The sequence below is a fragment of the Argiope bruennichi genome, chromosome 10 (genome assembly GCF_947563725.1).
Source record: "Argiope bruennichi chromosome 10, qqArgBrue1.1, whole genome shotgun sequence".
NCBI lineage: Eukaryota > Metazoa > Arthropoda > Arachnida > Araneae > Araneidae > Argiope > Argiope bruennichi.
This window is the reverse complement of record NC_079160.1, coordinates 54209728-54348348: the sequence shown is the minus strand read 5'-3', so window position 1 is coordinate 54348348 and position 138621 is coordinate 54209728. Positions and strand designations below refer to the sequence as shown.

Here is a 138621-nt window from a genome sequence, read left to right as displayed (position 1 = left end):
TTATCTTTTCAATGATACTTATGTTTTAACTTATAAATTAATTTTCTATTTTCAATTAATTTTTTAAAAAAATAATTTATTTTACAAAAAATAAAAATAAAATTTAACGTACAAGAGCACATTTTGAGTGAATGGGAAAAAATAAGCCTTTATCAACGTGTTGGCATCACATTGATAAAAGCTCAAATTAGAAAATAAATTAATTGTTACTGGAAGTTAAATCTAGAAAACATTAAGTTTTACAATATCTGTATTCTGAATTCAATGAATCATTATTTTTCAGTAAATTTAATTTAATTAATCAGTAAATTTAATTTAAGGCAATTGGGATTTAATATATCTACTCTAATTTCAGGCCCTATTTTTTCAACTTTTAATAATAGTCATAATCTGCTAACAAAATTGTCTAAATGACAAAATTGTCTTTCCCAATGAATTACTAATTTTAAATTTCTATACAGATCTTGTTCTGTGAATTGTATTTAATAAAATAATCTTGGGACCCTAATATTTTAAAGAAAAAAATTCCACTCTTTTGCAATTAAAACATATTGAGTTATGAAAATTTGACGGTCTCTATTCTATAAAAATACGCGATTTTAGACCGTCTAGAAGAAAATACGCCATTTAGAGCTTGTACTTTCCCCAGGATTGATTGTTTAAGGTCATGTAATTGTTAATTTCCTAAAATAATGGTATTCAAATCTTTATAAGATGGTCAGGCTTAATCGCAGAAGATTGAAAAGATACTTTTACTGAAAATGATTTACAGGATTGAAGGGTTGTAGACTTTATAATGGTTTTCAGAAGTACATTTATTGATTGAAACAAAATAAAATATTATCTACCACATTTAAATCCTTTTGGTATGTAAAACTGAATTTTATGATGAATCGTAGAAATTTTTATTGAATGTTCTTTGAAATATTATTTAAATTATAAAAAAAAATATTCTGTGGTACACATAAGATTACAATGCTAAGGGATTTGATTCTCTGTATTCATATTTTTTAAAAATATGTTTTGTTTCAGAAAAAAAAAGTTTTCGTATTTATTAAATTTTTATCTCATCTCTTTCAAATTCAAATTTAAATCATACGGCAGCTGACAGCAAATTAAGAGATAAACAATGAACAAAATATCGTATGGCGTCTCAAATAATATGACTTCTGTGACCATCGAAATGTGAAGCTAAAAAATATGTTGTTTTTGTGTTGTGACTTCGGGCACTTGATCGGCACACACGCTGACTGATCTATCAGCGATTTAAGCCGAGTGAGCGTCTCTGTTTTTTCAGTAGCGCCAACTAGGGCCAAGAGTACGACTTAGCTACTTCATGCGTCACATTCACTTGAAAGACCCCTTTTTACAGAAGGGGGGGGGGAGGCAAATTCACACACCTTACAGAAGAAGAACAACCATGCTCGAACTGGGACTCGAACCCGGGACGTCCAGATCACGGCTAAAAAATATTTTGCTGTGAAAGCTTTTAAGAGACCAAGGAACATAAAATGTTAATTGAAAATCTTAGAAAGCATCATTTCTGGCTAATATTTAATATTTTTCTGGCTAGTTGGTTGCTAAAGGCGCCTAATATTTAATATTTTGCTATTTTTGCTTGAGTAGATTGATAGGCTTTCATTTGAAAGTTTTCGCCCACAGTTGATAGATATCTACAAATTTGATCTGATGTCCCCAAATTTCATTGGTCTTGCTTGAGGAGTTTTTGAATTAATGTGTTTTGAATGTGATTTGAAAAGATGTCTTTCCTGAAAGAAAAAAAAAAAAAGAAAAAAGAAAAAAAACGCGATTTTACACACACATACACACAAAAACATCTTTTTTATAACTAACTATTAGAGCCTTTTTCTATCTGCTCTCATGCTGACAGTGTCATACAGCGCCATCTGGGATCCGATTTCATCCAGGTAAAACTGAGTGTAAGTTCAAAAATATAAATAACTAGCCGCCTTTGGCGACCAGCCGGTTCGCGAGTATTACCGCTCGCTACAATTTTCAATTAAATATTTTAGTAACTGGATTCTCAAACAAAACATTTTTAATCTTCAAATTTTGATAGTCATACCAAACTTATACTGTTGTTTAGATCGTTTCGTTCAATTTACTATATATATTTTGCTAATTTGTTGTCATTTCCGATAAAACTTCAACTTTAATTTAAAGTGGAAATGCTAAAATTGCAATTAGTATAAATATATTTTTTAATGAAACCAAGCTTTTTATTTTATTTATCATTTTTATTGTTATTTATTTATTATTATTATTATTGAATATGAGTATTGCAAACAGAGTCGCTCGGTATTTAAGTCTTATGTGAACGACGAAATATTTTTCATAATTTATGTAATATCTCAAACAATAATTCAACAAAAATTTCTCAGATTCAGCATAAAATTCAGTTTTTAGTTTTGCTTTCAAAAGTATTGAAATGAAATCAATAAAAATATTTTGTTCCGGCCTATAAATATATTTCAAAAATTATGAAGTCTAAATTTAATGCAGTAAGGTATTAGATTCTGAGAAATATTCTGGACACACCAAATTTTAAATAAATGAATGAATGTTTCTATTTTCCACGATCAACTAAGACTTATTTATGAAGTTTTGAATGTTAAAAATTTAGAAAAACTCAACATTTTCATAATCTTAGGCCAATTAATCTTGAGAAACCTGCGCGCTGATTGGCGTATTTTCTATGAAACGACCGATGAAAAATCTAAAATTATCCTTTTTTTATTGAATAGTGATATATAAATTTTCATAAATCAGTCCGTTTAATTGATTGATTTAGTTGATTGGAAATTAACTCTTTTTATTTAAAATATTAGTGTTTCAAGAATATTTTGTTATTCGTGATTTCCACAGCAGAAGCTTTATGTAAAATCAAAAATTCGTTATTTATTAGAGCATTTATTGAATCAAGTTACATAAAGTATGATTATTTTCCATTTAGACCATTTTAGCAGATCTGTGTCTTACTAAAGGTTTGCAAATTAGCTGTGTGGCCCTGATTTGAATGGATATCCTGTTCATATTAAACAAAACTTGCCTTAAAATAAAACTGATTTATTGGATTAATAATATAGAGAATGTAAAAGATCATAAACTAATTTTTCTTGAATTTATTTAAAAAAATAATAATTCATATTTGTTTTATTTCCCACAGACACGTGCCGAAAATTATATTTTTGAAGATTTTATTTCCAAAATTTATTTTTAGTTGGAGCTTTAATCAATGTGATGGCAACACGTTGAAAAAAGCTAATTTTTTCCCATGAATGCGAAACGTGCTCGTGCAGCTTAAATTTTATTTTTATTTTGTACGAAAAAAATTGTTGAAAAATATAGTTAAAATATTTATTTAAAAATTCATTAAAAATAGAAATTTAATTTTAAGGTTAAAACGTTTGTACCATTTAAAAGATAAATTTTTGATATTTAACTTCATGTAAAAATCTTTTTTTGTTTGGTAATATTTTCGGAAGTTATAGCAGAAAAACGCCAAAATTTCGCTTAATTTTTTAATAAATAAAATTCTAATTAAAAATTCGAAAAAATACCCCCCAGGTGCACATTCCCGGCCTCCAAGGTATACACGTGCCAAATTTGGTAGCTGTAGGTTGAATGGTCTGGCCTGTAGAGCGCCAACACACACACACACACACACACACACACACACACACACATTGAGCTTTATTATAAACTAGCCGCCTTTGGTGACCAGCCGGTTCGCCAATCTTAATGTTCGTTAAAATTTTCATAATTAAATATTTTATGCAATTCCTACTTTAATAGCTTCTTCATCAAAATATTTTAAAACTTCAAATTTTGATAGGCATATAATTCACTCATAATATTATAAACGCCTTCAGTCATAACGTAATATGTATCTCTCTCATTTTCTGTTGACTCCCATAGAATTCATACTTTAAATCAAAGTGGAAAGGATTAATCTGCAATTAATATAATAATATTTTTTACTGAAACAAAGTATTTTTTTTTTTTTTTTTTTGTAAAATGATTATTGAAAACAGTCACTGAGTGTTGAAACTTTATAGGCACTAAAGAATATCTTTCTTAATTTATGTAATAGTTCAAAAATTTGTCAACAAGATTTTCTCAGATTCATCATGACCAGATTGATCAATTAACAATGTTTAATTTTAAATGCATCAAACACTAAAAAAAAAAAAAAAAAAAAAAAAAAAAAAAACAACGAATCGTTTAAAATAATCGGTCGGAAACAGGTTAAAAAAAACTACTTAAAAGACGATGGTCTTAAAACTATAAGCATACACAAAAATATATAACTAACATAAATACACTTTAATTACAAAAGCATGCAACTAATCTAAAAATAATTTAAATCGTCCGTTGATATTGGTTGTCATGTCAACAATCAGAACACAATGCGCATGCGTGAATTTACAACGCTAGTTACGGTAACGCAAATGCGTGAGTTTTTCTAAGCCAGTTGGGTTAACGCTATGCAGATTAGAAATTTTTATTTCCTTTATTCTGTTTTATTTTAATTCAAAAGTATTTCAGAATTAATCTGAAAGATCGATTAATTAACAATGATTAATTTTAAATGCATCAAACATTACGAAAATAAACAGAATCCTTTGAAATAATCAGCCGAAAAATCTTAAGCCTAGCCTCATTACTGTTGGGGAAAAAAAACTGAACTCTTACTCATTTGGTGGTAGGGAAAATGAATAATTTTTTGTCGAGAAAGTTAGCTTTTAATTAATAATTAAAATTCTAATTAAAAATTCAAAAAAAAGGGACCCCAGGTGCACATTCCCGACCTCTAAGGTATACATGTACCAAATTTAGTAGCTGTAGGTCAAATGGTCTTTTCTGTGGAGCGCCAACACACACACACACACACACACACACACACACACACACACACACACACACACACACACACACACACACACACACACACACACACACACACACACACACACACACACACACATTGAACTTTATATATAAGTATAGATGTTTTTTTAAAGCAAGCGAAGAGGGAAAAAAACTATTCTAAAAAATTGGGTAAAGCAGGTGTTCTTATTAAATAAGTAATTTTTTAAAAAAATGAAACGAAAAAGGGGAAAAGTTATTCTATAAAATTGTGTAAAGCAGATGTTCTGTCGTAGAAACTTCTTTTCCCTTTCCAGCTGTGTTGCCATAGAAACCGGCGCACAGCTGTTTACACGTTTATGTTTATCTATTCAGATTTTATAACATCTAATCAGAGTAACGGTGAAAATCAGTGTGTTCGTGTTCGTCAATAAATGTTAATTTTTTTAATAACATGATTAACGAAAACAGAGTCACTGAGCATTTAAACCTTATGGGAACTAAAAAATATCTTTCTTAATTTATGTAATATCTCAAGAATTTGTCGACCAGCCGGTTCGCCAATCTTAATGTTCGTTAAAATTTTTATAGTTAAATACTTTATTCAATTCCTACTTTAATAGCTTCTTCATCAAAATATTTTAAAACTTCAAATTTTGATAGTCCTATAATTCACTTATAATATTATAAAGGCCTTCAGTCATAACGTAATATGTATCTCTCTAATTTTCTGTTAGCACCCGTAGAATTTATGCTTTAAATTAAAGTGGAAAGAATTAATCTGCAATTAATATAATAATATTTTTTACTGAAACAAAGAATTTTTTTATAATCTGATTAATGAAAATAGAGTCACTCAGCGTTTAAACTTTATGGGCACTAAAGAATATCTTTTTCAATTTACGTATTATCTCAAGAATTTGTCAAAAAAATTTTCTTAGATTCATCATGAGCAGATCGATTCATTAACAATGTTTACTTTTAAATGCATCAAACACTAAGAAAATGAAACGAATCGTTTAAAATAGACGGTTTAAAACAGGTTTTAAAAAAACTACTTAAAAAACGATGCACTTAAAACTATAAGCATATACAAAAAATATATAACTAACATAAATACATTTTAATTACAAAAGCATGCAACGAACCTAAAAAAAATTTAAATCCAGTCCGCATCCGTTATAATAATTCGTCAACACAATGCGGAATTCAGAACACAAAGCACATGCGTGAATTTTCAACGCCAGTTACGTAACGGAAATACGTGGGGTTTTTTTCTACGCCAGTTGGGGTAACGCAATGCGGATTAGAAATTTTTAATTTCCTTTATTCTGTTTTATTTTAATTCAAAAGTACTTCAGAATGAATCTGAAGGATCGATTAATTAACAATGTTTAATTTTAAATGCATCAAACATTAAGAAAATAAACAGAATCGTTTGAAATAATCCGCCGAAAAATACTAACCCTAGCCTCATTACTGTTGGGGGAAAAAATAACGAAAGCCTTGCTCATTTGGCGGTGGCGAAAATGGAAGATTTTTTTGGCGGAAAAGTTGGCGGTGGGTAAAATGGAAGATTTTTTTTGGCGGGAAAGTTAGTTTTTAATTAATAATTAAAATTCTAATTAAAATTTCGAAAAAAGGGACCCCAGGTGCACATTCCCGACCTCTAAGTTATACATGTACCAAATTTGATAGCTGTATGTCAAATGACCTGGCCTGTAGAGCGCCAACACACACACACACATTGAGCTTTATTATAAGTATAGATATAGATAAGAGATAAATTGTAAAATGAATGCTGTAATATAGCAGATTGTTTCGAATAATATATGAAACTAAGTGCATTTATGATTTTTTTTTATTTAAATGACCAATTCATATGTGGATAAGATTGAAAAATATTCATATGTAATCAGTACGTCATTCGTATCTAAATATTCTCTACAAAAAAAAAAAAAAAGTTGTGGATCGAAGCTTGGTTTTCTAAATATTTTTTATCAACATGTTTCATTAAAATATCATTTTCATGAATTTTTATAAAACCTGCCGGCGACCGGGCCTAGGGGCAACGCGTCTTTCCCGTGATCTGGCCGTTCCGGCTCGGGCATTGTTGTTGTATACCCTGTGTTCTATCTGTGAGGCGTGTGAAAGAGCACCTTTGTAAAAATTGGTTGTGAAAGCGAATGTGTGTGTCATCTTCATATGAGCTCGAAGTCAGACTTCTGCCCTCGGGTATTCAGGGGCCTTTGCCCTCAGAAGTTACTGCATACTCGGCTTAGATTACTAACAGTTCGTCAGCGGGCTTGTAAAGAACCATAAGTAACAACAACAACAACATTTTTATAAAACCTTACTTGTTTTGCAGAATTTTCCCTAAACCCTACTTGTAAAATTATGAAATAAGCTAAATTTTTGCAGGGATAAAATTTTTAGTTGTTTTGGGGTGGAAGAAGGACAAAAGTCGATCATATAGTAAGCAAAAATGTAATACATGGTAGGAGGAGGAGGTGCAGTTTTAGTAGTTCTGTCAAGGACATAGGGCCATCTTGATAATGATGGAAATGATTGAAACTGATGTTTTTTCAAGTTTTAAAAAAATTTGGTTTGAAAGACAGTTAATGTTTTGGAGAAAAACAAAGAAATCATCGAATCACCGTTGCTGTTTGTTCGGACTTAACTCTTTGTGATAAGGAAAAGTAAACAACGGTGGGCAACAAATTTCATAACCTTGTTTCAAGGACCTTAAATCACTCGAAACAGACTCGGATCTTATCCAAAAAATAAACCCTGAATGGCGTTGAAATTTGTGAGAAGTTGATAAATGGCGCTGATAAACAAACCTGATAAATGGTCAGACAAAATAATAATAATAATAAAGTAGGCTATTTTGTCGTCCATTCTAATTAATTTCGATGAAAATTGACTAATAATATAAATTTGTTAATTGATTGACTAATAATAATAATTCGTTTTCATACTGAGCAATATAATAGCTAATCACAATTTAATGATGAGTTTTAATTTAAATGTTACTGAAGGCGAAATGAGAATTAAAGGATCACAAATTTCGCATTTTATTAAGATTTCTTTTTATGCTAGACTTTAGTAAAAGTTAATGAGCTGAAGTATGCTAATATTTTCTTTTAGCATTATTTTTATTTTACATTTAGCATTGCTTTTCATGTAGATTGAAACGTTTTTGAAATAAATTTTATCATTTGTGATATCGATTAATTTTCTTTTGTATAGGTTTTCTCTTTTTATTGTTAATTTAATCATATTTATTTCACTTCTCGGTATTTATGTTTGGCAAAATTTCAGCTTTTCTTCATTTCAGTTTTTTTTTTTTTTTGGGGGGGGGGTGCTTCAAACCTGTTCCATGTCTGTTTTTCTGTTAGTGGACCACCATTTCTGTTCACTATTTCCTTCAAACCAATTTTAGTGATTATTTTTAACTTGAGAGATCGTGAGCAATTTGAATGGAGAACAGCTTATCATCAGGAAACAAATTGTCCTTGTTGGTCTGCAACAAGGATGCGCAAGTACATTTCACACCTTTAAGTTATCCCAATTCAAATCTTTTAAATAGAAAATTTACTAAACAAGAAATATGTATCTAATCTACAAATTACACTACGCGAATTTTTCATAGAATTCAGTGTATCAGAGCTTTATGTAGAAATATGATTTTAGACTGTTAATATATCACCTAGTAATAAAGAGGATATACATCTTAACATTTCTATAAATCTTTTAACATTTATAATTTATGCGACTAAAAAGTTCTTTCTAGTCTAAGAATTACATCTCAGACTTTTTTTTAACAATTTTAGTCTCATCTGTTTGTTGTTATCACCAGTAAATTGGAATTAATATTTTATTTTTGCAGACAATCATAGCCAACATCACCGAAGTAATAACACATTCCACTCGACATATTAACAGAATTTATTTCTATGATGTATTTTTGCTTATAAAGGCTAGAAAAATGCATATTTTATAAAAAGGCATGCAATATAACATAAGAGGGACATTTTGGCCTTGTTCTAAAGCCTCACTTTTAAGACCGTGTGTTATATTCTAGAATCCACAGAAGATCTGTCACGTATATGGGTCTAGTGTACTTTAAATCCTGTTAGTATATCGAGCGGAATGTGTTTTTACTTCGGTGATGTTGGCTAACGATTGCCTTCAAAAATAAAATATTAATTCCAATTTAGTGGCGTTAACAACCAACACTTGTGACTAAAATTGTTACAAAAAAAACTGAGAAGTTATTTTCAGATAAGAAAGAACTTTTTCATCTGATGTAGAGGGCCAAAAATCCTCATGTTACTGTGATATAGTAATTTGGAAAATGGAGACCGATTCAGATATCGCCTCCATCATAGAACCATAATTAATGAAAAGAATCTATCCCAGATAGTTTTCATGTTGCTTCAAAACAAGGAATTAATGAAAGCTAAACTACATCAACATAATTTGAACTATTATTTGTCTGTTGCAATGCTACAATTCGCAGTAAGGTGCATTTAAATTATCTACAGTTATTTTATTAAAATTATTTTAATACTTAATTATTTACATTTATTTACATTACTTGAAGTAAGGGAATATTCTAATAAATAAACTTTAATTAAGCTACTCAAATTTTGCGTAATTGATCTTATGCAATACCGGCGTCCGGACCTAGAGGTAGCGCGTCTTTCCCGGGATCAGGACGTCCCGGGTGCGAGTCCTGGTTCGGGCATGGTTGTTCCTTACCCTCAGCTCTATCTGTGAAGTGTGAGAAAGGAGTAACCCCTTTTTACCCCCTATAAAAAGGGGTTGTGCGAGCGAGTATGTGAGTGTCATCTTCATATGAGCTAGAAGTTAGATTTCTGCCCTTTGGTGTTCAGAGGCCTTTACCCTCAGAAGCTACAGCTCAAACTCGGCTTAAATCGCTGAGTTCGTCACCAGGCTTGTCTGTGGCAGGTACCATAAGTAACAAAAACAACAATTTATACAATAAAAAGACATTAATTATTTTTTAAATTCTTTCTCTACTTCCCTTATGTACACACACATATATATATGGAATCACTTAATTACTATTAGAAAATTATATATATATATATATATATATATATATATATATATATATATATATATATATATATACACTCTGCAGCCTTAGTCTAGACATAGTAAATCTTAAATATTTAATGGTATTTATGTTTTTTTAATGTGTATATATAAACAAAAACAAAATTTTGAAAATTAGTATGCAAAAATTATAACAGTAATAATTTTCTAAGAAATTCAAAGAGTCGATAAACACGATGAGACAGAGTGAAAATTGTTAGCTGGATGCCATGCGCCCTGAAAATTTCAATAGAGTTATGGAATTTAAACATTTTTTGTCAGTTGTTATCCAATGTGTTATACAGAATATTACATAGGTATAAAAATAAAGATTGTATTTTTTTTTCTTTTGAATTTCAGCTTCATTATTTTTAGAATACTTCAAATTGTTCTGAATATCTATTCCACTAAACCACTTTGTGATAAATCATTATCAGTTTCTTTATCTTATTATTCTTCTGCTGTTTTTTTTATATATATATTGCAACATCATTTCTCCGAAACCCCTTTTGGTATCTAATCCAATATTTACTGACTAACAAATGCGATAATTTTTAAGTAAATGTTTTGTTGGATAGCTTTTGTTATCAGGATGACTAGTAGTTTAAAGCTTCAGGTAAATCGCGAGCTTTTAAAAGCGCATGTAAGTTTGAACCCCACAATTTCATCAACAAGTCATTTTGGCTCAAATTGATGTCATTTTGTCTCCATCTTAAAATGCACACATTTTCAATTTACTTGTAAAGAAATATGCGTGTTTAGTGTGATGAGAAAATATAAACAAAATTTATATATATCAGTATGTTTTTTACGGCAGTTATCTGTACAGCGTATAATAAATACCATACGTGTACGATAGATAAGATACAGTGTACAGTAGGGTGGAACGAAAAAATTAACTTATGATTTTTAATTTGTAATAGCGCGGAAAAGTTGCCTTTTGGTGCAGATAAGATAAATTAAAAAGTTGAAAAATATTTTAATACGTTGTGAGGGGCCACAAGGACATTATAGTTTCATAAAATTGAAATTTTTGTTACATTTTAGAGTTTTTGTTTACGAAATAATCAATTTTTGATTTTTAATTGGTAATAGAGCCAAAAATTTGCCTTTTGGTATAGATGAGATAAATTAAAAATATGAAAAATATTGGAGTACATCTTGAAGTGACACGCAAGCACGTTAAAGTTTGATAAAAACACACTTTCTGGAATTTTTTTAAAGATTTTTGCGTGTCTTGATTATGAAATGAAAATTTTTATATAGGCGTTATAATATGAATAGAAATATAAAAAGAGTTTTATTGCATTGGTATGACATCCACGATACTGACTCATCGCAGGATTGGAGGTAATTGAAGGAAGGCGGAGATTTGTCTGCGTATGGCGACTAGCTCAGAGCTGGCGTCAGGTCAGCAACTTTACCGAGTTCAATTTAAATGGCGTCCCCGTTCCGTCTATTGTGTAACTGATTCGTTAGTTTGTGTACTTGTGTGCTTAGTGTGAGAAAAAATGGTTTAGAGTGAAGACAATACAAATGTCGGAATGTCCTATTTTTGAGAAATTTAGTGATTTACTTGCAGTTGAACTGCATGTTTACAAATCTGTTATGAAGTGCTACTGTTAAATTAGACATAACCTCAAAATTACTTTAGTGAAGGATCCTTCTATAAGTGAAATATGTAACACTCTGAGGGAGTCCCTGGAAATATTTTTAATAAGAGGTGGGGGGTTAGTTACGTCATTTTCAAGCTTGGAAATCATATCAATATAATCCTTTGCATCGAAGTTTATCTTTGGAACTTTAAACTTTCTGATTCCGCCTCTACATTCTGTTCTTGCTTTTAAAACCCGTTATAAACGAAGTGCTCGTTGAATTTTACGTTCATCACTTAGCATGGGCAAAGGGTATATTTTCTGGAGCAGCAAAGTACTTTGAATAATCGGGTCTGTAAAGTTCTTGAGATACCTTGAATATGAGATAAAGTTAAACAGATGCTTTAAGCCATAAGTATATGAAGGTTTTAACTTAATATTAAACCACCTAAGCACATGCATTTTCTTAATGTACTCAGCCAGAGTCTTAAGATATACTTGAAGGATCTGGTTGGTTTGTTTCTAACACTGTTTTTCTTCAGCGCTGTCATACCGTATGTCAAAAACCGTTTCTGACATACTAGTATTTTTTGTCCATTCTTGATTAAACTAACCTTTTTTTGCTTCTTTCTTCCTCAAAGCGCTTGTGGTAGCTAACTAGGTATCAATATTAGCTATATCCATTTATTATATTTAACTGGTAATATTATATTTATATGCAAGGCATCTGAAGCTGAGCCTAATAGTGTATTGGACCTGGTAAGTGACCTTCCCAGGCTTCTTTGTCACACGCAAGCAGTGAAAAGAGCTCTGATACTGGAAACCGAATCGGCTCAAAATGTCTATGGTTTAATCGCAAGAGAGTATGTCAAAAGTTAACAGGAAAAAACACAGTTGAATGTGGCAATAAAGTAGAAGCAAACATTTTGCAGTTGTAACATTTGTAATCATTAAGGATGCAAAAGTAAGCAACATAAAATTTGACATTGAAAATATTTTATTACTTTTATTGTATTTTGTAATTAATAATTTATTCTAATTATAAGGCTTATATAAGTTTTTAAAACTATCTTTTGTAACATTATACTTACGAAAAACTCGTAAAAAATATTTTTTTTTCAAAATTTATAATTTTTTTAAAACAAATTTTAAGCTTTTTGCGGCAACTCGAGATGTTATAATATTGCAACGAAATTTTTTTAAATTCTTTTTTGAACCTAAAAGGCAACTTTCCCCACTATTACCAAACCAAAATCTAAACAAATTTTTTAAAGACACAATTTAAAATTTGTCATTTTTTTCTTCTTTTTTTGCAAATTTTAAGAACTTTGCGGCACTTCAAAAACTTGTTGTATTGCAACGAAATTTTTAAAAAATTCTTTTTTAACCTGAAAGGCAACTTTTCCCTACTATTACGAAACTAAAATCTAAAAAGAAAACAAAACTTTTAAGGCCATTTTCATTCCTCTCTGGTGTACAATCTTTTGCTCGAAACGGATTTTTTGAAATACTCCATTTTACTATTACTATTTTTCCAATTATTAGATGATATTACCAGATATTTATGAAATATTCGATATTCTGAATATCGGATAATATTTTGAATATATCATAACGATATTGTTGGCCCGGTCCGTGCCAATAAATTGCATTTGCAATGGATTTTCAATTTCTTGTATACAAAATATATTGTATTGAAAGTAATATAATCGCCACAAAATTCAAATTCGAGATTTTCACGAATCTCCATATTTTAGACTCCCTGAAGTTCAAAAGACACATTTCTGACATTATGCCTGTCCGTCATTGACAAAGAAACCTCAAAAACGTTTCGAGCTAGACAGATAAAATTTGGTATATGGTCTTTACTTTACATTAGTAGATGTTTATCAAATTTCGAGCAAAATCCATTCAGAGGTTGTCTGCCAATATGACTGTCCAAATATAAGTTCACCATAACTACATAATAAAGAGGAGTATATTGATTCAATTTGGTACCATTTAACATCTAAAGAGTGCCTATCAAATTTGGAGCCAAATCCATTAATGGTTTGATTTTCTGTCGGTCTATATTTTCACAAGCATGTAAAAGCAATAAAGCACTGCTATTAAATTTGGTATGTGATTTTATTACTACAATTGTGGTTGTGTGAGAAATTTAGTTTTCAGTTGGCAGGAAAAAAAAGCGTCTGAAACGCAAACACAGTTTTCGAGTAAAATTAACCGCATATGAGGGATTAATCGCCAAAATAATCGCAATGGATCATACGATAGATTCAATAAAAATCATAAATTCCCGCCAAAGATCAATATTTAGCAAACATTGTTCGCCAATGCCATTCAAAGCAATCGTGGCGTTACTCAAAAAGGTTAACTCTGAGCGAAGCACGTAATAGAGTAGTAGAGAGTATGTAAAAAATTTTTTCGAAGGACCACTCCCACTGATTTAAAGTTAGCAATAATTTCTCAGCACCAAGCTATTATGAAATTTTGGTTTGATCCCATTTATTAAATCCACCATTTTTCAGATGTTAGCACTTATGTATTTGTGAATTTAATTTTAAGTTAAAATAAGAAACAATTTGCCGATGAGTAAGTACTGAAGAATCTGTATAAAGTATATGAAGAATTTTATTAATAAAGCTTGTAAATTAAAAAAAAAAATAAGAAAGAAATGCTATTATTTGATTCATACAAGCTTTTCTTCTTCGTTGATTAAAGCCTGTAAATTAAAATAATAAAATGTCATGACCAGTCGGGGTATCTACTAATTAAAATTTCTCATATTCACTGCATATTAGTCAACAAAGAATGGAGTTAAGTAATTTAGATTATTTTCTAAGTGGCCATTCATGAATACTTTTAGGCCAACTTAAGATTTGAATAACCTTATTTTGTGTACCATAGTCTATGCCAGAATTATAAACAAACGGTTTCTATTCCGAAAATCTCGCAGATGAATATAAAATTCATGAAAGCATTTAAACTGCCCGCATCTGTCAGATATTTTTAAGTAAATTCTATTTATTTACAAGATGATACAACAAATGACATATCGATGCAAAGGCGGTTTTTTTTTTTTTTTTTTTTTTTTTTGAAAGAGCTTGAATGGTTGAATAAAAGGATATGCATCAACATAGATCGTTACTCCCATGTAAAAGAAATTTAAGAATTCCTGGTCGATTCAACTATTTCACAAAGAAATATTCGCTTGAAGATAACACTAAAGCAAAATGAATTGTACACTGATTAGCATTTTAAAAGTTCTATCGATTCAATTTTATTTGTAAAATTCAGTTGAAGAAATAAAAATTCTGCTTTATTTTTATTGTTCTTTATAGAAGTCTTTAGCTGGATAAAATTACTGTTGTCGTAATAGTTACTTATGCTACTTTAATATGAAGTCTTGCATGAATAAGCCTGTAGTAGTTGCTACCTCACAAAACATTTTTTTTTTCTGTTTAAAAATAAATTTTCAAGAAAACATTTCTACTTTAAACATTATTATTCTAATAATATTTTTTATTCAATTGTTGTCACTCGCCGTCTACATAAAATTTTCGAAACAAAGAATATATATATATGCCATCAAAAACATAACTTGTAAAAAAAAAACCAAGTCTCGCAACTCAGTTCTTCTATCTCAAAAAGTTGTGAGATCCAAGTAATACCAAGTCGGTCAATTTATTCAATCCCTACTTAAGGGTCCTTCTGTCTTAAATTATTACGTAATTAGCTAACCTAACAACATCTTATAGTGACCATATCAATACTGAAAATCTTTTATGGTTTAAATGAATAGATTGACTTGGCCATCGCATGAAAACACAATGTAAATTAGATTACATTAAATTAGATTACATTAACATATTATATTAAATTAGATTGTTTAGTGCGATTGCCAAGTCAATCTATTTATTTAAACCATAAAAGATTTTCAATATTGATATGGTCACTATAAGATGTTGTTAAGTTAGCTAATTAGGTAATATCTTAAGACAGAAGGACCCTTAAGTAGGGACTGAATAAATTGACCGACTTGGTATATTACGTGGATCTCACAACTTTTTAAGATAGAAGAACTGACTTGCGAGACTTGGTTTTTTTACAAGTTATGTTTTTGATGTCATCTCATTTCTTTTTGTAGATAGTCCTTTTCTTATTTTTGTATGTAATCTTCCTCTTTTTCTTTTCCGGTACTACTTCTTGAGCTTCAGCTACAGTTTTTCTCAAAGCCCACTCCCTGTCTCTATGGGTTTTTCTCGTAAGCTTTGATGTTACAATTTTTGACAAGTCTGGACGGTAAATGCTTCTTAGTCTGTTGTATTCACAAATTGAGGATTCCTGCTCTTTAATACTTCCAAAGTCGACATTTATTAGATGTAAGCCGTCCAGACTTATAACTCTCTAAATTGCCACGTAAGCTTGACCGGATGGGAATATTGCAGAACCGATATCTATCGGTGCATTATTTAGACTTAGACCCCGACTTTTGTGTATAATTATAGCATAGGCTATACATATGGGAAACTGTTCGCGATGAACATAAGCTCTATTAATAATTTCAAATTATTTTTGACCGGACTAAGCTCTTAAACATGTTCTTTATTAAATGTAATGTATATTTTCTTAATTATTTTTGTATTTTCCGGATCAACCTTTAGTCTTTGCATTATACCGATAGAACCATTAACTAAACCAAGACTCACGTCAATATTTCGCCTTAACATGACTTTTGCTCCTATTTTTATAATCATGTTCTCTTCCAGGCCTACAGTCATAGAAGTATCGTCTTCATATTTTTTTATGCATTCACGAGCTCTTTTTGTTAGGTATCTGGGGCAATTTATGCTATCTACAGTTGTAAGTTTTATTTCGGAATGTGGAAGAGATTTTAGCATTGCAGTATTTAATTGTTGACACATGTTTTTTGTAGATAATAAGCAAACGGTATCATCAGGAAGTTTCGAGAGGTGTTCAATTATTTCAATTAATCTGCTTTCATTTGAATTGGATTTGAAAGTTATTAATCTAGTCGAGAGTAAGTCGCCGTCTTTTTGTGTAGTCACACCTAATCTTATTCTATTTAGCATTTCAACAAAGTCAGAATCATTGAGCTGTCGCATGTTAATTGTAAGTTCATCGTATATAAACAGTTCAATCCACAGGAACCTAACAACTTGTTAGTTTCAGCAGTTGATAGTTTTTCAAAAGGTGACTTTTCTCTTACTGGCGGAAGGTGTAAGAGATCTCCGAAAACTACAATGTGTTTTTCTCCAAACCACCCATTCTCATCGTCGCTTGTGTCGAGATTTCAGATAAGCGTAAATGAATATATGTTAAAGTAACATTGGATATCATCGACACTTCGTCTATGATAAACAACACTACTTCTTTCAAATCTGATCTCAGAACTTGGAGCACTTCATCAGAAAGTGGCTTGTACTTCGGTGTTTGCTTGGGTTCTACAGGCAGCTGCAATAGTCTATGTATAGTCAATCTATTCACATTGAATGCAGCTATTCCTGTTGGAGCACTAACTGCCACTTTTTTTGTTTAAATACGTCTTAACCCAAATTTTCAGAGTTTTTATTAAAAAGCTCTTTCCAGTGCCACCAGTTCTATTCACAAAACAGCTTAAAACGTCAGCGTTATTATCAGTTGTGTCCATTTATTTGTGATCATATCGAAGACTCTTTTTTGATAGAGATTAAGTTTTGCGATCATACTTTGAAGATCAGTTTGCTCTTCTTCTACCAGATTGATTCTCTGAAAGTCACCCATTGCGTTTGCAGCTACCACAGCTTCTAATTGAATTATTTCAAATGAGATATTGTTACAAATCTGTAATTTTGCTTCCCAGTGCGAATAGTGTCATCATAGGAAATACCGTTTTACAATAATCTGTATTGGATGCTGTCGGATGTCGAGCCAGTGATCCCAGAGCTTGGTGACAAACTTGGCGACGAATTTGACAACAAAATGGATAATGCTCGAAACTTTGAGAAATTTATCGATCCGTCCATTATTACACGCACATTTTAGTTTTTCCTTTATTTATACACTAAACTCTAATTGTATTTTAAATTTGAAGCTTCTATGTCTGCTAGAAATGCCTTAGAGTTTTGATGATCGGTCAGTCAGTCAATCAGTCAGTGGCAAAATTCACAAACTTTGACTAGTTATAATTCTTAAACTATTGGTTCAAATTTAATGAAATTTGAAATATACTGTGTTTATATAATGCCTGCTTGGTTACTGAAAATTCAGGCTTCTAGTTTTATCCACAACGAAGTTATAGGGGGTCGAAAACGGCCTGAATTGCTTCGAGAAAAGGATGGTACGGCTGTGCCGCTTTTTTTCCCCTCGACTTGGCGGGTTGGCGGGGGCACTGCCGTGCCTCCAGATATGATTTGTAGAGGTTTCAAGGCCATTCTGTTTTCCTAAATAAATGGGAGATAAAATTGATTTGTTAAGGCAGTTTTTAAAATAAAGTGAAGATGCAATTGAATAATAGAAATATTATTTTTCTATATTTTAGATTTTGCAACATAAATTTTTTATGTGTGTGTGCGTGATATTTTCTGAGACACTTTGGAATATTTTAAGTTATCAAATGCAAGTAACGAGACAAATGTTACACGATTTGTGATTATATTAGACTGTATCATTCAGATACTCTTTGATATTATGAAGATAATGCAGTATCTTTATAATATTGCAAAAATTATTCTCATTCTTCAGTGGATTTCATTGTACTAAAGACAGATTTAACCGATCTAGATGATTTATGCACTTTTCACTTTGCCAGATTGGTGGGGAGCTGGAATTAAATGTGAATTTTCTTTCCAAATTGGCAACATAAATGATCTTATCTCCTGATGTTTCGGTTTGGTTTTTATCTCGCGGATATTTATGATTATAACTTCAATAACACTATTGACGAAATGAACTACGCTCTTCAAATATTTTTATGCCTTTTCCCCCCCCATTGTTTAGGGAAGGAATAACATCCTGAAGTAGGTAAATTGTTACGCATATTAATGTTTTATTTGTATGGTAAAAAATGATGTATATTATTTCGCTTCATTTTATTTATTAAAATATTTGCAATGTAAAATGAGTGTGCTTAAAATGAGCGTGTTGAATGGACTTAAGATATTTGTAATTTGAAACATCATGCAAATGAATGCTATTTTTTTTTTCAGTGAAAATTTGTTTACTACATTACTAGAAATTTATTATTTTTTTAATTGTAATTTTTTTACCAGCTTTTAAATTCTCTTAATTTCCGTAATCATTTTCTCTATTTTATAAATTTGTTAACTGATTATGTTAAAATGATTACAAAATTAGTGATTTTAATTTTCTGCTATTTGTAACAATTTAAAAATGCGTTAACTGGAATGACAATAATGATGAAAGCTTTGCATTATTGAATCAAAATCACTTTTAAACGAAGCTAATTTTTTCATGACATTTTTTATTAACAGTTTATACTTAAGTATTATATTTTTTTTGGGGGTATTTTCAAGTTGATTTTCAACTTATTATTTAGTTATTTAGATTTTATTATTATTAGATGTTCAGTTATTTAAAAATTACATTCTAAACTTGGATGAATGATGTATATAAAATGTAGGTTATTTACTGTTTGTTTTAATGTATTTAAAATAAATTAGATTTAGTGTGCAATATCAATTGCTATCAAGATAGTAGTGCCTTAGATGTTTCAATAATTTGGCAAATATCAAACCGAAGACTGCCAGTTTAATGATACTGCAGATTTAATAGAAGTTCACTAAAAATAAATATTAATAGCATAACCTTTTATAAAATATCACACTAATTGATATTTATGCCACTAGTAAACTTCTAGCTTAACTGCATGCCATTAATGAATTTTAGGTATAACTGCATGTAATTGTTGAAAACTATCAACAGAGTAATATGAAATCTTTAGCAGTTAAATGTTTATTTGCAATAAACATGACATATTGGCGAGTTTTTTTTTTTTTTAAAGTTAATCACAGGCTTCTGGTTAATATATAAAGAAGCATTTATTGTATTAAATATTACAAAAATATTTATTAATCTGAGCAGCAGACTGTTATTTATTTTGTTCCTAAATTTTTGACATCTCCTTACGCAATGATTTGTTTTCTTTTTAATGTTCATCTTTCTATTACTGAAAGTCTGGATTTGTGCAGTGTTAGATTATTGAAAGAATCTACCATACTAGAATGTGGATCGTGTGAAGAATGCATTTCATAATTAAATAATTTATTTTTCAGATTTTTTCCAAGTTTTGAATATTGAATGACTATTAGGAATAAAAGAAATGGATACAACTATAATTAAGACTGTGGGGTGTCCACTTGACCATGATTTTTTGAAATCATGGGAACGCTTCAATTTAGGAAGTTCTCATGATTCTGATTACTCGGAGACAACTAATGAAGAAACTAAAATTAAGCAAGATGAGTGGATTGAAGAGTTCTCTTTTGACAATGTTTCAGATTCTAAGTATACGTTTTCTGAATGTTCAGATAAAATCACTGAAATAAATTCTTTGAATAAAAGTAATTCTGAAAGTATTTTTACAAAGGACAAGCCAAATGAGGGAGACATATCATTTAAAAATAAGGATTTAATGAACTTTGTAATAGAGATTGATGCTAAATCTACATTTTCTAAACATTCAAATAAAAATGATGAAGCTGCTTTTCAGAATAAAGATGATACTAAGAAACTTACTTTTGAGAATGACACAGAAGATATTGAAAAACTGTTTTCTTCTTTGTCACTCAAAAATAATGAATTATTAAATAACAATTATGAAAGTGATTCTGATACATCTACTGGGTATGAATCTAATTCTGATTCTGATGAGCAAGGTCAATCAGCTGTCTTAAGAGAACGGTATCCACAAAGGCATAATAGACCAGAAAACAACAAACAATTGAGAATAACTCCTTTTCCTCAGAATCATGCAAAATTTTGTAACCAGCATTTTAGATCAGAAAATTCACAAACATCTGTGAATATTAGTCCTATGTTTGATAACTTCAATGTTTTCCATAATGGTTGTAATTTGCTAAATAATATTAGCAATACAAATGGTGAAGAATATGATGCTTCTTCTTCCATTAGAACATTTCATTCATGTTTTCCCAGTTCGGAGTCTGTGACTGGTGAAGTTTTTGAAAATATTTTTTTAAGTAGAGTGGAAAAGCAAATAGTTAATAATGTTATTCCATGTAGAGCAACAAATAAAATAATTGATGATATTATTCCATATAAAAACACGACAAATCAAGTAATTAATGGTATTATTCCATGTGCAGTTATGGATGAGATATTTGATAGTGTTGTTCCATCTCCAAATGATATAGGTAATGATATATTCTCTGCAGAAATAAATGATATTCCAAATTATAATAATTTAGAAGAAACATTCTTTTCTGAATCAAATGACACAAGTTATAATGCATCTGATGGAGAAAGGAAAACTGTTTTAGATTCTCATTTTGAAAATTTGCCTTCAGAAGAAGTGGATCAGATGCTAAAAGAGTTTATATTAAAATTGAAGTCTGATCATTTTTCTAATCAAAGTTGTGAGAATTTATCTGAAAACTTTCAATTGCATGAACTGTCTAGTAATGAATTGGAAAACTTTTTCGATAATTCTTCGAAATCTAACCAAAATAATGTTTTCGCTTTTAAGGAAAGCAATTTTTCAAAGCACAATCAACAAAATTTTGATACAAAAATTGGACATACGGATTCTTTCTTATCAAAAGAAAACCTTAAAGAAACTTCAATGCATTCATATTTAGCTAAAAGAAACAATGTTTTGGGGAAATTAAGTAAATTCCATGACAGTAAATCTGGTAACTATTCTAACTTGATTTCTGAGAATATTTCATCAATCAATCGTGAAAGTTTATCACATAAAACATCTGATTTTGTGAAAGTATCAGAAGAAATTGAGCACAAGATTGTAAAGTATAAAGAAATGGATAGGATCATAAAAGGGCAAAAGCCTTTACCTTTACACTCTGATTCTGTTACTGAACTTAGTTGGGATATGTTTCCGTTTGTTGAAATTGATGATAACTCAATTTCAGAATGTGTAAATACATCACCTAATATTTCTCAGTACAAAATATCTTGTAAAAAGAATGACTCTAAACAGAAGCATACAAATGAAACACAGAAATCATTGTCTAAAGTTGAACAGCCCAAAATTTGCTGTATGATTAGGTAAGTTGATAAATATTATTAGTCATATGTTTCACATTTGTTCTAGTATTTTAATAAGAGTTTTTATCAGTATTTTTTTAAAGGTATGACTTTTTTTCTTTTCTTTGAATATAACCACAAATTCATTAATTTCATAGTAGTTCTTGATAAAAATTCAAAACAACTGAAATCATTATTCTATCTAAAAATTGTGCACATTATGAGTATAATATCAGGTAATCAATTTTGTAGAATATTTTTGTGTGTATTTTAATTGCCGGAAAATAAATGCCATCTGTAATATTTTGTTAAATGACTTTTTAATTATGGGGTAAATGAAATCTCGCCTTCCCTCTTGAAATGTGGATTTTGTTAAAACAGCAAGAAAATACATTTCTTATTTGAAGTAACAGGGAAGTTGAGATCTAGGTTTTATCTGATTACTTAAAATAGTTTTTTATAATTAATAATCCATATAATCTCCATACATAGATTCTGTATATGGTAATTACATGAGAGTAATATAATTAATGAGGTATGAATATTTCATGAGAGTAAAACTTTTGAAAGATACTTAGAGGAAAGAATGATTAATTTTACTGAACAGAATAAGTGAAACTTATAATTAGATACAATTACAAACTGATAAGCAAAATAAAACATTTTGTTGCTAATAGTGTTGGTAACAGCCACAAGAGGAATTTCAAACTTCATTTAATTTACCCCTGAGAACATATTTTTCAGTCATCATTTTAAAGGCTTTAGCTTCTTTTTAAATGTTATTTCTTGATACTTGCTATTGTTAAATAATATTTGCTTTTTATGTGTATTTTAACTGTTTAATGAAATATATAACAAGCTTGTTTGATGTTTAAACTTGCATCTTGATTTTTTTCCATACCTATTAATATTTTATTAATACTTTGTAAAAAAAAATCTTTTTTCAGAACAGTTGCTAGAGACAAGCTTTTTCAATCCCCATCATTTTGTATAAAAAAATGGCACCTTGAGATTGAGGAAATAAGACAGCAAATTAAAAGTGGCCTGTTAAGAAATGAAAAAAAGAAAATTATTCATTACTTAAACAAAAACAGAAGAACGAAGTATAGAGGAACGTGAGTATATCATCAATCATTTAGATGCGTGTGTATATTATCTATGCTAAATTTTGTCTTATTCTGGCATTGGACAATATTAGGGCCTTTCTTTTAATAAACTTAAATTTAATTTTATATTCCAATTCATTTTTGATTTAAACAACATGTTAACATTTTTTAATCTAAAGTTTTATTTTAATAGCTTTATGAAAATGTATATGGTTTATAATATATAATTATATGAGTATAAATGTATTTAATTGTAAAAAAAACAAAACAGAAAAGAATCTGGCCAATTGCATCTATAGATAGTAAAGTATTATCCTAATATTTTATAATTCATATGATGTGGTTTAAAAAAAATAATTATTTGGCATTAAAGTTAGGATACTTTTAAAATGTATTTGCCTGTGTCTTTATCGGAAATCTGACACTATATATTATACTTCTTTTCTATATAAAAGTAATAAGTTCACAATGTTTATCTTCATGATAAAAATTGGCTATTTGTTGTTTCTTAAAGAATAAATCGTTGTCCGTAGAACTATTAAACTTGGTGATTAATAATTTCCGAAAGAATTTTCTCATAAAAATGATTTTTGTAGCGTTTTAATGAGAGGAAAAATATTTCAATGATATATTTTTTGTCAAGAATATTTATCTGAAAATATTGTCATCTGCTTTCAAGGTTACAGTATTTTGTTTCCTCTCTCGTGAAGGAAGATAGTGGAAAGAAAGGAAGCTGAGGAAGAAAGGGAGGGGGGACAATACAAAAGTAACGGTTTTGAGATCGAAAAGAAATGCCCATGCAACGTTCGACCTCACGCAAAAAAAAAAAAAAAAAAAAAAAAAAATTAGCGAAAAGTGCGATAATGCATCACCGGCGAAAATTCCAGAGCAAACAGCGAGCGATAACAACACTTCCTAAATACATCAAGTACAGGCGGAAGAAGTTGATGAGTTTTTTAACAGCATGGAAAGGGGACTCCCCGTTTCATAATTGAGACTACAATTAAAGAATTGTTTGGGCAACAATTTAAAATAGCGATCTTTATAGCTGTTAAGGGGACTCCCCGTTTCGGAACTGAAACTAGAACTAAAATGAAAACCCGGGTAACATTTTAAAACAGTTAAATTATAATTGTTAGATCTAAAAGTCATGGGGATACCATGTAATCCAAAAATTTAAGATAATCAATCTTTTTTTAACGCTTATAAAATAAATTTATCGCACATACTGTTTTGAACTTAACTAATGCGAAATATTTAAAAATAATAAAAAGGGGAAAATTAAATAATTTATTATTTAAATCTATTTATTACTTATTTGAAATATCAGACAGGAAAACGATTTTTTTTTTTAAATTCCCAATTTTTGTTTTACCTTTAAAAAGAAAAATAATCGTTATTAACTTGGAAAATTCTAATTTTTGATTCTTTATCTTGTTTTGAAAGCTTGTTCTGAAATCAAATTAAATATTACTATTTTTACTGCTTTTTACGTATTCATTTAGCTACAATTTATAACGAAAGATTAATTGCATTTAAAATTTTACGTGCTATGCTAACTTCTATGGAATTCTTTCACCTTTTTTTTTTGTACGTAAAAATATGATCAACTGAATATATTCAATATGATGAATAAATCGATTGAAAGATAAGTTTTTAAAAGCAATAACAAATTTCTTATTAATGCTTTTTTTTTAAAAAAAAATCTCTTCCTGTTTTTTTAAATCTTTAAACAGATCTTAAATCTTAGCAGTTTCATTTTTTTTTTCTTTTCGAATTTGTATTTTATTAATTTTTTACAGGTTTTCGAACTTTTTTCTCTATACAACTTTCATATAAGAAATGTGGAATTTAGAGTGTTCCTAATTGGGATTTAGAAAACCGTTTTCTTTAGGAATAAACTTTGAATGAAAATTAAATATATAAAATTCAAGAATTTTTCTCCAGTATGAATTATTAAACAATTTATGAACTTTTTTGATTGCTTGCCATTATTTTTGTAATACTTTTTCTTATATTTGTTCAAGTGAAATGAATTACTGACAGATTTGACATAAAATGTGATTGATATCTACATTTGTGGCGATCACAAATCGTATATTATCTCTGTAACGTAATGCATCTTTGAGTTTTGTTCACAAATGAATATAAACTAATCCAGAAATAGTTTTTTCATAATCAGGAAGGCCTGAAGTGGAGAAGTTTATTAAAATTTTACATTCGTTTTTTTCTTCTTCTTTTTTTAGATTATTTTCAGTGACGTAGCGAGAGTAAATAGCGCACTGTGCATGACATTTTTTTCTTGCTTTTTTTTTTATTTTTTTAATTGAAAGAGTGACGTAAACGTCCTAATATTTCGTTTAAATTGCGCCTTGCGGCATGGGTCATCTATACCCTTTTGGCACTCTTTATGTAAAATATCACTTTCGTCGCGTCACTGATCAGTTATATTTTATATACTTTTTTTACGAGATAGTAAGAAACTACAAACATGTGCATTAGTGTGATGTACACAGTGGGTCATAAGAAATTGCATATTGTGCAATTTGAAGTATACTCCAGACAGCAAGACTTACTGGCGCCTGGTTAATGAAGTTAAATAGTAATAACTTTAACCGGCTACTCCGATCCACCACTAGGATCGTGGTTGCCTGGTGGTAAGGTCTAGGTTTCGGAGTCGCAGGGTTTCTGGTTCGAGACCTAATTCCACCAAAGAACTGTCGTGTAATCGGGTCTGGTGCATGTTAAATCCGTCGGAGCCAAATGTTCTCCCGCTGGTGTGGTGTGGAAGTTTGGAGAGGAAGATGTCAACTCAGATGTCGTCCTCGTCATCTGATCGTGGTTCAAAATTACGAGGTCCGTCCCAAAATAGCCCCAGTGTTGCATTAAAATGGAACGTTAATATAACCATACCAAACCGATCTATCATCAAAGCAGCACACAGATTAATTTGATGGATCGGACCGCCGCGACAGAAACATTGATGGGAACTATAATTGAGTTCTAAGGGCCTTCACCGGTCTCTGTACAACACTTGGTGGGAAGCACGTTCTGTGATCGATCAATAGGAGATAGCGACTCCATCATTTCTGTACCCACCCGGGTGGTGAGAATCAACCACCATTCCGGAAGCTTCTCATCCTCATCTCTGAGGTGCTCAGTGGGAGAAGCTAAATGGTAAATCTAAATGAAACAAATGATCATACTATAATGCGGATAGTTCGCATTATAATATGAAACTATTCGCATTGACAAAAAAGCTATACCTTAATTATATAAATTATATCTATCTTCCAACAAAAAATTACATCTTTGTAGCTCACGCAATTATTTCATGTGTTCACCTTTGATAGAGGCTTCGTGCTTTGAGAACTTGCGATTCCTCGGATTGTTTTCGATATACTTTATTGGCTGACGGCGAATTTTCTATTTTGATCGGCTGAGAGGAATTTGAAACTGCTTTGTGCTTTTTGACCCATTTTATTAAAATAAAATCTACCATTACTTCAAATATATTCAGTGTCTTACTACTATTTATGTTTGAATGGGAGAAGAAATATTTTTAAACGTATTTGAAAATAACAGGAATATTTTTAAAATAACAGCATCTTGAATTCGTTTTATTAAATTAGCAACACATTTTGCACCTACTGGTATAATATTTGTGGACTAACATCCTTTTAAACAGCAGTCAGATGACGTAGCTGTCCCCATCTAAAGCCTTCTGCGTCATGTCAATAGGCCCGTTTTATCAAATAAATAAAATAGACATCTGCCTAAGGGCCCCTTATCTTCGAAATTTTCAGACTGGTTTAATTTTCAAATTCAACTCAAATTAAATTTTGAAGCATTCATTATTAGTTATCTTTTGTGTTCTCTATTACATTTCTTTGTAATTCTAAAAGATAAGATACTTTATAATTTAAGAAATCGTTCGATCATATAATTAAATATTATCTTAAATGTATTACTATTTTTCTATTTAAAACTAATTTTAAATTTAACTTTTGTATTTATTTTATGCGTGATACATTTAAGCCAGCTCCCACGATTTCCGCAAGTTGGCAATCAGTCCATTTTCTATTGCGTCCCGCGTTTTTCGCAGTTTAGAGTGTTTATTTTTACGATTGTAGATTCTTATTTTATCATATTATTATCGTGTAACATATAGTCTCAGTTCACTTTGTTTGAAAAATATTTGAACTTATTTTCAACAACACATCGCAACACACAAATTACGCAGTCAGAGGATTAAAAGGGATCCCCAATTTAATGTTGAACTGTTTCTTTTTGTCTAAATTTGTCGCATAAAACTGCTCATTTATAGATTAAATTAAAATCAATAAGAAGATATCCCATTTGGTTGTTGAAAAAGGGAAGTCTTCGTGGCTCGCCTTGCCTATGGTGCGCATCTTCAAGAGAAATTAATATGCATCAGACCCGTATACACTACAAATCTTCTGTGAAAACAAATCTACAAATCTTCTTCAAACCCCATATCTTATGATTCCAGTACAAAGACCTCTCCACTAGGTCAAGGTCTCAATGGAAAAGTCCAGGCTGCGGAAGCGGAGGGTTTCAGGTTCGAGACTCGATTCCACCGAATAACCGTCGTGTAAGCCGGTCTGGTGCATGTTAAATCTGTCAGGGCCAAATGTTCTCCCGCTGGTGTGGTGTGGAAGTTAGGAGAAGTGGGACGGTGGCAGCTCAGGTGTCGTCCTCGTCATCTGACCACGATTCAAAATTACGAGGTCTGTCCCAAAATAGCCCTAGCATTGCTTTAAAACGAGACATTAATATAACTGAACTGAACTTGCTACTAGGCATCATGTTTCTAATCACAATTTATGGAAAAATAAGCTTTATAACTGTGTTTATTAATTTAATAAATTTTAATTATTTCATTTATTTAATAAACTTTAAAATACAGTACCTTAATAATTTAAATAAATTTAGCTAATTTTTTTAATATTATTTTTTTTTTTTATTTACAGAAACTTGCACCATGCTATCCGATCAGAAAATATAGAAAAAGTTTTCTGCATTGTGGAATACCACAAAATGTGCCATGAAACAATACCTGAAATAAATTTAAGAGATTCTGACAATAAGGTAAAACAACTTCAGTTTCAATTAAATATTAATATTTTTTAAATGTTAGTAATAACTGTTTACATTTTTTGGTGATTATTTTTAGCTATCTGAGTGGCATAGTAATCATAAATAATTATTTTTTATAAGTCATTGGAAGTACATGCTTGAAATAGTTTAACTATCAATTAAATATTAAAAACATTATTTTTACTCTTCCTATTCTTTGGGAATTTATTAATGAAAGATTTATATTAATTAGTAATAGAATAAATGGAATTTCACCATGTAAGAGAAATTTTTAGGCTAATAAGTTTTCAAGAAGAAAATTTAACCCTTTCTGGATCACTATCTGTTCATAAAAAATATTTTTAAAAATTTAGAAATATTTCCTATTTAAAGGTAGTTATTAGATCCAGATTAATTAATTATTAAGCTTAGATTAATTAGTAAAAATTAATTATTCAGTATTCATTTGAATATTTCAGAACATGAGATACATCAAATCTTCACCAGCTTTATTGAAAACAGTAAATATTACTCTGCTGTTACTAAATGATATGACAAGCCTATGAAAATTTAATAATGTAACAGTATTAAAATTTATAAAAATAAATTATCTTGTAATTCTGTATTTTTAATAGAATTATTTCATAAAAGGATTTTGACAAATGCAAATACTCGAATTTTAGCAGATATTAAAAGAATAATGTTTTTATCTTTAAATACTAAATATGAAATGCAGTATTTAAAAAGTTATTCTTTAAACAAAGAGAGAACATTATTAACAGATGTTGGATAAGTAATTAATTAAGATTACATTTGTATGTATATATTTTGGATAAGCGCTGATTTCACTTTACATTAAAATTACCTCAACTTAAAAAAAATGATTCACAAAGAAAAAAATAATTTAATGAAAAATGACAAATTCTTCCATGTGTTAGATCTGTGAAATAAAAATATTATGTAATAAAGTTATAGACACTCTCTTTAATTAATTTCATTTCTGTAAACCTTATATATCAATATTAATTAAATTATAAATAATAAGCTGACTTGAAGCTTTTTGTTTTTCAGACAGTTTTAGATTATTCAAAGCAGAAAGGACTGGATTTGTTGACTGATTATTTGAGAGAGAATAATGCAACAGAATCAATTAATGTTTAATTAGATTTATGTTTATATAATTGTCATTTTTTCTTATTCTTATTTTCTTTTGCAAAGCAAGATTTCCAAGCATCATTATCTTCTATGATATATATATAATTTTTGTCTATTACTACTAAGTAGTTATTTTAAATGACAACATTTTATATATAATGTTTGGGTTTTATTTGACTTGTAATGAACTTCATTTTACTTTAATATAATGTGCAATATGCAAGTCCATTTTAGAATTTAAAAAAATTAGTTCAAATATATTTTTATTCTTGTTACTTTGAGATATTAAAAAGGAAGAATGACATAAATCATTGTTTGCATGTTTATATGTATAAATGTTAAATATCAATTTTGTAAAATGTTGATTTAAATAAAATTTTAATTTCTTTATTACGGTGTCTTGATTGTGCATCTATATGTTGAAGAAGTAAACTGCTGTAAAAGTACCCAAGCAGATAATTAAGTAAATTAATTTATAGGCTTTAAAATATTTTTTGTTTTATTTCAATATCTGCTTTTATTTATAACAATTACTATTTTTTTTACTGGACTTAAGTGATATTAGGCCATCTAGAAAAAAACCAAAGAATCAGTCACCCAACCCCAATTACTGATACACTTTTGCCAAGTTTGTTTGAAAAGTTATGATTCCTAGATAAACAATCAGTTCTTTTTTCCTTACCACTCTGTATCTCAGAAAAATCTCAAAAATACTAGTTCATTGTTTATTCTCTATAGGAAAAAAAACCACTGAGTGTTCATCTAATATTCTACTTTTTATTTGGAATGAAAACTCATGACTGATAGATAAGTCATCAGTGATTGCCTATTCCCTTCCATTTTCATGAGAAATCTCAAAAATAGTATTTCTACACTCATTCACAAAGCAAAAAATTCTGACAGAATCTCCAACCACAACCATTGTGCAAATGCCACCACTTAATATTTTATATGAAATATCATGGCTCCTAGAAACTTCATCAATGACCACTTAATTATCCCCCCCCCCTCTTCAATTTCAAGTGATACCGTAAAATAAACTTTGACAGAGCCTAGAATCTTAGCAATTAGAGTAATTTTGCCCTTTTACAAATCTAACTAATCAATCATAATGTTCTGTATTTATTGTTTTAATATAATTTTAAATTTTTTTTTGTGATAAGATATAGTGTATCAGAATAAATTGACATGATTAAATCAATATTGCTTACATGGTAGTGCACAGCTGATCACCCAAAGCAACTAGTTAAATACATAACTTTTGTTAATCGCACTTAATATCTGTGCTTTGGTTATAACATCCAGCTGCTTCACAAAATTTGAATATAAGTCTTTTCATTATAGCTCAAAATCGTTTAATATGTGTGATTTAAAAATAATAAAAGAAAGCATTTTGGTATTTTTTATTAGAATCTCAGAACTGAACTGGAAGATTAAAAAAAATATATGTAACATGAAATGAAGAACTCTAACTCATTCCTAATCATAGGGAAAATCACAAATTAGCATTCTTGTCGGTATTATCATACATCTCTCCCCTTCTTTACAGATTGTAATTTTTTGACTTTGTGATTTGAGGATTGCAGGTTCGAGACCTGATACCACGATGTACATAGGACTGACATGATTTAAATTAGTCATTAATAGGAACAAATGCAAAGGGCAGAGCATCTTTAAAAGTCCTTAACAACTGCTTTTTCAAATGGTTTTTATATAAGGACCTAAAAAGTGTTTATTTTTCTTTCAGAATATTTTAAAGACAGCTTTAATAAGAAAATTGTATAAATTAAAAGAGTTAGATGGAGAAATTTTGTTTACTTTAGAAATTTTGTATGATTTCTATATTTAGTTTTATTTTTAACTTTTTTTCTTCTTTTTTAAAGGAATCAATATATCAATGAAGAAACCATGAATGTCTTTTTTTTTTTGTAATACTGTTAACTACAATGTAATAAAATTTTAGATATGAAATGAAGATTTTTTCTTAAGAAATGTCTATGAAAATATTTTTAAATACCTCCATTGTTTTTGAAAAATAGTCGGTAATTACTGGTGGTATTCTGTATTTATATTTATATAAAATTGGACTATCTTGTCTTAATTTAAACATAACACATAATTCTATAATAAGATACTACACAATATTTATCTTGTATTTCCTCTAATGAGGCTTATTTTTTAAGATAAAATTTGACTACTTAGTTTGAAACATTTTCACAGTAATGTGGAAGGATGAAAAATGGGATACTGGTATTGGTTTTATCCTTATGATTCAAAATTTTGTGATCCTTCCTGTAAACACCCTTTATATATTTGGGTAGTTTATCTAGGAAAATCTGCATCTAAATACAATTTTCTTGAATTGTTATCTTTGGCTTTAAAAAAAATCATTTTGTAATAATTTTTGTATTTGTGACGAAAATACTTTCTTCTACCTATTATTTCTAATTGCAAATCATTTATTCATATAAAGAACATTTTTTCAAATATGAAAATAATCTTATATTGGAATATATTTTTAAGGCATTTCTATGTTAGTATTCATCATTTATATATTTAAAAGTTTTCAGATTTTTTAACTAGACGTTTATAAAATTTAATAAGATATATAAAAAGGTATAGACATAGCAAATTCACAACTACTTAGCTTTTCAAGTATCTGAGCAGTTTTTTTTTTTTTTTTTTTTTTCAAATTATTTCAATGCAATTGACTCTTAGTTAACAATACATTTTGGAAAAACATTTATTTGGGAAGTATTTAATTACTTGACAAGTGTATTTTATATCAATTTTAAAAGCTTATTTCTAAAATCTGGAATCTATTAGATAAAAATTTTTTGCTTAAGAGCTCATAAAATTCTGCAATAAGATAAATTTAAAAAAAAATCATTTCAACTTATTAGATCAGCAATATAATTTTTTTTCAGTGATTAGTATTTTGAAATGTCAGTTGTAATGACAACACATTAAAAACTTACTTTTAATTCAATGCCATTATATATCATGCAGTGCACGTTTTTAAGAATGTAAAGGAAAACAAATACAGGAAAAATAGCTTCCTATTTTTATTGTTCCTTATCATATCCTTTCCAGACAAACAACTGGTTGTTTATGATTTACCATCTGGATTTTTTCCCCCTTCCTATCAACTTTATATATTTGATGCAATTTAATCAAATGTTATTTTTTGCTGTATTAAAACTCAATAATGCCTTATATAAGGTTGATATAATCAAAATTATTTTTGGTGTGTGTTCTTTAAGATTATCAATAGGTAACATAAATTGGAATTTATATAGTAGTTTACTTTAGATAATTTTTTGAAAATATAAATTTAGTAAGAAGTCAACATCTCAAGGCCGCAGAAAGATAAATATATTAAGCACATGTAATAAGTGTCTACTGCTTATTATTTTTGTATGGTTATATAAATCATAATGGAAATTTGATCATTTACACTATCTAATTAAAGTATAGAAATGAAATATTTTTCATAAAGATAGTTACACAATGTGCAAAAATTATTGGACTTTAAAAATGGTACAATACAATGAATGTATATATAATTGAAACAATTGTATTAATAATAATCTAAATGGAAAGATAATTTTGATACGAAATCTATTGTTTGATTGTGATACATATAAGAGATATGATTTTACAAAAGCATTGTCATATATCTAAGGAATTACGGGTATCTGTTTAGTTTTATGTCACCAGGGTTTTGTCTCCAAGCAACCAAAATATATCATCCGTATAAGATGATCTTAGCTTAATTTGAAAATCTCCCAGCAAATCTAGTGGTTATAAAATTAAGCAAATAATAAATCATAGAATGAATAGTAGAAGTGATAGCAAGTAATGGATTATAGATATAATTATTGACTGTCTAGAAAAAAAATTATGAAAAATAAAACTGCTATACACATTTCTATTTTTACATAAATTTGTAATGTTACTTCTAATTCTCCGATATAATATTTTTATTTTACTGTTGTTCAATACATTTTTTTTTTCATTTTATGAAACAGAATTCATGTTTTAGTTTAGATTCAAAAACAGAAACATAAATGCAGTATATAAAACTTTATTAATATTCTAAAATATTTTGTTAACAATATTATCCTTAACAGAATTTATACATACATTAAATAAAGCATATTAACTCAAAATGGCGTATAAATTGCTGAGTTGAAAGTAAGAGAATGTTGAAAACATAACACATTTAAAGAACAAATAAACAACAACAAAAAATTCAATCACTTTTGCTAAATATCAACAATGGCAATATAATGAAGTATGTTTATATTGTACTGTAGGCTTAAAAGGCATAAGAAGTCAAATGTATTTGCATAGATGCTATAATCTAACTATTTGTCCTTCCATAAGTGCTAAATAATGGATACTGAAGATAAAGCACTTAAGTTTGCATTACACTCAAACGTTACAACAAATCAGAATGATTTTAATAAGTTACAACATTTTTAGTGTGACAAATCATTTACACATACATTTCAGTATCATCACACTAGTAGGATTTCTGAAATAGTTTGTGCTAAAGAATAAATTTATATATTTTTCAGAAACTGTGGATTAAGTTAGCTTCTTAAGGCACATGGTTAAGTGCAAAAAGAGCAGGAATTTATGAAAGTAAAAACCTAAACTGCTAATGTTATTAGCAGAATAGTTTTAAAAGTAATAATAAATAGATCCTTATAATTCATATGTATTGAGAAATAATTTAGTAAAAAAGTAATACTATGGAAATGTAAAATAACTCTACATTTTGCTCATTCTAAATGCTTAACAAAGCTACTCTAGAAGAAAGCTGGATTTTAATAAAATGACACATAAAATGTCGCAACAATTACCGATGGCTGACCATTCAGACATTTTATTTCCCCCAGGATGCATTGTCTAATGACTACCTACAGAATGCTACAAAATTAATTTTCTGTTAGCCTAAGTGGGATGAAGCTCATTTAGAGCTTTATATTTAAGAGACATTCCATGTATCAGGAATGCTTTCATAAAAACAAGAATTCTAATTTGTAACAAACCTAAAGAGCTAATATACAACACATATTTGACTTTTAACAATTGAATTCTTATAATCAAACACCTTATTACACATACACATATGCATATGCATAAGACACCATTTAATGTAATCACAGTTTTTGCTAGTAATTGCTTAATTCCTTCAAAATCATTCTATTAGATATTCTTTATGTAAAATATATCACTTTCTCTTAATAACAATAATAATTATTATTATTATTATCACCAGCCTTTCTTACTTTCTGCAGATTTATTTGTTCGGAATGAAATAAAAAAATTAAACCCCAAACATTTTCTGCACACTTGCTTACTTTTTGACATTTAACAATTCACACTATACATGTTTCTCAATCAAATCATCAGCTAATTATATTTTTTTAAGGAAAGCATAAGAACACAGAATAGATTATTTAAAACCAATTAACTTATATGAATATTATAATGGAACAGTTTCCAAGTTCAGAATGTAATAATTAGTATAAATATGTTCTATTAAAATTCATTGATTAAAGTTTTTTTTAAAAAATTAGTAATACACAAGAAGCATTAGAATATTTTCATAATATTTATTAATCTTTTGATACAAAAGAAAAAAAAAGAAATTAATATTGCTTTTATTACTTTGGTTTATTATGCTATGGTATTCCAATAACTGATAAATATTCTAAGCTTATATATGAAAATTTCACTTCATGGAAATTTTACAGCTAAAAAAAATTCATATTTTCACCTACGATGAATGCCATTGGGATATAGTCATAGATATGATTGTATAGTATTTTTCACATTTTTTTGTTAACTTAAAGGCATAGATAATAGTTGGCAAATATACAATTACAAATTAAATACCTATCCAGAAAGACAAACAACAGAAATCCTAAATACTTTACTTTGTTGTACAATTGTTTCTTAAGAAAGAAGAACCTGAGCAGAGAACTTTGAAATTAACCTGCAAACGTAGGTCAACTTGTAGACAGAGTTACACTCGGAAGTTACTGATGTAAATCTAAATTCAAAATGGAGAGTAAAATTTAAATCTTTTGATTATAGATAGATATAGAGGTGTCTAACATCATCTTAAAGTAAAAATTTTAATCAAACAAATAAACAAGGAAAGTTTCCCCTCTTATTAAGCGATAGGAAAATAAAGCCCACAATCTCCTCTAATTACCAATGTGCTATCTGTCAGTAATATTTGATCTGTCCCTTCACACACGAAGTGACTGATAAAGGCAGAGGAGAAGAATTAATTATTTTGTGGTACATCTCTTTTAACAGCCTGCAAACATACGAACAAACAAAAGCCAGCTAATACAGTATATATAAAATAAGTTTATGTTAGAACTAAAAATGTAAACATTTTTTATTTAAATGAAATGTAATATTATAAATAAAAAGAACAGTTTCAAACATTGTATCTTCTGGAATCATAAATATTTTCATAAAAAAGAATATATTTAAAAAAATAATCTTTTTTTTGGTTCAAGCATAATTTTACTAAAATAAGAGTAGAAAATAATTAAATACATAAATTTTAAAGGAATGACTAAAGATTAAAACAAGGACATAATGCTTTAAAATAGAGAATTAATGAAACGATTTAATTCAGATTAGTTTTTATTCAAAAATTAAATTTGATGAAAAGAGGTGGAAAAATATCTATGAAAATCTATTTTTCCTCTCTAAACAAGCTAAAACCTAATATAAATACTGAATACTAGAGTAATATTTCATAGAAAAGTACATGAATACAAAAACACAACACATGAAAAACAATCTGGAATTTGTCAATCAGCTTGATTTTCTTATTTCACATTGATGAAAGGATATTGAGGACACAAAAATTATTATTTTTTAATTCTGAAATTCGTATGAAAACTGTTCAGTTGTGTTTTAATAAACCTAATGAATAGGATTATAATCAACAAGTGTAGGAATTTTAGTGTTTAAGTATGGTATAATAAAATTTAAACTTTTAGATAACAATACAAAGTTTCAAGCTTTTAAAGGAAATCAAGAAATAAAAAAATAAATTTGCTATCATAAAAAATTGGCAAAATAATATAAAATTAATTTAAATAAATACACATAAAATGATAGAATAATTAAATATACTCTTATGTTTCCAAGTATCAATTATATTTTTCTATTATAAAGTTACCCAGTGAAAAATGTTAAATGCTTTCAAAGTAATAACCTATATTCATATGAAACAACTGTGATGCTCTTCATAGTATAGAATAAAGAAACACTAACGCAGGATTTCATACAAAGGTATAATTAATTCTTTAGCTTACAAAATATTCCATGTGATTGTACTGTCATATTTATTGCATACTTTAAAAGCTCCATGTATATCTTTATCAGTACTTGATATTACACTCGATGATATTTCCTTAAAAATTCATACACAGAATAGCATTTAAAATCACTCATTCTATCCACTTACACAAATGACCAAAATTATTTTTAAATCAAATTTGCTTAATTTGTTCTTTCACATTTTATTCAATATGCTATGATTCTCAACACTTAAATGTTAAATAAAAGTTTATAACCATAAATCATATATAATTAGATTGAGCACAGTGACTAGTAACTCTCACCTTTTTTACATAAACTTTGAGTGGTCCCATAAATAATTATAATGATTTGATAACTAATTACAACTCTCTCTCTGCATTCATACCAAATCCTGATTTTCTTTTATAAATATTTACAATTTCATTAACAGAATAAATAAACAAAAACCAAGTGAACAAAGCTATAAACATACATACAATTCAATAAGTAGTTTCAGAATAAATAAGTAATTCACATAAGTAGAAATAACTGTTTCATATCACAAAAAAGGAAAAGTCATGAACTAACAGTTCAGAATAAAATATCACATAAGAAAAATGAAAATATATAACAAGAAACTTTACTAATATCTATTTATTTTCCTGTATAAAACTAAATCTATCCAAGAAATGGCAATATGACTAGCTAATGGCTATCTGTGTTTTTAAAAACGTTAAATGTATGAGCAATATATGTATTTACTATTTCTTTCTAAAAAATTGGAAGGAAAACTGTATTCCATTTTTCAAAGTATACCTTAATTATCACTTGACAAAAATCATTCACATGCAACTATTTTATGAGACTAGATCAATTTCTTGATAATACCATTTAGATTCAATTAATGAAGAGAGCTAATTGGGAATTTCTAAACCCAAAGTACAGAGAATTTATTAAAAAGGACACAAAAATAATTAGTAATATACAATTTCAAATCTCTAATTATGAGAATAATTAGCAAGGCATAAAATACAATAAATTCAACACAAATTATTTTTATGCAACATATTGTGCAATGGAGCTATAGGATTATAAAATAATTTACTATAATCTGAAAGAAATGGCCATGATTGTTCAGAAATACAATGAGATAAATAATGTGATGAGAGCATTAAATGCAATTAAGGGTGCTTTTACATTTGTGCTTTGAAAACTGAACATAAATTTATAAATGAGATAATTAATAAATAAACCTTTGAAATCAAAATTATGTTGAACTTACAAGTTACTGGTAATTAAAATAATTTCTTCCACATAAAGGTTTATTAATTTTTTTGAAAAAATAATTTACTTAGCTTCATTTTCAACCTAAAACTGACTTTAAGTAGATATTTTTATTTTTAAAAAGAAAAACAATATATTACACACAGAACCTTGAATAAAATAAATTTCTGAGCATCAGTTTAAAATATGTAAAATTTTAGGGGTTTGAAGGCATTCATTAACCAACTAACAAAATCGTTGATAAATATTAATGAATGCAATTAAAATAGTATAACATGGTTAGAATTTATTTCTAACCTAATATAACAATTCAACAATCACATGCACCCAAATTTTGACTTCTTAGGAGCCAATATTTATGTACAATGCACATCATATCTGGTATAACAAATCTACTGCCATGATTTAAGGAGAAAAATATACATGGCATTCTTTTCAACTACAACAATAAGGACATGTGTTTAAAATTTTTAACTATTATCTATAAGCACTCAAGTCAGCAAAAAATTTTTCTCCCATTGGTCATAAAAACGATTTCATGCAAACGCATAAAACTTAAGCCAGAAAAGTAGGATTTAAGAAAAAGATTTTTGCTTGTGCGAATCAAAAATATTTTAAATTTTATATGATTGTGCCATATAATAACTTTTTTCCAGCAAAGAAAAAGCAAGCTAATTATATACTTATTAAGAAAATGGAAAACATTTTTTCCCTTTTTTGAAATTCACGAATGAATAAATTCATTTAACGTTAAAAAAACTTCTTTTAATCATCTCAGCTTTAAGTTCTTCACTTCTCAGCTTTACTGACAGGTATGATATTTATAATATTCATTATGTTATGTCATTTACAGTTATATAAAACATATTATGAATAAACTATTTACACCTCACATAATATTACATCATAAGTTTATGAAACAGAATAATTACTAGTACAGTACAAAATAATATCTAAAACACAAATTTGTGCTTAGTGTATATGGAAGGATTTGATTTACATTGTGGGCCAGTGATAGTTGAATTTCTCATAAAATATTATGAAGTAGACTATAAGTAAATACTCTTGTGCAATTATTTAAATGCAGAGTTTAAAATTAACAAATTCACACTTTCCAGTAACATTAAATGTGTAAAAAAAAAAAAAAAACTTACTACATTTAATTAAACATAATTTTTATAATAAATGTAAAACCACTTTGTAGTTCCTTAAAATGTTTTTGAAATGCCACAAAGATTAGAATTCATGCAATAATTGGCAAACTTTTAAATGATTCATTAAATCAGTTTCATTACAATACATTTAAATGCTCACTAATTCTTTAAATCATCAGCATCAAAAAAAAAAAAAAAAATCATATATATGTTGATGAAATATTAATTTACATGAAGATGTTTGTATTTACTTTTTTTTGGAACAAAAATGTTTGTTCACGAAACAATGAATATTCTAAAATCTGTTATATTAATAAAGTAATGAATCATGATTAAAAAAAACAAAAAAACAAGATAATGAGTGATAAAATTTATAGATGAGAAGAAATAAGTATTCCTTTAGATACATGGTACAAGAACTTAGGCCACCTATTATATTGAAAAAATTTAAGGAATTACAAAGTTTTTTTTTTTTTTTTTTGCTACTAGTCTAGTATCTCCCCCTTTTTGGTAAATAGATTTAACCATTTCAGAAAGAATGCAGAGGAAATAATTAAAAATAAAAGTTAACTCTTGAAATTCCAGAAACAGCAGGCACACTTTCATATTTAATAGTTTAACTACAAATCTGTTGTTTGCATAGTTATAATACTAAATACTTTTCAATATTAGATACATGTATTGATAATATAAGCAGAAATAAATAGAAAAAGAACAAAAATTCTAGAGGAGACAAAAGTGTAAAAGTTTTAATTTGAAACCCTGCAATAAGGCATGCTTTATTTAGGACACTGGTTTTTAGCAACCCACAGGAAGTCCTTCTGCACTGCCCAATGCATATGAAGGCCTCCCAATACTACAAGAACATGCATAATATTATGACTGTTAAATGCATAGTCAAACTTTCCAGGCAACCATCTCTCTGGTATTTGTGATGCACTTATTACAGCACCAACCAGTGACCAGAAGTCTTGCATGAAAACATGATATAAGGCCTAGTGGAATAAAAAGAAAAGTTATTAATAGTTAATTTTAATTGTAAATCCAGTTCTAAACAAAGTAATCATAGATGCAATAAATACGCCATGAATTACAGTTTCCTTTTATATATATATATATATATAATTATATATATAATTATATATATATATATATATATATATATATATATATATATATAATTAAACAAGATTTTATTAAAAATTAATAAATAGTCAAGTTAGTCATAATTCTTAATTCAAGAATATGATATGGTCTTGTTATCAAGTTTGCAATCATTTAACATTTATTACATGGCTGCCATTTTGAGTAGTGATTAAAAAAAAAAAAAAAAAAATGCTGAAGGTGCATTAATTTTCAGCTTGTAGGATTGAATAAAAAATTTTGTGAAATGTCACATTTGGTAAGTTTTTACTAGAAATAATGTATATTGTAACATAGTACATTTCTATTAGATATTGATATGGTATGTAATTAACAAAGGACTAGTTAAATCTCTTAATATATCACTTAATTATTTTTTAGTTTTGACATTATAAGAAATTTTTACATCTGAAAAAGAATTATAATTAAAAAAAATTAATGTTTGATTAGTAAAGCCATGCTTTAAAAACTTACACTTACTTTTCACCATGCTTAAATAAAAGCAAAGTTTTGAGATAATTCTGCAGAAAAATAGTAATATTTAATTATAAAGCTTAGTAAAGTTTTCAGATTTCAAATAACCTATTTCAATCATATATGAAGGCATGAAAGGAAATTTATGTCATATTATCAACATTTCTTGTTAGTACAAACAAAATAATTCTAGAAAGCAAGTGTATGTTAGTACAAAGAATATTCTTGTAGTCAAAGTCACACAAACAGATAAAGGAAGAACCAAAGAAATAAGGTATGAAATTTAGCCATTCACCTACACACAGTGCAAAAGATTGATAGTTCCTGTACAGAAATTAGAAAATAATACTGAAGTCCAGAATGAAATGCTCCACAGACACAGCTACAAAACAACAGAATAAAATTTAGCTTTTGTACCTTCATTTTCTGTGCTGCAACACAACTATCTGATTTAAGCAATTCACTGTTCTCAGCTGTTTAAATGAAGAAATTGATATATTTCTTGTAAATCAAAGAATCAAGTCTAAAATGATAAAAACAAACTAAATAAAAAAATTTTAAAAAAAACAGCTAACCAATTTTAATAAATTATAAAAAAAACAAAAATATTTTTAGATAACATTTTGTGCTTGTATATCAAAGATATATTTCCAACAAGTCCTATTAAATATATTTATCTAATGTTAAAAAATTAATAACTGCAACCATAAACTATATACACATTTTGAATAACTCTTACAAAAACAATTAATATTATACCTCAAAGTTTAATAGCTTAAAATTAACACAAATGTTTAATAAAAAAATCTTTATCAGTTTTCAGAAGTATTATTCATTACTATCCCTGTAGTAAAGATATTAACATCAGATGGAAATTGAAAATATCTCTAGACATATTAACTGATATTTAAACAGCTTTCAATTATTATCATATAGTTGATCTCAAGCAATGAACATTATGTTTCAAATGTTCCCACAAATTCATAGGGGAAAGATCAGATCAGTAAACAGCGAGAAACCAACACTATCTCTTTCTTTGTATCATCTCATAAGAACGAGGAGGCGATTCTAGTAGATATACACCCTTCTGAAAAAATTTCAGCTTTATTGTAGTGTAATTGCAAATATGATAATTAACTGAAATATTTTAATTAATGAAAAAATTATTGTATAAATGTAAAAAACAATAATTTTAAAATACAGTGATTTAATTAATTTAAGTTAGAAATTTCAACATATGTTTTTAATTGTTACTTCATAGCTATTCGAAGTGCATATATATATTTTTGGCACATCATTGATAAAAAGAAAATGTAGTGCATTCATTATTTTAAACAAATGATTTTAAAAGAAAGAAAACGAGATTTGGTCATATAGAGCTAAATAACAAGGAAGGGCTGGGATAAAGGTATATAAGGGAATATTACAGGAAATGCATCAAGGAGGAACAGAATTCTTGACTCATGATTCTCACAAATCACAGGTTGCTAGAGGTATCAATGTTTTACCTTTGGACAGATAATATATTGCAGAAAACTCCATTTCCAATTTAGAGATACCAGATGAATATTAATGTGTTTTGGAGCATCTGAAATAACTTTTGCAACTTTCATTCTTTACCAAGTTTGAACAGTATTTTCCTATATAAACTTTACTGAAATATTTTTTAGTTTTTAGCATATTAAATTATCCTTCAATATGCAATAGTGGGAAAAATTTTTAGTTCTAGATGGTCAAATCTTTCAGTGAGATATCAATCTAGTATAAGGAGAACTTTTTTTTACAAATTAAACTTTTTATAATGCTACTAATATCTGATAAATTACAGAAAAATCAAGCATAATCAAAGAGTACAAATTTGTTTCAAATGACAAAAAAAAAAAAAAAAAAAAAAAAAAAAGAAGGATAAATGAAAAATTGTTATATCTTAACCTAAAAATAATAACTGAATTCTGCAATTTTACAGTAATCAAACAATTACCATTTTTCACAATTGGGCAAATTATCGAAATGCATAAAGTGTCACAATCTTTAGTTATGAAATATATTATTATAGAATAAGCCCAGTGACTATACGCATATTTTAATAAATAAACAATTCAGAAAACTGATACTTGGAGCCAAAAGCTTACTCTAGTGGTAATAGCTGTCAGATTTACAGGAATTTTAATGCTTGTTTCATTTTTGGAATATATATATATATATATATATATATATATATATATATATATATATAGCAAAAAAATTTATATGTGGATCATAATGTGATTATGATACAAATGCTAAACTATATATATATAAATTTATTCCTTGTTTTTCAATAGAGTTGGTTATAAACACAAAAAGTAATATTTAAGATCTATGACCAATCTCATATCTTAAAATAAAGATATAATATATTATATTTTTATTTTAATAAGTATTATAAAGTAATTTAATCTTCATATAAAAATATATATCACATTAAAAAATGATATTCATAGAATACAAACTGCATCAAAAATTTACAGGTTTATATATTCAGCAGAAAAACTATTTAGAATTCGTATTACCTCAGGGTGTCCACCTCCATATGGTGTATAACGTAAACACAGGATAAGGAGACGCATGATGAACATGGCAGCAAAACTGATTCTGCGCTGCCAAGGTCCCGTAGCATATACTGCAGCATGTAATGCTTTTATTGCAAATGAAATGTAAATAAGTAACAACAGATATCTTATTGGCCATGGTAGGCACATGGTACCAACAAATATTGAAGAAAAACCTCCTATAATAATAATAAAAAGGAAATAAATTTTCATAAATAAAAACTTTTATATAAAAGTTTTATAGCTAGTATTTTAATTAACATTAACAAAGTATCAGAAGAATTTAAAAACAAGTTATTTATGTGGAATTTATTTTATCACAAGAAATTAATAAAACATTTATCATATAAACTAAAAATATCATATTACAAATACAGTGAAGTTCCAGTACTTTAGTATTTGGAATTTTATTGTTAAAGATTAGAAGTAATAAAATTACAAAATAAATAACGATAATAATTTAAGAAATCATAATTCAAAATAAATTTTATGTTATGCTATTAGCAAAAATTTATATTTGAATAATTAAAAACTTCTCTCATTATTAGCTTTCCCATGAATATTAAATAATAATAACTGTTAACTTTCCAATAATGTGAGTATATAATAAAAGATGGTTTGCCTGTGATTAAAAGTTTTAAAAAGATTTTATTCATTATTTTTTAAATATTGTGCAATATAAACAGACAACAATGCTTATCTTCAAAGTTTCTTCTTTAATAATTTGATTCAATCTTAATTACAACAAAAATGAATGTGGTAGAACATATACCAAACCAAGATCAAAATAAATTACAACTGTATATACAAGCAGATATAATATTATGTGAATTTATATACAATAGTAATTATAGAGAAAGGTGATCTAAATAGAACAGATATGAGAGATCCTCAGAAATGTAATTAATATGTAATTTACATGCAATCAATATGATTAATTTTGTATATTCCTATAATATTTGAAAATATGTAATATTTGGATCAAATGTTATAATTATTATTCATTCTCAATTTTATCTTAGCATTTTTTCAAAATATAGGCAAGCTACAATTTACATTTTTACCATTTTAAGGAATTTAAGACCTCATGTAATCTTAATTAATAAACCTAATGTTATTCATTAAAATACTTTGTTTGGGATCTTTACATATTATATTGATAAGTTAAGTTTAAGCCCAAATGTAATTTTAAATAAACATAAAACAAGAATATCAATGAGTGAAATTTAGTTTAAAATCAATGAAATTGCACAACATTAAATATTAGTATTAGAATTCAAATTTTCATTTATTTATAGTACAGCATTCGCAGACAATTTCACATTACAACCCAAAATATTGCAAGCTAAAAAGGCAATAAAATCAAAAGCATTAAAAAAGGAAGAAAGAAATGACTTCTTACCACAACTTTGAGTAACCCAAACACCTGCAACATCCCATTGTAGTAAACGCTCATAAGTTTTTACTCCTGAATGATGATTCATAAACAAGTGATAAATAGAGCTTCCGAGCCAAGGACATACAGTTGCTGCTGCATGAAAATAAGGTAAAATTGGCAGTGGCATTTCATTCCATGGCAGCAGTTTAGGTAGGCTCCAAAGGGCATACAGAAGTGGTAACCCTAAACAAAAGGAAATGACAACCAAATGTAGTAAGAAAAAATCATTTAATGAAGCAGTTATGAATCACACAGAAAATAGTAAAGGAAGGGAAAAAAATGCAAAATATTTTTACGATGTAAAATTTCTATTGTTTTGTTTTAGTCAAAAACGAAACAGAGAAGAGCGACAGCAAATTGAATTAGTTAGGATTTGATAAATCCAGATAGTTTTTATTGATTTCTTAAAAAAAAAATCAACTTGATATATACATGCAATAGATTCACTATAAAAATGATAATATTATTTGAAAAAAATAATGTAATATTACTTACTTGAATAACTACTTACAAAAGATATTCTTGAATAAGACATGCACATAGTGTTAAATTTTAAGTAAAAAAAAACAACAAATAATCATGATTATATGTTACTGCCTATTACAGGCTCACAAAACATCAGCAGCTAGCCCTGCCTCTCTCCTCAGGTCAAATGGATAGCCTCTAAGCAAATCCATAAAAGTGATATTAATTAAAAAAAATTAATTCAAGTATGAACTAACTGCATTTATTAAAAGATTTTAACACAAATATGAAATGCCCTCAGTAGCATTGAGCCATTTTACGAAATGTACCATTATTTTTAATATTAAATATCTTTTAATTTAATTTTTGCATCATCAAAATATATTAGAGTCAATATTTTTAGATGCAAATTTAATTATTTTCGCAACCATTTTGGAAACATTGAATGCTGTTTCAAAATTGTAGAAATCTTTTAAAATTTCAAAACAGGGAATACCTTTATTTGAAATATAATAGAAATGAAATTGTTAGTTCAGCACTTTGAAGAGGCATATGAACCTCATTGGAAACAAGCTAACTAAAACAGAAAAAGTAATGAGAACAATAAAGTTCAAAACATGTAATTTTAAAGAAGACATTACAAAAAATTATATATATAAATATATATACACACCATTTCATATACACAGAGAAAAAGAAAGAAAAAAGATTAAACTTACTTATTAAAAGCCATAACAGATGTTCTCTTTGAAATTAAATACAAAAAGTTATTAAATATGTAGTAAATATTTTTAAAATGTAATACAGTGATCATGAATACAACCACAGAAAGAATTAATTTTTTTTACGCAAATGACAGTTCTGAAATAGCTCATGAGAAATGAAAGTTATGAGTGATATTGAAAGTATGTGATAGATTTTACGATAAATTATGCATGTCTTTGACATAGTTAATATAATTTATACATATTAGCTTTGTCAAAGATTATCATATTTTTTTTAAATGAGGAAAAATAAAAAACAAAACAAACAAAAAAAAATTAAAATCAAATTTAAACTATCTGAGAAGTTAGTTTTTATAGAAATATTTTTTTGTTATTATACTTTATATGTACTTAAAAAATTTTAATACAAAATTATAAATAAAGTAGATGGTGGCTTTAGATTTTCATTTATTGTATAGATTTAATTTTAAAAATAAATATAATTATTAATAATTCTATATTAATAATTATAACTATATCTATATATTCTAAAAGATTTCTGTTGTGAATATTCAAAATTACTACATATCAAATCTAAAATTCATTCAAAAAGACATCTAAGAAATACAATTTTAACTACTTTGTGTCTAATTCTTAATATTTCAATGATAATTTTTAATGAAATAATAACTTTTAAATAAAATTAGGAAAATTAACATATATTTATTATTATAATTTTATATTATATTATAAAATTAATTATATATACAACTAATAAAATAAACACACACACATATATATATGTAATGATACCTCTTAATCTAATTTAAATACTATTTAATTAATTCTTATCTTAATTTAGCCCACATTAACAACATTCTAAAATGTTCTCTTATTTCCTTATCCAATTCTCACTTTTTTTATTTAATTAATTCTACACTCGTGCAAAAAAACTGACGTCTTCAGCATTTTCCTGAGTGACGGGATAAAAACCCCCAATGCTTCCAACATTCTTTTAACTATACCTAAGATTACCCTTTCCTAAGTCTACATGTGTCAACGAAATCCTTATTAAAACCTCATACTAAAATCACTGAACTGGAAAATATGCATACATATATGAATACATATGTCTGCGTGTGTGTAATTAGACTTTGTCCATTTTTCAAACCCGGTTTTAAAAAACCAATTTTTTAAAGTAATTCTGACACATTTGAAAACCGGTTTTTAAATTAAGAAAGCCAGTTTTCCTGAATTCCTAGATATTCCTCTTCTTCAAAAAATAAAAATAAATAAAATAAAAAAAAATTATTGACCGATACAGATTTGTCTAGCAACTGAAGGCTTAGGCGACAAGATACCAATTTATTAACAAGAAAAGGTATATATCTGAACTTCTGTCAAATGAACTAAAAAATGTAAACATTGAAATAAGTTTTAAATTATTATATGCTTTAGAAGAACGAATTGAAGAAAAAAGTAGAATTAGCAACTCTTTTGCTGTATTTGCACATTTCTAGTTCAGCGAAAAAATCTAGTGTACTTTCTTTAGCTTCAAAAACTGAAATCATTGAATTATCAGGAAAGATACTGTGTAGAATATTTCCAAATTTTTATGTGGAAACAAATTTCGATGAAGAGCAAATCGAAGAAACTACTCATCAGAGTAATGCTTTTTTTAAAAGAAGCCATGGAAAAATCAATTCAAAAGTTTCTTGAAGACCTTGAAAAAAAAACTAAAAAATGAAAGAGTATTTTCAATTTCATTCAATATTGTGTCCAAAATAAGAACAAGACTTACCACTGTTCAGTAGATACTTTATGTTTATCAAAATCCTACTTTTGTAGGAGAAATTAAAATTAGTGAAAATAATATAAATATTATTTGAAATTTTTGTTTGAGCTTTAGTTATTTTTTGTAAGTAATATGTGTATGTAATTCTTAATTTTTTTTTTATATTTTGACATTGATTTTGTTATTTTATATAAATTAAATATTTTTCCCTATTCTGTTTTTTTTAAAAATAAATTTGAAAACTGGTTTTTTGGAAATATTGAATTTGAAAACCGGGTTTTCAAAAAGTCGGTTATTGTATAAACCTTAAGTGTAATAATGTTAATTTCATTTAAATCCTAATTAATTATTAAGTTATATTACTTTATTTTAAAATTCCTCATTTCCTGATCCAAAGCCTACTTTCTTATTTCATTATTTCTAACATCCATTAAAAAAAATTTTTCAGCTTTTTTTAATAATTCTAAGGCTGGAAATGAAGGGATAAAATTACCTAATTCCAACAGCATTTTTTAAAGATACCCAAGATTTCCTTTCGTGAATCAATGAATATCAAAGAAATCCCTATAAATTTTTTTTAGTAAAAGCACTAAGGGAATATTTTGTATCTCAATGTGGCCAGATATATTTTTTCATCTCCAAGTGCACAAACCCACCCTGGCCTCAAATGGAAAAATAAATTGAAGTAATTCCAAATTTGTCTTCTTATTGGCCCCTCATCTGCAAAACTATGCCAGATATATATATGTATATACATATAATCAAAAAAATCTATTTTAAAAGAAATCTGAAATTTTAATACAGACAATTTTGATTCTGAATATTTCAAGGACAATTTTTAAGAAAATAATACTAATGAATGCATTTTTTGCATGAAATTAGAAAAATTAATACATACTTAATACTAATTATCATCATGATTTTATACTCTATTAATTATTAAATTAATTACATAAACGACTAATAACTGAACACGTAAATTATAGTGAATTTCTAAAATTTAATACATAAATTTATAATAAACAGGTAATTTTAACAATTTTTACTGGAATAAAAGTGCAATAACTAAAATTATTTAATACTTATAATGGACAAGGAAAGAACACTGGCGAAAACAATGAGGATGCATTAAATTTACATTTCATTTTTTGTTCATGGCATAACAGGAAGTGAAAGCTCTTAGTCGCATTTTTAGGAAATCAATGCACTGTTTCTAATGAAATGTTTCGCATTTCCGGTATAAAATATAAAAGAAAAAACTTCTTTTTAATTGTACAGGATTGTTGATTTGATAACAAATCAATCAAATAAATACTAACTACATTTCAGTAAAAAATCAATTGTTTAATATTGCGCAATATACTCAAATGCAATTCAAATGGAATCTTTAGCATTAAAAAAATATTTGTTACTTCCACTTACCATGTGTTAGAATATTGAGAGTTTCATTATGTAAATAAGTAAGGCTCATAATACATTCCCAAGAATTCATTTGTGGTCGATAACCGGTATACACGAAAGGATTAAATTGTAAATGTTTCGGCATCACGGTAAACTTTAATAATTTCGAAGGCATTTGATTTTTAATCGGTTCAGCACCAAATTTGTGTTTATCACCCGTTTCATTTTCTTTATTAATTATGGCTTCTTCGCCGTTAGTGTGCCACGAATTTATAATAGAATTCATTTTCATAAATATTTACAATAAGTTATTTGAAAAGTGTAATAATACATGGACATTTAATTTCACTCATACAGAACAATTTTCCAAAGAAGCCGATAAATTGATTAATAAACAAGGGCAGAAAAAGATACAGTTAGAATTCAAACTCATTTCATTTATGACATTTATTATTATAAATTTTAAATTTTTTGCCCGAGTTCTATTTGAATAACAAAATTTTTCATATTATAAAATTTTTGCAAGAGAAATTTATTTTATAAGATCAAAGAATTGTAATTTTCAATTTAAAATTGTTTCTCTATGCAAATTAGAGTAGGATTCTGTGACTATGAAAAAAAGGAAAAGAATCGCATTTAAATGAATCTCTAATTTCAAAATTTTAATTTCGGACTAAAAGGTGAAACCATTTTACTTCATTAAATAAGAATGAGCTTGGGGCCATTAGTAAAGTTCCGAGAACACTTCAAGGGAACTATATATATAAATTTATGTGTGTACGTGTGTATAATGGAAATTAAACTTCGAAACTTATGAAATTATTTACGATGAATATAAATGTAATTCAGGTCACTAATTATTTTACAAAATATATTTGGTGATTAGAATTTCTATTTTTTTCATTTGGAGTGTGTAGACAGTCGGTGTTATTCATTTCACTCCATTATATTCAAGCTGGAGGAGGAAAGTAAGATGTAGTATGATTATAGATTATTTTTATTTTTTCTTCGGAGAATTGTAGGACTATTTGCGGCCGTATTCACCAAACCGGTTGCTAAACATCGGATCGTTCAACCCATGATCAACGACAAATCATCAATCAATGATCATTGGTATTCACGAACGTTAATTTCACGACTAAGCATCAAGGTTACGACAAGCAGCTTTTTCTGCCTTTTTCAACCAAAAATGGATCTTCATTGGTCTATATATATCACATGATTATCAGCTGATGGGTGGCGCTGTTTCGTGTTTTTGTTGTTATTTTATTTCTTTCCCAGATGTGTAAAAGGAATGTGGTAAGATCAAACGAGAAAACAAAGGTGATATTGCCTAGTGACAATCTCACCGATTTGCTTACATGATATTATAGCTTTTCGTAGGATTGTTTCTCTGACTATACATTATTAACCAAGTATATTTTAAATTTCCACTGTATTATTATGTAATAAAACATTTGAGCATTTGCTCTCTTTTGAATTGAGAATATGCATATTAGCTGTGCTTTGAATAGTTTTCCAATGAATTAAACTTTTACAAAAGGTCTATCTGAATTAAATTTTTGAAAAAAATGCATATTAACCTTAAATTAGTTAATTTACTTATGGAAATATTTAAACATTTTTTATATAATTATAGAGTATATACATAAACAATAGAAATAACAAACTGCTGCAAACTGATTTCGCAAGTGAGGAGTTCATTGAAGTTTCTTCTAAACAATGAGTTTAACAAAAATTGTAGTATCCTGTATTTTTAATATAATAAAAGAGGAGGAAATGTAGTGTATAAAATCTTGCTTACAAGTATTATGACTTCCATATTAGTAAATAATTTTCATTTACACAAAATATTTCAATTTCCAAAGGTTATTTAAATTGTAATGAAAAGCAATGATATCTCTGGCAATCCCATATAATTGTTTGCATGAAGTTTATAGCATATATTACAAACTTCTCTTTAAGATTGTTATTAGACTTTCAGCATTTATTTTTAAACAAATAGGTTTTAAACTTCCACAATATATTATATTTTAAAAAAATACTAAGATTGTTTTTGGTGTCAATATTTAAATATGTATTAGCTGTCTACATATTCAGTAGTTTTTGAGATAATTTTTTTCCCTCAAAACTGAATAAAAGTAAAAAATACTTATTCTGTGGTATGCTTTTATTTCTATCGAAAAGCAAATATGGAAAAATTTTCTTTTATTAACTATCAGAATATTAAATTTTTACAAATATTTTGTTAAAAAGATATAAATTTATAGTTATAAATGTCAGAATATATACATTCAGAATATATGCTGCAAATCAGAAGATTCAAATTATAAACAAAAGTCAGTGAAAATTGTATATGAATATTGAAGACCAACAGCTATTTCACCAAAATAAATATTCATGCAATAAATTTGAATAGTATATAGTTATTGTGGAAGTGAAGAAGCTCATTTATACCTCATATCTAAAACTTTTTGTAAACAATGAATTTAGCAACTCTTTAAATTTGAATGGGCTAATTGTTAGCTTGACAACATGTACTTGACATTACAAATCAGTATAAAAATAATGTAAATATTGATGAAAACCATACTTATTTTAGAATTGATATCCCTGAATGAAATAAATGATTAATTTGCACATCATAAGCATTCACTTTTGTTCAAATAAATCGAGTGGCAAAACATCTACAATTAACAATACATTTTACTTACATACAATACAATACATACAACAATACAATACATAACACTTTCTGCTTGATGATTCAAACTTAATCAAAAAGCAACACAGTTTAACTTGATTAGCCTGTCAGAAACTAGTAATGATATTTTAATTCTTTCAAGTAAATGTGAAATTCCATTTGTTTCAACAAGTTTTTGCCTTTTTTTTTTATTTTTTTATTCCCAGGATTTTGTACCAAAAAAGTTATTAATTTTTTGATATTTTAACATTTAGTTTCTACTCATACTTGAATAATATCTGTCACTTTATTATATTAATTTCCAACGATGTTTTTAATTATTCATATCTTCATGACAATCATTACTTCCTGAAATCATAAACCTATGAGCACAACATCTAACTAAATACTGTTAAGTCAGCATAATTTCCTTTGTTTAATTGTCAAATTTTTCAACTCAGGATCTTGTGTATTTAAACAAGGAATCTCTTTCTATATTTAAATTTGATGAAAGATGATCCAAATTGAAATGTTTCAAAAAAGTAAAAGAATTTTTCACAAAATTTTTTTTCTTGAAATCATCTTAAATATTATTCTAATAGGTTACATTAAACTGTCAGTTAAGTTGAATTTTTAAAATAAAAACCTCTTTTTTAAAATTTTATATTTGCATCATAATTTGTAGAAATTTGAATTAACTCGGATAAGTTATTATCTATACTTGTTTTTCAAATTCCAAAATTTTCAAATCCCAATTAATCTATTTTCTTTGTTTTTCACACACTTCTCAGAATGTCTTAAAATATGCAAAATTAAAAAAGGACTTCTGTATACAAAAATCTATTTTATTCAAATTTGACTCGAAAAGTAACATATATGAATTACAAAAGAAAATTCTGACAGAGAAGTTACAGCTTCTACAAGCATTAAAACAAAGTTCCATTAAAGGTACTTTAAAATATAACATTCATGCTGATTATTAATTCAAAATTCTTCTACAAGAATTACAAGAAAGTGTCAATAGAGGTGCAACATTAATGCTGATTCTTAATACAAAATTCTTCTATATGTGTCTTTTTATTTCTCTAATACATATACATATTGTAATAAGATAATGAGCACATAAAACCACTAAAAAATAACTACACTGATATGAGTCATACATGCATGTCATTTTCTATAAATCATAAAAAGAACAACATCAAATTAAAAATACATTTGATTTTCAAAGATGGGAATAAGGAATTATTTAGTCATTTCTATACAGATAAATTCAAAAAATAATCAGGTAGAGAATATATTAGAAATAATGTTAAAATTTGTTATGTAATGAGAAGGAAAACATTAATAAAAATTGGTAATCATTTTCAGCAGATAACAAAGGTCAAAATTTGATTTCTTTAAAAAATGTTAATTTTATACACATTGTTGAAGATTAAAGCTGAAGTAAACTGATATTGTAAAAGAGATTAGCTGTATTGAGTAACTAAGCACATTATTATATCACACAATTTATAAGTAACAAAAGTAATTTCTTTAAATTTCTAATTATTAATCATAATAAAAACTGCAATAATTCTTTTTCTATAAAATAAATAATAACATAAAAAATCAATTTACTAAAAAAAAAAAACTTATATACCCACGTGAAAACAGTGTACAATCATGGAAATGAATCATACAGGGAAGTTTCAAAAATACAAAAAGCAATTCTGTATAATCATCACCAGACAGATGAAAAAGATTTTTTTGTTTGTTGCTTTTCTTTCTTTCTTTCTTTTTTTTTTCAGGAGGAAAAGGCTGTTCCTTATTTCTTCCATATCTTTGCAAGTCTTTAATCTGAGAAATGTGAAATAAGAATTAATTATATTATAAATAACTAATGAAAAAAATTGCTAATTTAACAATAATACTTACATGACATACTTAAAAATTGATAGTATAAACACAAATATTATAATTTATTTGATTATAATATTAAATATTTTAAATATTATAATATTTGATATAAGATAAAAATTCCATTTTTTGTAACTAAATTTAGAATTCATTTATAAAGTACTTTTTAAAACTTTTTTATATATATAAAAAAAAGACATAAGATATTCTATTCTCAATCACTAGAAATGTGCATTCTAAAATATTTGTAAGTGATTTCAGATAACTTTGGAAAATATTCTACAGAAAGAATATTTTTTTTCCTAATCTTAAAATATTATTTGTTCAACGAAAACATATTTATTATTTAGGTGGTTGTTTCTCAAAAACCCTTCTTGCTTTATTCATACAAAAATCTGCCGTAATCTTTGATATACAGTGGTATAATGATAGGGGTAGAAGAATAAGATTTTTCAATATGGAATAAAGCATAATTAAAATGTTAAGTTTATATTGCAAATAATCTTTAATACTTGAATTCTTTATTATATTTTTACAGATTTACAAAATTGAAAAATAAAAGGAGCAAGGTTAAAATTGATTAACATGCACACTGTCTATGTAAAGAATGGGAAAATTTTCTTATAGCATAACAAATGCAAAAACTGTTACAGATGAATTCTAGTTATAAAAGTAATATTAAAAGTTAATTAAAAATGATTTGAAAAAATATTACATACATACATTATCAATTTTTAATAACTTATATCACCATAATAACATAATTAAAAAAACTATAAGACTACACAAATGATATGAATATGTATAGATATGAAATAACTTATTTTATTAGCAAGTCATTAGATTAACCAGATAGAAAATATGCAATAAAATGTTTTTAATGGAAGTATTTTAAGGAACAAAAAACTGTAAAACAGTATTGACAAAAAACAGTATAATCGTACTAAACTTGATGAGTTTTCTAAAAGGTATTAATAAGTTTAGAAAATTCTTTTAATTATAATTCCTTTGCTTCAAAAATTTGAATGTTCACGGAATTATACAAATGACAGATTCTAATTTTAATTCCAGAAAATAATAATCAAAAATCAACTCGGATATAATAACAATAAAAAGGGATTCCCATATGAACGATGTAAAAGGGATAAATGTAAACATACCTCAAGTCGCTCAGATTCATTATTTGGTAGGTAAATGAATCTTGGCCTCATTTCAGCTATACATCTAGATACTTCATTTATAGCCCGGCAACATGATGACTGGATAGTTTGATTGAAATCACCAATTATTTGTTGATGACTTCCTGAAGCAAAAAAACGTAAGGCAATACACAATTTCTCTTCAGTAGTTACAGCACTGTTTCGTAAAATATTGGTGCTTAATTTCTCCTTCTCAAAGATAAAATGCATTGGAAACAAAATCACATTCATCTAACAAATCCAAATCAGAAACTCTGTCAGTGTAAATTATTCACCTCCTATCTGATATCAACTGCAATAGTTCCAATGTATCTAAATCCTCCATGTTTGTTTGAAAACTAATGTAACAGTTGTCCTTCTTGAGAACTGCGCATGCGGAAAACCGTTGATCAAATTTGATTATCGGAAGTCCGTGAATCAAAAAATGGGGCAAAACAGGGGGAAATCGTCAACCGATTTGGTGTGGTGAATACCGATTTGACTGCTGATCAGCGTTTAATCATCAGCCGATGTTTAACAACGGTTGGTGAATACGGCCGCGGAGTCGTAGTTTAGTTTGAAAGCTAGGACAATAACTGGACGCAGTGAAAGTCGTGTAATGCTAACATGCTCACGTGACTCTTTGCTCAATGTCTCCTCAACCTTTCTATTTGATCTTTTATTTTGCAAATGTAAATGTAGTCGCCATACGTCAATAGGACAGACGAGATTTCACGGCACATTCTGAACTTGTTATATATTTTGCAGCCTAATTTCATAAATTTTAATTGGAAAAATGGACGATAAAGAAAGAGTTTTGTACTGTGGTAATCTTTCTGAAAGAGTTACCGAAGATTTGCTCTATGAACTATTTCTTCAGGTAAGTTTTTATGATTGTTAGAAATTAATTTATAAGTTAAATGTTTCTTTTACTGAAATTATTTAACGTTTGTTTCATAATAATCAGTGTTAGGTTTTTAAACTCTTTATTAATAGAAATTTTATCATTAAAATTTAATTTGAAAATCATATACAATAAATGCGTAATGTTCTCATATCCTGTAATAATGCATATAATGAAATAATATTCAGTTTTAAAAATGTTATTTTTTTTCTATATTTACTGAAATTGCTATTTATTATTTTTCGCATTTTGTGGGCAATTTGTTTTTGGAAGTGTGTTTTGCGTTTAACAATATCCCAACAGTGGAGAGTGCACCATACTTTTACGTAATAAATCCAACTTTCCATATAAATAACACATTACCAAAGAGTGCAAACATATTTTTTATTTTTACATATAGCAAACGTTTTTCTTTAAAGTGAAAAAAAAAAAAAAAACACTTTCTAATATGAAAGTTTCAGAAATACTTTAAATAAACATATTCAAATTTTTACCTTAAAAAAATTGAGAATAAACCAATAAATTTTTGTAATATCTCGCATAGCAAGAAATTATCAATATTTAGTTGCGTGTAATTTGGTTTTAATAATGTCCTCCAAATATTGTGATGCAGATTCGTCCAACTGTTTGGTGGTATCTGAAGATATTTAACCTTTTTGTTATTACAATATTTGTTTGAAATGTTTATATATATATATATAATATATAATTTTGAAACCGCTGTTTCAAGTATAGCCCACATATTTACTTCCCATAACATTGATATCGGGGACAGTGCCAGTGTATGTAACTTTTGTTTATAATGAAAAAGACACAACATTATGATGCCATGTATTTGGAGTCGTTGTAGAGTTGAAATATGGAGTTTCCATCTAAATTTTTCAAATTTTTAGCAAATTTTTAGATTATTTTCAAGTGTATCCAAGTAAGCCATATGATTCATAAGGAAATCTGTCAAAACTAAATTGCTTACCCAGTTGAAACCATCTGTAGGGCATAAATTTTTTTGATAAATTGTGATATTGAGCTTTCTCCATAAAGTGTCAAAAATGTTTAATTTACTTTCATCATTTTATATAACTTTTCTCTAAAAGTTATTGATCTTCAATTGATGAGATTTTGCTAACTTCAAAGGTTTTTTCTGATTTTTCAAGCGGATGAATGTTTTCTTTCTAGTAACTAGTTTTTTATTTCTTGCTGGTCTAATTATATTTCGTACAGTTTCTGCACTTATTTAGCAATTTAACTGCATTTACTTTAGGATCAATCTTGATTTTTTTCAAAAATTTCTCTTTTTACATCACTTGGAATAGTCTTCCTTCCATGATTTTCTGGACATACATGTACCTTCTTCTAACATTTAAAACTATTTCTTGATATTTTTAAATCTCCATGCTAATTTCATTATATCGATACTGGTTTCTCTTCAAGGAGCCATTTTTCACTTAAAAGTTTAGATTTAAGCTCAACTAATAAACTCCATCTCGCAAAAAAATTCTTATATTGATTCTTGAAAAGGTTTAACATTATTCAAAATTAGATTAAAATAGCAGTGAAGTAGAAAATAATATTTAATAATAAATATATTTTTCATAACTGTATTCTCAGTTTGTTGACGATAAAATTTGCCTTATAAAGTTGTATGCATAATATTATTTGAAATGATTTTTTTTTTTTTTTTTTTTGCAGGAGTGTATATATATATATATTCACCATAGAAAGCAATAATTTGTGCAAAGGAAAAAAAAAAAAAAAAAATTGTATTCGTAATTGTTTGAGGCATTGTATGTGGCTAATTTTTTTAAATGGGAAATAAAATTAGCTTCTATTTTAGTTAAAAAAATTTTTTTAATATTTTGATTTTCAACTAAGCATATCAAAAGCCAGTAAAATTCGAAATGACAGTGGATTATTAAGAAAGGAATATGATATTTAAATATTTTTTCACATGTTTTTTTTTTTTGAAAATGTAAGTTAACTTTACTTTTTATATTCCCTATAAAAAGATGTTAGGAGTTGAGTAAAATGTTTTTTTGGGGTGCAGTTCTAGAGTTTTTTTCAGTCTCTATTATTTTGCATTCTATTTTAACTAGCATGTGTTTTCGTAAAAGTTACGAGCTTATATTTAATGCATCTTAAAAGACCTAGTAGAATGAATAAAATTATGATTCTTAGTATTTTTCTTAATGTTTACAATTCCACATTTAAAGTTACATTACACAATTTTTATGCATTGCAAATTTAAAAGTGTCAGCATAGTGCTAATAGTAAGACGAAAATTGGTGGCCCCATTTGTGAAATGTTTAGAGTATCTTTGAATTTGTAGCATTTTATATTATCAATGTAAATAGCATTTTTTTTGTTTAATGGAAAAATTTGTCATTGTTTTTCATAAGAAATGATAATAATATGTAAATTTTAGATTTACAAACAAATCTGGTGATAAGTATGCAATCATCTTACTTTTTTACTGAATTATAACTTCATTCTCTACCTGATTGTTTCTTTCCAGATTTTCCAAGATTGTCTCTTTAATTATAAAGGAGAATGTGCGTTTTAACATTTTACATGGTTGGCCATTTGACATAGAGCCACTGAATTTGCTATAAATATGCTTAGATGGATTAAAAAATGCACATTGGTGTAATTTCTAAAAAAGTTTTTAATTAAAGTTTAAAGCAACATTTTCCTCAAAATACATTCCTGAAATATGACTATGCAGTTATTTTTATATCATTTTAAAATTCTATACTTTCAAAAGTCGCAACAGGATACAAGCTTTATTCAATTTCTGAACTAGATAAAATCAACTAAATCAAGGTTTACTAACTGATTTAATCAATATATTTGCATACATAAATTATTATTGTCATGCTCATTTTGTTTGTTATATGACAAAAAATGTCTTAATTCTTTGCACTCGGATGGTACCTCGTGCTCACCATTTAAGATGGTGCATCATTTTGAAGTTTTATTTATTTATTTTTCAATTTTGATTGTTAAAAATGCCTTCAGAATAATAAAAATGTAGATTAATCTTTTAAAGAAATTTGACTTAAAACAGTTCTGCATATTTATTTTTCAAAGCAATAAACAAATCTGTATTGAGTTAATAATTATGCATCGAATTACTTTTCTGAGTGCAAAGGGTTAATTCTCCTATTCTTGTGTGACTTGCTTTGTTTTGTGCCTCATATTATTGAGATAGTTCAACAAAGCATGGTTGTGACATATGTAATCGATTCCCCCCCCCCCATTTTATTATGCTTCTTCTTTTGTCTCATTTTATTTATTTTTTAAACTTTTTTTCTCTTAACTATATTTGTGTGATGACCATTATTTTGTTTTGACAGCATTTTTAACAGCAATTTAAAAACAGCACAATAGAATTATTACTGACTAAACTTCATAATACAGCAAAATCATCACAATTAATATTAAACATTAAGAAGTTTACAAGACATTAAAAAATTGAATATTACAGAATTTCATATAGTTTTAACATAGCATATGCATTATAGCATTTCTAACTTTGTAATTTTAATGCAAGAACTGTCACATGGTACTATCTACATTTAAATAATAGTGTTACCATTATTGATATTAGATTATCAGACGCCTAACATTTTCCTTTCAGGTCAGAACAAGGATTTCAAAAGCTTTAAAATTTCTCAAAACAGTGCTGATCATTTTGGAAGGGGGGGGGATTGTATATAGATTGGTTCAGTATTTTTTAAATGTATAATGGGCACACATACAAATATTGTCTTTTATATCTATAGATGATACCTCATTTTTCTTTGAAATTTTCCTCCAAATAGCTCTAATTTAACTTAAGAATAGATATTTATCTAAGGTAAGTAAGGCACTTTTTCTATTTTGCTTTCTTATCTTTGGATACATTTGAGACCATGAATTAATTTTTGAATAGATGGTATTGCATGGTAATTTTACAGTCAAAAAATAGGGTTACACTTGGGAAAATTAAAAAAGTACTGTCTTTTTACAAATAAAGTATATATATAGTTTGAATTACATTTATTATTTATTTCTGCCATGATATACATATCTGCACCCATGTTTATGTATATGATCTTCCTACTGTTTTAGGCTGGCCCATTAGAAAGTGTGAAAATTCCTAAAGAGAAAGATGGACGACAACGGAATTATGGTTTTATCACTTTCAAACATGCCATTTCTGTTCCATATTCCATAGCTCTTATGGATGGTCTTTCTTTATTTGGGAAACCTCTTCTTCTAAATGCTAGGAGTGGATCTGAAGCTGCCCCTAATCCATATAAAGAACAACTTAGAAAATATGAGATTTCTCTCAATCAGCAGTCTTACAATCAAAATGATAATTGGAGGCACGATGGCTATTCAAGACGGCATGATTCGAGAAGGTACGAATCAAGATCAGAAAGTGATAATAGATTTGATTCTGGAAATACCCTTATTTTGTATCCTGGATATAATCAATATCCTCAAAATTTTTCATCGAATCAAAACCATGGACATTATTTCCCAAGATCTGACGTGTATCAAAATCAAAGGCATTACAGATGATAAAATGTTCAATGTTTTTATCATTAAAAGTTTAGGAAATTTCATCTTTATAAATAGCATCTGAAAGAATAACTTTATGGAAACTAAATTGCATACAACACTACCCGATACATTTTATTGGAGATTTATCATGCATTAGTTTGATTAATTGGCATTCAAAGTTTTTAAAAACAAAATTTAAATATTCTTTTTTTATTGAACTTGTGAAATTTATTTGAATTTGATTATAGTGACATTTTTTGTTCAATTTTATTAAATTGTCTGCGAAGAAGATTACTTAAAAAATTACATATGATGAAATTTAAAAATATTGCACCTTTTTCCCTTTTCATATTAGCAGGATTTGAAATATAAGCTTTAATATTCTGGGGTGTCAAAAACTAAAATTAATGGAAATGGACAAATATTTTTTAAAAAAAAGGATTTTTTTTTTATTTTACAATATAAAACATTATTTACAATTTTTTTGTGAACTGAATTAAAAATGTTAATTTGTTGAAATTTATGTGTATTGTATAAATTATTTTTCTGCATTTTCATGACTTGTATCATAAAATCATTATAAGACAATTTTTGTGTATTTTTTTTTTTAAACTTGCATCCCCCCTTTTCACCATACATTTGTCATATCAATTTTTCTACAAAAATTTACAATCCCGAAAGCATTTGATTGTTTGAAAGCTTTTTTTCCCTATTTTCAAATTTCTTTTCTTTGTATTTACTTCGTTTATGTTGTAAAGAAAGCTGAAAGCGAGTGATAATGGATTTACTTGTGGGAAAACAATACTTATATCTCCTGTTTATGTCATTCTTTAGAATTATTAATATATGAAACAAAATAGATAGTTAAAAATATTAAGTAAAAAAAAAATATATAGTGCTATCATTTGAAGGATTAAAATAAATAAAGTTCTGTTTGCATATTTGTATTCAATTTAGGATAAAAGGTGTATTCAATTAATGCGTCAATGTTTTTAAATTGTTGTAGCATATTAGTATTTGAGTGCATTCATTTAAGACTAGTTGTATGAGAGCAACAGAATTCTTTGTATTTAAACGAAATGTGCATAAATATTTTTTTAAAAATATTAATAAATAATAGTAATATTTTGTTAGAAACTGATTAATCTGAAGTCATATTTAAAATATAAGATATGAATTTTTTTTTTAAAAATTTTTTCTGAAGATTTGATATTAAAATTGCATTCCATTTAATGAAAAAAAAACATTTTATACATTTTAAGGCGTTTTTTAATATAACTAATTAATAACAGTGTTTTCTTTAATGTGTACCTGTTGTTAGTCACTTCAATTTTCCATTCGATGTTTTCATTGTAATATTATTCAGTTTATTATTATTTTTTATTTTCCTCTTTCTCTTGTTCTAATTGAGCTTATAGTATTTAATTATACATTCTTTGTTATCTATTGATAGAAAAATCTTTTGTTTGACAATTAATGATAATACTTATTTAATGCATATATATTGTATTCATCTTTCTAAGATGTTTTTATTTTACTATTTATGTATCAGTTGCAAAGTCTTATCAGCTTAATATGAATTGAAAGAAAGGAAACTAAAATTTAGCATACTTTATTACTGTAACCATTGATTATTTCATATAACTTCTGTTGAACAGTTTAAAAATTCTTTTATTATAAGAATCTTTTAATTAGTAAATTAGTGAATCAATTAATTTATAATATGCTATAATAGTTAAATTCTAGCACTTGAAGAATTAAAAAGTGCAATTTTTTTTTAGTTTCTTAAAATTCAGTGTTTAAAAAGAAGTCTAGATTATTTTAATCATTATAGATTTATTATACATAGTATTAATATTGTAAAAGCACTTATTATTGTAAAATTAAAGGAACATAAATTAAAAAAAATTTTCTGTGTTTTCATAATATTAATCATGTTTAAGTATAATTTAAGCTTGCCAATTTTATGAACTATTTTGTTAAATTTCTTTAATACAAGCAACATATGTCTTATTTTTGTGTAAATGGATATAGAATGTCTTAAATAAAACTTTTATAACAACAGGTTTCTCCTTGTATTTGAGGTTTCTGCAACTTTTAGGTAAAGATTGTAAAAAGTGCCTCTTGATAGCTGTAATTTACAATTATTTGTTGAAACTATCAGCATTTTTTTATATATTGAATTGATCAATATTTAAAATTAAATTCTTTTAAAATAGTGTTAAAACATTTTGTGAAAAATATACATATATTGTGAATTCAGATAGTTCCTTTTTTTAGAGTTGAGCAGCTTTCCAAGTATGATAAAATGAATGTAATTAATTACAATGTTACTTTTCAATCTTTATGCTACTTTTCAATCATAATGACTCTATCTTATTAAGTTTTTATTCTCAGTAAATGCTGTGTAAATATATATAAGTAAAGATAACAATAATTAAAATTAAAAAATACTATACTAAAATTTTCTTTATTTCCTCTTCTTAGAGTCAAATATTTTGTCAAGTGAATAAGTAATTATTAAATTATTCATTATTTTATTTTAAAGCTATATAATTATTTAATATTGATTTAAGGAAGACAAAATAATTGTTTCTCTTGAAGTGGTTGCCTGTATGAAATAAAATCCATTTTCTAATATGGATCAAATTCATTTCCAACTTTTACATACTTGGCAAAGGAAGTAGAAACAATTTCTATATTCGGTGATAAATTTTAAAATGTAAATCAAAATTAATCATTCTTAAATACATAAAAAAATTAACCAAGTTATGATTATTTTGACTTGCCATTAGGAAAAGATATTATCAACCATATCTGGCTATGTCGCAAAATTATATGGTCCATCCCTAAATTTCGATGTTTCAAGAAGGGCCATTAATTTATCAAAATTAAATTCCTTGTCATTTTCTTTTTAAACTTATACACAGTTAATGTGATAACTTTTAAAAACAAATGATAAAAAAATTGAATTGTAATTAATCTTTTTTACTTTGCAATTTACTTTTTCAAAACTCAGATACTATTTATTAGTAATCATTAGATATTAATAGCTATTTTCATTGCAAATTTTTTATTAATAGTAGCTAATTTTTTTATGGTTATAATTCTTGTCAAAATTGTTTTTGATTAAGGAATTTTTTTTTCCCTTCTGAAAAATTTGAATTGAATTTTTTTTATACTGTTTGTGTTTCTGGATTCATAAAAATGAAGTGAAATCCTAAATTTTTTAATATATTGTAATAGATACAGAAGAGTATAATAAAATGTAACTTGTCATTTATGGTGCCCACTAATTTGTGTTGAAATTAAGTCTAAAATAATTAATTAAAATTTTTAGTTTTAACTAAATTTTTTAAAGTCTTTGTTTATTTGGAAGTCTACTGCAAATCGTTTGATATATTACTGAATTTAAGACTTTTTTTGAGATTAGTAATTCTTTTTTTTTTCCCTGCAAGATATGCTCAGGACTTCTGTAAGGATTAACCATCACATGTTTGTTTTCATAATGCATGCATTGATTTTTTTTAGATAGATATTCCAGATTGGTTTTTTTTTTTTTTTTTTGGTTGATCGTGAAAAATAGCTTTGGCAAGAGAAGAGATTAAGGCTCAAGAGAGACGGAATTCAGTTGAAAAAATAACTTTAAATATATGTAAATGTTTTAGTTGTATTTGCTGTTTTCAGGAAGTGGTATGCTCTTTTTGTTATAAAATTTAAAAGAACCGTTAATAATTTACAAAATGAACTGAATTATGAAAAGAAAGGTGTATTTTACTAGACTGGTGAAGAAAAGCCCTAGAAGAAACGGGATACTATGGAATCTATTCTATATTTCTATCTCTTAGTAAATTGTGTTCATTATCGAACGTCTGTTATCAGTTGAATTAATTTATTTGTAATAAGAAACTTTTTTTTTTCTATTATGAGCGCAATCCTTGGCACTTCTCATTTTTAAGTTCCATAGTATTATCAAATCATTTTTTAAAAAATTCAGAAAAACAGAAATCAGTTTATTCAGAATCTCCTTCTGAAAGCGATCTTACATAAGTAAAAGTTCGCATTATCAATTTTACGTTCTTATCTCTCTAGTTTGTAAAATGTATGCTTAACAACTTTTTCATTTCTTTTGCGGCGGTGCTAATGGATATCAAAGATGCAGTTATACAAATCTCACTAAAAGCTCATTTCTTTGAGGAAGCTGTAATGACACCAGTTGCTTTTTTCTCTTGTAAAATGAACTTCAGATTAAAATAAATAAATGGCATGGCATTCTTGTTATACAAGTTATGTGAACTTGGCGTCATTGAAGAATGTTCGTATATTTTAAGATGTATGAATCATAGGCAGAAGATTGAAATAAAAAAATCGTAGATTTTTTAATGTATTATTTGTACTGCATTAAAATAAAAACTGAATAAATTATGAAATCATTTCTTAACTATTTACTAACGTATTTAAAATAAATTTAAAGTAAAATTCATTGATTATAAAGTCTTTCAAATTATTTCATGTCAAAGACGATTTCAGAAAATTTGCTAATTAATGAGAAATTATTGTAATAAAGAGCTGAGCCATAATCAAGAATTGGGACATTTAAAGCATGAAATTGTTTTAAATATACTAATACTATCAAATTTAAATGTAAGAATAATATACTGCATGTGATAAGTGAAATGTAATTAAACTGAACTATAAAATTCATTTAGAAAAAATTAAAATAAAGACCAACCGTACTATGGAGTCTAGAAGAGTAAAACAGCCGGTTTTTCTCTCCCCCCTTCCTTCTTGTTAATCTCAAGAAAATTTTCTTTAGAATTCAGCTTCTATATCAAAACTGACTTCAGCAGATTGCTTTAAAATTTTGTAAAAAAAACCCTGAGAGACCTTTGTCTGTAAAAAAATATCATGAAGACTATTAGCACTTGCTGTTTTAAAGAAGAATCAAAGTTTGAAACCGATACTTAGGAAACAATAGGAAAAGACGTGGATGAAATTATCCTTTTTAATAAATTAATTCCATCAATAGTCTGAATGTTATTAGGCAGTCTAAATGTTAATGTAAAACGGCTGTTCAAGACTGGCAGCGGATAGTGTGCTTAAAACTTGATTTTATTTAGTTATATACATTGGGCAATTTTCAGAAAATTTTGAAAGTAAGTATCGGTGATTGTTTAGTTTTGAGATATGGTGGGCATGAGTAATTATCAATACCGTCGAGAGTTTAATTATGTTATTAATTGGTTTTTGTTTCTTGGCTGATTTACGCCCAACCTTGAAGCTGGAGACTCTTATGCATTTACATAGATTCTATGCTGGAAGGAAAAACAAAAACATTGGTAGTTATTAAAATGCGTTGACAAGCTATTCCTTCATAAAGCGAAAATGAAAATCGTGACCAATCGCTCCTAGTCCTCGGAAGTCCCAGTTTCTAATTTTGTTTGAATTCCGGATTGTTCCTTTTTGTATATGCTAGTATATTGCCGATAAAGAAAGTGAAAAAAAAATCTAGATATATGATTGATTGATTGAATGAGGAGGTTAAATGATTTTTAGCAACAAAGGCTGTCATCCCACTAGATATATAATATTCCTGAAGAATTCTAACACTAACTAGAATAACTGTGCTGTTGAAATAAAATCTATATTTTTAGCTTCGTTAGTTAACGTTCAGTTTTGAAACTGCTGGAAGGTTATTTTCTGTGTGTTTGGTGAGGGGTGTTTGTGATTTCGATGCGTAATTAGATTATGAAATGGTGTCCGAGTCAATATTCCTTTCTCGAAACTTTCGAATCACACTATGTGCATACATTTGGAGCATTAAGCCTACAAAACCTTTTGGATCTTGACTAATATTAAAATCTGTTGGATACTTATGTTATTGGAGTTGGAAGCTATATAGATACAGGAAAATTACTGCAGAATAGCAGTTAATTCCCGACTGGTTATTCTATTTCTAGCACGAATAAAACACACTAGCTATTTTGGAGATAAAATTTTTAGTTGAAAAGAATACCACAGTTGGAATGTATGAATCAAAACTGCTTGCAATTCCTTTTTGTTGCGAAATCTTTTATGTTCTTTTAAAATTGCTCTCGTTTGTAGCTTTCAAACTTTAAATCTGTTCCGCAATCATACAAGGACTATACATCAGAATTCAAGTTCTTATTCCTAATCATTTTTTTTTCTCTGCCTGGAAATTTATTCTTCTGTACACACTCATGAAAAAGTTCTCATTGTTCAGAGAAATGCATTTTAAGCAAATTAATATTGTTGATTAGGTGTTTCGCCCCCATTCTTTTGTCAGTTTTGTTATAAATTATGTTTGAGCCATGTGTGTTTACCGCTTCCATCGTTAAGTCAGTTTTTGCATTAAGAAAATTTGGCTTAACGTAATTATTTTTGACTTTTGTGTCATTAAACCTTATCTACTTATATTTAATAAGAGATTAATACATACATAATTTTACAGGCAATATGTCTATTTGAAACAAATGAACGAACTTCAACCTCAAGAGAACTGTCGATGGTTGTTAGTACTTTTTGACTGTTGAATTAGCAATACATTTAATCTACTTCGAATTCAACAGCAGTTTTGAAATGATATATAAAGTAAATGTAAACAGGTGATTGCTATTCACGCAGTAAATTCTTAGCATTAAATATTTACATCATTAAACCAAATATTATGTCTCTTCGGCCTGTTTTTTTTTTTTTTTTTTTTTTTTCACTTTTTGGAAGTGAAAAAGCATTTTTCTTTTCTTTTTTTAAATACACGGAAAAGAATTTTCTTAAATGTCTAGTGCCTATCTGCATTTTTTATAAGTTCAAAAAAATTGGAACCATGTTTATGTTTAATATGGTTTATCTGTGCCTTTTTCTTTTTTGCAGTTATCTAATTTCCAAAATAATGGAAACTCCTTGGATAATGACTTAATTTACTTCTAATATGATGTAGGATTTTGAGGCTGATTTAATCCTTTTAAAAATTGATGGATGTTTGGCAATGAGATGGTTGAAAAAAGTATTCTGTATTTTTCCTGTACCAAAAATTGTTCCACTTTTATGGAGTCTTTTATCGGAACCTTTGTGATCCGATGCCGATCACAAAGATGCAATGTCAGAAGTGAGTGTTATTAGATGTGATCGAATTTATTATCATAGGTGTTATTCTTCATTTTCATGTTGACATAAATAGATAAATGAGTGGATTAGAAGAATTGTTTGATAGATTATAAAAATTGAAATTCTTTTTTCTTTTCTGAAACAAATGGTTGACACTTTGTCGATTCATTGGTGATGAGAATATGAAAGATGTACTTTATTATCACATTTGGCTTGTATATAATTGAGTGTTTGTTGATTTGATAAATAGTAGAAAGGGATTCTATTTTTTTCCCCCTAGAGTAATAATTTCAACTCTGTGACAGCTGTTGGAAGAAGAGAGTTGTATATATTGTTTTCTGACGACAACCAATCTGGATCAGTAGTGACAGGACATGAATGGTGTGATTTAAACTTGTTAGTAAATAGACATATCAGTGTTAATAAAGACGTGAATAATTTTGCAATAGAACCCTTTAAAGGACCAATGTTTATTCCATTGAAAATACAAGATTACTTAAGATTATAATCAATCTGCTGTTCATTTCGTCTTTTACGCTCTACTTTGTTGAGGAGGAACACCACGTGTCCTTGAATGAGAAATTTTAAAATGAATAAGCTGACTGTAGCTTCTCCTGGAGATTTAGTAATCATTTGAGGATGAGCTGTCTCCTCTTTGGTGAAGGAACATATTCTTGCGGAAGGGGTTGGACTCTAGCGAGTAATGGTCTTCAGTACTTCATTCTCAGTTCGGAGTTGATGACTGTCATCTTTTGACTTCCGATACTTTGGCAGGTTGGAAAAAAGTTCCTATGTGGCACGGTTGTGTTTTGTGTTAATAAAGGGACCCACTGTTACTCAAGCTATAATTTCTTAAAATATTACAGAATCTTCACTATATTTTATTGTATTGAGAATAAAATATTTGTTGCCTATCTTCGCATACAGAATTGCTGCTGATGTGAAAAACGGAAGTGGGATTTCATAATAAAAAAAAGAAATATTCATTCATTGTTATATTTTACATGTTGTATGCCATTGATGCCAAAGTAGGTGCCATTTTGCATCGCTGTTTGATGCAAAGATAGACTCAATCTGCATATCCTGCTATCAGTTTAAACAGGTTTTGTTGGTGCATATAAAGGTGTTAACCTTTGTTGAAGTAGTAATCTTCTCTTGAGGTGACAAATTTCTAATTTCTGCTGGAAAGTTTTCATGTCTTTGAACAAATGAAATTTTCCCCTTATTTTGTAAATTGAGATGACTTCATAACTGTATCTTTCCATATCCTTAGATTGAGATAAACTGATACTAACAATCTGCTCTTTTTAAAGTTATCGGATTTCATATTTTGCATTAAACTGGACTAGTATATTACGTACGATGATACTAGTTATTATTTAAAGGTGAAGAGAGAGAGGGGAGGGGAAATGATATAAAGGATGCCAAATGATAACAAATGTTCTCGCGTCTGAGATGCTCATCTTGCATAGTAGGAAATAGTGTTCTATTCTATTTCTCTTTCAAAAAGATTTTACTTTTAAGGGAAATTGGAAAAGAGCAGGTTTGTATTACACTTTTTTTTTCCTACACTGATTTTCGAACTTAAGTGATCAAATGGCATAACTGAATGAATGGCCCCTGAGGCATTATATGTCCCCCCCCCCTTCTGTAACTGTCGTCAGTAGCTTAGCAATTGTAATTGGTCGTCGATGCTAGATATTTTTTGTTTTCACCCTTTCACCATATTGAATTTAAAAGGCAACACAAGCGTCCTAATGTTTTATTGCATTAAGGTTAACTTTTGGGGTATTTGTATCCTTTTTGCTCTCTTATTGCTATGTTACTACAATAGTTATTGGAATATGCAGGTATATTGTATCATCATGTTGATTTGTTAGTAAATTGTTTTAGTTGGATGAATGGTAGAGAATGGATTTCTATTCTGCATGTAAAGCAGAAATTGTAGTTATAGCATAATTATTTGGCAGGCTGATTGAACAATGAGAAGTTATATTTTATTTCGGAATAGTTAAAATACAAATGCAGTTGCATTTTGGAGCAACATAATGGAAGGATAGAAAGTAGAAAATACGAGAAAAAAATTTTTACGGTCAGAAAATAAGAAAAAAAAAAAAAAAAAGCTCTATAATCTAAATTAATTTTTAAAAAAAACGAGCTTTGCTACTCCAAGAGCTAAGTTTCCATTATTTTGAAGAACTATGTATGATTTTATTTATTTATTTTTTTGCTTATGATCATATTATGATAGTTAGAATGCTGTTTAAAAACGTAATGAAAGTTATTTATTTGAAAAGTGCTTTCTATGTGAAGATTTTAACACTACATCATCTGGCCCTTGTGCCATAAAACCAAAACTAATATTACATCATATTGGTCAGTACAACCATTGTATGGATGCATTTCTTCTTTGTATTTGAAGTTAAGAAATATGTTTTTTTAATTATCGTTTCTGCATTTCTCTAAAGAAACTTGCAACGGAATTACTTTAGAATGACCTTCGGCAGTTAATGTGCTCTCATTCATCAATATATTGTTTAGAAGTACTCATGTGGTATAAAAACTTATTATTCACATTATGAGGTTTTTAAGCTTAATGAGGTGGTTGCACATTTCATAGATGTTAATAACCATTTTTTATGCAATTTAACCTTTTTTTCTAGCCACGGCCAGAGAGAAAGTTCCCTCTTCGAACACTACAAGTAAACTTTCTACACGAAGAGCCGCCTGCCGCTCACTGGATTGATTGTGATTTCTCTATTCCAGTGCTTCAAGCAGCCGGTGGCTTGGAGAAGTTATTCAAGCAGTGGCATATATTTAGCTGAATTTACGGGCATTCCTGCTATTGTATGTGCATTCCTACTTCTTGGCCTCATTGGGATATGGCTCATGTGCAAATGGTTCCCAATAATTTCAAAATCACAGTTATACAGGATACAGCAAATAAATGTTCGAGTACAATGAAATGTACTGGTAATACAATAAAATGTAGGCTAATATAAATATGTAATGAATTGTATATTAAAATTCAAGTTCTCAAGGAGGTCTGCGGAATATTATTACAGTCTGCACTTTCTGATTATCAGAATGTCAAGTTGTCCATTAAGAGAAAAGGATTGGTAGGTTCGTAAACGATTTGTCTGTATTTTAATACATTAGCTGCCACGTGACTGGTTTTGTGAATCACGCGTAATTACTTCAAACTTATTTTCTAATTGTATGACTTCTGTATTAAAGTCAATAGATAACAAAGGAGGTATCATTTAATTAAATAAATGAAACAAATCACAAGTATAAGCTGTGGCCGCGAACGTGTTAAATGATGATAGATTAATTTCCTTTAACGATTTTATGCACCTCTGCAATTTTAGATTACATTTTTATATTTGCTTTCTGATATTATGCAAATGTAAAGTGTTGATTTAAACTTTATCACTATAACTCAATGGGCAGTTTTTTTTCCATGCTATATTCTATCATACGAAAGTAATGCGCATTTTGAGTTTGATTTGAAATCTTATCAGAAGGTTCAGCTATTGCGTTCATGATTGAAGTAAATGTATACTTGAGATAATTTGGAAGCTTTTATTTCTGATAATTTTTCGATTTTATCGGTGGCAGCTCGTCAACTCAAAATTCAGCAGTGTTTCAAAAAATAATAAATAAATAAATAAAAAGAAACATTCCAAGGGTTGAAATATATCCTCCCTTCAAATAAGAGTTATTAACTGATTAAATCAAAAAAAAAAATGTATTCGACTTGAAGTTAAAATTTGTTAACTTTATTTATTCTTAAATTTGTCTATTTGTATTATTATTATTTTATAAAACCCTTTAATGAAAAAATCATTTAATTTAACATTTTAAAAATTATGTATTTCCCAACCACGATTCCAATTGAGATGCTATTTCTATAAAGGAATGGCCGAAATCTCGCCATTTGAGAAGCAAGGGCTGTCCTGCAGAATCTGCTAGCAAATTGTTTTAAAGGGATGAAAAAGTCAAGCAAGAAAGTTACGTTTGATAATTAATTTACGAATGTTCTCCTTATGGTACAGCTTGTTAACTATTTATTGATGTAATTATAAAAAATGTTAATATAAAATTATATGAGCCGCTTTTGACGACCAGCTGTTCACCCACTATTAACTTAGACTTAATAACCAACTTTAATGGTTATTAAGTCAACTATTTAACCACTACATTTTAAAAAAGAGAGAATACTATTTTAATTATACTTGTATATTTGATTATATTTGTATATTTCTCGAAGCTGGTGCGAGAGCAGATGTTCACTGATGTTACACTTAGGGGTATTGGACTTTCATATAAAGTAAAAATTGTCCAAATCAGAACATCGATAGTAGCTGGAGGAAGGAATCTGTTAAGCTTTTTTTCCTCAGCGAGTGCAAAGTGAAATTGTGTTTTTTTAGATTTCTCTCAGAAATATTTACCAGGCAACATTGTGACGTATCTGAGAGCAATGAGCTATCATATGAAATAGAAATTGATGAAATTTATCAGTTGATTGTGTCTAGGGACTAGTTCTTTGGTGTTATTATTTTAATCAGTTTTTATCAATTATTTTAAATATATAGATAGCAAGCAATTTACCAAATAAAAAAAAGTGGTTTTATTTAATATCTGTATTTATGAAATGAAAGAACACATTTTCAAAATGGATTAATCCTGGAGCAGATGCCAAATTAAATCAATGTTTCCAGTGAGGAGTCACACCAGTGAGTTTTTGTGCCAAAATTATTGTATGAAAAATGTATTGAGAAGATTATTTGATAAGTGTATATATAAAGAGCCATAAAAAGTACTCCAAATTTTAATTTCTTTTATTATGAAAGCAACTTATCTTTAATCGAATGATTAAACGATAACAAGTTGAAGAAAGAGAAATATCTTCATTTTAAATAACCCTGAAATGTTTTCATCATATGAATATTGAATGAAAATTAATAAATGGATAAAACTAAAAAGCAGTTATAAGGTTATGAGATAAGAGAGTCTCATGTTGTATACATAGCAGTATGTAACAAAATCTTTAATAAAAATTTTGTAACTTTACTTTTTACATTCCTAATTCCACAACATTTGCTAAAGCCCGATTGCTAGTTGTTTTATATTGGTGTACTATTTCCAGCAACAAGACTTGAAGATTTTAGATCCCAAAAATAAAAGCTATCGTAGTTTCCTTTGACTTTCTCCATAGATAAAGACTGTTTACCTAACTATGTGCAAATGGAAGTAATTGAGATCCAGTGTAAAATTCAATGATGTATGAATTAACGTATATTTGGCAGGTTATAGAAAACACTCAAAAATTGACATGTGGAATTATTTCTGTGCTAGGATACTTACTGGACAAGAGATTCTCTAGACTTATGAAAAGAAATAAAGTCTTCGATTTAATTCAGAATTATCATTTGGGTTGTGTCAATTTTGAAATGAATCACTGAAATAAGATGTGTTTCAAAACAACAAAAGTAATAGCAGGGAAGAAATGTCAAGTACCTAGAAAAATGTATCTTAACTTTTCTGTATACAAAACATATAAAGAGAAAATATTGTAATTGTCAAATTTCACTTGAGATTGTGAAGCATTTCCACATTTAAGCATCCCTCCCCCTAGACCGAAAGACTCTTTTTTTTTAGAGTTATGTTTGTATATTATAACTTAAAAACGCTTTGAGCTAGAGTGTTTGGAATTGATACGAAGCCTTAACACCAAATTTTAAAAAATCAAAATTTGGATAAAATTTATTAGGGAAGTCTGTTTACAAATGTATGCGAACATGGTAATTAAAAATACAAAGAGCTATACGGATGAAATATGATATTCATGTTAAACAACAGAATTATAAATTGTATTAAATTTTGGCCCAAATCTGTAAAATATCAGACTGTTTGTTGGACTATATATTCGCTTGCATTTGAATGTGATGACTCAAATTCGCGACAAACTTGGAAAAATAAAATTAGCTGTGCGGTTTTGTGGCCAAAATTATGAAGTGTCAAATTTGGGATCCAAGCGGTGAAAAGGAAGGTATTCAAAATGTATGCTTAGTTTTCTTCATTATTATGCTAGTCATATTTCCTCATAGCTTGCTGGAGCCGAAGAGGAATCGCTTTTGCGAACTGCCGTCACCTTCGGAGGCTTGCCCAAACTTCTCCCCTCATTACATTAACCCTCCCCCTTTGCGTTCAGGGGCTGTAGAAAACAGATGAAGTGCAAAATAGAAGGTTTCGATTACCAAGTAATCGAGAAACACCATTCTGGTTTATAATAAAGTTCGAAATAAACCCATGTTTCCGTAAAATCAAAAATTTTTTTCTTATTATTAGGAACTTAGATCTTGCTTACTTAGCTTGTATAGCGTTTGAGGCCGCGGTAGCCTGGCGGGAAGATCTCGTCTTCGAGACCCAAGATTTCCAGATTTGAGATCCGATTCCACTGTCATGTAAGGTGGTCTGATGCATGTTAAATCCGTCGGGACCAAATGTCTTCCCACAGGTGAGGTGCAGAAGTTTTGAAGTGGAGGGAGAGGGGGATGCCAACTCAGATATCGTCCTCCTTATTTGACCGCATTTCAAAATTACGATTTCCATCCCATAATAGCCCTAGTTAGTAAACGGGACATTAATATAATTGAACTAAACCAAACTTGTATTAGATTTGAGTTTGACACATTTATTATGAGAGATTAAAGAGAAAGAGCGAGAGGGGAAAAGAAGTAAGGTAAAAAGAACAAATATCCATTAGTTGACAAATGGAGATCAACTACGGAGTTGTCAATTTAGAAATGCTATTTCTCTTCCATTTAAACAACGACAATTTCTAATGCACACGAATAAATTTCGAGCACAAATTCAGATCACTTAATATTATTGTACAATCCAGCTTTTAATTCTCATAGAAGTGATGATATTTAACGTAAAGGCAATAGGTTTGCTATTATTACTAATTCCAGAAATTAGACCATCTGCATGAATCTAAAATTCTCCACTAAGTTGATGAATAAAATCGGTTCTTTTAAAATGTCTTCTTTAGTAAAACATAAATAATCAAAATGTGAAAGGAGCATGCATGGTCATCTTTACACCAGTGGCATTCCTGAAAAAGGTTCTAACCCTGCTCTTAAGTATGCACTAATAAATCGAAATTTTTACATTTGAATTGCAGCTCAGATTATGACAAATGGTTGAAATGTATATGTATATGATCTTGAATTTTCCGTCATGAAAAGTAGATAAATGTTATCTATACTTATATAAAGCTCAATGTGTGTATGTATGTATGTGTGTGTTGGCGCTCTACAGGCCAGACCGTTCGACCTACAGCTGCCAAATTTGGCACATGCATATCTTGGAGGTCGGGAATGTGCACCTGGGGTACCTTTTTTTAAAATTTTTAATTAGAATTTTAATTATTAATTAAAAACTAACTTTCCCGCCAAAAAAATCTTTTCATTTCCCCACCGCCAAATGAGTATGGCTTCAGTTTTTTTTTCCTACGCTAAAGAGGATATCCTTAAGAAATTTTCAGCAGATTATTTCAAAGGATTCTGTTTATTTTCTTAATGTTTGATGCATTTAAAATTAAACATTGTTAATGAATCGATCTTTCTGATTCATTCTGAAGTACTTTTGAATTAAAATAAAACAGAATAAAGGAAATTAAAAATTTCTAATCTGCATAGCGTTACCCCAACTGAAGTAGAAAATTCACGTATTTGCGTTACCATAATTGGCGTTGAAAATTCACGCATGCACATTGTGTTCTGATTATTGACAACTCTATTTTCAACTGATATGGATTTGGTTTTGAAGGCTTAAAATGTTCCAGACTGATTATTTCAAACGATTCTGTTTGTTTCCTTAGAGTTTCATGTATTTAAAACTAAACATTGTTAATTAATTGATCTGCTCGTGATGAATCTGAGAAAATTTTGTAGAAAACTTTTTGAGATATTACATGAATTAAGAAAGATATTCTTTAGTCCCCATAAGTTTAAATATTCAGCGACTTTGTTTTCAGTACTCATATTTAAAAAAAAAATGCTTCGTTTCAGTAAAAAATGTTCTTCTATTAATTGCAATTTAACCATTTCCACTTTAATTTAAAGCATAAATTCTACGGGAGCTAACAGAAAATTAGAGATACATATTACGTTATGGCTGAAGGCCTTTATAATATTATGAATGCATTATATGACTATCAAAATTTGAAGCTTTAAAGTATTTTGATGAAGAAGCTATTAAAATAGGAATTACATAAAATATTTAATTATTAAAATTTTAACGAGCATTAAGATTGGCGAACAGGCTGGTCGCCGAAGGCGGCTAGTGATTAAATAAGATTTTGATAAAACTGTAGGGATTCTCAGTGGATGAGCTGCGACTGATTATTTTTTGTTTGTTTGTATATGTCAAACAACATTTTTCTTTTTAAATTTTTACTGTATCTTTATTTTTTTATTAATTTTCAAAACGTTAATTGAATTTTTCTATATGTAGCAAAAAATTATACTTGACATTATATGTAGTACGATACAAGAGCTTTATTAGAATTTAGTATGATGATGGAAAATAATATTCGTTTTATAAGGAGAATTTTTTCTATTTTATTTTTTTAATATAAATTTTTTTAATTTATTGGATTTAAAATTTCTATATATATCTTTCCAATTTATTCGTTTCAGTTATATGTTTGGTTAAAACCTGTATTATATTTTAAAAATTTTCTGTATCCTGCATAATTGTTACAATTTTTGTAATAATTAAAATGAAAGACGTTGTCTTTCAGATTGTGAATCTTAAATTAATTTTGCTGTGATATACATAAAAGTTTCTATCTTAAGTATTTATGGTGATATTGTTTTAATTTTAGTTTTATTTACCACTAAATTATGTATTCTTAATATATATGTATTATTATAACTTACAAACATGTGAAATAAAGATTCTTTATCATTTTTAAGCAACAGTTTGATTATTTCTAAAATTATACAGTATCCATTTCAATTCAGATTTCTGTCCAGATATAATATTCCACTTTTGTATGATATAATTTTTTCAACTATTATATTTATATATTAACTATTTTATTTTTACACTCAGTAAAATTAGTAAAACTATTTGTTGAAATAAATAGCTTTTCCATGCAAGTATTTTTTAACATGAGGGTGTTCATAGGGTATGTAATTTGTAACTCGCATGATATAAAAATTATTCAAAACCTTTAGAAGGTGGATCATCAAATCTAGAGCTACCAACGTTGGCACGTACTTAATTTATAGGTAGGAAACATTCATAAGGTAAAGCTTTTAAATTTTTAAAAATTAAAATTCAGTTTAAATTTTAGCGTGTTTACCTTTTTTAAAAGTATAATGAAAATATTGTAATCGTCTACAAATTTGAACTCAAAATTTTAAAGAATCTCCATGTTTTAGATCTCCATGAGTTCGGAAGCACATTTTTGGAATTACTTTTCTATCTTTTTGTGAGCACTCTAACTCAAAAACATAAACTTTTTAATTAAAAAAACAAAGCGCTTCTTCACGTGATGTCACAAAATAGTGCTCCTTCACGTGATGTCACAATCATATAGAAATCATTTATCATTAAAGTAAATAATCTAATATATAACAGCAGATTATCAGTGTTTGCATTAAGTCATTTCCTCTTTTACTCTCTCATATACGAAGCATAGACGAAGTATTGTAATTGTCAAAAAAATTCGAACTCTTGATATTTTGACTATTCTCCATGTTTCAGACGTTCCCGAGTTCGAGAAATATATTTTTGATTTTATGTTTTTCTCTGAACATGATACTCCAAACACATTTTGAGCTGGATAGATGAAATTTGGCTTTTGATCTTTACATCAGATTTTTAAATTTCTATCAAATGTTAAATCTATTCAGTGGAAGTTTGTCCAGCTGCCGATGTAAAACTGAACAGGATAGCTACAAAAGTAAAAGGATCGATGGAGAAAATTTGGTGTTGAGTTTTAGCATCTAAAGTGTAGATATTTATTAAATATGGAATTAAATATGCCAAGGGATTGACCGTTTGTCGGTCTGTATTTTCACAAGCATGTAAGTAGGGCATAGAGGTAGCGCATCTTCCCCGTGATCCGGGCGTCCCGGGTTCGAATCCCGGTTCGGGCATGGTTGTTCTTCATCTGTGTTCTATCTGTGAGGTGTGTGAATGTGCCCCCCTGTAAAAAGGGGATGTGCAAGCGAATGTGTGAGTTTCATCTTCATATGAGCTGGAAGTCAGACTTCTGCCCTCGGGTGCTCAGGGGTCTTTACCCTCAGAAGCTACCTCACCCCCTTTCCGTGGTAACAAGGACACGTCATCATCATCGTCATCACAATCATGTAAGTATGATAACTCAAAAACACAAGGTCCAAATATGATATTTGGTCTGTGATTTTGTGACTACAAGTGTAGTTCTTTTTCATGCTTCGGTTTCAACCGTTTGAAAAAAAACAAAAAACATCTAAACAGAAATACATTTTTCGAGTATTATTAATCGCAATTCAATTATTAATTGCCAAAGAAACAGCCAAGGATCACATTATAAATTCAGTAAAAATGCTTAATTCACACCAATTTCGTATTCAGTATTTTGTATCTATTGTTCACCAAGACCATACAAGATATTTACGACCTTACCCAATGCTCACAAGATTATTCAGGAGAAGGGGGATAACGCCTTTATTAGATAGCATGTGAGAAAGTTTTAATGTGACCACTGCTGCCGATTTACTAAATCAACGAGATTGATTTATGATTAAAAATATTATTAATGGAAATAATGCTTATAAAATATCTATTTTCATTGAAATAAATCTGTGTGTTAAATCATAACAATCATTGCTTAATTTTGTTAAATGCATTTCGGCTTCACATGTTACGAAATGACATACTAAATTCTATCTAGATCATTTGAGTTATTTGAGTTTTAGATTCTCATGTATGGATGGCAAGCTTCCTATAAATGTACACTCATGTCCAACATTAAGGTCACAAACATAAAATCTGCGAAAAATGAAAAACTATTCACTGTGTTGCCATGAAATTTGGCACAGAGGTACACTACAATGGAAGAAAGAATATAGACACATAACAACAGGGAAAAGATTTTAATTGGGAATTAAGAAACAGGATATATCAAAAAGTGTTACATTATGAATCAGAGAAAAAGCATTTATCTCGGGAAAAGCCTGTCTAATATGGAATGTGACCACCGTGCACTACTATACTGGCTTCACAACGAGCTTTCATACTGTTTATGAGGGTGTCAATAAATGCTTGGAGCAAGAGCCCATTCTTCCAAAAACGTGGCTTTTAACTCTTGGAGGGTATTTGGAGGGGGGTTACGCTGTGCAATGGCTCTTTCGAGACCATCCCAAACATGTTCAATAGGATTGAGATCCGGAGTCCTCGAGGGCCAGTCCATACGTTGAATATCCTCTTCCTCAAGAAAATCCTCAACGATCTGGGCTCTATGTGTAAGCGCGTTTTCATCCATAAACATGAAGTCTGGGTCAAAAGCACCCCGGAACAACCTCACATAGGCTTCAAGGATCTCATCCCTATAGTGATGTGCATCGACAGTACCCGCATCGAAGACGTGTATGGTGTACGACTGCCCAACATTATGCCACCCGAGATAAAGATTACTCTGCCACCAAATCTGTCGATTTCTTTTACGTAGGAGGGATGATAGAGAGCTCTTCGCTCTCTCCAGATGAAGATTCAACGAGTTTCACTCTTTGTGGTAAATCTCGATTCATCACTGAAAAGAACAGCCCCCATTCTTGCTGTACCCAAGACTGATATGTTAGGCACCACAACTTTTCTATTGGATGCAGTCAAATCCGACTTTTTTATTGGATGCAGTCAAATCCGACTTTTTTATTGGATGCAGTCAAAGGGACGTACTCAACTGGTTGCCGGGCATAAAGAGCCCTCTCTGCTAGACATCTGTATACTTTTTATCTGGAAATTCTTATTCCAGACGCAGCAGCAAGGTCACGAGCAAGTTAAGGAGCCGTTGTCAGCCTATACCGTCGTGCGCTTAATGCCAAATAGCGATCCTGTGCAGGCGTCTTTGCTCTGTGATGGCCTTGGCCTGCCTTCCTGGTTACAGTACCTCTTGTTTGGAATTGATTCCACGACCTGGATACCACTTTCGGTGCCACTTGTAACCATCGAGCCATCTCCGCTTGAGACTGCCCAGCCTCAAGCCTGCCAACGGCTCTCCATCTCAAGGAATCGTCTAAACGATTATGAGAACTCATTCCCACTTGAAACAGGTTAAATGTTTTGTTTTAATGCAATATTCACAAAATTGCAGGCAAAAGTCCCAGATGCCTAAACGGTCTAATTTCAGTAGTTCCCCAAAAACTAATGCTAAACAACATTTTTTCTCACAAAAAAAGATTAATATCGTGTTAGCGGTCCTTCACAATATATTAAATATAATTTGTTTAAATTTTATTAGTAGCCATTTAGAATTTCTTTGAAAAACATGTTTGTGACCTTAATTTTGGACATGAGTGTATTTTCTCTAAAACTTGATATAGTATACTAAAACTAAAATTGATTGCCTTAATATAGTCTTGATATAATCTTAATACTAAAACTGATTTTTGTATTAAGACAGCATACCAAATCCCATCATTTTATCACGTTTCGTTTTTCGAGTTATGTATTGGACATTATTTTAAAATTTAAGATTCGTAAAACATATTGTTACAAATTTGTAATGTTGCTTCCCAGCACGGTTAGTTCAGTCACTGGAAACACCGTTTTACGATCAGCTCTGTTGGATGCTGATCGGATGCCGAATCAGTAATTTCAGGGCTTGGCGACAAACTTTGATCATTTGGCGACTTGATGACGAATTTGAAAACTTTGGCAACAAAATAGAATATACTGGAATTTTCCAGAATTTTGGTGATAGAACCAATAGGAATCGAGATATGCCTGATTGTTCCAGAACCTTCTCCACCCATCTTCAGAAACTAAAAGGCCGGCAGTCTCAAGCCGAAGACAGTAGTGTATTGAATCATGGAAAGAGTTAACGGTTGTTAGAGAGTTAACGGTATAGTTGGACCAATCCAGAGAAGTGCAAGCATTGTGTGGAGCTCAAACGTTTGCTGAATTGAGCTGTGGGCCGAATCCTGGTGTTTATTGTGGAAGCAGCTCGAGTATTCTGTGGAATAGCCAGTCGTGTAGTAGTGAGTCGGCAGCTGGATACAGCTAAAGCGAAAAGACAGTGGAGAATTGCAGGCGTTTAAAGAGTAGCTACGAAGATTCCCTCACCCTTCTGAATTCTGTCTGGTAGCTTTTTGTGCTGTGGTTGTTATTACTACCGATTACTATTTGTGGTCTACTGTTTGTTGTAGTGTGGTGCTGTGTATTGTGTATGTTCGTCTCGGATGTATATTTGTCATCTGTGTATTCGTTTCTTCATGTTTAATAAAACTTGTCGTTCGTTACTAAATGACTGTTTCTTTACCGACCAACAAATCGCAAAGAACACCGAATCCATAGCAATATAAATTTATCAAAATTTAATGAAAACGACTTTTTTTGTTATATTAAAATATTTATATATGATGAAATGATTATGTGATTCTAATGAGTAAAAATTGAAGCATTAATTATAACTTTCATTGGTATTATTAAAGTTTGTAATTAGTTTTGGATTTCTTGAAAAATAACTAACATTTCACTTTATAACTGCATTACTAAATTTTTAGAACAACTAAACAAACAAAAAAAAAAAAAAGCAAGGACCTAAGTAAATAAAATGGGGTACGCAATGTATTCATAGTATAGCTCTTTGTCAAATTTTGATCCAAATTCTTCAAATGTCTGTCTGTACTTTCACATGCTTGTGAATGCGATAACTCAAAACGTGCAACGACTGAAATAAATTAAATTTGGTAAATGATCTTGTAACTAAAATTGCATTTACGTGTCAAATTTTGGTTTTCATTCAGTTGATAAAAGCTCGGGGGATTTTCTTTACGAAGCACAAAATTCTCATATGCGAAATTTAAAAATGAAAATATTCCTGGATTTCCCATCATTGCTTAAGGTCCACAATTTCATTCGGGGCTGGGGTGGGTGAGAGAAGATAAAAAAGACCTTTTTTAGAAAGCACGAGACAATGTTTTTAAGGGACTACGCCAACTTGTTGATTCAGATTTTCTTAAAAAAATATCAATGTCCTGTTTTTGATTACAATTAAATTAAGAGGATCTCCATGCGAATAGATGCAGTGACTGATTCACATAATTAAGTCGCTTAATCAAACATTTACGTGAAGAAAGAATTTTCTTCTTTCAAATGTTAAAAAAACATTGAAAAAATTATAGTGAGAAATTAAATAAATAAAGGAAATGCAAACTTCTAATTTGAAATATCATAGCATGATCATATTTTGAGTTTGATTTATTAATTTTAATTTTATTTCAAAAAATTCTTCTTAATTATATAACTGTGATAATGCGCGCACAACAGAGACATGCCTGTACGACGAAAATGATTTCAGTTAGAGATTTCCATGGCATACACAAACTTTTATAATGTATGAAATTTTTATTTTTTACGAATTTTTACTTTTTTGTATACGTAGTATAAAGAAAGTATAATAATCATCAAAAAATTCGAACTTCGATAAGTTGACGAATCTCCAAATTTTAGACTTCCCTGAGTTCAAAAAACGCACTTTGAAAAACGTCCATCTGTCTGCGACAAAGATAACTCATAAACGTTTTGAGCTAGACAGCTGAAATTTGGTATACAGTCTTTACATCAAATTTGCAGATTTCTATCAAATTCTGTGTAAAAGCAGTTCAGAAGAAGGACGGCTGTTCGAATAAAAGTTAAGACGATAATTACAAAACGAATTGAGCCAGATAGATAAAATTCGGTGCGCAGATTTAACATCTATAATGTAGACATCTGTCAAATTTTGAGCCAAATCCAACTTCGGGTTGACTGTCTATCGGTCTGTACTTTCAGAAGTATGTAAAGGAATAGGAATAGCCTGGTTTTTAGGGCGTTGGATTCACCTTCCTTGGGTTGTGAGTTCGAACCCCGCCGGCCGAAGACTCTCTGTGTGCGTGGTGGCTGGCGTGAGTATAAATCTGTCGTGGTCACAAAGTCCTCCATGTCGAGAGTAATACCACTGGGGGTATTACTCTCGACAGAGATAATCGTTTTCTGATTCAGGTCTAAATTACGATCTGTGGATGAGTGAATGAAATGCATGAATGAAGACCGTCCCGTAAAAAGGGTTGTGACGCGTGACTAGCTGAAACGTACTTTTGGCCCTAGATGGCGCTAATGAGAAACATGAGACGCTGTTTCGGCTTAAAATCAGCGGGCGTGTCTATCACAAATGCCATTAGAAACAACAACAACAACAGAAGTATGTAAACGCAATAACACAAAAACGAAGTGACTTAATTATATCAAATCAGGGATGAGATTTTGTGACTACAAACGCAGTGATGTGTCAAATTTCTGTTTCAACCGATGGAGAAAAACATGTCTAAAGCAGAACTTCGATTTTCGGATACTATTGATCACATGCTAGAGATCAATTGCCAAAAAAAAAAAATCGCCAAGAATGACACGATAGATTAAGTAAAAATTCTAAATTCACCCAAAAGTTAATATTTTTTTGTAACTATTATATGCCAGTGTCATGCACGGAGTTCTCTGGCGTTACAAGTTTTTTTAAGGAAACCATTTCCACTGGTTCTCTCATTAAATCTGAATTTATTTGTATAGATATAAAAATTAAATTACTGCTGTGAATAGCAAAGTATGAAAAAAACTATTTAAAAAAGTGCCCAATGCTTTTGAAGAAAGTAATCCCATCATGTTGAATTAGAAAAGAATAAAAAAAAAAAAGGAATAATGAATACGAATTTTTTTTGGCGACTTCCATTTTCATCTCATTCAGGAAATTTCTGCCTCATTTAAAGTCTTCTCAAGCTTAATTTAAAAGATAGGAAGCTATCCTTTCCTTCATTTCCTTCTTTTTCTTTTCAATTCGAGCGCGTCGAATGTTCAATAAGGGGGAAAAAAAAGAAGAAAAGAAGACCCGGAAATTCAGTTTTGAAAAAAAAAAAAAAAAAAAAGAATATCGTCTGGAATATTTACAAAGCTTAACCGGAAAGTACCAGAAAAAAAATGATCGGGATTATTTTTACCTCTATTTTTTCAGCATGCATCCACATAAGAATGCCAGTAATCACAATTTGTTATTATAAAATTATTTTATCTATGTATTATTAGGTAAACGATTTAAAATGGCACAGCACAACATTTACCACAAATAAACATGTTAAATATTTTTACTTTCTCGTACTCGTAGCATAGAGAAAGTATAAGTTCAAAAAATTCGAACTCGACCTCACTAAGTTCGAAAAACAGATTTTTGGAAAATGTCCGTTGGTCTGTCTGTAACAAAGATAACTCAAAAACATTTTGAGGTCGATGGATGAAATTGGGTATACGGTCTTTGCACCGAATTTGTAGATTTCTATCAAAATTTGAGCCAATTCCATCAGCAGAACGCTTGTCTATCTGGATGTTCGAATTGAACAAGATAACTACAAAACGGGGAGAGCTATATAAACAAAATTCGGTATACAGATTTAATATAGATAGTGCAGAATTAAAAAAAAATAATTCTATTAAATTTCGAGCCAAATCTAACAAAGTGCTGATAGTTTATTGGTCTGTACCTTCTTAAACATAAAAACGCGATAACTTAAAAATAGAATTACTTTAATATATCAAATTCAGTACGCAATTTTGTCATTACAAGAGTAGCTTTGTGTCAAATTTTTGTTACAATCTGTTGGGAAAAACACGTCTAAACTAAAACACAAATTCGATTTTCGGATACTTTTAACCGCTTTCTAGGGATTAATCTCTAAAAAAATTTGCCAAGAATCACAAGATATATTCAAAAAAAAAAAAAAAATGTTAAATTCCCTCCAAAGATTCGTATTTCGTAGTTATTGTACGCCAATATCAAGCAATGCGTTCTCTGAGATAATACCTTTATTATAGAGTATGCGAGATAGTTTTGAGGAATCACATCAACTGGATTTACTAAAAGAAAGACAATGGCAATTAAATGAATAGAAAAAAGACCTTTTTTTTCAAATGATAAAGTGATAATAATTATTAGTTCATTATTAATTGAACTTGATTATTCAATTATTGACTACCCCGAACATACAAGCAATTGGAGAGAGCAATTTAATATTTAACTAGATTTATTATTTCAAATCACAATCAATTTCAAATGAATCAATTTGAAAACATAGTCTTTATTATTTAAATGAAAACATAAAATTAATGTAATCAGAAAATATTACGAAACAATATATTAAAATTCTCCCAGACAGTTGCCTGCTTTGACTATTTGATACTTTGTACCAGCTTTCTTCTAGTTGTGACTTTATTTTTTTCTGTTCTATTAACTCTAAGACAAAAATATACATGGAATAAATTATTTTATTTGTTAAGGAAAGCATTTAAATATAATATTTTTATAACGCTCACGTTAATATTGCATGTTTCTTTAAATTTAATATTTAATAGAATTCTAGCAAAGTGAATTTCTCTTTAAGAAAGACGTAAACTAATCTAAGCTAAGTGTTGACAACATTTTTTTATAAAAATAATAACTTCTAACTTCCAAATTCTAGAAACAGAAGATGTAACATAAAAATATTCTTTTGCAGAATTAATTGAATTTTCCTTTTCAGCAATTGGGAACTTCAAAAGCTAGAATGCGTTTTAAAATTATTTTTACTTTCAAACGATAAATCAATACCGTAATTTATACTACGCAAATTCTTAAATTTTAAAACGAAGCATTTCAAATAATAAATTGTTGTTTATTTATGCAGCAAGCACGATCCGTTGACTTACTAATTTTATAAATCGTTTGCAACTCTTGTTGTAATTCAAAATGACGCAATAGAAAAAAAATTCCAATTCCCAGTTGCTAAATCTACACTGGAAAATTTTATCGGCGACTATTGAACTACAGGCGGGTAAATAACCACGAGCAACGGAGTTCAGTGAACAAAACGAAATGGCTGGAATTCTTCATTAGAACTAATAAGGATTGATATTATTTGCACAGTTAATGAGTTCCGTTTATCCTCATTTGGGTGAAACAAACAATTGATGGAAAAATTGCTAAAAGATAAATTACGGTAATTGGAAGTTTGGACGTATGAAAATGGGAACACACTAAAATTATTTGCGAGGAAAGAAAAGCAAAAATAGATTTCTGATTGTTTTGGCATGAAATATGCATATTGTCATTTGCGTTTGATTCGATCGAATCATCTTTCTACTGTGTGCATTTAATTTTTAAAAGGTTAAAAAATCGTAGAATGTTTCACTTTTACGATTTTATTAGACTGATTCGATTTTACCGAGATGAACCATACAAACAAAGCTTTTGAAAAAAAATGATGGTTAGTATAGTAAGTGATAACATGCAATGGGTCTTATAACAAAGTATATAAACAGAATATTGTACGATGAGTTTACCGTATACAGGAAGAATTATTAAACCTTCACGGATAGTCAAGTGATATTGGGAGAATTAAAGTTCCAAAATGATGTTCCATTCAGTCGAACCATCACATAATGGCTAGTAAGATAGAAAAAATTGTTGTATTTGCACATTTTTTCGAATATGTCTGGAAGGGTTCGATGCATTTTCTTTGAATTTCGTCATGTATAAAAAATATATCTGAATTTACATTTTACAGTAAAGATTCAGTCTCGAGGTTACTTATAATTGCATTTGTGCCTTATTGTGTTGATTTATATTCGGACAGCTGGTCAGATACATTTTCTCTGAATAAATTTTGTTGAAGAATTACTTGAAGTTTAGAAATTTCAAGTAATGATCATGTACACCAAATTTTATTTATTCATCTCGAAGCGGTTTTGAACAGTTGTGTTCACAGACATATGATTTATCTAAAATCAAATGTAAACAATATTCCCGACAAAATATCTGGCCATCTAAAGTAACTAGTCTATAATATTTAATAATTCATCGGATATTAAAATAATTCTAAATAATATATTCATCGGATATTAAAATAATTCTTCTAAAATAATTCTAGCTTTCTTTGTTCAAGCGTTAATAAAGTTATAAATATGTTTTAAAGTGGATTCCAAACGTATTTGCACGCTTTTAAAAAGTGAAGTAAAAGTATTTTTCATTCATGAAATGAAGATTAAGTATTTTTTATATCATTTCCATGTGACATAAAAAAAAATCGATTTTATTATTTTATTTTTTAAGAATAAAAATGAGAAGGCTAGGAGGTAGAAATAAAATGCATCACAAAAATGATTCACACATCGAAATATTTTTCGATAAATTCATCAAATTATCGTTTGCCACTTTTTTTTCTTTAATTTTTGCAGTTTGGTGACATTTTAAAAATCGTTTGGCTTTAATCTTTGCTTGCTTACTTCACTTTGCCTTATTTAAAATAGCTCATATTTGTAAGAAAATATAAGAAATAGCATTCAGAAAATGATTATTTTACGTCTTAGCAATGATATATCAAGTCGGCATATCGCTAAAATGGTAATTTTATCCTATTATACAGCACAATATACGATGAAGCGCTTTAAAGAAAATAGAATAGGAAACAAGGTAAGAAAAGTTGTCCAACAATGTAAAATATAATAAGAGATTTATATTTAAAACATTTATGTTTAATCAAAATATTTTCTAACTGAGTTTTCCATGAAACTTTTGAAGAGAGCTCAGATTAGTTAGATTATATGAATATTCAGAATATAGAATATTAATATTAATTCAGAATATTAATAGAATTTTTTGTTAATGTAAAAAGAGTTTAAGTTTTCCTTTCCGTGATCCTATCAGTGATAAATATTAATAATTTATTTCCCGATGAAAGCAAATTTAGAATTCTTGTTTTTGACGGGAGTATAACAGAATGGAGAAAAATAAATGGTGAATTCCATTCGAAAAATTTAACCGGATCATTTAAATATGCTGGTGGAGAGGTTCTTGTGTGAATGTGTTTGTGTGTATGCATCAAGAATTATTTATTGATGGAATAATGAATCGTATTCTTTGTTTAAATATTATAAATATAATTTAAAATTATCTCTAAAAATTTGGGTGATAGAAACAACTTATTTTTAAAATCAGAATAAGGATTCTAAATACATTTTTCTCATCATTTGCTTTTGTTGTCTTCATAATTCTTCGAGGAAAAAAATCTAAAAACTCTAATTCAGTTGCCAAGTTTAAATCCAATAAAACACATTTGGAGAGAATTAAAGTACGACGATACAACATTAATACGAAAACCGAACTAAATATAGTAATAATGGAAGAAATCGAGAAACACTGATATAGAAATAACTAGTGCATTCTTTCACCAAATGTTTAAGAGTTGTTATAGATGTTGCAAGACAACTTACTGTTAAATAATCGTATGCTAACATTTTATTAATACGTATAGAGTTCTTTGAAGTATCCGAGTTGAAAAATGCTCTTATTAATTATTAAATAAAAACATTTTTAGATATTCTTAAAATTTTAATGACGTTTTGTTAACAAACAGTTATAGATACTATAAAAAAATTCTTATCTTGAAATAAGAATTTTTAATAATGGATAGAACAACAGTATTATATTAAAATTCGTTAGTGTACGAACACTTTGGAAAACACTGTATATTATTTGCCATAAAACAAAATACATCCTACTAAATAATAAATTATCGTAATGTTAACATTTTATTAATATATATTAGAATTCTTTAAAAAATACGTGTCGCAGAATTGTTTCTCATTGATTTAAAAAACATTTTTGAATATTCTTAAAATTTTAATGAAGTTCTGTTAACAAACAGTTATAGATACTATAAAAAATTCTTATCCTGAAATAAGAATTTTTAATAATGGATAGAACAACAATATTACATTAAAAATTCGTTAGTGTACGAACACTTTGGAAAACCCTGTATATTATTTGCCATAAAGCAAATACATCCTTCTAAATAATAAATTATCGTAATGTTAACATTTTATTAATATATATTAGAATTCTTTAAAAAATACGTGTCGCAGAATTGTTTCTCATTGATTTAAAAAACATTTTTGAATATTCTTAAAATTTTAATGAAGTTCTGTTAACAAACAGTTATAGATACTATAAAAAATTCTTATCCTGAAACAAGAATTTTTAATAAGAGATAGAACCACAGTATTATATTAAAATTCGTTAGTGTACGAACATTTTGGAAAACGCTGTATATTATTTGCCATAAAGCAAATACATCCTTCTAAATAATAAATTATAGTAATGTTAACATTTTTATTAATATATATTAGAATTCTTTAAAAAAATATGTGTGGCAGAATTGTTTCTTATTTTAAAAAATATTTTTGAATATTCTTAAAATTTTAATGAAGTTTTGTTAACATACAGTTATAGATACTATAAAAAAAATTCTTATTCTGAAATAAGAATTTTTAATAATGGATAGAACAACAGTATTATATTGAAATTCGTTAGTGTACGAACACTTTGGAAAACCCTGTATATTATTTGCCATAAAGCAAACACATCCTACTAAATAATAAATTATCTTAATGCTAACAATTTATTAATATATATTGGAATTATTTAAATATACGTGTGGCAGAATTTTTGTCCCTTATTGATTATTGACTTAAAAAACATTTTTGGGATATTCTTGAAACATTTAATGAAGTTTTGTTAAGAAATAGTTATAGATATTAAAAAAAAATCCTTATCCTTAAATATTTATTTCTAATAACAGATACATCAACAATATTACGTTAAAGTTCGTTAGCGATAGGGGAAACACTGTATATAATTTACCATAAACCCAAAGACATCTATTGGAATACGAGTTTGCCTTTTCAGAATTTAAGGCATCCATTAATAAAAGTAAGAGACAACAGAAATTTTCTCCCTGAAATACTGCCTTTATTTTTATCGAGAAAAAGGAGAGACGAAGACAAGGTAAAAATAAATGAAGTCAACTCTCGAACGCGAAAAGAGCGAGAAAAGTATAATCAATCATTGGAAAAATAGTTTAGTCTGTTAGAGGTTTAAGAAATCTTGATACTCATTTTAATGGATGAAAAGCAGGGTGGTGCATAACAATAGAAAAGAAGATGGCTTACCTCTTTTGACTGATAAATGGATTTTTAGAAATTAAAGGAATTTTGCAAATTAACATATTGGTACTATAAACGTATTTAAGTATTGGATTATTTAATTCCATTTTTAGTTATATATGAATAAGAAGCAGTGGCGGATTGGCTCTGAAAATGTTAGTTGCAAAGATACAATAGGGATTTTATCATATCTACAATACTATCATTTAATTTTTATAACGAATCGATGGAAATTTGAAAAATACATGAATTGAAATCGAAAGCTGGAAATATAATTTTTGCAACATTAAATTGTCACATAATAGCTTATACTGTTGCGTTAATGACCTACTTGCCATCGGGCAAGCTAAAAAATTCGCCCCTGATAAGAAGAGCTGGTTAAAAGTTGACATTTATTATTTTTTAAAGAAAAAGATGATATTTGAAAATTTATTAAATATTACACATTATAGAATTAGTTAAACAGAAGATATAACATGAAATTTAATTTAAATTATACCATTTCTGATTAGATAAGGAGGGTGACATCTCAGTTACATTTCCAAATTTCCATGCCCCATGACTGAGAGATTGTTTGATTGTCGTGCTTTTTAAATACATAAAATGAATAAATATTAGAATTTCTAGATCTCACAGCAGATTTATTTAGTTTCATACATAAAAATATCTTCTCGAACAAGATATAGTAAATATTCTTATACTTTTAAAACTGATCTGACAAGTATATATATATGAAATTAAGCATTTTTCAGCTTAACGTATTCATTATTAATATATTATATAGCTGAAACATTAAAAAAAATTAGTAGTAGGCTATGTAATTTTTATTCAGCTGATGTACTATATACAACATTCTTATTGTTATGATCCAATTAATGCATCTGAAAAATAAGATAATTCAAGTAAAAAGTTTTGGGACTAGATGTCTTCTCAGAAATCAAGAAGTTTGGAAAGGCACTGCTGGATCAGATATCCTTGTTATCTGACCACGAATCAGGATTATGTGATCCATCCTAAAGTAAACTTAATATAATGATTAAGCAGAATATTAATCCAACTATGACAAAATATGCGTTCTTTTTACAAAGCATCTCATCATCAAAAAAGAGTTAAAATTGCAATTCGATCTAGTTGTTATTTGAAATTTTCAGAATATTACCATTTGATAATTGACTAAATGTGTTGATCTATCTGTATAAATAGATTCAAGGTGATTCACTATTCTGTAAAAAAAGTATTTGTTTCCGCCAAAAATAAAAGGACAATTGAAAAAAAAGTCAACTGTCCAAGAAATTGACTCGCCAATTTTTTTTGTCTTTGTGGGTGCCGACTTTTGCATTTCTTTACCACCCCAACACCCCTTTATGCCTTCGCCCCTTCTATTTATTCTTTCTTCACCAAGTTTGGTCCATTTGTCTCACCAGACAACAAGCAAACCGAAATAAAGCAACTTTTATAACGGCAGGTGGTGGAAAACTCTGACATTTCATTCCAGCCAGCCCTTTGTGTTGCCCAAATAGATTACATCAAGACTCGTCGCTTCTTAACTGGGATTATCTTGTCTTTTCTTTAAACTGAGAAGAAAGTACTGTCTGTTCTGGGGCAAAATAAAGTTCAACAATTTCCTTTCTGTAGCTTACTAGTCTTGAATAATTCTAAAAATTTTAAGAATACTTCGATATAGTAAATAATGTGGAAATGTTCGCTTCGAGTATGATTTTATGAAATTATTTATAGTGTCGTTTATATAATAGTTTCAAATTATTTAAAATGTTATTTTTAAAGGTATGGTGGACCTCCAAAGGAACAGTAAGTAATAAAAAAGAAAGAATTTCTTTTTCTAACATTTTGTCTACAAGTTATATGCTTGTATGTGAATAAAATAGCATTAAAATATTTCTTTTTAAATAAAAATAATAATTAGTGGGTTATAAAGATTAAGCATACGTTAAATTACTTTTTTCCTTTAAAAGCTATATACTTTTTTATATTTGCATGGCTTGAAATTCTCAGAGTCTGAATTTGAATGGTATTTGAGAAAATGGTATAATAAATATCCCTGAAATACGCTAAAAGTTTGAATTTATATTCAGAAAAAAATTTTAAATTAAAAAACAAATTAATGAACAAATTGTTAATTATTTAAAGAAATAAATTAATTAATTTTAAATTAAAAACAAATTAATTGCACACAGATTATTTGAAATTTAAGTTGAAATAATATTTGTACATATATATTAAAGTGAAATGCATAAATACTTAAAAAACTATTGATTTTTACTAGCCTTCGAATTGCTGCTCAATGTTTAGTCAAAATTTATATTACTAGCCACCTTTGGCGATCGTTTTGTTCGCCTAGATTATTGACTTTTTATATTCTTAAATAATTTACGTAATCCATTAAAAAACATTTCACTTTGTAAACTAGGACGATGGAATTTGGTTTCTTTACAACAAATCTAAGAAATTTTGGATGGAATTCGTTAAAGGAAAAGCTTTCTGCTTTTATCCGTTTCACGTGATAGAATAATTTAGATAAGCAACGAACAAGATGGATGAAATTTGGCATCTGGTTATACTATAAAAGATACATAAAATTTTGGGTCAAATCTTCTACCACTGGGTGTGAGTTTGAGAAACTGCCGATAAATAATAATAAAATAAATAAGTCCAATAAACAAATAGGTCCAATAAAAATAGTTTTTAAAGATGTCTTTAGAACGAAATCACCCAGTCTACCAGGGAGAAAAATTTCCATTCCAAATTGAACATTCGATTATCTTTACTAAATGACGGAGTTAAATATTAGAAATGACGACATATTATGAAAGAACATATTAATTATAGTCAATAAATAATGAAGCAGTGGTTATTTCATAAAATTAATTTAATATCACTTAGAAGTATTATCCACAATTGTTACAAAAGTCGCGCAATACCATACTCGTAAAAGTCCGTTGGCTACAGATTGAACTAGTTGCACACGCATTCATTCACTCATTGTGGTACGCTAATCATATTAGGAGGTGGTTATTTCATATAATTCATTTGATGACACTCGGAAGTATTGACCACAATTGTTTTTGAGCATTTATTCCATCGTTGCAAAAGTCGCGCAGTACCATACGGCTTTGGCTACTGTTTGAACTAATTGCACATGCATTCATTCACGCATCGTATTACGTACGGTCATCATATTAGGCAGTGGTTATTTCATATAATTCATTTAATGACTCTCAGAAGTATTGTTCACAATTGTTTCAAGCATTTATTCCATTGTTACATTACTCGCCCATACCATACTCGTAAAAATCCTTTGGCTACTGTTTGAACTAGTTGGATGCGCATTCATTTACACATCATGTTAGATACAGTAAATAAGTAATGATTATTTTATATAATCCAATTGATGATACTCAGAAGTATTGTCCACAAGAAAATTCGAACTCGAGATTTTGACGAATTTCCCAGTTTCAGACATATTTTTGATACCATAACACATTTTCCGACAACCTCCGAAAAACACATTTTTATCATTACGTGTATCTGTCTGTGAATACGATAATTCAAAAAACACTTTTATCCAGAGGAATGAAATCTGGTATGTGAACTTAAAGCTGTACAAAGCTACAAATTTTGAACGAAATCCATTCACAGAAAATCTATCTGTCTGCCTGTCCGATAAAAATGAATACGTTAGCTACAAAACGTTAAGAGCTAGTCAGATAAAATTCGGTGCACTAATTTAGTCTAAAATATTAATTCTTTATTAACAAGTTTTGTACCAAATATATCAAAAGGTTAACCATTTGTCGGTCTTTACTTTTGCTAACATGTAAGTGTAATAAATCATAAATAAAATGACTTCAATCAATGATATTTGGTACGTTATCTAATGACTAAAATTGTTGTTTCCGTGTCAAATTTTGGTTTCATTCGGCAGGCAGAAAGGTGTCCAAAATTCATATTAGCATATAGATTCAGTGAAAATGCTAGTTTCACATCAAAGATTTATACATTCCTTATTTATTGTTCATCAAAAATACGCAAGACATTCCCAGACTTATCTAATATCCATAATTTTATGCGGAGGAGAGGGATACGATCTTGATTTGGGAGTATGCAAGAAAGTTTTGAGAAGACCACTTCCACTCGTTCTAAATATTATAGTTTTGGTTTAATAACCCATGCATTGTTATTTTTTTAAATTGTGCCGAATGGAAACTTTTTTCAACGAATAATCCGATTATTTATAATAATTTTTCATTAATTCTTTATATACACCAATTTTTGGTTAAATTCCAAGAAGAAATTTTCGATCAAGATAAATTTAAATTGCATAAAAGGAGGTTGATTGATTGCTTAGATCTGTTTGAAGGAACAAGACTTTCTTTAGCTTTTTTTCTGTCTCTATTAAATAAAAAAAATCAACCATATAAAAGGTGACTTTTCCATTTTCTCCGTTGGCACCGTCATTTTGCATTCTATTATCACTCCACATTCCATTCTGCTTTATTTACTTTTTCGTCTCCAAGTTTGGTCCATTTGTCTCCTCGCACAACAAGCAATCCGAAATAAAGCCACTTTTATATCGGCAGGTGGCGCAAAATTCTGACATCTCATTGAGTCGGTCCTTTTGTGCCGCTGAAATAAATTTCATCAAGAGCCGCCGCTTCTTAACTGGGATTATCTTCTCTTTTCTTTTAACTTAGAAGAAAGAGCTGTCTGCTAGAAAAGAGAATAAAGATCCCAGTCTGATTTTCTCTTATTAGTTTTTCTTTATGTTTAGAATAATTCTAAGAATCTTTAGAAGATTTTTAATACTGATTTTGTAAAGTAAAGAACTTTGATTTGTATAATGGAAGGAGTGCTCTATTAATGAACAGTAAGGACTATCAGAAAAATAGGTTAATGAATGATTTTTATGAAAACTTTTAATGCAAGAATATGAAAATAATAAACACCCCACGGGAAAAAAAAGATAAAAGACAACACAACACATGTGTAAGATTTATAAAACTTCACCTTATTACCATCTTTTCTTGTTGCTGCTAATAAAATATGAAATCTTTATAATTGCGTTTTCTGCAGTGATGTAGCAAATGGAAGGCAAGGGATATAGATGCCCCAAGCTCCCGTCTTGGGGCATCTATATCCCTGAGAAGAAAATATTAATGACATATTCTAAGTAGAAATACCACAAGAAGACACAAAAAAGTCACATTACGGCCTTATTTATTTTTGCTAAATCACTGATGATGAGAAGGGGCGAAAAGCTCATAATATGCTCCGGGCTTCCCTTACTCTTGCTCCGCCACTATTTTCTGTATAAATGCTTGTACATTCTTTTCTTAATTTTCATACTAAAAAAGTAGCAAATATTATGGAACCTAAAAGGAGAAGTGACATATTTATTTTAGACTCAGCAAAACATATTAAGAGACAAAAAAGTATCTTTGAGCTATAAAAACCTTTTTATGATTTTTTTGTCTTAAAGAAACAAAGTATCGAAGTTTTTTGCCAATGTTTAGCACATCTGAGTGTGGGCACCATTAATCGTAAGTAATACGTCATGTCGGTGTGACATTTCCAGCCACAATGGATCATCGATTATCTAACACTGGATAATCGATATATCGTCATTCATCTGTCAAGCCATGCATATATAGACAGTCGGTCTTCAACGCATATTTCTATTTATGTAATTTACTCAAATCAAATGAGTAAACTGCAAAAAAAAAAAAATAAATAAATAAAAAAAAAAATAAAAAAAAAATAAAAAAAAATAAAAAAAAATGTGTGCATTGAAAATTTAAAGTTGATAAATCATGTAACAACACGTGTCCATTATCTGCGATGAATCCATATTGAAACGTGAATGACAATATCAGTGATGTGATCGCATTCAGAATTCACTTTATGTGTGATGATTCAATTATCACTATAAAGTGAAAATATAAGACCCAAAGACTTATATTTTAGATGCTAAACATGAGTACAAATTTTATCTACTTACTTAGATTTTGCCAGCATCGAATTTATTTATCCGGAATAACAGGACAAACAAATTCCTCAATATAGATTTCATTCAAAACTTGACAGAAATCTACATATTTGATGTAAAGACTAATCCAATTTCATCTATCTAGTTCAAAACGTTTTGAGTTATCATGTTCACAGGCATACAGGCATAATACCAAAAATGTGTTTTCGGACTGGGAAATCCTGATATGTGAAAATTCGTCAATATTTTGAATTCGAATTTTTGACGATTACAACTCGTTTTTTTTTTGTGCACTTACTTGTAGTTGTTTCTAATGGAACTTGTCATAGACAAACCTAATGACGAAATCAGTGATTTTAAACCAAGGGTGCTTCTCTTGTTTTTCAGTAATGCCAAGAGTACGTCTTAGTTACACACACGTCACAACCCTTTTTGTAGGGGCAGACTTCATTCATGCATTTCATTCATTCATTCATCCACAGATCGTAATGTAGACCTCAATCAGAGAATGATCACCCCTGATCCAGTACCCCCAGTGGTATTACTCTCGACATGGAGGATTTTGTGACCATGGCAGATCTGGTAAGCGCCAGCCACCACACCCAAGGGACGTGAATCCAACGCTCTCCAACCAGGCTATCCCGGCCCGTGCACTTAATATGCAGCAAAATAAAAAAAATAAAAAAAATAAAATAAAATGAAATAAAAAACTTGAGAGAACGAAGACGTACTTTGAAAATGGAAGAAAAAGATTATCAACTGGCCGCGCTCTAAATTAGGTTTGCCTTTCTGCGGCTCTAATACCTCTAAATTTAAAGTGAGAAAGGGTTACGTGTAGCTTCTGTCGCTTTAAATTTACTAAGGGTGATTTATGTGCTATCATAGGATGCTCACACGACAGTTTCGAACTGCTTCCCTTTTTCTTGTTGATCTCTTGATCCATTCTTTTTCTTATGTTCACATTTTATTTGTTTTCCAAATTTTCCTTGTTTATCGAATTCTTAGACAAAAAAAAAAAAAAAAGTAAGCGAAGAGACATCGAACTTTTAGTGAGGAAAAGCAATCAAAGGTAATAAAAAAATCAAACATAGCTTTTAACAATAATTTCAAAGAGTGTTGTAGCTCTGAAGCGTAATGGACGAGCCACAATGGCCCCAGTTATCAAAAAAGCAATATTTGGTTACACATTCACTACTTTTATATATAATCAGTCAATCAATGTATTGAATACAAACTAATATAAATTTTCGCTAATGCAGCAAATCTAAAAAGGATATTAAATAAAATGGTGTTGTAGCACATTACATTTTTGTTAAACTTTGAATCCTTTAATAATAAAATCAAAATTTAGTTTTAGAAATCGTCTTTTTTTAGTCGGAAACATAGCGAAATAAATAACTTTTGATCTATGAAATCTTTATCGACACATTAAACGATTAAATAAATCTCAATAAACTTTTATTACCTTTATCAGTTTCATTTCACATAAAGATTCCAAGGGCATTTAAAATGCAAATGGAAAGCAGCGAGATACACAAAAGAACATTCTAATCTACTAAAGCTGTACATTTAATCTGAAATATTGCCTTCGAAAGCGCAAAGGAAACTAAAGTTTGAAACACGGTGCTGCGAAAAAGTCAGAAAATAAAGAAAGAAACGAACGAATGAATGAAAGAAATTACGTTTCTGGCAAAGCCTTTGGAACCCGGAATTTAATTCACTTCCTGTCTGAGAGATGGCAGCACCTGCGATTATTTATTCTGCGGCACAGAATTCCGGGGCGGTGACGAATGGCGTTTCGTTTCCTCTTCATTCCGGCAACATTCATCACTCGGAATGAAAAGAGAAACGAAATTGACATTCACATTTGTTAGGGGGGCCTTTTTGTTTAGCTTGCCTTCCCCTAGAAAAAAAAAAGAAAGAAAAGGAAAAAAAAATCAATCTCGACGGAAGGTTCGCACTTCCGTCTCATCTATTTAAATTCTTAGGGGCTCACGTTTACAGTTTGATTTGTGGAATTGCAGTTTGCGGGGTGTGATCTAAAAAGTTTTGTCGCTTAGGAAATGAAAGGAGTTTTATTCGTTTTGTCTTATTTTAATACAATTCGGCGTCCGTAGTAACTAGATTACAGTTTTAGATAAAAAACATTCATGAAACCGAAATTTATTTTGATTATTTATGCCAAGTAACATAAGGCTGATGTTAATTAATTCTTATCTGACGTGGGTATCTATCCCGCTGAATGGAATCAAGACTTGATTAATGAAACGAAACTGTTCTTTAGTTTATTCTTTATCACGTTCTTGCAATTATTTTCACCTTTTAAAACATTTTGTTTTTAAATATAATTTTGTTCATTACAGCATTTTTTGGTAAAAAAATATATCTGAATCATTTTAGTGTTTTATATCATGTTAAGAGGTTGTTTCCGTTATATTTACGATATGAAGCAGCATCTACGATAACATTTTATGATACGAAACAAGTCGTGTTAAATAAAAGTGTTTAATTATAATGGGAAACCGCTATTGAGCACACTTTTAGAAGATTTTCTGATGCAGATGGAAAGTTTTTGGTAACATCTTGACATCATAACACATAATTGCATAACATGAAAGCAAAATTATTTCTTATATCTTAATCATAGTTTGGTTTGTTTGGGGGTTTCTGGTGCAAGAGTCATGATGTTGATCATGCTGCACCAAACAATAGGTAAAATTATATCATTCTCAAACAGTCATCAAAGGGAATGTGAGATGAAACTAAAATGTAACCGAGATTTAAATAAATGGATAAAACTTTATGGATTTTAAAATGCAAAGAGTTGGACATGAGGTATCTTATCAAGCAAGAAAGATAAAGGAGTGCAAGACTTTATAAAAAATTGTAAACGCTGGGTATTAAAATTTGGGGAAATCTGACAATATATATTATACCTTGATCATAAATGACTTCCTTGTATGAAAATTTGTGAAAAATAAAATAAAAAGGCTATATATTCTCAATTATTTTAGATCAAATCTAATGTATGCATTTTTTAGGTTAATTACTGTAATTTCACCCTTATCTTAAATTTCAGCCTTGTATTTTTAATGTTAATGATTAATCTATCTATATTTCTTATGCGGCACCTAGGCAGAATTAGAATACGAAAAATCTTCGCAGAAATTTTTAAGTGCTTTTTATAAACATTTAAAAATTATTTTTTTGGAATTCAATACACAAATTAATTTTAAAAAATAACGGCCAAAAATAAATGATCATCACAGTTATTTATTTCAGCTTATAAAAACAAGAGAAAGAGAAAAAAAGTTATTACATTTATTTCATTTGTGAAGATATAGAGGGGCTATAAGAAATACAAATAGCAGTTTGGAGCTGTGTCCATTTGATTAGAATAATACCAAGAATCGGTACTCATTTCATAACTTACCACCAAATTAAAATAAGCACTTTTGGCTCTCGAACATATTTAAACTATTCATTTCCGCAGCGAATAAAAACAGAAATTCCATACTCCTATTTACCATATATTCTTTATATTAAAATTTAGTTTGGCAAAGAATCGTCATGGGTTTAAGCCTAATTAGTTACTAATAACTTAATTACAAAGTAACCATTATATTCTGCCAGAAAGAAAAAGAAATATATCGTAAGGGGTGCTCAACAACGAACGAGTCAGTTGACTTGCAACATAAACAATTTCTTTTTGTCCAAAAGTATTTACTGATATGGTTAAGCTATTCAGTGGAGTTTATCCCAGCTTTTCTAAACCCCATCGAATTATACTAAAATTCATACACGTTTGGGTAGACTGGATTGATTTGGGTTACCTTTCCTAGCGGGATAACATACGAATAAATTAATTTTTTTGTAGTTTCTCTTTCTCTTGAAAATATGACCAGAATTCTGTTGTCTTCAAAGCTTTCTTCCAAACATCGAAGATTTGGAAATCAATAGATGAAAGTTCCGGACTGTATGGAGACTGAAGAAATTCATATAAATAGGTTATGTGTGAACAAATGTTAGCATGAATTAAAATAATGGGAGTGGAAAGTTTTCTTGTTTGTTCCGATACATGTCTGTTACAGCGAGACCACTTTTTTCCCACTCCAGTCTTCCTTTTTTTTTTTTTTTTTCATATTCTGAGGTCTTCAGTTTCTTATTTAAAGGTTAACGAAAGGCAAAAGATTTCTTTGGAAGAGTATTCCTCTTTTACTTGCATCAATTGCATGGAACTATCATCTGGTGTTTCGCCAATTGTGATTATAAATAAATTATAATTTAAAAATTTAGACAGATATTTGTCAGAAAGCAGCAGCGCAGGAAGTCAACGAAAGTGGTCTCGACAAAACCATTTCGCAGTACCCTACCCCATTCGCTTAAAATCGGGGATCACGGATAAGGTAAAAAATGCCTGGAGAATGGCACTGGTGAGCAATAGTTACGAAATATAATTTTTGACGTGAATCTAGCATTTTCACATAATTAATTGTGCGAATATATATTTCAGGCTCTTTTTTTAACAGTTAGAAACCAAAATTGAAACGCAACTATAATTATAATCATAATATCACATACCTAATTTCATTGATTTTAGCCATTGCATTTACATGCATGCAAAAGAATAGACAAAAAAAATTTGGTTCAAAATTTGATACTTTAAATGCTAAATTTGTGTACCAAATTGTATTCACCTGGCTGTTTACATTTTATAGCTCACTGCCGGCATCCTGACCTAGGGATAGTGCTTCTTTCCCGTGATCCAAGCGTCCCGGGTACGAGTCCTGGTTCGGGCATGGCTGTTCTCTACCCTGCATTCTATCTGTAAGGTGCATGAACGAACCCTCTGTAAAAAGGGATTGTGAGAGCGTCTTCATATGAGCTAGAAGTCAGACTTCTGCCGTCGGGTGCTCAGGGATCTTTACCTTCAGAAGATATTGCGCAAAAAGTTAGCTTAAAATAGTCACACGACAACAATATCATCGCGTTCACTTGCACTTGTACAAACAGACAGACAAACAAAATTCCTTAGAATGGGTTTCACTTAATGTTTTATCGAAATCTACAAATTTGGTCCGATGTCCATATACCAAATTTTGCCCGTTTTATTCATTCAAATTGTTTTTGCTACCGTGTTCACAAGTATGCAGATGTAATGCCAAAAAAGTCTTTTTTCCCCCTCAGATTCAGGGTGGCCTGAGAAATAAAGGAGTTTCATCAAAATCTCGATTTTTTTGACTATAACAATATTTTTTTTTAACATTTCGTAGACGAATAAATAAAAAAAGTATCTGATGTGAATTACAAACAGCAATATACATAACATTATAATTTTAATTGAATATTAATTCAGCATGCAAATGTATTAAATTTTGTTAAATGCATTATCAATACAATGTCTTAAAAAATTATTTGAATTGATGCTAATTTAATTCCCACGACGACTATTTTTATATCAAATTTGTTATTATTGTCTCCATTGTTTCATGCCTTGTCATGATTTTATATCGTTTCAAATCCACAAGAGATGTCAAAATTGAATTAATGCGCGAGAGATTTCAAAATTGGCTTATGATGCTCTGTGGCTTCTTGTTTTATATTTTCACTTGTAAGATGTACATTGAGTATTGTTGTGGTAATTAAGAACTGTTAGATATATGTCGTCTACATAGTTTCGTCTATAACTTAAAATAATAGATAATTTAATCTTAACTGTGATAACGTATAATTGTAATAGCGTCTAGTCCATTTGGATTGCATTGCAATAAACCATGAATAGTTTTGAAATTTTCCAAGTTTTATCTTAATTGACTATTTTTCAACATTAAAGAATATGCTGAACAATGAAAATAAAAAAAAGGGTGATAAAAATGAAGAAAGAAGAGATAAAATAAATTAGTAAGTAATAGATAAACAAGTTGGAGCTGCTGACAAGTACCTTTCGAAATGATTACAATTCGCTCACTGCGCACTAGGTAAGCGACGCATCGGAAGGCGTAAATCGATGTTTAATTCCCTTGAATCTGGAAGGGACCTGGGTGCTCAATTTGAAACCCAGGTTTGGAGCACGGCCAATTATGTGGTTTTCTTCCTCCAGTTCAGCTCACCTGATCTGTTTTTCTTTGATTATCCTCGTTGCTATGAGTATTATTCGATTTGGTTTTAGGTTTTTCGTTGCCCATTGGAAACTCAACAGCTTTAATTCAAATTCATTTTCTTTTAATAAAAATCATTCTTTTAATAATAGTTGAAGTAAGAGAAAAGTCAATTATTTTCAAAACACAAAATAAAAAGTTATTAATTTATTTAGATATAAGGTTATTTAAAAAAATGATTTAATTTTATTTCTTTGAGAAATATTTAGTGCAGCATTGCTCTTTTTGAGCTAAAGGGTTGTGTAGGAAAATAATTCTTGTATATGAAAATAATTATTGAATTACTATTATTATTAGGAAAATAATATTATCAATTGTGTAAGAAAATAATTATTGTTTTATTGAAAAATTACTTTGTATTTCGACAAAAGAATATTGACCATTTGTAGTTCATTTTCAAAATTTTTTTTTGTATTTTATAAATACAAACTGGGGGAACATTCTCTTTTCATAATTTTAGTATACGAAGCGATATGGCTTGTTTTACTTTATAAAATTATGTAAAAGAATCATGTATGAATTTTGGTCGCTTCGCTGTAATTGATTAAAACCAAAATATCATGATACATAATTTTTATGTCCAGGCGACAAAACCCTAGATTTATGTAGTGTGTTACACTTTTAAGCTATTGTGTTCGTAAATATGCATTCGGGCATATAATATTTCAAGATATTTGTGTAAAATTTAACAGAAATCTACAATTTTGATTTAAAGACCGTATACAACATTTCCATAGTCTAACTTTTTGCATTTATGAGTTGTCGCCAATGGAAGCTACTTCAAATTCAGGGATTTTTTCCATCGCGTGCTTAGAACTGAAATTGAATGGTCTGTGGTATGCCTTTGAATTTCCCCGAGAATTTAGAGTATATTTTATTCTCGTATTCAATTTATAATACTTAATTACAAACAATTGACTTAATGGCAGAGAAGACTTTATACGCAATGATACAATAGCTATTATCCATGCATTACGGCTGGATGCTTTTTTTTATCATTTTAGTCTACTGGCTGATTGTACACCCTAATAAATAAAGTCTTTGGGTCTTTCCAACATCTTTATAAATTGGCATGTTTAATAGAATAGCCAATCTTATTTTTTCAAAAATATCCTTTTCCGGACAGGGAATTTTAAAGTGTTCAGATTCATCAGAATTTCAAGATCGGACTTTTAGATTGATTACAGTAGACCCTGTCTAATTTGACACATATGATAGGTGAACATCTGCCGGATTACTGAGAGTGTCCGGACTATAGAGAATCATGAAAGTATCACTGAATTATACAATGATATATTTTTCTATCTGTCAATAACGTACCAACAATATGTTAAGGATAAAAATACTCTGTTAAAGTATTGAGTAGCAGCATGCTGAGCAGACATATCAGAACTGAAATGGCGAAGGCTTCGTATTTTAACATGAAATAATAACTCATCCCCAAATAACATGTTCTCACAGGCGCGTTGAACAGAACGAGTATTCGAGGAACGAGTGTCGGATTAGAGTCGAATCTGAAGTATTATAATATTATGTTTATTGGTAGAGAAATTCGCATCTGAGAAAATAATAAAAACTAATTTTACAGTAAAATTTTAAATTTCATTCCAATTTCCTATGAATTTATGTCTGGGAATACTGAATTCATTAGAAAACCCCCGTAATTCGAAACTATTATATTTTGACTTGTTTGAAATCATGCAACTAATTTAGATTTGAAATCTGATAAACACCGAATAATTATTTTTAGGATTATATTCCCAAATTTCCTTAGTTTCTAAAAGATCTATTAAACTATTTCACGAAATAAAACAAACACGAATAAAACATTCTAAAGGCAGGTATTCAACTTATGCTTCGGCGGAAACGCGAGAGCTGGCAATATTTCCATTTTGCTGTGTAACTGGAGCTAGGCTGCTAATTATTTAAAATTCTCATTAATATTTATAAACTTCATTCTGCGAATCAAAATAATCTTACTTAAAGGAATTAATCAATTTTAATTAAGATGGGGTTTATTCTAACGAAAGAATACGGTTACAGTTGCACAGAATGGGGTTAAATAAATCACTTCCGAGACATTTCCAAGAATATCATTCGGAGCGTTTTAACATTCTCTTGCAAGAATAAACATTTCCAAAATATTTACCCACTTCAGAGATCTCAGTAGGTAAATACAGAGCATAAAAGTCAACACTTTGGCAAAGGTCGTGTTTAAAGCTTGACGCAAAGATCCTGTTTCACTTTAAACTTGGCGTGATTAGAGATAAAAGGCGACCCAAGTGCAATTCGAAACTCACCTTTTGTACTTTTCTAAAAGCCTTAGAATCACTTAAAGCAGCTTTTGGCGCCAACCAAATTATGCTGTCTCTGCCATATTTGTTATTCCTGCTTTCAAAAGGGTTTCACTCTCTATTTATATTCTGAATGATATAACTAGAAGGCGCACGTAAAACGCTTTCATCCCTCTAATGTTATTCCCATTTATCTTCCAACAAAGTTATCTGAAACTGTTATTTCAACACCTGCATCCCATTAAATACCTCATACGGCTAATTCTCATTTGTTGAACATCTGCTTTTAACAATGGTCACGTGATAATTGGTAGTTTGGTGAACAATAGTCACGTGATACTTGGCAGCATTTGTTCTGCGGTTAAACGTTACTCGGAAGTTGGTATCTTCGGGAAAAGGGACGTTATTTTAATGTTCAGGGTAATTAATCCTTGATGAAGGTGGTTTGACCTATTGTTAAAAGAGGATGAATTTGAAAGGATTGTGAAAATTTTATGAACTCATTTATTTCTCCGAATATTCTCAGTGAGTTTGGAAACAGGTAGTGAGCCCATTTATGTCGTGTTTTAATCAAGATTATGGCCGCTTGCCATTTAAAATGGAGAAAAATGTTTGTTTGGAAAATAATAAAAACAGTTTTTATTATCGCATTGAAATGAACTGGCTGAATGTTTGTCATTTTTCAAAGATCAATAAATGCAATTGGGAAAAAGTTATCGCCAAGTTAATAAAATGGTTAATATTTGGAAAATAAAATGGTATATAGATTCTTCTCTTATAAATATCGCAAAATGACCGTAAAAATCTTGAGTTAGGTAACGGCTTCAAATAAGTTAAAGGAAAACTAATCGTAAAGTTAGGAGTTAGGCGATGAAATTCGTTGTTTAATTTATTTTTCTGTCGAATAAAATGATTAATCCGCAGTTCTAGCGTTTATTGTTTTATTTCGAACGCTACTTGCAAGCTATTCCTTTTATTCATATATTGCCTCTTTTATAATAGAGGAAAAAATCTTTTTTTTAAAAACTAAAAACGCAATTTCTGAATTTCTGAGTAGTTTTATCTTTTATTACTGTTCTTAAAGCTTTAATGACAAATGCTAATGTGGCGTGTAAAAATGCATTACCTTAAATATAGTGGAAATCCCATATATCGAACTTACATAAATCGAAAATCTTTCTGTATAGGATTTTTTTTTGAAGAATCTTAGATTTTCAATAGAAAGGCAATTTCTGTATATCGAATATTATGTATACTAGTTTCATTGAAAAGTGGCAATTGATTTCGGTTATATATAAAATATATATATATATATATAATTGAAATTGTCGTTAAAGAAAAAAAAAACCTAGTGGGATTAGCTCCCCCGAAATGTTCTCGCATATTCTTTAATCGTTGCATATGTGTATTGACGGCATATCATTGGTGAACAGCGGTTAGGAAAGGGTCGTCTGTTAGAGCGCGGTATTTGGCGGATTTTTTGGCTATTACTTGCAGCGATGCGGATAAGGAAAACTGAATGCGTATTTCAGGAGGCTTTTTTCCAACGGATAACGATCAAAATTTGACACAGAATCACAGATGTAATCCCAAATTCATATACTCCATTTTACAAATTAAAAGTCTTTATGTTAAATAGATACTTTAGATGATAAATCTGTGCTCTAAATCGTATTCATTTAGATCTCTTCACCTTGTATTTATCATTTTAACATATATTCAGCCAGACGGATAGATAAACTTCACCTAAATAGATTTTGTTCAAAATTTGAAAGAAAACTACAAATTTGTTGTAGATATCATGCAGCACTAGACATAAATTTCATTCGCCCATCTCAAACGTTTTTGCTGTGTACCATGTACATATACACACATAATTGCAAAAATGTGTTTTTTTGGACTTAAAAAAGTCTTAAATGTAGATATTCGTAAAAATTTAGAAGAATTTGGATTTTTTTTTGACGATTACAATATTTTCTGTTTGTGTGCTTCGTTTTCTAAAAAGGAAAAAGCAACAAATGCAGGTCTGTCCTATTTTATTTTTTATTTCTATTCATAAATTTTTTTCTCATATTGGAATGACATTTTTACTTTAAATTTGATTTTATCTTGAATTCTTATACTGGGTATAATCTCTAACAGGAAAATCTTTAGTACGAAAGATGATTTATAATTATTACATATTTTAATTTAATTATTATATATTTATAAATTATATTTCTTTTGAATAATAAATTATAATTCAAGTATTTGGAGAGTAAACAATTAATTTTGCTTAAAAAATGAAAAAAATTATTAATTAAAATTATTTGTAAACTGCTAGTTTTATTTGAATAATTAAAAAAAAATCAAAATGGAAAAGGAGAAGAAAGATGCATCCCAAACCGAAATTTAATCTTCCGTTCACAAATAAATTACTTTGTTACCTGCGCTATTGGGCTGGCAAACGTGGCAGACAAGTTACAAGCATATAATCTATAAAACTATATCAAAAGTTTGAAGGCTATTAGAAAATGACTGGTTACTGCGTTTTAATATTTTAATGAATGATTATCTTGAAGACATACTAATATTATATCATAATGGAATCCAGACATAATTTTCAACTTTTATTTACCTTTTTAAAAAAGGACTTAAAATATCCAAAAACCATATGTAAAATACAGTGATTACGTCATGTTCCTACAGCCTGTCACATGTCATATCGTATGAAATGAACTATTAATCACATCCAGTAAGGTGCAAATAGTTTTTATAAAACCATTTCACATTTTTCTGAAGCTGCCCATTTCTTACTGATATATAGTTTTCCCTTCAGGAAACTCTGTGTCGACCAATCTTTGTATATAAATTTGTATACTAAAACAGAACTTTTCATAAAGTAAATAATGTTTGGTACCGTTCAAAAACATTTTTCGCTATCAAGTTACAATAAAATAATATAATAAATTTTTGGTCAGCAAACTTTTTAAGTCATTGCAATGAAACATGCTTGTTGAGAGCTAGTATTTAGTTAAATTTATTAAAAACAGTATTTAGTAATTTATTACTAAACTATTACTAGAACTAGTATTTAGTAATTTATTAAAAACAGAGGCACTAGATTTAACGTTTGGACATTATCTTACTTTCTCATTAATAGTAACAACTTTTTAAAATTTTGAATTCAATAATAACAAAATTTGAATTAGTGGTTTTTATATTAAGTAAAGATGAAGAACACTTTTGAATTTCAATACAAGTAACAAATATTGCAGACAAAATCTTTATTTTTTTCACAACAAAATTAATAAGCCAGATTTGGAAAGAGATGGAGATCTCAGCTTTGAGGTTGAAGTGCAGATTACAGTAACATTTTTTTTTTAGACAACAGGAGGGCTGTTTTGAGACGGAGATCATGCTTTTGAACCACAGTCAGATGAAGAGGACAATACTTGAACTGTATCTTTCTCTCCAAGTTTCCGCATCACATGGATTTCGCATGTATTAGACGTACTTATACATCGATTGTACTCTGGAATTGAGATTTGATAGCCTAACTCTCGAGCCCCGAAACTAAATATTACCATCAGGCCTCAGTGGCTCTAGTTAGGAGCAGAAGGTTGGGTTAATCAGCTTATTAAATATTTGACCACTGATACATAGATAATTAAACCACATATTTGATTAGTTAAGAATTGTTTTTTATTTTGGAAAAGGATTTGATGTTATTAATAAAAACTAAATTAATGATGCATTGGACGATTTTTTGGGGAGAAATCTTGATTTATGAATTTGAATTAAAAAATATTCAATTATAAGTGATATTTTTTTTTAGAAATTTAATTAATGAAAAACTTATATTGTATTTTCTATATACAAATACAATATATAGTATTTTTATACTATATATTGTATTTTCATTCTGATATTTTTAAAAGATATTTTTTACATTTTTTTTCTTGTATGAATTATAAAATGATGATAAAAATTGATCACTTTATAATTTTAAAATTTATCCATTTAGTAGTTTTTTTTGAGGTTTTAATATTTTGCTAGATAGTAACTGAATTTTCAACTACTATATTTTGTGTTACAGCATTCTTTTACTTTTGTGATGAAGAATCTTTAGTTCATACAAAATAATGAATGTAATAAGTCATTTTAAGTTACCATAATCAAAATGTTAAAAACTTTCTAAAAATATAGCTTCTTAATTCTGTACAATTTATTTCTTAAAATTCTTAACTATCATATTTTCACATTCAGTAATAAGTTATTTTGAGAATAATGAAATATCCTATACATTCTTTGATGTTTCCCCATTTCAGTTCTAAAAATTTTAGTGAACCATTAAAAAAATCTAATTTTTCGGATCTTTTGTTTCAACATTTAATATCGTCAGATGAAGATCCCTTTTTCTGTCTGTGAACTTTCCTTGTATTGCAAAATCCAATTTAGAATATCATCAAAAATCCCATTATTTCAGAAACCTGATTATTCTCATCTCAATATTCAATATCATAAATTGATCGCCAATTTCTTTCAGCCTTCATAAAATGCACGTTCTACATTTCTTTTATGCAGCATTTCGACATTTCTGTTATTGCTTTTTTTCTTCTACTTTCTGACTTTCTTTGGTGTTTTTGTGCAATTTTTAAAATAATTCTTTTATATATTAATTACTTTATTTCTGTGCACACTGAAATTTTACTTTATTAATTTCATATAATTCATGTATGAAATAAACTGTTGGTGAAATTTGGAATTAAGTTGTTTGAGAAAAGTAATTTGAACCTTTTTTTGCACATAAAACTTTTAAAGGCGTTTCTTGCTCTCAGTGCAAGCTCTTTTTAACAAAATAGTATTTATATATTGGTGTACTATTTGTAAATTTTGATATGAGTGATGCCATATGCATGATTAAAAATCGAACAAAACATTCGATAGGATAGATTGAGTATTGGACCTTTATTTATCAAATTTGATTGTTAAGTATTTCTGGGGTATAATATTGAAGAAGAATTAAGGAAAAGTAATACTTTTCCTCTAGACTTTAATGAAATTTTAATTCAAAATTAATAAAAATTTGTAATATTTTCCCAAGTAAATTTAAAAGTATATTCTCTTAAAATAATTATTTTTGCACTAATTTAAAACATGTTTTTGAAATATAATTTTTAATTATGTACATACATTCTCTAATTTTTAATAAAAGTAAAAAAAAAAAATTAATATTTTTATACAATACAGATCATTATTATAATTATTGAATTTACATGCGTGTGCTCTCTCACGTTATCGTCTCTCACGTTATCGATATTAACTATCGTTGCTAATATGGAGAATAAGATTTAAAAAAAAAACTATCGTTACTGAAAATCATCAAAAATCCGAAATTAGCGAACCGATATAGTAGACTTCATGTGAAACAGTGCAACAGGCTCAAAAATGAATAAAGAAGTTTTATTTTGTACGAAGATATGAATAAACACAAAACAAAATTAGCTGAAACAAAAATCGGAAGTAAATAATCATAAAAACACAAAATTCTTATCGAAAACTCCGTAGGAGAAGGACGTCGCGCGACTATTTATACCTCTCGAGAGTTTGTTTCTCACAATTGATTATTCGTATGAGCTGAACTCAACTCATACTGCCGATTCCCAACCGACTCAATACTGACTGACTTCTGATCTATGCACCGGCTTTTTATATTTTCATGAAAAGATTAAAAATCTAAAAAGATCACCGAGAATTCATCAATTTATTGTCAAAATTCTTGCTGTTCCTGGAATCTTCGATTTTGTCATCAAAGTCTCCACGTTTGGACCTGAGGACGTAAGTCACTAATCCGTCATCTATTTAGCATTCATCAGAACTGTCTGTAAAATCGTCTTCCTTAATATAGTGGAGTTTTGAGCCGGAAAACAACATTACAATTTTGTAACAATATGGTAGAGAGGAATTTTGAGCCGGAAAACAACATTACAATTTTGTAACAATATGGTAGAGAGGAATTTTGAGCCGGAAAACAACATTACAATTTTGTAACAATATGGAAATAGAAGAATCATCTCTAAGGCGTTACCAGTTTATAGTGATTCTGGATGGTATTTTGAATCGCCTTTAGTTTATTTGCTATCAGGTGTTTCCATGCAAAACTTGATTTTTATTTTACATAGAGATTTCGTGTAAAAATTTTGGTGGCATCATTCAAAATGATAAAATAAATTTCAAATTGATGAGTAAAATAAATCATTAAAAATATTTGAGTTTAAAATTATCCTTTAAAAGCCTTTTGCATTACATTACATTCATTGATGACTAGAGCAGAATATAGAAATAATAGATTTTATAACTGTATTTCTAGGATATGTTTAATGTTGGTGGATATAAACTTATTACAATTGCAAAATAAAAAGATGAAAGAAACAAATTAATTAATAAATTCAAGATATAATAAAATCAAATATAAATAACAGTGAAAGTAGTTTGTATACCATTAGAAACGAACTATTCAATAGATTTTCTTCAAACGTGATCAGTAATATCTTGAAGCATAAAGAATGCTTTATTAAGTAGTTAATTTTGTATTAATTGAAAATTATAATTCCATATGATTTTCAATTAATACAAAAGCAATAAAACAGAGGATTATTTTATTGCTCATTTTCTATTTTTAATGAATGAAATATTAAAAGCACTAATTTATTTCCTACATTTCATTCCTAATTGACATTTACAATGTTTATTCAAATTTTATAATTCTCTAAAAAACTATGTGTAATTTAAAGTAAAAAAATAAATAAATAAAACGGACTTTTAAAAATTACTTGGCACATTTTTACACGTTGAGATCCCTTTGATTTCTAATATTAAATATATTTTCTCTTTTCTCGCATATGACATTCATATTACGTAACCATCAACAATTGGTTTGAAATGGATAAATGCAGCATTTACTTTGTCAAAGCATTTTAAATTTTGTTTACAAATGCTGAGAGTTCTGTAATAATTAATTAAACAGTTAAATTTTATTAATAAAAGATATGAAAATGTTTTAATTTTGAGCATCGCCAGGTATATCAGTTAGTTGCTAATAATTAAATGCTGTAATTTTCAAATTAATGCACCATTTGGTAAGTAAACGATAGGGTACTGTGTTCTATTTGCAATGAAAAAAATTCTTTTCTAATTTTATCTTACAAAAAGCATGGCCTTTGTAAAGTTTTGATTTCGGACCTGCCGGTGAAACACATTCAAAAGCATGTGTCCAATATCTTGGAGCGAATTAAGAGGAGAGTTATAGTTTGGTGGATGACCAAGGTAATTATAATTTGGCTATGACATTTTTTTCTAACAATTCTTCAACTGCAGCTAAAAGGAAACATTGCCTTTCTTTTCAATGCTCAGTTAATTTCAAAATCTACAGTGTGTGAGTGTTTAAAATTTCAGATAAATTCTTAGTTTTCTAAATTTGATTCTTAACAGCTATTAACAGTTAACATTAATCTATTCTTTGTAAAGTTAACTTTTTTGTATAATAATCGATTATGACAAAATTCTATTTTGTAATAAAGATGTGTTATAAAATTTCTGCAGGAAAGCTGCTCTAAATGGTTGTATTTCATAGATGCAGACCTTTAAATTGAAAAAAAAAGTATCCTGAAACAAGTTGCAAAAGAAGATAAATTAAAAAAAATATCTATGATATTTTTTGAAAAAATAATTGCTAAACAATTTAAAGAAAATATGAATCTCTAGTTCAAAACATAATAATATGGCAATAGTTTAGGCTTGATTCGTCTATCTTTTATTTTATTTATAAAATTTGCTTTTAATTATGTTGCTGCTGTTAGTTATGGCACTTTACAAGTCCGCTGCCAGATCTTTAAACCCAGTGAGCGTCTCTTGCTTTTTTCAGTAGCGCCAACTAGGGCCAAGAGTACGACTTAGCTACTTAATGTATCACATTCGCTTGCACAACCTTCTTTTACAGGGGGGCAAATTCACACACCTCACAGAGAGACACAGAAGAAGAACAACCATTTCCGAACTGGGACTCGAACCTGGGATGCTTGTAATTAATTATACAGCAATGATAATGTGCACACAGAAAAATGTCTTATGTCAACGCAGTGTGCTTGTGTATATAAATTTAATAATCAAAACAGTGAAAAGTATTGTTGTAAAATGTATTTAAATGCATTTTTTAAAATGTACTAAAATTAGTGAAAAATAACTACAATAATAAAACTGGTATCACTGAAAAGCTTATTTTTTAAATTTTAGAATTGTATAAAAAGTTAGTAATCACGGTTTAATATTAAAATTGCTAGTTTTTTTTTAATTAAGAACATTTTGGAAAGCTCTTTCTTTGTGAGCATCTCTTACTCAACGAAGCAACTACCTGCAAAGTTTTGTAAATGTTGATCCAATACTCTGTTTTGCAAAACGCTTTGGACGATTTTTTCGATCATGCAAGTTACGAGTTACAAGCAACATGATAGCCTAAAAATATAATCAAATTGAAAAACAAACAAACAATTAAGTGATTAACGAAATTGAAAAAGTTTGTTGAAGCATTGTTCCCAAATTCAATCTCATTTTAATTTATTTAATCAATTTTTGGAGTTTGCCCAAACTTCCTCCTATAGCACGCTTCCCAGACAAAAGCTCAGAAAATCTGGTCGCAAGTTAATCACACGGAGATTATCTTGAAAAGAGCCCAGCCGACCGCGGGAAATCTAACCTAAGTAACAACTCAAGCAATATAACACTCACCCACTCAGAATGAGGTGAAACGAGAGAGATCACCCCGATTTCATTAGACAACCCAACACTTTTAGCACCGTCGTAAAATGCCACGGATTTACACCCGAAATCCCCCTCAAAACTGCCCGATAATCGACTCCACCGACATCACCTGCACAGCCTCAGAGACCGAACAGACTCAATATCCTCTGCAGATGCTTTCTGCAGAACAATCATTCGGCGGCTCGTAAACGCGGGAAAACGTGTCCAAACATTTCCACATCCAGTAACCGTTCTTTTGTCTTTTCATTATCACGATAAGGCATCGAACAGATTTTCCCGCTGCTGCGAATTTGGAATTTAATTAAAGTGTAATGACTCATAAATGAAGGACCGGTAGTCGAAATAATAAGAGGGGGGAGGTGTTGATACAGTTCAGCCGTGCGTTCTGAATACCAACCCCCCACTTGTCAATCTTCAACCGCGGAAATCTGCAGGTGGTATTTACTGCCGGGGACCACCCTTCGAATGCATTATTCAAATATATGAGAAGGGTGTCGGTCGAAAAGTTGTTGCACGCCATGCAAAACCGAAGAACTGACACTCTTCTACTAGACTGATTTTTTTTTCGTTGAATATGTCTTGCTGTTCGTTCTTCTCCAAATTGCGTGCGGATGAAGTGAGTTGGGAATCATTTTTCTTACGTGGATTTTTTGATTATTATTTTTTACTTTTTTTTTTGTATTTTGAGTGAAATTAGGTAGGATACCGCCCATCTGCAGTGATTATTTTAAACCACGTAAGAGAGGACACAGAAAATAGTTGCAAGATTTTTTATTTTTGATCAATGGGGAATATGAGTTGTAAACATGTCAAAACTGGGCAGTGTAATGCGTGTGTCTACTTCGTTAAATTACTTGATATTTTAGAAGTTATTCGCCACGTCATTGTTCTTTTTCTGGATAAATGGATATACTTTGGTGTATTAATTTTAGAATTCAAGATTGGATACATTGTATAAAAAGCATGTTTTAAAAATGAAAAGTGAAGAAAAGTATGAAGCATGAATTCATTTAACTAAGTTTCTTGTTAACATCAAAATAATTTACCATCAAGACCGAATATGCATTCAGGATAATCCCCCCCCCCAAAAATCATTTCGAGATCATTTTAAAATAAGATTTAATAATCAAGTCTAGATGATAACAGTAGGATTGAACTAATCATACCAAATACAATTTAACCCTTTCAGGGGCATAATCAATTTATATCACTTCATACAAATGATATAAATTGGCGTATTAATCCGAAAGAAAAAAACAACAACAACATTAGAATTAAGGTCGCCATCTATTGTCTTTACTGAATATTAAAAGCAATTTTTCCTAATAAATCATCAGACAACTACTCCTGTCTAAGGAAAAAAATCCTTTACAAAGACAATTAAGAAAATAATTATCATTAGTAAAAGTTCTCACAATTTTACACTTCCAAGAAATTTTTAAATATAATAAATATTTTCATTTCTATACTTTTATTTTCTCATTTTGCTTTCTCATATGCGATACAGACAAAGAAAGAAAATATTACAATTTCTACTAATAATAAACATGAATATGTGTATGCATGTGAGTGTGTCTCTATATGCTATTTTACCTAGAATTAATTAGTACATATATACTTTGGAGGATGGAACGGCGCACTTAAGAGAAACTTTTATGAAATTTTAATTAGACTTTTAAATAATTAAAATTTAAGTCATGTTGTGGCATTTTTCTGCGATAACTTCCTAAAATATTTTTATACAAAATTAAATTTCAGAATTTCAAAAATTGTCTTTTTAATTTTACCAATGTTATTTATTACCTTGTAAACTTTTACTGAATTTTCGTATTTTCTAATTTTTTATAACAGATTACATTGCTGCCCTGAATTTCAAAACGTTTTCATTGTTTCATCAAATATTTAATCATATTATTTTCTGCAATTGTTGAAAATAAAGAAGGATTCTGTTTACATATGCGTAGTTTTCATGACAACTAAAAAGTGGAGCTACAATATCGCAAAATTTAAAACATAAATGAATAGGATATTTGCGTTTTTAATAGCCTATTATGAGACTATTACCTTCATACTTACCTAGCTATATGATGTCATGGGACTTGTACCCATTAGAAAGCCCTATGTGCAGAATGAACAGATCAAAAACAATAAATAAAACATGGTTTTAACATCTAACAATTTAAAAGAATTACAAATATGAAATTATATCTAACCGATTTAATTGAAATAAAATATAACCGATATCCCCAAACGAACCATCTGATCGCTAACGGAGACTAATAAGGGAAATAAAATAATTTTTCCCTGCATACTTTTTAAAGATTCCATAAAAAAATTGCATAAAATCAGGAAAAATTTCGATATAAAAAAGACAGCAATCAAGAAAAATTTTGATGAATCAGCATCTCGTCAATATTTTGGCATATTTCAGATTCTAGTGATTTCGAACAAATCGTCTTTGAAATTAAGTCTGTGAAAAAGACCATATAAGTAATCGCATCGAGCTGACTTTATAAAATGTGGTATGTGGTCTTCACATTATGTAGTATGTGTGCAGATTTCTTTCAATTCAAGGAAACCCGACTGTCAATAAGATGCCTGTGACAGAATCATGAATATCAAGCTAAGTATAAAGGATTTAATTGAAATTAAGCACAACCAATATTCCCAGCAAAAGCTGGTAGCTAAAAACGGATTAAAGAAAAAAAGGTCTTAGACAGCCAAAGGTTCAAGAATCACATTTGCCATTTATTTTACTAGTTTTACTTAAGGGTGATTCATTCAAAGTGACTTCATTTTATATATATAAGTTGAAAATTCAAACAAAATGAATTTCACGATACCAGCCGAATCACCTGAAAAAATGGCTGCCGCGAATAGTAAAAATAGTACTAAGCCAACTACAAAATAATTGTTACCAACCTATACACCAACCTTCATGTAAGAAGCACGATCCATCATTTGGCGATTGTGATCGTTACACTGTCCGAGAAAGTGAGAATATGCTTATTTATCCAGAAACTTCTTAATCACATTCTTGTAGTGCTCCCCTCGGAGGAACAATATAAATTGAAAAGGAGAATCTGGCACTTTATAGATAGTGTGTGATGATTTCGAAATGATGAAAATATACTTTTTAAAGAGATTTAATTAACTTTTTTATTTGAACTTTTATTGATAAGCAAAAATTGGGATGTTCAAAACATTTGTGGTATATCTGATTCTAAGAATCAAAATTCAAAGATATTTAATCACTTTGAATTAAATTAAACCGACGAGCAACTCGTTTCCAATGCTTCAAACTTCGTATAAATTTTTAAAATAACAAAATTTCAGAAACCAAAGGATTGTCAAATGGACGAATAAAATTGAAGTATAATAATCAGGAATTACACTTTACACGATGCTCTAAGATAGAAACTTTATCTAAATAGTTTGTTGCAATTATTAACATTTATCTTAAGCATCACTTGCTATCATTTCATCGCTTGCATTCCAAACCGTAGGTAAATATTGCAGCCATTTGACTAATTTATGACATTCAATTACTCGAGAATTATTCCGCTACTAGACAGTTACAGTGAGACTTTGAATCACGTTTAGATGTTTCGTGTGCTGAATATTGAAATAATTTAGCATCTCTCCATTAATCTTTCGTTCCAGCTCTTAAAGGAAATTCTGCAATATCTGGAATTAAATCACTTTGATTTCCAGTAATGTTCTGTTGCTTGAAATATTTAGAGGGAAATCTTGGAAACAATGGTATGTTGATATTATGGCAGAATGAATCATTCTTGAATTTAAAATTTAAATAAGCTAGACGTTAAATTTCTGATATCTTTTAATGTATGTATAGTATGAATTTCAAATGTCTTGTGGGCGTTAATTTTTGCGTCTGAAATTTTAGATTAATTATAATGCATTGAAGCAAATGTTAATGTTTTCAGAAGAAATTTAGTAAAACGGTAAACCCATTCAAATTGCATTCATCTGACAATAACAACAACAAAAATAATAAAATATTTAGAATGAATCATTCTTTTCGCAAACGATTTTTGATTTCGAAGCGCTTATTGTGAAAATAATTTTTTGTCCAATATGGTTAAATAATTAATATTTTTTATTCGCTTTATTTAAATTAAAGCTAATAATATATTTTATTATTTACTAGTTATTACACCCACGATACTTCAGGTAAAAATATTTTCTTTTTACTGATATCATTGACGAATTCTGAGTTATCTATATACTTATAATAAAGCTCAATGTGTGTGTGTGTGTGTGTGTTGGCACTCTACAGGCCAGGTCATTTGACCTACAGCTACCAAATTTGGTACATGTATACCTTAGAGGTCGGGAATGTGCACCTGGGGTTCCTTTTTTTGAATTTTTAATTAGAATTTTAATTATTAAAAACAATCTTCCATTTTCCCCACCGCCAAATGAGTAAGACTTCAGTTTTTCCCCCCAACAGTAATGAGGCTAGGGTTAACATTTTTCGGCCGATTATTTCAAACGATTCTGTTTATTTTCTTAATGTTTTATATATTTAAAATTAATCATTGTTAATTAATCGATCTTTAAGATTCATTCTGAAGTACTTTTGAATTAAAATAACGCAGAATAAAGGAAATTAAAAATGTTTAATCTGCATAGCATTACCCCAACTGGCGTAGAAAAATTCACGCATTTGCGTTACCGTAACTGGCGTTGAAAATTCACGCATGCGCATTGTGTTCTGATTGTTGTCATGACAACCATTATCAACGGATGCGGATTTGATTTAAATTATTTTTAAGTTAGTTGCATGCTTTTGTAATTAAATTGTATTTATGTTAGTTATATATTTTTTGTATATGCTTATAGTTTTAAGTACATTATTTTTTAAGTAGTTTTTTTAAACTTGTTTTCGACCGATTATTTTAAACGATTCATTTCATTTTCTTAGTGATTGATGCATTTAAAATTAAACATTGTTAATTAATCGATCTGTTCATGATGAATCTGAGAAAATTTTGTTGACAAATTCTTGAGATATTACATAAATTAAGAAAGTTTAGCGCCCATAAAGTTTAAACGCTCAGTGACTCGGTTATCAGTAATCATATTATAAAAAATGCTTTGTTTCAGTAAAAAATATTATTATATTAATTGCAGATTAATTATTTCCACTTTAATTTAAAGCATAAATTCTACGGGAGCTAACAGAAAATGAGAGAGATACATATTACGTTATGACTGAAGGCCTTTATAATATTATGAGTGATTTATATGACTATCAAAATTTGAAGGTTTAAAATATTTTGATGAAGAATCTATTAAAGTAGGAATTGTTTAAAATATTTAATTATTGAAATTTAAACAACATTGAGATTGGCGAACCAGCTGGTCGCCAAAGAAAGCTAGCAATGAATAAAATCCTCTTATCGTTTGAAACTTTTATTGTTTATTAAAGCGAGAAAAGTTCTTCAAAATAATTTTTAATATCTTTTCTGTTCAAATAATATTAGTTCGTTCCAAATAATTTTTAAAAATAACTGAAACCTGGTTTCCCATTTAATCATTTAAAAAAAATGATACAAAATGTAGGTAACATTACGATTAACAATTCACAATGAAATAATCAAAATAATTTAAAGTATTTTTAACGTTTTCATTAAATAAAAGTGGCAACACAAAAAAAAATTATGTTTATTTTATAATTTTTTCTTTATTTAGAAACATAGATTTATTTTAAAAATAAGATGTTTAATTATTTGAGCAAAATTTAAAGAAAATGTATTGAGCTTGTTTGGGTTTCAATAGAGTAAAATTTCCAGTACATTTATATTTTTACTTTTATTTATGTATTTTAAATAAAAGTCATCTAAAAATAAAAATGATTAAATTTTATTAAATGAAAAAAATTTAATAGCAGGAAAAAGATTTTTTTTTATTTTCAAAAGAATTTAACTTAATTAATTTAATAACTGAATTAATTAGGCAATAATTAAGTAATTTAATAATTAAGTAATTTCTTTAATAACCTGTAATATTAGCTACACGGTTCCATTGTATGAGTGAAACATTAAAAAGCAAAATTAATCTGAAATATGAAAAAACCTAATTTGTAATATAAAATTTTAAAAATAAAAAATGAATACAAAAATTGACTATAATGAAAAATTAACTTTTCTTAAAAAGAAATTTTTCCGAACTTATTTGGTGTATGAAGAAAACGATGACAAACTGCTGCTCTATTTGAATATAATTTTTCATAATTTTTTTTGCTTCAAACTTCAAAAAAACACTTTAAGGTTATGAGATTAAAAGCATAATATAAAATCTGAAATCAAGTCTTGGAATTGTACTTTTTGCTTTTCCGCATGTAATAAAATTTTGATCATAATAAATTACAATTATAAAATTTTTGATTGCAAGTATTTCGTAGATAAATAAATACCAACTGTATTATTAAACCATTTCAGAAAAATATCGAAAAAATAGTTAAAACACAAGTAAGCTCAAAGATTGAATATCCAAAATTTTAAATTCAACAGGATTTAGAAGAATTGATATTTAATATAAAAAAAAATTTCTTCAAAGATAAATAATCTAATTATTAATCAGTTACAAATAAAAGATATAATACTTAATTTCTATTAAATTACAACGGACTGCAAGAATAAATATGAATTTTATATATATATATATATATATAACTTTTGAATATTTAATTAAAGAATGATTCTTTCAAAAAAGAAATTATTTTGTTTACATAATATATGCCTAAGAATTAATTTTTTTATTATTACATTTATTTATACAGAAATAAAAATGTGTTCTTCATAGGTTTAAGTCTTCTATCTTTTCAGATATACAGGGAAAAAAATCCATCGTCATTACAGAGGTATACTTTAATATCAGTTTTCAAAAATTATGAAAATCTTCATAAAAGAAGCGAAACAAAACAACACATTTTTATTTGTTTAACTGAAATGAGAAGAAACTTATGCATTTTGGTTTATCTAGCAGTATTCCTAATAATATTATTTAATAATAGAAATAATATGATAAAATTCGTAATATAACTAAATTCGATGCATTCCAAAGATAAGTGTAGTGTCATTACAATTGCATTTTAAAGATATTACGATTAACTTTATTTTGATAGTTATTAATTTATAAATTAAATATTCAAGTGAATTATTTCCTTAATTTTTTTTGGAATATAATCTCAATAGCAAACTCAAGTTAACTTTTATTTTATTGAGACAGAATAAATTAAAAAAATATATATTATTATAATTCACTTGATATCAATTCAGCTATAAATATAACCATGTTTTTTAAAATTTTATAGTAAGGAATGTGTATGTTGTCCTAAAGCATAAGAAATAAAAGGACAATTGAATATTTAGAAAATATTATCTTGATACTTAACATCTGAATGTAAGTGAATAAATACTTTGAAAAACTATATTCAGAAATTTGTATATAGTTTTTCAATGAATGTAGTTTGAATATAGTTTTCTAAAGTGAATTCTTATTTGAAAAAATAAATGTTTCAGATAAAAAGAATCGGAGAATTTTCGGCTTTTCATCACCCTAAGAAGACACTTATTAGCACCGTCTTTATTTAAAAGCTGCCCTTTAAAATGCCCATCGTAAATTAATAAACAATCTTAAATACAATTTAAAACTTACATAAATTCTTAACGTGCTGTCAAAAGAGCTACAAATAAAATTCAAATATACAATTTTCTCACATTATTACTAAATTCTCGTTGCCAACGTCATAACTCTAAAATTTGACTTAAATTCATTCAATACAAACTCAAATATTCCGGAAAGCCAGTTTACTTCTACTCCAGTTTTATTTATTGGAAATTATCGGAGAAAACTAGGCTTCCGCGCTAAGCAAGCAAAAGTACTTTATATTCCAGTTTTAACTATATTTAGCTTTCTGCATCTTATTAATGCTATGCGACACGAATAACCAAAACCGCAAAAGGCATTTTCCGTAAAGAATGCTAATGATTCACGCCAGTTTACTAACTGTATATATTAAGAGGAGAAAAGCCCATTACCGGTTCCTCCTCTTTTTAGTTAAAGCGAAAAACTTTCAAGTATATTATTTCCATCACTAGAGGAAGAAGTACCATGCCGAAGACTTAAACATTCTGGTTATTAATGACTTTAGATTCTAACAAAACACTTCATTAAATCGCACGAGAGGATTTTAAAAGCCAAAGTCAGTTTCTTTTCTTCGGAATGTATAGAAATCTGTTAAAGCCTCGACGAATAATATTTCAAAGTAGTCTCTCATTTAAGAGCCTGCTTTTCTGTTGTATTTTTCTGGGAGATTTTTTTCCCTTCTTCTTCCGTTTAAAAAGTAAAACAACAAACTCCCGCTTTCAGCTATCACAACAAGAAAGTAACCGAACATCGGTTTAAGGAGTTCATTTAGCAGGATAAATCTATTGTTGTGGAGCTATAAATCTCAAGAAAATAGGAATCGTGCTTTCTTTTTAGGGCTTCTTCATTTATTAAGTGGCTTGACATCGCCTTTTGCATGATTAAGTATTCATTCATCAAACCCGGGAAATAGTTGGATATATCTTTAATTCTCAGCAAGATCTAATCTCCAATCTTAACTTTTTTTTTATATTTTTTTTGTTCATTAACTTTATAGAGTCACAGATATCTTGTATTATGAAGGAATGTTATCATGGATGGTGATTAAACGGAAACTGACCGTTCCAATGCATTTTCTATTTCTTTCAATCACTTTTATCTGTTCTACTTGCATTTTTTACTCTCTCGTTTACGAAATATACTTAGAAAAAGATATTGTAGATTTGCATTAAAATTTGAATTAAATCTATTCAGAGAAAGTCTCATCTGTCTGGCTGTTCCGAATACATTTCAACAAGATAACGACATTATGAAGAGAGCTAGATGATTAAAATTTGATACACAGATTTAATATTTAAAAGGTGATACGTATCAAATTTCAAATCAAATTCGCCAAGGAATCGATTTTCTATTGGTTTGTAATTTCATAAACATATAAATGTAATAACTCAAAAACGCTATAATTTAATTATATGGAATTTGGTATGTGATTTTGTGCTACAGTTATAGTTTTGTATCAGATTTTTGTACAAATTGGTTGGATAAAGGTGTCCAAAATTCTGATTCGATTTCTGTTACTTGTACATTAACTGCATTACAGCCAATTAATAAAAAAAATCACCAAAGACCGGCCGCTAATAGGCTCTTTCATAACTATTGTTCGCCAAAGACACGAGCTTAGTAATGCAAAAGTAGAAAGTTACGGGGAGAGCATTTCCAACTGGTCAAGACTTATAAGTTTGATTCAAAACTAGGGGGAGAATTCTCCCTTGAATTTCTTTGTATACTTCAACAGAACAGAACGATAGCTTTGGTAGACATCATTCTCTGAATATATAGTTGGGGGCTGGGATTGAGAGATGGCAAATTCTCGAATGTCATATCTAGAGACCGAAGTACATTCTCCTCTTTAAATTCTGTGTATACACATAAAAAATGCTACGTTTTTTATTTCGTAGAATGAAAAAGCACCGATTATGAAATTTGGATTTCGTTCTATAGAATTCTTCCAAATTTAATATCCTATGTTTTGTCCACAATATTGTATACCAAATTTCATTTCGCTAAGTAGCTGCATTTTCTAAATTAAAGTGTTCACTTCTATGCAGATGTAAAGACCAACAGATGCTTTACCTTTCGACGGATATGATTCTCATTTTAATATTAATCCACAGACCACAAGACCCAATTTCATTTGTCTAAATCGTTGCCTTTTCTGAGTTACCCCGTTCACATATGTGAAGATGTACAGACTGACAGATGCTTCCCCCTTTCGATAATTTGGTGCAAAGTTTACTACACATCTGCAATTTTGCTGATAAATTAGATATCAAATTTCATCCACCTAGTTATTAGCATTTTTTAAGTATTATGCTCAGATGCACTTGAAAAGGCAAGCAAACTTCTCCTAGAGTGATTTCGTCGAAATGTAAGTAAAAATCTACATATTTAATGCTAGGGTCCACATATAAAATTCATTTCTTTGTGTACGAGGAACTAAAATTATTTATTATATTTTCATTCAATTTGAATGGCAACGCCTGTTTTAAGAGATTTTGATCTAAAGTTTTTTGTTAAACTTCATAGTACAGTTTTAAAACATTTTTGGAAAATTATTTTATTTTCTTCACGGATTTGATCTAAAATTATATATATATATATATATATATATATATATATATATATATATATATATATATATATATATATATATATATATATATATATATATATATATATATATTGGAATTTTTTGAGAATACATTACATTTTCTATGTTTCTTCCACACCCTTGAAAATAAAATCAAATACAAATACAAAAGGGAACTATGAATTTAGACCTGGTACATTGTACTTTATGCTCATGGTTATGATACATTGTTTGAGGATAGATCTACGGTATTCCTATTGTTATTTATTAGAGACTGTCATGACTGGGTCATGAAATGTCAGTCATGCCAACGTGCGTTGCATGTATACAAAAAATTAATTGCTCTGTAACGGATATCCGCCCATTACCATGTCCGTCTATGTGAAAGCCAATCACTTGGGGGGAAATTCTGCTGCTGTCATATATTTCTCTTTTCTAATATATCTTTTGTTGCAAAGCAATGGAGGTTTTGAATTTTCTCCTACCGATGCAAGAAACGCTGACTAAATATTCCAGAAGGCAAAAGAATCTGACGACGAGATTTTGTATGAAATTTGATCAGGGTCTAAAGAGAAATGAAATTGGAATTATGTTTGTTTTAGAGTATATGATACACTAAAACTGTTGATCTGAATCAAATTTTGGATTAAACCGACAAATGAAAGCGACGCTCTTCTAGAATACATGCTCCATTTTCTTTATTATTGTTATGAAGTTACAGAAAAAAAAGCCACAGTTACAAAGGTTATTTTTATATTTATAAATGAAATAAATATATATGATACAGATAAATTTAGAATTTGATTTAGACATTTTCAAAAATTGTGGGCATTTTATCATTATGTACAAGTAATTATCGTTACAATTATACAACTGTAGTTCTCTGTAAAATTTCAGTTTCAATCGATCGAAATAAAACACCGACGCCGGCGTCCTGGTCGAGGTGTAGCACGTCTTCCCCGTGATCTGGATGGCCCGGGTTCGGGCATGGTTGTTCTTATCTTGTGTTCTATCTGTGAGGTGTGTAAAAGTACTCTCCCCCCCCCCTCCTGTTAAAAGATATTGTGCAAGCGAGTGTGTAAGTGTCATCTTCACATGAGCTAGAAGTCAGACTTCTGCTTTCTGGTGCTCAGGGGTCTTTACCCTCAGAAGCTACTGCTCAAACTCGGCTGAAATAGCAGACTTTGTCAGCGGGCTTGTCTATGACAAAAGTCGTAAGTAACAACAACATAAAATACTGACAAAGAACATTCGACTTTTTAATACTTGTGTATTAGCCGCATGTCAGTGATTGATCGCCAAAATCGCATTCTGGATTTATGCCAAAGATAGTAATTATTATTTACTGATGACATAGAATAAAAACGCGAGTTCCGATTTCCTTTTTTGCATATATTACGAAGCATGCTCTCTCTGTGAAGAACTCTCATCTGTGAAAATAAAAATCTGAGCATTTGAGGCTTTGACGGCCTAAGGTCCACAATTTTATACGGGGGTGGACAGGGAGATAAAACCTATTTAGATAGTATGCAAATATCAGAGACATCCTTTTTGCTTGTTTCCTTTCTTTGAATGTATGAAATTTTCTCCCCTTATGTATGCTTGATGAAAATACCCTATTTTAATATTTTTGGAGCTAAGTTATTAAACAATCAGTAAGAGAGGTTGGAACCATCATTGCTGCCTATGATAAATTAGCTATTTTCAATGTGTCTTGTCTCAAAATCTGTTATAGCTATATGTCTGAAATTTTTACTGAAATAAAATAAACCTTCCTCATTAGACTAAAATGAGCTTTTGGTAAATTTTAATTTTTTTTTGTAAAATTATAAAATATTTAGATAAAAATGAATTTTTATACTTTGTCAGAAAATTGACAGAAAAAAAAGTAAAAATTAATTTGTAAGTTTTTTTTTTTTTTTTTTTTTTTTTTTTTTTTGGAAAAGTTCATTTCAGTATATACTAAGACATAAAATAAACATGTCACAAAAATTACAAATTTATGGGACATACTTTTAATAAAAAGTACATAGATCATGAAAAACAAGCATTTTGAGAAAAATACATTGAAAGTGAAAACAATTATCAGTCAGAATATTCCTGCGTCATACTCTAGTTTATGTACATTATATTTAATGTTTTCATTCTCTCTAATTCTTTAGAGATGGCGTACCTTACTATATATTAGCCGTATTTCTCCCGTATTATTTAGACTTTATTTCTTTATATTCCCCAGCATATATTTGCACATATACTTTTATATGTTTTGTATTTGTATTTTGATTATTTTATTTTTAATGATCATGGTTTCTCCAATTGTATTATATAATTTATTGTATTTTTCCGTTAGTATGTGAGCAATTTTTTAAATTTGTATTTGAGTATTGTCTTGTTTTTCCCCATTTTTCTTTGCATTTGTGCCTGCGTTCTTTCTATTTGAAATTTCTAAATATATATTTCGATTTATATATATTTTGCTTATTTATCCTACAATTCTGCCACATTCTTATAAGTGAATATATGATTTTAATTAGATATGTAAAAAGCACGTACATAGATAAATTTTCTCACAGATTTAAGCATGAAAACTATAAATATTACTCAAAAACTTTTCTTTGTTTCTTTCTTAAGATAACTCAATCATTAATTTTGTGAGAAACAAAATCAGACAGCATTTGAAATTAAAGCAATATAATTTATAGTCAGTTGTATCGTTCTATTCGTGGTCATTTTCTGAATTAAAACTTAATGTGCCTTATTTTAGCATACTTCTTTGGTATTTTTATTTATGAGTCTTTCGAAAAAAAAAAAAACAACTTATCTCCGCAATTTCAAAAGCTACAGTTACAAATTTACTCTAACGCGAATTTCACTTTACAAAGCAAAGAAACTGTTTTTAAATTAAAGATATTTTTTTTTTCAGATCTAACTCTCAGAAATGAACGCGCGAAACAAAATAAAGAGTAACTATACCATGAATGCACATCTCGTTAGAGAAAATTACACAGTACAAGAAAATGATGATTTCCAAGAGTTATTCTCGTTTCTTTTCTTTTTTCATTTGTTACTTATTCTCCAATTACCTCCCAAGAAGAAAATGGAACAGGAAAAAACTTCTAGAATATTCCATTACTTTTCTTCTAGTTAGGTATTCTTCCTATCTCAAATAAACTCTGAAAGGATAAAAAGGAAAAAAAGAAATTTCTTCAATAGATTCCATAAACAAGCAACATCGTTTTTTAAGACCAAGCTGAGAAAAATGATAAAAAGTTATATCACTGCATTAGGTTTTTATTGCCACTTTTCACAGAGCAATTGGTTTAGGTTAAAACTCCAAGCACAAATTTAAATAAATCTTAAATTCCACATCTAAAAAGGAAGACGAAAAAAAATTTTTTTTTTTCTTCCCAGAAAGTGTAATTCTTATATAGCTGTCCCTTCATAAATGGCATTTGCTTGCACGTTATTGTCTACTTAACATAAGAAAAGAATTTATAGGGGTTCCTCATCAACATTTGTCTCGGCGTGGAATTTTATTTCTTTTAAGCGCGCCTTAGTGCGTCTTTTTCCGGAAGACTTGAATTGCTTCTTTCCATTGAAATGTACATACAAGTTCTTAGGATGGGTTTAAGAAAAGGTTACAATGGATTTTGGGAAATAGCTTTCTTTTCTGTAAAACATTTACATTTGTAATGAAATGATATTTGCTTTCTTGGAGTCGAAGGGTAGCTTTTCTTAAAGTAATGAGAAGGAGATGCTTCCGTTTGAGTAAATCCTTTTTCGAGTAGACTATTTGCATTGCAAAGTATTTATTATTTCGATTCATGGGCGAAGTAATGCATGGGTGTCTGGTTAAGTAAACATATCCAAGAAGCTGGAATTGCTTTTCTCTTATTCAGAAAACTTGAATAATTTTAAGTGTGGAACGATTAGATGTATTGAAAAAGCTGGGACTTCAGATTTTGCTTTTGGATTGACACTAGTGTTTGTTTAGTTGAAAGCTGAGACATGCATAACTTTAATTCTTTGGTTGAGTTACGCTTATCCTTGCATTATATGTATGATTAAAAAGAAGGCATTTTAAAATAATCTGACTAATTATGTATAAAGGTTATTTCTATGGTAAATATTTCTACATTAGATCGATGGAGATGTAAAAAACCAAATTTAATGTTTTAAATATTCCTATTTCTTAAAATTATTTCAGAAATCATACTAATTTAAGCTGGTACTGAAAATTATACAACAAATGGGACTTGCAGTTTAATAATAAATTTCACTATGCTAAACTAATTATTAAAAATTAGCTTAGTAATATTCATGAGTGAACTTAACATTGTTATTCAGTTGAGAATTGGTTTGTAAATTTCATTAAATTTAATACTGTAGTTCAATGATGTTTTCAGTTTAATAACAAACTTCCCTCTGCTAAATTATTGCTGAAAGTTGACTTAATATGTTTTATAAACCAGTGGGAGTTGTCCCTTCAAAACATTTCCACATATTTTATAGTAAAAGTGTTTTTTTTTTCAGATAACGCCTTGCATGACAATAGTATGAATAGTTATTATGATATATTAACTTTTGACGTAAATTTAGCATTTTTGAATTTATTATATGATATTTGTTGAATTTTTTGGCAATTTATCCTTGGCTTGAGGGTTAATAATATCCAAAATTCCAATTTATGTTTTAGAACACATTTTGTCCTAACTGATTGAAACAAAAATTTTACACAGCCCTATATTTGTAGTCACAAAATCACATAACAAATTTCATATTTTTAAGTCATAGCGTTTTTTAATTATCCCATTAATATGTTTCTGAAAGCATAGACCGACAGATTGTCCACTCCTTGTTGGATTTGGCTCAAAATTTGATAGGTGTCTCAATACTATAGACGCTGATTCTGTATATTGCATTTTATCTGTCTTGATTTCCTCCTTTTCTATCGTGTTATCTTCTATTCAAACAGCTCGACGGAGAACTTCCTCTGAACAGATTTTACTCAAAATTCAACAGAAATCTGAAAAATTGGTGTAAAGACCATATATAAAATTTCAATGGTCTAGCTTAGATCGTTTTTGAGTTATCATTGTCAGATGAACATTTTTCAAAAGCGTGAAAATTCGTCAAATTCTAAAGTTCGAAATTTTTACGATTACAATATTTTCTGCATACTTCGTATATGTGAAATTAAAAATGTTAAAGTTTGGACTGAGTTTTAATGAAAAATTTACATGAAAGTTTGGAAAAACTTTCATTCTCAGAACTGGACAACGAATTTTAATGCTCATGGTAATTTAACTTGTCTTCAAAATGTTAGGAACTAATAGGATTTCTACTCTAATTGTAAGTTTCACTATGTTAAACTATTTATTGACAGTAGACCTAATATACTCCATAGAAAAGTTTAGATTCATTACTCCATTGGTATGAGAATCTGCCATAAAGATTGATGCTGATTTGTAGACATTTGTCTGTAGATATACGAACTTAATTAGAAATGTCCGAAAAACATGTGCCAGCTATCTACCACGTTTTTGACAAATGCCATCACATTATGCGTTAATGGATTTATTATTTTCATAGACATAGTCAGATATTCTTTCTCTCAGTCTATCTTGAAGCTCCAGTAAGCATTATTGATTTTCAATATCAATTTCCAGCGTATAGCTTGATTTGACGTTCTTATTATTTATAATTCAATTCCTACTATTAGTTAACATTCTCCGTATATATATGTATATATTTTGTTCAAATTTTCAATCGTTAATAAAATATTTTTTATTCGTCCACTCAAGTTCAAATACATTTTTTAAAACTTGTAATGGATGACACTTGATATTAATACAGTTTTTTTCAAATATTAATTAATTAATCAAATTTGACCAGTAAATTCTATTTGGTCGCCAAAGGTGCCAAATCTATCGCCATGTTGCCAAATGGTCGTTAAGTTTGTCGCCAAACTCTGAGATTACTGACGTGACACCCGATCAAAAATCTAATATATAAAAATCTCATGTCACGGTGTTTGTGTTCGAACTCCTTCGAAACGGCTCGACCGATTTTCATGAAATTTTTTATGTGTATTTGGTAGGTATGAGAATAGGTCGTAAAGTATATTTCACAACGCTAGGTAATTAGGGTATTCCTATCCACGTTCATCGTACGGTGAGGAGATCAACGCTTGCTTGAAATCATCGCCACTGTGACGTAATGTTTTTGTTCACTAATTTCTGCACTATCGTTGCTTCGTAAAATGCTATCTTCGACCGCATATTTCCAGATGTACGCACATAATACATTAATCATGCGTGGAATTTTGGCAGCAAAAAATGTGGACGTCGACGATTTAAACTTTAAAATACAGCAGACTTTGCCAGGCGACTTGGTATCATACAAATTGATCGATACAGTTTGCGATGCTAACGAAGCTGTAAATTATCCAACAAAATTTTTGAACTGACTGGATTTCCCAGGCATGTCACCACACCTTCTACGACTGAATGTTGGATCTCCGGTTATTTTATTTCGGAATTTGAACTCACCATGGCTGTGCCACGCGGTTGATCATTAAAAAATTGATGAAAAACTTTATCGAATCCACCATTTTGAATGGTAAATTCCGAGTCGAAAATGTTTTGCTGCCACGAATTCCAATGATTCTGAATGAATTGAATTCAAACGCGTTCAATTTCCTATTAGAGTGGCATTCGCAATGACAATCAATAAGTCGCAAGGCCAAACGATGTCTGTTTGCGGTTTAGATTTGGGCACACCATGTTTTTCACACGTGGCGTGTTCTCTCGTGGGCAAACTATCGAGCTTATTTGTGTTGGCTAAAGACGGACTGAGAAAAAATATCGTACACTCAATTGCTGTTCGAAAGGAATATCGATTTTCTTTATTTCATTTTTATACTTTAGGACAAAAAATATATTACTTTTTTCACTTTACGTTTAACTTAAGAGATCAAACAATGTATTTGTTCGTTACGTTAATGAAATATATTGTATTAAGAAAATGAATGGTTTGTGTTTTTTAGTTTTTATCGGCGATTATCGTCTACAGTGCTCCATTTCTCCTTCTGTCATAGATCCCATCCCTGCGCACTTACAATACATTCGTTAACAACCAAAATATTCAAATATTCAATAGAAATAATTTATAAGGCAGAACAACGTTTGCCGAATCAGCAAGTAATATATATATATATATATATATATATATATATATATATATATATATATATATATATATATATATATATATATATATATATATATATATATATATATATATATATATATATATATATAATAAGAAAATAAGTAGAAATTCAATTAAAAAATTTTTGCCACTTAATATTGTAATTCTGTCATATGTATATACATATTTATATTAATTGTAATTATTTAATAAAAAGTAACTAAAAAATAAAATTTGTTGACCAAAGTAGGAATTGACTTAAATTATTTTTTCTGCATTACTTGTTTTCAGTATAGTATTTTAAGTAAATTGTAAACACTGATTCTCAATTAAAAGTTTTTTTGAAAATTCACTTTAGTCACTTAAATTTTTAAATGAATCTTATCAATTATTTTTCACGCTTATATTTGTGAAATTTATGAACTCATATGAAAATTTTGATTTATTAAATCTTTTTAGGAAATATTTGAATTATTTCTTATTTTACTATTATCTTCTTACAATTTATGAAATGCTTTTGCATTTTTAAAGAAAGTATGAAAATACAGAATTATTTGAATATGTTATATATATATATATTTAAGCATTATAAGTATTAAGTAAGGAATCTGTAATATGAAAAATACTATTTAGGCAAAGTATGAAATGGAAGTCATGATAAGTCTTTTACCATGACAGATAATTTGCAGATACACTGATACGAAAAAAAAATGTTTTAAAAATCCTTTGTTTTTTTAAAAAACTAAGTAAAAGTTGTAAAATAAAATGTATTCTTTTTTCATTCAATAAAATCAATTAAATATGTACTTACTTGTTACATCAAGAAACTGAATTTCATTTTGAATTTTGTTTAATTCTTTTTATAAAGAGTAAATACCGATGTTTACGTATTTTGCCAATTTGCCATTTGTCATTGTGTAAAAAGTCCAGGAATTGTATGAAATATTAATTAAACACCAAAATGGCCAGGCTGTCAGTAGAATGCCAGAAACCCACTTAACCAGTAAAACAGTAAAAAAATTGAATGTAATATACTGGCATAAATTTTAGATAATGCAACAGAAATTATATATACCCAATTTTTACTTAAACTAGATGATATTCAACATTGAAATACTTAGAAACAACGAAAAGAAAATATTTATGCCTAATTATTTAAACCAGTGGAAATAGCCTCCCCAAAATTTTCTCGCATACTCTCTAATAAACGCCTTACATGTCCTTGGCGTGCAATAGTGACGAAATATAAACTTTTGGCGTGAATTCAGAATTTTTACTGATTCTATCATGTTTCCTTGGTGAGTTATTTGCTGACTCGTATCTGGTATGCAATTAATAGTATTCAAAAATCGAATTTGTGTTTTAGACACTTTTTTCGCAACCAATTGAAATAAAAATTAGACATGAAATTGCACTTGTAGTCACAAATCCGATACGAAATTTGATATATATTTAAGTCATTGCATTTTTGAGTTATCGTGTTTAAATGTTTCTGAAAATACAAACAGAAAAGCGGTCAACCACTCTTTGGATTTCGCTCAAAATTTGACAGATATCTTCAATATAAATATAGATTCAATAATGTGTACCGAATTATATTTATCTTGCTCTCTTCTTTTTATAATTATCGTATTAACTTATTTTTGAATAGCCGGACAGACGGATTTCCTCGGAACAGATTTTACTCGAAATTTGGCAGAAATCATTAAATTTGGTGTAAAGGTCGTATACTAAATTTCAACCGTCTAGCTCAAAGAGTTTTTGAGTTACCTTTGTTACTGATAGGCAAACGGACATTTTATAAAATTAGGGGGGGGGGATCTAAAATATGGAGATTCGTCGAAATCTCGAATTCAATTTTTTTAATTATTACTATACTTTCTCCAAACTACGCATACGAGAAAGGAAAAAATACGCAATAAATTTCTACGAGATCATAGCAGCATCAACGTTGTGTTTGATGTGTTAATTGCTGCAACCTAATTTCCAATATATTTTAAATTTTTTCCTCAGTTATGATTTATTTATGTCAAAACATTTTACGCACCACATCTGCAATCTGCTTGATGTAATAATCGAAATTTATTGAAAGTTTTTTCCCTGCGTCGTTTAGAAGCCATAAATTTTGCCTCACAATAGATTTAATGATTTGCAATTGATACTTTCCATATTTGTTTTCTGACAATTAATCGAATGACTAATGCTATTGCAAAGCAATCTGGTAAATTTCAATGAATTCTTTATGGAAATAGTCGCGTATTCTAAATTCGGCTCTTTAGTAAATCAGCCTTAATTATCGTTTCATAAATAACAAAACTAATTGCCTCGGACTATATAATAGACATAATATACAATGGATTGCATTTTAAATTATACACAGATTCAAGTAAAATAATATTAGGTAAGAAAAGAATGGCATAAAATTGATGAAAGAATTAGAAGCCTCGTATTAAAATGCTTTATATTTCAAATGAAGAGTTTTCAGCTTAATTTTGGAATTCTCTGGGTATCAAGAGCGAAAAATAAGTGATATCCTCCACTGAAACGTAAGCAATGATATGTTTATTATTTTGGTCGTATGATGATGTATTGTTTCCTTTGTTATTTTAGGTAAGGTTATCTATGTTTAAAAGGCAATTTTTGGTCAAAATTCACATTTTTTTCATTGTTTTATTCAAAAACCCATTTATTTGTGTTTCCAAATCTGTGTTTGTTTTAATTCTACGATAAATAGAAATCGATATATGTGATTTTTTTTATAAACCACTGTAGCTGAAAATGAAACCGGAAGTACTAATCAGGAAGTATAACCAGAAGTTGAATGTTTTCTAACATTTTGTCAAATACACGCTTAAGTTATAATTTATTTTATAATATGCTCTATTAGCAAGCCACGCGTATTAGAATACGTTTTGAGTAATTTTTATGCCGAAAGGATAGCAATTACATCTGCTTTTGAACATTGTTTATGTTTACAAAGCATTTTTAGTACAAGACAAATGAAAACTTTAAATGAATTGTTTTTTGAAAAACTTGAATTTCGTAAAAAAATTACATACACAAAACATGATAGCTTAAAAACTTATTAATATATTACCTTGAAATTTTGCATATATGTTACCTTAGGTGTTCCAAAGGCAACGAACTAGGGATATAACTTTGAACAGAGTAGTTTTTGTTTTAGAGCTGCCTAATGTAATTTTCAACAACGAATTTTGTGCAATTTTCAATACAGAAATATTAGATTGGCTATAACATTTTTGAAAATGTATATATTTCTTAGATTCTAGTTCATTCCCTTTACCACAAGTGTAAGTATGTTGTGTATAAAAATAACTGGAATATGTGCATAAAAATAACTGCAATATTTTTTGCAGAGTGTTTTGCTTTTTATTGCAATTTTCACTATTTCTTTTTCCAAATTGACACAGTTTACAGAATCTCAATTAGCACAGAATTTTCTGATCAATATTTTTCATTGTTTGCAATCACATTAATCCAGAAAATGAATTGAAATAGCTCATTAGAAAGATTTTCAAAAATTTTTCTCCGTAGGTAGACAGATTTGATAAATGTTTTTAAATTGCTGAATAGATGCATTTAAAATTTTCAAAATAAATACAAAAAAATTCCAAATTTTAAGCATATTTCAACAGCGATGTTTTTTTTTTTTTAAGCATAAAAATTTATATTTAGAATACTTCGGGTTAACATCATACCTACTACGGCTCTTCCACGGGAATTTAATCAATATCGTAAATATCATAATCGATATTTAATTACCAACTACTTCCCGAATACCGCAAGAAATTTCCTTATCTGCAAAAAATTTTGGTTAAAAAAAAAGAAAATTATCAATTAAATTCCTTATCTTTAAATTTTTTTAATTTATTCCTCCAAAATCAAACTATATATAGTTTAAAATTTCGATCCAAAGTATTAATTGATGTTAAATTACAATAGTGTAAACTGCGAAATATTTGAGTTCAAATTTTTCAAAATATTGTTCTGTTAAGTCATAAAATAGTTTTGATAGAAGAAATATTTTATTATTGCTTTCTTACTAATTTAGCTACACGAAATTACTTTTGCAATTTATTCTGGAAATTCTGATTAAAAACATTTCATACATATATGAGAAATGACAAGAAATGTATTACATTACTTAATTAAACTTTATATTTTCTTAAATTTTAGGAGAAATAAAGAAACTCCTAAAACAATTCCTACTCAGTATAAGATACACTTGTGTCACAAAATGAAACTTTAAATAACTAGAATTTGTTATATTTGGTAATTTGAAATGTAAACAAACTATTCAAGGGAAAATACTACATAATTTTAGTAAGCTTACTTACAAAAATTAAAAAATGCAAAAGGAATTCTGCAAGATTAGCATTACTCATGAATTTGAGTTTCTATCTATAAAATTAAGTAACTTCTATTTAATGAAAGGGAAGAAATTATTTTCTCATATATTGGTTCAATTAAAAAACTTATATTCTAAATAATTACATATATAAAGAGAATTACTTTCTGTGAAGTAAATAGCACAGTCAAAATATCATATTTATAGTATTATTTATTATTTAATTTCAAATTTCATGTTATAAAATATCATGCGTAAAATATGAAAATATTTATTATTGAACAAATATTTTATAAAATATTTAGATGCTTTCAATTAAAAAAATATTATGTGAATAAAATATTTATATCTCTTAAAATTATCGCCTGTTTAAAACATTTATGTCTGTTGCAAAGATCGTCTGCAAATATTTATCAGTTTCTGTCTGGCAATATTTTATTAACGTTTGGCATTATTTTTATTCTTATCAAAATAATTTAGAATTTTGATGTCAATCAGACGTATTCAATATAAAGTTGAAGAATGATAGTATGCATTTGTTAAACTTTGTTTGTTTATATTTTCTTTTATTAATATAAGTGAAAATATTAATATTGCCTTAATTTTGTTATTTAAAGTTTGAATTTTCACTAAATGTTCTGAAAATTTTTAGCAAACGGTAAGTTGCAAATTTATTTATTTTCAACGAGTAAAAAATATTGCAGCTATTTTTCTTTTGATATTTTGCAAGTGTTAATATTTTCAATCGGTAAAAAACAATTTAAATCCAGAACAATTTGTGCTAAAAATTAATTTCTTTTCAATTATATATATAAAATTTTAATTTTAATTAAAAAATCAATTATTTTTAAACCCGATTTTTATTCAGATAAAGGGAAACATTATACTTTTAATTAAATCATATAAGAATACTGAAAACAAAATTTTATATACGTTGTAATTAAAACAGACAAATAAAGGAATCGATTCTTATTTAAATCAGACTTAGCAAATAAGCTGTAATATCTGAATTTTGAAATTCAGCATGTGGCATGACAGCAGAGAGTAAGAAAATTTGCAGTTAGATAATATACACAATGTTATTTGATTTCTCCATCTCAATTGATAATATAATGCTAAATGAGTATTGTATGAAATAGGAAATTTTATCTCATTTTGATTAAAGTTTTAATACATCAAAGGTATAATATATCAATATTCTTGAAGGTATAAGACAATGTGTAACGTTTCTGACCATGAAAGAGTAAAAAGCTAATTAAATAAGATACAGAATTATTAAATACGTGTGAATACTTCTAAATCTTCTTCTGTACTTATAATAAGAACTCCACCAAAGTATTCGCAAAACAAACGTAATTCTATTAAAATTCAGGGTCATGGTTTTGCCTGAATTATTTGCCATAGAGTTGTCTTCCATCAGTGTCTGATCATTTCGATATCAGAAGACAATATATTTTATTGGCTTCTGATATTATATATATTCAGAATATATATATATCTATATCAGTATATATATATATATATATATATATATATATATATATATATATATATATATATATATTCTGATAAAAATCTATAATTTTCTTATTTCACGGAATTACAAAGTGATATTTAAACTCTTAATTTCTTTCTAATAGTAAAAATTTGCTGAGAAATCACTGCATGTGGGCAAATACCCACCATTTCTTCATTCGTTGTTTATCTTTGACTTATATATATCTAAGAATAGATTTTCTTTAATGCCTCAATGAAAATTACACTGAAAACTATAAAAAGATTTAGCAGTTTTCAAATAAAAATAATTTAAGAGTAATGGAAGTGAAAGGATAAGTCACTAAAGTCACCCACTTTAAATAGACCGCTAAAATTCAAAGTACGTAACAATTATATACAATCTATCGTTTGAAGTGTTTATAAAAATTCAGATTTTGTCAAAATTCAAGTTCTAGTAAATATTTACAAATTTTATTTTAATACATTAAAATAGAAAATTTTCAAAATCTACCTACTTTTTCCTATAAAAGAAATTTTTTAGTTGACATTTTTTCTTCAAATGATTATGCCATATGCATCAAATGCATTGGGATCAAATTTTCTCTTTTTTATGTACGCTATTAGGCTTTTCAAGGAGCGATGCTTGTTCAGGCAACGTCCACAATATCTGATAACCATTCAGAATTACGTATTGCATCACGAAATTTCCCTTGTTTAGATTTAAAACCGGACTTTAACTATTAAATTAATATTGTTCCTACAGTTGAAGAGAAATTAAAATATTTATATTTCTTTAATAATCGTTTCCATTCTGATAAGAACAAATAATTCACTTTCACAAAAAGAATTCTAAATTGAACTATAATTCTATAAGAAAACATTTATACTTTTTAAAAATAAGTTTTTGTTCTGTTAGGAAAAATATTGTAAATACTGCTAAAGCTTATTGTTAAATAATGCGTTTTTGAGAGTAGCACAAGAAAATCCTAATCATTTATATCGATTGTAGATTCTTGAAATTCTTATGCAACCGAATTCATTAACTTGCTATAGTATAATTTATTATTTAGAGAAAAATTCTTCTGTTTAATTACAATTTTTTAATTATTTATAATCTTATCCATAGCCTTCCATATTATGGAAATTACAATAGAATAAAATACCCAATAATGACTGCGTATATGCAATAACCAAATTGTGTCCGAAACTGCTTTTAATATACAGGGTGTTTATAAAGTCCCGGACCCATTTTGATGTTTAATAACTCATAAAATAATAAAGATATAAACACACTTATGACATTTATTGATGGAATAATCATATATTTTCCTTTTCAAGTTTGAATATTTTTACTTTTGTAAATATCGTCTGCGCGTGTGGTTAATTTCAGATAATTTCATTTTCCAGTATAAATATCTGTACTTTTCTAAATATTGTCTGCTTATTAATTGCATTTTTCTCTCTTTTGTTTTTGTCAACTATTGCAATGTTATGTTTACTTTTGATGTGTTTGTTCTATGTAGTACTTTTGTATGTGATGTTTTATTCGAGCGAATATTAAGGAGAATGCATACACCACAAGAGAAAGCACAGATTTTATGGTGGTTCATAGAAATGAAATCGATAGTGCAAGCACAGAGAAATTTCAGAAGAATTTACCAAAAAGATCCTCCATCCAAAAACAGCACCTTGCGGTGGAAAAAGAATTTTCTAGAAATTGGAAGTATCGAAGATAAGAAACGTTCCAGACGTCTTTGCACAAGTGATTTTGATGTTGAGCGTGTCAGAGAGACATTTTTACACAATCCTAGAATATCTGTGAGATCAGCGGCGACAGAATTGGATATGCCAATTTCGATGGTGTACAAGGTTATTAAGAAAAAATTAAGACTGCATGCATACAAAGTTCAAATTGTTCAAGTTTTGGAACCGAACGATAGATCTAGGAGGATGGCCTTTGCAACAGATATGCTGAGGAGGATAGAAGATGCTGCTGATTTTCTGAAGAGCATAATGTTCTCCGATGAAGCATCCTTTCATGTTTCTGGCATTGTTAATCGCCATAAAGTGCGCAAATGGCTCTGTGGATGCCGACATGCTTGTCGCTACCTGGCGTGAAATTGACTATCGACTTGATATTCTCCGTGCGACGAAGGAGGCACACGTGGAAGTTCATTGACAAGGGTCATGAAAATTTTTGAGTCTATTTAACCATTTATGTTATTAATTTAAATCTATCTTTATTATTTTATGAGTTATTAAACATCAAAATGGGTCCGGGACTTTATAAACACCCTGTATATTCATCTAGAATTCGTAAGAGTATTCTTCAAGAATTTGTTCTCGTAAAAGTGCAAATTTGTATTCTTGCATATATGCTGGC

The 138621-nt window shown here is 28.6% G+C and overlaps 3 protein-coding genes across 7 annotated transcripts; 2 read left to right on the top strand and 1 right to left on the bottom strand.

Annotated features, from left to right (window-relative positions):
* The first annotated feature begins 18496 nt into the window (after window positions 1–18496).
* Window positions 18497–30308, top strand: LOC129988729 (uncharacterized). 2 transcript variants are annotated; one of them, XM_056096998.1, is made up of 5 exons: window positions 18497–18631; window positions 19907–21878; window positions 22805–22972; window positions 27958–28075; window positions 29135–30306. In XM_056096998.1, exons 2-5 carry the CDS (start codon window positions 19954–19956, stop codon window positions 29222–29224), a joined length of 2301 nt encoding a protein of 766 aa, XP_055952973.1. In that variant the 5' UTR covers window positions 18497–18631; window positions 19907–19953; the 3' UTR covers window positions 29225–30306. The 2 variants fall into 2 exon arrangements, with proteins under 2 accessions (XP_055952973.1, XP_055952974.1); XM_056096999.1 differs by having other exon boundaries at window positions 18504–18635; window positions 29135–30308.
* A 3041-nt stretch (window positions 30309–33349) lies between these two features.
* On the bottom strand, window positions 33350–49393 carry LOC129988382 (progestin and adipoQ receptor family member 4-like). 3 transcript variants are annotated; one of them, XM_056096602.1, is made up of 5 exons: window positions 49033–49393; window positions 44611–44829; window positions 43170–43387; window positions 41035–41090; window positions 39869–39995 (listed from the first exon to the last, which is right to left on the bottom strand). In XM_056096602.1, exons 1-4 carry the CDS (start codon window positions 49301–49303, stop codon window positions 41037–41039), a joined length of 762 nt encoding a protein of 253 aa, XP_055952577.1. In that variant the 5' UTR covers window positions 49304–49393; the 3' UTR covers window positions 39869–39995; window positions 41035–41036. The 3 variants fall into 3 exon arrangements, with proteins under 3 accessions (XP_055952575.1, XP_055952577.1, XP_055952576.1); XM_056096600.1 differs by lacking the exon at window positions 41035–41090 and having other exon boundaries at window positions 33350–39995; XM_056096601.1 differs by lacking the exons at window positions 39869–39995; window positions 41035–41090 and adding an exon at window positions 40787–40999.
* A 5987-nt stretch (window positions 49394–55380) lies between these two features.
* On the top strand, window positions 55381–72424 carry LOC129987937 (RNA-binding protein 7-like). Of its 2 annotated transcripts, XM_056095946.1 has the most exons (3): window positions 55381–55651; window positions 59786–60078; window positions 70012–72424. In XM_056095946.1, exons 1-3 carry the CDS (start codon window positions 55568–55570, stop codon window positions 70052–70054), a joined length of 420 nt encoding a protein of 139 aa, XP_055951921.1. In that variant the 5' UTR covers window positions 55381–55567; the 3' UTR covers window positions 70055–72424. The 2 variants fall into 2 exon arrangements, with proteins under 2 accessions (XP_055951921.1, XP_055951920.1); XM_056095945.1 differs by lacking the exon at window positions 70012–72424 and having other exon boundaries at window positions 59786–61834.
* The last annotated feature ends 66197 nt before the right edge of the window (window positions 72425–138621 follow it).

Bases quoted from the DNA above. Each gene is read 5' to 3' on its own strand.
- LOC129988729 (XM_056096999.1), top strand. From the start codon at position 19,954: ATGGATACAACTATAATTAAGACTGTGGGGTGTCCACTTGACCATGAT. The intron at 22,973-27,957 runs GTGAGTATATCA...TTTTATTTACAG, and splicing joins AGAACGAAGTATAGAGGAAC to AAACTTGCACCATGCTATCC. The intron at 28,076-29,134 runs GTAAAACAACTT...TTTGTTTTTCAG, and splicing joins TAAGAGATTCTGACAATAAG to ACAGTTTTAGATTATTCAAA.
- LOC129988382 (XM_056096600.1), bottom strand. From the start codon at position 49,303: ATGAAAATGAATTCTATTATAAATTCGTGGCACACTAACGGCGAAGAA. The intron at 44,830-49,032 runs GTAAGTGGAAGT...CCTTTTGTTTAG, and splicing joins TCTCAATATTCTAACACATG to GGTTACCACTTCTGTATGCC. The intron at 39,996-43,169 runs GTAATACGAATT...TTATTCCACTAG, and splicing joins ATGGAGGTGGACACCCTGAG to GCCTTATATCATGTTTTCAT.
- LOC129987937 (XM_056095945.1), top strand. From the start codon at position 55,568: ATGGACGATAAAGAAAGAGTTTTGTACTGTGGTAATCTTTCTGAAAGA. The intron at 55,652-59,785 runs GTAAGTTTTTAT...CTACTGTTTTAG, and splicing joins TCTATGAACTATTTCTTCAG to GCTGGCCCATTAGAAAGTGT.